This window comes from Hyperoodon ampullatus (assembly GCF_949752795.1).
Source record: "Hyperoodon ampullatus genome assembly, chromosome: 11".
Lineage (NCBI taxonomy): Eukaryota > Metazoa > Chordata > Mammalia > Artiodactyla > Ziphiidae > Hyperoodon > Hyperoodon ampullatus.
In genome coordinates, this window is record NC_136924.1 from 22,588,731 (window position 1) to 22,720,105 (window position 131,375).

The 131,375-nt window shown below is 39.4% G+C and overlaps 2 protein-coding genes across 6 annotated transcripts; one reads left to right on the plus strand and one right to left on the minus strand.

Annotated features, from left to right (window-relative positions):
* Nucleotides 1-8,455: 8,455 nt before the first annotated feature.
* Nucleotides 8,456-20,031, minus strand: IKBIP (IKBKB interacting protein; the record flags this gene model as incomplete). Its single annotated transcript, XM_079714597.1, has 3 exons — nt 8,456-9,292; nt 13,851-13,968; nt 19,856-20,031. 3 exons carry the CDS (start codon nt 20,029-20,031, stop codon nt 8,456-8,458), a joined length of 1,131 nt encoding a protein of 376 aa, XP_079570723.1.
* Nucleotides 20,032-23,577: 3,546 nt separating this feature from the next.
* Nucleotides 23,578-111,728, plus strand: APAF1 (apoptotic peptidase activating factor 1; the record flags this gene model as incomplete). Of its 5 annotated transcripts, none has more annotated exons than XM_079714575.1 (26): nt 23,578-23,715; nt 23,847-24,033; nt 24,907-25,104; nt 42,727-42,910; nt 44,878-44,990; nt 45,082-45,213; nt 46,998-47,236; nt 47,980-48,147; nt 48,861-48,992; nt 52,775-52,888; nt 53,342-53,526; nt 57,979-58,105; nt 59,372-59,497; nt 61,665-61,796; nt 65,283-65,408; nt 74,415-74,576; nt 78,247-78,375; nt 80,970-81,095; nt 85,798-85,917; nt 87,946-88,062; nt 89,729-89,854; nt 102,089-102,208; nt 102,523-102,648; nt 104,297-104,422; nt 106,652-106,798; nt 111,582-111,728. In XM_079714575.1, 26 exons carry the CDS (start codon nt 23,578-23,580, stop codon nt 111,726-111,728), a joined length of 3,747 nt encoding a protein of 1,248 aa, XP_079570701.1. The 5 variants fall into 5 exon arrangements, with proteins under 5 accessions (XP_079570701.1, XP_079570702.1, XP_079570703.1 ...); XM_079714576.1 differs by having other exon boundaries at nt 23,847-24,003; XM_079714577.1 differs by lacking the exon at nt 78,247-78,375.
* Nucleotides 111,729-131,375: the final 19,647 nt, after the last annotated feature.

Consider the following 131,375-nt stretch of genomic DNA (forward strand, 5'->3'; position numbering starts at 1 on the left):
TTTTTGGATGGAATGTCGTATAAATATCAGTTAAATCTATCTGGTCTGTTGTGTCATTTAAAGCTTGTGTTTCCTTATTAATTTTCTCTTTGGATGATCTGTCCATTGGTGTAAGTGAGGTGTTAAAGTCCCCCACTATTACTGTGTTACTGTTGATTTCCTCTTTTTTTTTTTTTGCAGTACGCGGGCCTCTCACTGTTGTGGCCTCTCCTGTTGTGGAGCAAGGCTCCAGACGCGCAGGCCCAGCGGCCATGGCTCACAGGCCTAGCCGCTCTGCGTCATGTGGGATCTTCCCGGACCGGGGCATGAACCTGCGTCCCCTGCATCGGCAGGCGGACCCTCAACCACTGCGCCACCAGGGAAGCCCTATGTGGATCAATTTTAATGCTAACTCTTTAACGGAAAAATGCCCAAGGTTTAGGGATGAGCCATTCTGGTGTAAGAATTCATAAACTTGAGACTCATCCTAGAAGCGGCCGAGATGGTGGAGTAGGAAGGCCCTGAGTTCTCCTCCTCCCACAGACACACAAAAATTACAACTATCTAAAGCTCAATTGTTGATGAGAACCACCTGAAGGCTAGCAGAAAAGATATTCTACAACTGAAGATATAAAGAAGGAAGCACAATGATACAATTAGGAGGGTCAGAAATGAGGTATACCAAAGACCCATACTCCAGGGTAGGTGACCCACAAATGGGAGGATAATTACAACTGCAGAGTTTCTCCCCCAAAAGTGAGGGGTCTGAGCTCCACTTCCTGCTCCCCAGACCCAGGGGTCCTGCTCTGAGGAGACAAGCCCCTAGAACATTTGGCTTTGAAGGCCAGTAGGGCTTACTTTTGGGAAACTCGGAGGGGCTAGGAGATATAGACTCCACTCTTAGAGTACACACAAAATCTCATATGCTCCAAGACCCAGTGCAGAAGCAGTAGTTTTAAAGGAGCCTGGGTCAGACCCACTGGCTGATCTTGGAGAGCCTCCTGGAGAGGCAGGAGGCAATTGAGACTCACTCTGGGGACATAGACACCGGCAGCAGCCATTTTGGGGAGCTCATACCCCCACAAGAACACTGGTGCTGCCAAGTGTCATTTTGGAATCCTCCTTCTAGCTTATAGCGTCTGGACCCAGCCCTGTCTGTCAGCTGCTAGGGACCAGAACTGGGACACTGCAAGCCACACAGCTAGCTAGGTGGGGACACAACAGGCCAGCTTCCCTGGGATTCAGCTGCCGTGGAACACAGCCCTGCCCACCAGAGAGCCCAGGATCTGTCTCCAACCCGCGTCCACCAGTGGGCCAGCACTGGCCCCGGGAACTGGCCTCACCCAGTAGGAGGTGGTCACCAGCCCCAGGACCCCTTGGGTGCTGGCTCTACCCACCTGTGGGTTGACACCAACTCTGGAACACCTAGGGCACTGCCACCAGAGACCCTGGGACCTGGCTCTCCCCATCAGCAATTCCACTTCTGGGTGTCTAACCAAAGAAAATAAAAAAACTAATTTGAAAAAATATGCACCCCCTATGCACCCCTTATGATCATTACAGCATTATTCACAATTGCCAACATATAGAAGCAACCTAAGTGCCCATTAATAGATGAATGGATAAAGAAGATGGGGTAGATATGGGGTATACCATATATCACAATGGGGTATATATCACATATCACAATGGGGTATATATCACAATGGAATATTAGTCATGAAAAGGAATGAAATCTTGCCATTTGTGACAATATGGATGGACCTAGACGGTATTATACCAAGTGAAATAAGTCAGACAGAGAAAGACAAAAATACTGTATGATTTCACTTATATGTGGAATCTAAAAAACAAAACAAATGAACGAACATAACTAAACAGAAACAGACTCGGAGATAGAGAACAAACAGGTGGTTGCCAGAGGGGAGGGGGGTGGGAGGGGAGAGAAATAAGTGGGGAGATTAAGAGGTACAAACTTCCAGTTACAAAATAAATGAGTCATGGGATGAAATGTAGTGTGGAGAATAGAGTTAATAATTATGTAATATGTTTTCATGGTGACAGAAGCAACTAGACTTACCATGGTGATCATTTTGAAATGTAAAAAAAAATCAAATCAGGGAAAATTCCCTGGTGGTCCAGTGGTTAGGACTCCGCGATTTCACTGCCGAGTGCCTGGGTTGAGTCCCTGGCGGGGGAACTATCCTGCAAGCCACTAGCTGTGACAAAAAAAAAAAAAAAAAAAAAAATCAAACCACTATGTTGTGTACCTGAAACTAATGTAGTGTTGTAGCGTTGCAGGTCAGTTATACTTCAAAAACAGACAAGCAAACAAATTCATAGAAAAAGAGATCAGATTTGTGGTTATCAGAGGTGGGGGGTGGGGGAGGGTGATTGGATTAGGTAGTCAAAAGGTACAAATTTACAAGATAAAGAAATACTAGGGATATAATGTACAACATGATAAATATAATTAACACTGGTGTATGTTATATATGAAGGTTAAGAGTAAATCCTGAGTTCTCATCACAAAGAAAAATATGTATTTTCTATTTCTTTCATTTTGTATCGGAGATGATGGATGTTCACTAAACTTGTGATAATCACTGCATGATGTATGTAAGTCAAATCATAATGTTGCACACCTTAAACTTCTACAGTACTGTATGTCGATTACATCTCAGTAAAACCAGAAGAAAAAAATTCATAAACTCTTCTTTTTGAGGTAACTAGTTCTATGCATCTGGATACTGTTCATGCTAGGCATTTGAAACTAGGGCTAATGTTTGTGGGTGGGTTTTTTTTTAGATTATTATATTGTACTTTTTTATGACTTTATTGAGGAATAATTGATGTACAATAAACTGCACATATTTAAAGAGTACAATTTGATGAGTTTGACACAAGTCTATACCCATGAAACCATCAAGACAATCAAGATAATAAACATCCTTCACCCCTCAAGATTTCTTTGTGCTTCTTTAAAAGTTATACTTCCCAGGCAACCACTGATTTATTTTCTGCCCCTACATATGAGATTGGATTTTCTAGAATTTTATATAAGTGGAATTGCTAATGTGATGCTGTTTCAAATGTTAGAACTTCTTTGCTTTGGCTGCTTCTGGTCACATCAACACCACACATGAGTTGTGCTGCTTTGGGGCAGCCTCCATCTGAGGCTTGGCAAGCCCCCTGCAATCTGTGCTGCCCCGCACCCCGCAAACCCTGCTCTAGATGCCACTTCCCTACCTCATTTTAGGTGACCTTTCCCTGTTTCCTAAAGCCATAAAGGACCCAGGAAATCTTACATGATTCTTTTCCTACAGCTCCCTGGTTGTGACCTTTCTAGTTTCTCTTACTCTAAATGGATAATATATGTTACAGCCCTGATCCTGATGGGCAGTTCTTCAGCTGGGCCCCAACCACACGTACTATGCTCCTTGGCAGTTAGTGAGGGCAAGTGGGGATTCAGATCCTGCCCCATCTAGATTTCCCAGCGCTAGACTGGCAGCCCCTGAGTGTGTATGTGTGTGTGCGTGTGCGCGCGTTCGTGCGAACATATGCATGTATATGTAAGGGGGATGCATAAGGTTCTTACTATATAAAGTTGCAAACATGTTTTATATAAAGTTTTAAATACATTTGAGCATATTTATTTTGGAAAATCCAGTGCTCAGTCCTTTAAAAACTTTTATTTTTACTGTACAAAATAGAATCAAATACAAAATAGTATTTACTCCAAAATTTCATTATTTCTGACTTGTCAGTCTTTTTATAACATGACAGAGGTCCCATTAAAAAGTTTCTTCAGTCTAATCTAAATAATTTCAAGCTAATCCATATCTGAAATGTGTTTTATTTCATCTTTCATATCCTTAATCTCAGCTCGGACTATTGTTAAGTTAGATATTTTCTCTTTTAAGAAATCAATTTCTTTCTCTCTTTGTAGTAAGTCAGTAACCAATCTCCCAATGCGTACTGTTAAATCATTTATCAAGGGTTCCAAGCGGGAAAAGTCCTTCTTTAGATTATACACCTTTGGTTTTAGATCATTTGCAAAAGTCACTGTGTTCAGAACTTTAGCTCTGTCACTTTCTAAGCTTAAAAATCTATCTGTGTGCTTGCTGAAATCACTCTGTAGCTCAGAAAGTATCTTCTTAACAGAGTTAATTCTTTGTGAATTGTCAGATGCTGTCTTTCGGAGCATTGTTGTTCGGTCAATGCTACTTGAAAGAAGATCACCTATGTTTTTTACTGTATTTTTTTCTACTTTTTCTATTTTATTTTCTAGTTCTTGAACAGAATCTGTCAATGATGTTACATCAGTTACTAAACCTGAAATACGTCGCATATCTGTTTTTACGGTTGTAATCTTGAGACCGACATCTTTTGCCATGGAAGTTGTACTTTGGTCTACTTTTGTAACATCTTCAGAAACAGTGGTCAAATTGTTATTCAATATATCCTGCTTTTCAGTTATCCTGTTGGACCAAGTTTTCACTTCATAAATCTCCTCCTGTAGACGCTTTAGATGAGTAATTATTTGAAAAGACTTCAATTGTTCTATGATAGCTTCAGACTTCTGACACTGTAAGAAAATATAGTACCAGAATAATTAAATTGAGTAAAAGCTTAACATTTAAAATTCAACTTAAATGTTAGGTGTTATTTTAAACTATAAAGTTACTGCTCTTCTGGAAAGCATTTGGTAAAAGATGCATCAAGTGTATTGCTAATGAATAGGAAGGAAAACATTGAGGAAATTTCATGTGACTGCAAATGGCATTTTCCAGTTATTTTTGCACCATCTGTCCTCTGCATGGTGACAAAATGAGCTAAATGAGGGAAAATGATGTATCTTCAGTTGCTGGAGAAGGGAGGAGGAAGCCCCCTCTAGATGAGTTTCGGTAAATTTGGGGGGTCAAACAAGACAACATGACTTCTGAAACGCAAGTTTGTTTGTAGGTACAAGTGCGAGAATGAAGGGACTTTATTGTCCTATTACTTTTATGAATACTTTTCTGGGGTATTGAACTAATTCCATTCAATTAGTAATCCTTAAGTTCCTAGTGTGTTGTCAGGCATGTGAAGTCTGAGGAACATAAAGATGAGTACAGCTTCGGTTGTGGCTTCAACTCAGTTCAGTAGTTTAATAAAGATGATAGATATGTAAAAAACAAAACAACAAACAAACAAAACACTATCTCCAAAGTTCTAAAATTCCATGATTCCAAATACAAGTGATTCTCAACTTTTGGATGTTTCAATGCCATCCTCCTTCCCCAGCATCCATTGAATACTGATGTCTCTAAATTGTTTTGGTTTAACTTGGACAAATCAGATGATGAACATTTTGAGCCACACAACTGCCTGGCAACATTTCAAGTTGTTATTTTTGTTGTTGTGTGCGTGTGTATGTGTGTTTATATAGCAGTTTTGGGGAAATTGAGTTATTTTATTTTATTGTATTTTTAATATTTGAATTTTTATTGCATTGTGCCATCAGTTAATAAAGTTAAGAGGGAAAGGGGAATATTAAAGTGTTGATTATAGTGATAAGATGGGTAAGTATCATAAACAATACAAAATTGAAAATTAAAACATACATGCGTGAGGTCTATCCATGTTGTCACAAATGACGGGATATCCTTTCTCAAGGCTGAATATATCAATGTATCAAAGTATCATGATGTACACTTTAAATTTACACAATGTTGTATGTCAAATTTATTTAATTAAAAAAAATAAAACACATAGGAATTGTCAGGTTTCAATTGTTTCAGTCAGAAGATTAACTTAAGCCTGTGCGCTGTATGCTAAACTATGAAGAAAAAAAATTAAAGAACAAACGTAAAATATATTGTCAAAGCCTGTGTCGTAACACAGATATACATTGTGATTACATTGAAAAAAGGAATCCCATTTATAACATGTAAGTCAGTTGTTCCACTTTTGCACATTTAGCTTTCAGATTGTTTTCTAGGAAAGCATTGCTTTCTTTCTTTCTTTCTTTCTTTTTATTTTTATTTTTTTGCGGTACGCGGGCCTCTCACTGTTGTGGCCTCTCCCGTTGCGGAGAACAGGCTCTGGACGCGCAGGCTCAGTGGCCATGGCTCACGGGCCCAGCCACTCCGCTGCATGTGGGATCTTCCCGGACCGGGGCACGAACCCGTGTCCCCTGCATCGGCAGGCGGACTCTCAACCACTGTGCCACCAGGGAAGCCCTACAAATATACTTTTTAACTTTACATCGAAGGGTTAAGAAAATTAGGTGTTTGTTTTGTAAAAGTGATTTATATGTGCTAATTAAAAAAATGGACACTACTATCAGAAACTTAATGTAAAATTTATTATTAATTACAAAGATACAAAAATGTGTCTTAGGATATGGTAATCTTCCTTAAAGGAAAAACTAACAATGTAATTTAATATTTGATACACAGGAAAGTTTTTGAAATTTCAAGTATCTGTGTTAAATAAATGAATTTAAGAAACAGAGGAAGACAAACGAGGTACATCTAAATCTCTCTAGTGACAAGTTTTTATAGGAAAAACCCTGAATAAAGGAATATATACATGTGTACATACATGTACACAATATTTTCTCATGAAACACTTGTAGAAGCGCAGTTTTTGTTTCCCTTGGAATTGTCACTATAGAGCACAGTGGCCACCTTATTTCCATTTATTTTATGTACACATTACTATAGTACATACCATAGTTAATAATAATGATGTATCAAACCTGGTGACACATCAATAAATAAATAAGTAAGTAAGTAAATAAATAAATTTAAAAAAAGTAAAGAGTACAAGAGATCACATATGCCCTGGCAGGATGGAGGTTGAAACGACAAAGTTCCAGTTAACTTTATAATCTATTTTATTAGCATGAAAATAAAAGCAAACACAATTTTGTTAATGCACACAGACAAGAATTTACATATTCAGAAGTCAAGAAATTTAATGTTAATATTCTAAAAATTAATGCTATGCCTATCACCCATGGCTGTCTACCATAGGCCTTCCTAACCCCAAAGTAGAACTTATTTGGGATTTTTCAAAAAATGTACAGATTTACATAATAAAAACACCTGACCACAACTATCTTTTGTAACTGACTTCTTTCAAGTTCTTTGTGTTTAATTCCACTGAAATTGCATTATAAAACTGGGACTATAGTTGGTTATTGGCAAGAAGAAACATGTTGTTAGAACAGTACTTTCAAATGCAGTTAACTCAGTTTTTTCAACACCCACCTTGGACACCCTTGATACATCAGTTTACCAATAAAAGTGTTATGTGCTTCCCCAAACTTGTACATTTCCGATTATCATTATTGCAAAAATCTGTCTAGACCTCCCCTTAATTTCATCTCAGTATGTCCATGTCTTATTCCTTGTGACTCTATTATATAATTTTGTGTAAAATAAAATCACTATGTAAAACAAATTTGGTTGGGTAATTAGTCTGGGGACTCTAAAATAATGACATATTTTAGTTACCATAATTATTACATCGTATCTCATTATGCTGCTTTTTCTTCTTTAAAATAGGCCACAGGCTTATTAGTGTATTTTTATTGTAAGTAGAATAATTTATCTAGAGATCATGTACCTAGCAAACACAAGAGTCTGTAACACAGAACCTTAAAACAAAACAAAACAAAAAACGCCCAGGTATACAAAGATATTCCCAAAGTCCATACTTCACAGGATGCACACTTAATTCATAGGGAAAACTTTCAAAAAGAACACATTTATTCCTTAAAAAAATTTCTTACAAGTATCTATAACAGTTTAGAACCTTAACAAAAAGTAAAAATGTTTCCCAGTCTCCATAGTTTTCAAAAAGTGCATATTAATTCATAGCAAAGCATTCCAGGCTCTCCCTCAGGCATGTTATCTTTTATTTTAGACAAAATTCCTATGAACTTGGTTGTCTGGATTCTTAGCCTGCAGTAAATTGCAAAGGAAATGAAAAACTGGCTGAGGTGAAAACATCACTGATCAACCTGACAGTAAGATCAGGTCAGTGGGTCACCTTTTCAGGTAACAGAAAAGGTATAAGAAATAGACAGAAGGTTTGAAAAATAGCAAACTGGGGTCGAGTGAGGAGGTAAACACCCCTCAATAGCTCCTAGGGACATTAATATATTTGGGTCCAATATGACAGATAAAATTCACAATAATGTCCATTAATTATTAGAAAAACATTTAAAAATATTAAGTATATTGCTTCAAAAAAGTAGAGAAATATATATTTTAGAAATGTTTCTATTTAAAATGGTGAAAATGAAATGAGTTTTATTGCTTAAAAAGATAAGCTTTGACTCTCTGGATAACACATTTGTGTGGACACCTCACTTATTTTCCAATAATGTAGGGTAAAGTGAGGCGTATCAAAATAACTCAAAAGCATGGAACTAATCAGTTTATGTATAATAATGTGGTTCATCAGGATAAATGTAGTGTGTTCAAAAATCACTATCAATTCCTTTATTTTCTAGATTATATTCTTCTGGAGTCCCCTTTTCTCTTGTACTTGAATATACTATAAAATCATGAACTTTTCCTTTTAGAACATCCAGTTCATTCTGCATCTTTAATATGCTATTATCATACTGAATTTCTTCAAGGGTTTTCTGCATCTCCATTATTTCAGATACTGCTTTCAGCATATCGTCTTCCATATTAAACATCTGAAGAGTCAAGTCTTCCATTTTTTTTTCTGTCCCTATCAGATCCTGAGAGACTCTGAGAACAGAGCGAATAGCACTTTCAATTGTTGGCAACTGCGTCTTGCACTCTTCAGCTTTGGGTTCGTAGCTGGAAAGTTTATTAGTCAGGTCTTCATCTCTGGCAAAGAGAGCATGCTGTTCCTCTTCTAACTTTTCAAGTGCTTTTGTGTCGGAGCCAAGCTGCTCCTCTACGCGCAGAAGATCCTCTTCTTCTTGTCTTTTTATAGTTCTAATATTTCTTACTGTGCTATCTTCCAAATCTTTTAGCCTCTCAGTGAGCAATTTTATTTCTTGTTCAGCTGAGTTAATTTGGGCAGTAACTTGAGAATGTATATGTTTTGATTCTGATTTGAAAATGTCTGTATTAACATTCATTTCTTCTAGGCTTCTCTTCCAGAAATCTGTAACGTTCTGGAATTTCTCATTAAGGCTTTGCATCTTTTGAGTGAGCATCTCTTCACTATTCTGAATGTCATACATGATACTTTGGAGGCTGGATACTTCCTGCTCAAACTGGGTCACCAAAGACATGGATGATGTAGCTTCCTGCAGGATACTTTCAGTAGTTGCAAGCTGCATTTATAACACAAAACAATTCCCAAGGCTACTTAATAACTTTTATATTAGGGAAACAAACTTTAACAATCACTTGCCAAGTTCAAATTCTGAAGATGTCTAAAATATCCAAATACATAAGAATCATACAGACAAAAACAATTGTTACATATTTAAGTTGTTAAAAACATGTTTTAAACACATTTAATAGATTAGCACTATGGTAGAAAAATACGGTTGTCCCGCATCCCTAGGTATCCACCTGTGGGGCATTGGTATTCCTGTGGATACCAAAATCCATGGGTGCTCAAGTCCCTCATGTAATATTTGGGTGGGGAACCCACAGATATGGAGGGCCAACTGTATACACCTGAACTTATAATCCTAAATATTTGTGCATTTTCATGGAGGGATATTCAAAAGAAAAATAATGTTAAAGAAGTCTGAAGTATATCACATTTCCTTCTTTTTTATTCTAATGGAAAGCAAATTAGCTGTCATTTTAATAGTTATTTGGCTTTTTAGAAACTGACTTAGTTATAAAATTTGTTAACTTTCCTAAGTTCTATGATTCTGGAAGACTTTCTGCCTGAAAAAAAAAAATTGTTGACTGACCTCTTGCAGAAAAGGTACCAGAATCAGATCTTATAACAATCACAAAGGCAAAAAGTGAATAAAAAATCAGTTTACAGAGATAATTGATGTCAAACAGTAAAGTGTTCTAAGTGTCTATAAATTATGGTAAGCTCCTAGCATCTCCTAAAATGTCTAGAATATAGAAGGACCAGGTTGTGGACCTCTTTCTTAGCCTATACTCACACAAAGATAACAGCCTTAGAGACTACAGGAAGGCCTAGAAATGATCATTAATTTATCAGATGTTTGCAGCATTATGTTGAAGACATAATACTGTACAAGACACAATTCTGCCCTTAAGCAGCTTAGTTTAATTGGGGAGAAAGCGAAGTCTACATGCGCTGTGACAGGGAAAGAGCTATGGAAGCACTTACACAGGGCATCCAAACCGAACTTCGATGATCAAGGAAAATACTACAGAAATATTATCTAATAGCTGCTTCTAGTTACTTCCTCTAAATCATCCTACACACTACAGCCAGATTTAAGGTTTTAAAAACTGCTATGTACATCGTGGTACAACATTAAAAACCCCTTAACGTTTCCTAACACTTCTAGGAGGAAGTCCCAAATTCCATAACTTCTCTATATGTTAGCCTTCCTTCCTCTTTGTTTAGCTAAGTTCTGTCCTTCTTTCAAGGCTCAGACCAGGTCTCAGGTTTTCAGTGCAGCATTCTTCCATGACCCTAGCCATGAGAGCCTGAACTCCTGTAGAATCTATCATATTACATATTTGCAACTTATTTGGCATTTAGTGCATATAATTCAAGAATTCTTGAGTGTTCACTCTGTGCCAGACCTTGTGCTAGACACTGGATATAAAAACAAAGATACAGTATAGTCCCTATACTGATGAATTAGCCAGGAGAAGCTATGAGAGCTTCTAAATTCCTTAGGGGAAGAGACCATGTTTTATGCCTTTTTGTAGTCCCCATATCTCAGGGTATAAAGAACATGTTTCTTGATATTTAGGAAGAAGAATGGCCAGAAACCTCCTGGGTCCACCCCAATCAGGACCTGAAGCAGTTCCAGGTGATAGCTGGGAACAATGCATAACAGTATCGCTCTGAAACCTTGTTTAAAAATTATTTTTAATGAATACATGTAGCTATAATACAAGTTCCTTTAAAAACACCAACTATGAGAAATACTTGTACATTGGTAATAGTGTTATGTTTAGTTGTCTTATTAGCAGCATTTTGCAGAGACAAGCTTTTTTTTTTTTTTTTTTTTTTTGCGGTACGCGGGCCTCTCACTGGTGTGGCCTCTCCCGCTGCGGAGCACAGGCTCCGGACGCGCAGGCTCAGCGGCCATGGCTCATGGGCCCAGCCGCTCCGCGACATGTGGGATCCTCCCGGACTGGGGCACGAACCCGTGTTCCCTGCATCGGCAGGCGGACTCCCAACCACTGCGCCACCAGGGAAGCCCAACAAGCTTATCTTAATCCAAGGTAATTTCTTGTTTAGGCTGTTCACCAGAGCATCACTATAACCTAGAGGCAGTATAACCCAGGAGACTCCAATGATAAGATCAACTTTTCAGGATAACAAAGGTCTCAAGACTTAATCTGCAAACAATAAGTGACTAGTACACCACAATAGCTAGCATTTATGGGCTGCCATTATAGTCTAAGCGTTCTTCATTTTTTACAAAAGTTAATATCTTAAATTTATTACTGCTTGGAAGTTTTCAAAGAGCTTGCATATATATTGTATCTCATCTGATCCTTACACAAATCTTGATATTCTCATTTAATAAATGATGAAATAGAGGCCAAGAGAAGTTACAGTGATTTTTCCAAAGTCACACAGTTATGATGAGAGCCCATGTCTAGTTGTTTTCCCCTCCTACTGCATTAAGCTGGCCTTTAGGGCCAGCTTTGTAAAGAGGCAGCTATTGTTAAACTACTCCTAGGGCAGACTGGGAGAGAACAAACTATGTGAAGACAATATTTCTTGGATCCTAGGATGATATTTTAATTATCTGCTTCAAAGGCATTTATTTATTTACTTTTAATTGAAGTATAGTTGATTAACACTCTTATATTAGTTTCAAGTGTACAACATAGATTTACAGATTATACTCCATTTAAAGTTATTGCAAACAAATGGCTATATTTGCCTGTGCCATAAAATACATCCTTGTTGCTTACAAAAGCATTTTTTTAATCTATATGAGTTTTATTGAAAACATTGCCTATTATAAAATTGGCCACATAGTGGAAAGTAAGAAAAAAATGAATATTTTAATTTATGCATGGAGAAGCCCTTAGGTTTACATTCTCAGTCTACCAAACTGTAGATTTAATACAAAAAATTTAGGACAGGGACTTCCCTGGTGGCACAGTGTTCGAGAATCCGCCTGCCAACGCAGGGGACACGGGTTTGAGCCCTGGTGTGGGAATATCCCACATGCCGCGGAGCAACTAGGCCCGTGAGCCACAACTACTGAGCCCGTGTGCCACAACTACTGAAGGCCGCTGCTCGCCTAGAGCCTGAGCTCCGCAACAAGAGAAGCCACCACAGTGAGAAGCTCGTGCACCACAATGAAAAGTAGCCCCCACTTGCAGCAACTAGAGAAAAGCCTGCGCACAGCAACAAACGCCCAACGCAGCCAAAAAAAAAACAACCCTTAGGGCAGTGTTCCATCTTACAGCTGCTTAGGAGTAATTAGATATTAGAAGAGGGAAACTAGAGGGCTACTGGGGAGAGATACTGAGAGTGATAGCCGACAGGCCAGGCTCTAATCTCCTGTAATATTTGACTTCAAATTCTAATCATAATCTTTGATTTAAATCTTTGTCCTCCTTACCAGGTTCCAAGCTTGCAAGGCAGAGATTCACTAAAAGCATTTTAATTGCTGCCAAAATGCTCATTTAAAAAGGAAATCTTTCTTCAAAATTTGTTTTCAATAGCATTTAAGTACATGAAGTTTCTATCTCCTGGAATTTTTTCTGTCATTACCTTTGCTCTGATTAGAGGGCTTTCGATAACTACAATCAGTTTCCAACCTGAGCCCTAGGTCAAAATACCAACTCTTGCAGCACCTTCCCAGAGGCCTCTAAACTCACCCTCCATGGAATTCACTGGCATGTGTAAGGGATAATTTTAATCCATGACTCTTCTCTTCTTGGGGATTACAGGCTTATTCTGTGCATCAGGCTGCAGGGACTTAGGCCGTCTATTTCATTTCTATCTATTTTTGCAACATCTTTGCTTACCCTGGGGCCAAGCACAAATCCTTTTCTACCTTATCACAGAGTAAAGGCTCAGTGATGAACAAAGGAACAAACAAGCCATGTTTCCCAATGATAGCTTGGTCTCGGGTAGCCAGACAAGGCCCACATGATGACTTATTGGGTGCAGCTGACCTCCTGAGACATGTGGTAGTTAAAAATTTTTTATCTGTCTCACATTTCTAAGAATCACAGTAGTAATGCACTTGTATTTGCAACTTGACGAAACACAACATAGACATGGATTTTCATTTGTCTATAAAAATCAATATTTATTTTAGGTTAGTCATTCTTACATGCATATGAATATATATGCTTACCAAGTGGAAATAAAGAAAAAAAACTGATGGATCTTAGTCCAAAAAGTGCTACTCCTATTTTAATTTTATATCTAAAAATCAATAATATTTTCAGTGCTCTAGATACTTGATATTTAAATAGAAAATTGAGGTCACGTCAATATGACAATATTGGTCTTTTTAAACAATAACATTTGTCATATATTAGAAAATTCTTGTCCTTTTGAAATGTAAGCTAAGACTAAGTTGGATTAAAGGGAGGATGTGAAGAAGTAGGAAAACCAGTGAGAGTTAAAGTAGTAATGGTCTAAAAGGCAGGAAAAAAGAATTTATCAACTGGGGTAGAAGGGTGGCAATGGGGAAGAAAAACGATAAAATCTCCCCAAATATGCCAATTAATAATTACCTTTTCTGAAATTAAACTGATTTTACTTTGAAGCCCTTGGAATTCGTTGGTTTCCATTTTCAGTAACTGGTATTGGTTTTCCACCTTTGCAAACTTTTCCGACTGCTGAAATACAAACCTGAAAAAGGGAAAAAAAAAAAGTCACTACTTCCTAACTCAAACCCATTTAAGTTCGGATGTTAAAGCAGTATTTTATGCCCACTTCTGGTAAGGACAACATAAATTCTGGTATAGGTAGTGGCAGCTTTTATAAGAAGCGAGGAGTGAATACGCTGTCCAGTGGTTCAACAGCTTCACTGCATATTGGAGTCACCTGGCAGCTTTACTTTTAAATTTTAAAAATTTATTTATTTTTATTTTTGGCTGCGTTGGGTCTTCGTTGCTTCGCCCGGGCTTTCTCTAGTTGCGGCGAGCGGGGGCTACTCTTCGTTGCAGTGCGTGGGCTTCTCACTGCGGTGGCTTCTCTTGTTGCAGAGCTCGGGCTGTAGGCGCGTGGGCTTCAGTAGCTGTGGCTTGCGGGCTCTAGAGCGCAGGCTCAGTAGTTGTGGTGCCCGGGCTTAGTTGCTCTGCGGCATGTGGGATCTTCCCCGACCAGGGCTGGAACCCATGTCCCCTGCATTGGAAGGCAGATTCTTCTTTAAAGAAAAAAATTCATTTATTTGGCTGTTGGGTCTTCGTTATTGCACGCCGGCTTCCTCTACTTGCGGTGAGCGTGGCGTACTCTTTGCTACGGTGCGCAGGTTTCTCATTGCCGTGGTTTCTCTTGTTGCGGAGCATGGACTCTGGGCGCGCGAGCTTCAGTAGTTGTGGCACGCAGGCTCAGTAGTTGTGGCACGCGGGCTCTAGAGTGCAGGCTCAGTAGTTGTGGCGCACGGGCTTAGTTGCTCCCCGGCATGAGGGATCTTCCTGGAGCGGGGCACGAACCCGTGTCCCCTGCACTGGCAAGCGGATTCTTAACCACGGCGCGCCACCAGGGAAGCCCTTACCTGGTAGCTTTAAAAAGGTGTAATGCCTGGGTCTTACCACAGAAATTCTGACTTAATTGGTTTGGGATGTGACTTAGATATTGTAAATTTTCAAATCTCCCAGCCAAGATGACAACGACAGTTGACACTTTATTGTAAAAATGACTTCCACTGAAAGACAAACATTTAGATTCAGAACTCAACGGAGAGGTGACTGAATCAAACTCATAAATATCATTAGGCTAACTGTTGTTTATAAAACTGTCCAAAACTAAAATGGAGTATTTGCATTTTAAACAAATGTTTACAATGTTGGATGAAATTTCTTTTGATGATGGCTAATGTTTATTCTATGAGATAACAGTGAATTAAGTAAGCCCAGGTTACATAATTAGTACAGATTGACTTCTCCTGTGTGTTAATATGAACTTTTAAACAAAACTTCTCGTTATTAGAAAACACTATTATCCTAATTTCAAAGAAGGATGTGTAGACAATTCTTTTCTGATTGGCTATTTCATTCTTGGCTTTTAGGGACCAGCAGACAGAGATGAAGGAGAAAGATGGTCTAAAGAAATGTCTAATTTCAGGAACTAGTTTTATCATCCATTACTCCAGTGTTAACCTCATGGGTTTATCCTATAGATCAGTGTGTTCATTTAGAATAAAATCATTATTATAAGAGGAATTTTTTATGAAGGTTGATCCACAAAAATTCATTACAGGACTTTCTGTTTTATTTAATCTTTTTAATGTTATCTCCACACTTCTCTTCAAAATTCAAATATTAAGGAAAAGCTTGAAGAAAACTGTATCATATTAGTGACCATCTCTGATGATAATTTATAGAGTTTTTTTCATGGCTAGCTTCTCACCAAAATAAAAAAATAAAATTCACCATTTCTATATATGAATAGTGCATAAAAGAAAAAACAAGTATAAAGTTTACTTAGTGCTAGTAATGAAAATAATCAACAGTGGTCTGTATGATGCTGAGTTAAAATACATGTTTTATTTTCACTTAGAACTGCCAGACACTATTCTAAGTGCATTATAAATATTAACTCATTTAACATTAAGGAAGAGGATGATTCTTCTAGAAGCCAAAAATGTACACTGAGAGAAGGTGGTTTCAACTGTGAAACACTAATTTTTGAAACTGGCATCCAGATTATGCCCAAGGTGCTGTTTCCTTTTTGTGAGTCAGAGGCATTTTCTAACAGGAGCAGTTCAAGACCTCCTTACTCCCTATCTTCCTTCGTTTAGATGAGACAACAATTAGGGTCTGCTAAGGGCTACAGCTTCTAGGAGGAGAAAGGATTATAAACAATTCTGGACTAGGGATTTCTATTTCTAGGGTCTTGGCCTCTTTTTGGATTAATATCAAAGGTAGGCAGCATATCATACTGGTTGAATGTGAAGCTAGGCAACTTTGGCTCTGCCATTTACTAGCTGTACAAGCACCTTGGGCAAGTTATTTAACTTACCTTTGCTAGTTTCCTCATCTGCAAAGTGGGGATAAAACTACTTAGTTCATAGGGTGTTGTAGAGATTAAACAGGTTCATATTAATAAAGCTCTTAAAATGCCTTGAACATAAAACGTCAACTATTCTCTTTACGTACCTTGGCCCTTTCTTTTGAATTGCTTTGCACAGCTGCTTTTCCCATTCCTCTGACAAGCGTAGAGTAGTAAAATGGATCAGGGCTCCCTTCTACTTAACACTTGATGGAAGCCCCAGGCCTGTCACACTTTGAACCAGGGTTGGGTTTATAGCAAACAAAAGATGAAGTGAATGGATGAGACCCACTAATAGGAAAAGAAGCATTCTCTTACCCTGTTTTGGGCCCTCTTTTCACTATCATAGGTAAAGATCTTGAAGGTATGGATGTAGGAGAAAAGGACCCGGATTAATTGGCCACCTTAGTGTAGGCTTTACAAAGGGAATCTTCCTGACTTCTTCATAATCCATTGCAGTTTACAGAGAACTCATATAGATTCAGGGCCCTGTGGGAATAAACCATGCATTTCCTTGGAGTCTTGTCTCTGCATAGCTCCTTTAGGAGGCCTAGATGTCAGACAGCTGATGGAGGATTTATATATACAGGATTTTTCTCTGGCTCTGTTTCAACTTAGTAACGAGAAAGAGTCAGTACCCATTTAGCTGTATGTTTCATACAGCAACTTCATTTTCAGCATAATACTGAAAGTTCAGGAACACACAGACCATATTCCATTTTAAAAAATCAAGGTAATTAAAGGATAACTGTCTTTCAGATTAAACTCCACGAACAACAAAAGCTGAAAAATGGGGTTAGCCAAGATTTTACTGTATAAATGATTTATAGAGAAAATTGTATTAGATAGAGAAAAAAAACCCCTGAATGATCTGATGGTTTAAAGAGCTTTTGACTTCTGATACATAATTATCACAAATGCCATGACAAACTTTTATAAAGGCAATTAAAAAATCTGTTGAAATTTCCAGAAGAAACTTTAAAAGTTTCACAATGGAACTTCTAGTTGACTAAATTTCTATGTAATAAGCTTTTAAGGTTTTGTCTTGTTTAGTACCTTCATAACTTTAAAAAACTTTTTGAAAGCAGAATGTCTTCAATCTCTTACATGGAAAATTTCCTTAAAGAGTTTATAAATGACGTATGCAAACCAATACTCAGGCCCTATAGTTCTGGGCAACTGTTATCTCCAACATCTTATTGTCAAGCTGACAGATGATTATCAGGACTTTGTTTAATAGAGTGAAGATGTTCAAGTACCACCCTTTTGTTGCATTATCCCTGTTTATTTTCCAAACAAGGATCCAAAGACTAATGGTTTGAAGATACTGAAATAGTGATGCCTTGAAATCAACCTCGGACAGTGCAAGGGTTCAAATCTCTGCCCTAACTTAATCAGACAAAATTAGAGTACTCCTAAGCTGTATTTAGGCACATATAGTCGATTTTGTATTTTAACAACCAGAACAGTGTCAGTACAATAGCATGCAAAAAGATTTGATAGACCAATCTTTAGGTGCTAATCCTAGTGGTAAAAATGTCAGTGGCTTAGTTATAATTCCAGTGTGCTTTTTCGTATTTTGAGATGCTAAATGTTTGCATTTTATTTAGAAAATTCCCAAATTTACCACGAATACATATTTGCTATAGTGACCAAAGTATTTATACTTCAACTCTTGTCACAAAAGATTTCACAACAGCAATTAAGTCATTTAATAACAATCATTGAATCTGCCCATTTTAGAAATAATGTTTGAGCATTGTTTTATTATTTTGCAAAGACACAGTTCAAATAAAATCTTCCTACTTGAATATAACTTGTTTGTATCTTTACAGCAGGCACTAACAGTAAATTCCTGAGCTGAAGTGTCTGCTTTTCAACAGTTGTTTTCCTTTATAGATTCCTGTTAGTGTGTTTTCCCAGGACAGTAACTAAATTATTGAAAAGTTGAGCATTTTCTGATGTAATTTATCTCATATGAATATGAATCTTGGATGAGAATTAACAAATTCAGTAACTAAAACCAGTTGTATTAGGTTCTAGAAAGAAGCAACATATATATTTTAGCCTACTAAGTTCTAGTACTGAATAACTTTCCCAACACAAAGTTTTTGATTTACCTGAAGAAGGTCATGCAATTTAAGACAAAAAAGCAGTTTATTTAAAACAGTAAATTCTGTACATTTATTCTTTTAAGATCAAAATATTCCAGAAACAAATATATTAGTAAAATAACAATTTATCTCTTTTTGAAGAGAATATTTAATAATCAACATTTCACTTTATTGTAACAAATCTTTTATTGACTGAGGATGAGTCATCAGTAAAGTATACTTCAAAATTTACTAGCATCAAAAATGTTCTAGGACTTCCCTGGTGGCGCAGTGGTTAAGAATCCACCTGCCAATGCAGGGGACACACGGGTTCGAGCCCTGGTCCGGGAAGATCCCACATGCTGCAGAGCAACTAAGCCCATGAGCCACAACTCCTGAGCCTGCGCTCTAGGGCCCGCGAGCCACAACTACTGAGCCCGCATGCCGCAACTACTGAAGCCCGTGTGCCTAAAGCCCGTGCTCCATAACAAGAGAAGCCACGGCAATGAGAAGCCCGCGCACCACAATGAAGAGTAGCCCCCGCTCACCGCAACTAGAGAAAGCCCGCGCGCAGTAACGAAGACCCAACGCAGCCAAAAAGAGGAAAAAATGTTCTAGATGAGAGGACATCGAGGGTTGCTTCTAAAATCCAATTCTTGAAGATAAATAGCTAAATACTTCAAAAATCAGTGAAAATGGAGGGGAACTCTAAAGAGTCAGTCTTGTTATTAAAACGAAATAGGTTAATCCTAAAGAATATGATTGAGGAAAACAAAATAAGTTGGTTTTAAGGTTATTTCTTAATATTCATCTTTCCTATGACATCAATATATCGCTATTCGCTTGGTTTAAAAACTATCAGGTGAACAAAAGTGTTGTACTAAAACTCAATCTGTAACTTAGGAACAGACTTAACGCATGCACAATAACCAAAATATGAGCTATCTTCCAAAACTTGATATTATCATGAACGTTTGTTGCTTTAAGATCATAATGAATTCTTTTAAGGTTGCAAACGTTGCCACTAGGCATTTATGGGGTGGGGCAAATTTGTCCCAAATGCACAGCCGACAGGAAGTAACGGGTTCTAAAAACGGGAATGCTTCTGTCCTGTACAGGCGCTTAATGAAATTTGGCCGAATCTGCATTTCTTAATGGTTGACGTTCCCAAACCTTGGCCTCAGCTTCAGCTGGGCGATCGAGGCACGCCAGCAGTACAAAAGCAAAATAAATTACGAGAAACGAGCGAAAGTTAAAATAAAGGTTGGGCCGTCCCTTCCTTGGGGTCGATGCTGAGGAACAGAAGCCGCATGCGTGGGGGCTAGAGGTTAGCGGGACGCCGAGCCGGGCGGGGCCGGGACAGACGCGGGACCCCGAGAAGAGAGGGCGACCACGGGAGGCCGGACACCGGGCGGCCTCGGACCACTTACCAGGCCAGGCCCAGGCACGTCCCCAGCGACAGAAGGCTCACGCCGGTCCGGGGGTCCGCCCAGCCCCCGCCTCCACCGCCCCGACCCTCGGGGCTCTTCCCGCCCTCGCTTCGCTTCCCAGGCTCCGCTGGGGCTCCCTTGGGCGCCGACCTCTTCCGGCTCTTCACCTCAGACATGTCTGGAGGTCCTGAGAATGACAAACCCGGGGCTGCCTCTTCACCCTGGGGTAGTGGGACGTGGCCTCTACAGCCTCCGCGGGAAGGCTCGGCGGTAACCGCGCCCCGTTTCAGACTTGGCACCGCCCAGAAACCAGCCCCCTTCCTCTCCCGGCCATTCTCGCTGCTCCACAGCGTCTCCCAGCCACCCGCTTTCTAGTTCCTCCAGCTGGGGTAGGCGGCAATCCTACTTCCGTAAACTGCCGTTAACACTGCAAAAGCGAGGAAACCGTGACTCCCAGGCGTCTGCAAGCCGCCGGAACGCGGGGAGGGCGGGGCGGGGCAGCGCGCGTCACGTCGAGCGCGCCGCCGCCTCGGTCCGCCCTTCGTTGGAGCGAGGCACGCCCCAGTTGGTGCGGCGGAGGCTTTTTTGTGTGCGCGCGGACGCTAGCTGGAGCCGGAGCGCGCGCGGCGACGGCCGCCTGGAGGGGTTCTGGGTGTGTTTATTGGCATGCGAGGGCCCGCGTTGTCCCAGCGGGGCGGACTGGCGGGTTTTGACTGCTCCACGGTTCTGAGGCGGAGAGGCTGGCTTTATTCCTGGGTAGAAGGGGTGAGGGAGCCGGAGGTGAGGCGTCTGGGCTGTCAGCGACCCGCAAGGACTTGAAGTAGACGCGGCGGCGTCCGGAGTGGCTCCGGGCTCCCGCCCGCGTGCAACTGCAGCGGGAGGGAAGGAACGACAGTCCGAGTGGCCCTCCTTCCTTTGTGTCTGGGTTGGAATACTCACCTCGGCGCCTCGGGACTGCGTGGGCTGCCTGCGGGGGTGACGCCTCCTCCGCAGGTCGGAGGTTCCCGGGGGTCTTCAGGAGTCCCCCGGCTGCGGAGGCCCAGGTGAGACACCTGTGAGGCCCCGACCTGCCCCCGGGCTGTGGCCCGAGCCCCGAATTTCCTTTCGGAAGTCCCGTTGCCTCCACTCACCCCTACCTTGATTTTCCGGTCTGTCCTTGCAGGGCTTCTCTTCCCAGTGAAGACCCAGGTGCGAAGGTTTGGGTAACTTTGCGCCTCGCTTTTCTCCCCGAACCCGGTTCTTCGGAGGTTCAGTAGTCGATTTTAGAGACTCAGAATTCTGGGTCAAGGAATTATTATTAATCATTCTGATACTGTACCAGGAAGTGAAATTATCTAAAGAGGAAATGGTCAACTATTACGGTTTTCCTGGATGAAATTGTCCTTTGTATTTCACAAGCCTGGAGAGCCCTGACTTTACATGTTGATGTGGTTACGAAAGGTGGGACACTGAGAATTTGTTCAGAATATCTAAATGTGTGCAGAGTTAAAAAATGTCTAAAACTTAACGTCTTTAGTTTTAATAGGGCTAGGTAAAGTTGGAAACTAGTTTCAGGTGGTCAGAGTGTGTCTATTGCCTTAGCTATTGGACAAAAGCTAAAAAGTTCATTTTTGTTTTGTCAAATAGAGTTTTATTACTGAAAAATTAAGGGACTTTTATGTTTTAATATGATTTTTAAAAATTAATTAGTTTATTATTTATTTTTGGTTGCATTGGGTCTTTGTTGCTGTGTGCGGGCTTCTCATTGCGTTGGCTTCTCTTGTGGAACACGGGCTGGGTAGTTGTGGCGCACGGGCTCTAGAGCGCAGGCTCAGTAGTTGAGGCGTACGGGCTTAGTTGCTCTGCGGCATGTGGAATTCCCCCCGACCAGGGCTCGAACCCGTGTCCCCTGCATTGGCAGGGGGGTTCTTAATTACTGCACCACCAGGGAAGCCCGGGACGTTTTATGTTTAACTTGAGATCATAAAAACACTAACATTTAAAAATGTAGCCTTGATCCTAACCATAACTTTTTCTTTTATCAATCAGTTTCATGCCAGTACTGGGCATTTTGTGAACCTTGACAAGCATAGGCAAATGCTCTATTTACCTGTGTTTGAAAGTGACACATTCGGTGGTACTTTTTATAGTCATTATTGATTATTGATTAATGAAGCTTACTGATTATTGCTCCTCTGTGTGCTCAAAATTACTTGTGCTTATCTCTTGGCGCTTAGTACATCACATTATAATTATCTGTATTTTACTCTCCTACCAGATTGTGAATTCCTTTAGGGGTATGATTTAATCTCTGTAGATTCAGGGCCTGACACATAGGAGGGGCTCAAATGTTTATTGAATGAGTATATAAATAAACGCATTTAGACACTCACTGTATTACATTGGATAGATTCTGTTTAAAAACTTGCAAATGTTCTGATCTGGGTTTTATACCTATTGAAAAATTTGCATCATATTTGAAATAAAGTCAGTAGGAACTTAGAGTATTATACTGTGAAGAGTATTATTCTTTGTGTCCTCCTAGTCTAAGAAATGACATCAGAGGATATTTTCTGTTGCTTTGTCATAGTTAGCAGCTCAGCTGAAAAATTAGTGGAGTAAGCACATGAGAAATGTGTTTATCAATGAAGACCTACCAGCTGACACCCATCTTGAGTGAGAACTAATACTCAATACCAAGAATGCTCTATTTAGTCTTAATGATGGTAAAGAAATCAAGTAGTTTATAAATATTAGGACTTTAGTATGACCATTGTTTATAAAATCTTAAAGGAAGTTTTAAAATTGTACAAATGATAATGTGTATTGAAAAAAAATTAAGACAGTACAGAAAAGAAGAAAAAAGAATGGGGGAAAATTCCCCCCAAATCTTGCTACTTGGAAGTAACCCAAACATTTTGTTGAACAGACTTCTAAACATCTCTCTATGCATTTATACGAGACCAACACATATTTTGTACTCTACATGGTATCATATTTAAATTTTTTTCAATCAGTGATGTGTCATGAGCACCTTTCCGTGTCAGTACATGGAGATGTCTTATTTTAAATGGCTATATAATATTCCATCTTATGTACATCCTCTAATTTTTTAATCCATACTCCGAATGATGGGCATTTAGGTTGTTTTAATATTTTTATCTTACCTAAACACTCTCTATTAACCCTTTTTGTGGATATTTTTGCATACATATATGAATATCTCTCTGAGGTAAATTCCTAGAAGCGGGATTTCTGGGTTAAAGAGAATGCTTACTTTAAACACATCTTACCTTATATAGCCTTCCAGAAAAGTTGCATCCACTTTGTACTCTCCTCAGGTATCTTAAAAGAATACCCATTACCTCACACCTTTGAAAGCATTAGATTTTGTTTATTTAAAAGAAGTCTTTGCATGTCTGGCTGATGAAAGTCCAGTGGGGAAAGCCAGGACATAGATGAAGCCCAGGGGAGGACAGAGTGACCAGTGCAGACAGCCTGCTCGTTTTCTTTTCGGCGTCCCCCTTCCGTTCTCCTTTCTGTGGGCGGACACGTAGGAGAGTTTAAATAAACTCTGTTAAAATAAATAGGAAAAAAAATCTTTGCAAAAGAAGTCTTATTTTCTTTACATTTTTTCATTACCAGTGAGGTTATACATCTTTTCATGTCTTTATTGGCTTGACAAATATTTTGATGTTTGCCTGTAGCTCATGGTTGACAGAGGAGGAAAAATTTGAGGGAGGATGGATGCAAAAGCTCGAAATTGTTTGCTTCAACATAGAGAAGCCCTGGAAAGGGACATCAAAACATCCTACATCATGGATCACATGATTAGTAATGGAGTTTTAACAGTGTCGGAGGAGGAAAAAGTAAAAAATGAGGTAAAGCCCTTTGAGGCAGTCTATGCTTTCTTAAAAATTTTTAGAATTTATTTCAAAACTTGTACTGGTCTCCACTAATTTATGTTGCAAATATATTCTTTGTAGTATACTAAACTACTTTTTTTTTTTAGCCCACCCAACGGCAACGAGCAGCTATGCTAATTAAAACGATACTTGAAAAAGATAATTATTCCTATATATCATTCTACAATGCTCTGCTACATGAAGGGTATAAAGATCTTGCCAGCCTTCTCCATGGTGGCATTCCTGTCATCTCTTCTTCCAATGGCAAAGATTCAGTTGGAATAACTTCATATGGTTTGTATCCATGATACTTTCTATCATAAAGGTTCCGTTGCTGCAGTTTTGTCTTATTGTAGATGAAATCTGCTAGAGAGACTGATCAGTTCACTGAATCATGTATGTGAAAAAATTATCATTTTCCAATTCAAATTTTTTTTTTTTTTTGGCGGTACGCGGGCCTCTCACTGCTGTGGCCTCTCCTGTTGCGGAGCACAGGCTCCGGACGTGCAGGCTCAGCGGCCATGGCTCACGGGCCCAGCCGCTCCGCGGCATGTGGGATCTTCCCGGACTGGGGCACGAACCCGTGTCCCCTGCATCGGCAGGCAGACTTGCAACCACTGCGCCACCAGGGAAGCCCCAATTCAAATATTTTTATTTGCATCTGTGTTACCTCTCTCATTTCCTTGCCCATGAACTATCTACTGCTGAGGTAATAATATACATACCATAATTTTTAGAGATAATAGGGCAATTTATAGTCCTTTAAGTTCTTCAGTTTTGTGTTTATCAAGTTCAAGCATAGGAAAGAATAAGAATCTTTAGAAATCCGTGTTCTTGAAAGCAATTCCATATTCTTTCCTTTACACTCTCTTCTCAGTCTTTAGTATGAGAAAAAGATTGGAGAGTCAGGGAGGAATAGGGTGAATAAGGGCAGATACAGATGGAGATTTTCATTGTCTTTAGTCATCTTGAGAGGTATATGCTTGCTTTCGTTCTGGGTGTTCTGAGAAATCAAAGTTGAAGTTAATATGCTAGCCACATTTTCTTTCTTCTCTTGGAAATTCTGAGGCTGAGACCTCAGCCTTGCTCTCTTTGGTTTTTATGGTATTACTTGAGTAACCATTTCAGAGTTCTCTTCATTCATACTTGTTTTGTTTTGGATTTCAGTAAGGACAGTCCTGTGTGAAGGTGGAGTACCACAGAGGCCCGTTGTTTTTGTTACTAGGAGGAAGCTAGTGAATGCAATTCAGCAGAAGCTCTTCAAACTGAGTGGTGAACCAGGATGGGTCACCATATATGGAATGGCAGGTTGTGGGAAGTCTGTATTAGCTGCAGAAGCTGTTCGAGATCATTCTGTCTTAGAAGGTAAGTTTTGATTACCATTGCTGACTAAGAAGATATTGTTTAGGCATTGCATTAGTTTCCTGTTGCTGCTGTAATAAATTACGAAAACTTTTGGGGGCTTAAAACAACACAAATTTATTATCTTGAAGTTCTGGAGGTCAGAAGACAAAAAATAGCTCTTACTGGGCTAAAATCAAAGTGTCAGCAGTGCTTAGTTCCTTTTGGAGGCTCTAGGGAGAATCCTTTTCCTTGCATTTCCCAGCTTCTAGAGGAGGCCTGCATCCCTTGACTTATGGTCCTTTTCCCCATTTTCACAGCTGGCAGTGCATAGCATCTTCAAATCCTCTCTTCTCTGGTCTTTGCTTCTGTCATCACATCTCCTCCCCTGACTTTCTTGCCTCCCTCTTACAGGGGCCCTTGTGATTACATGGGGCCCACTGGATAATCCAGGATAATCTCATCTCAAAATCCTTAAATTAATCGCATTTACAAAGTTCCTCTTACTGTGTAAGGTGACATATTTACAAGTTCTGTGGAATAGGTTGTGGAGATCATTGGCTGGTGTGGGGGGCGCATTTTTCTGCCTACCACAGGTGATTGAATTTGAATTTTATTTTCTACCCTGCCTGTCACAATCAGGCTTAACTAGCCAGGCCAATAAATTCATGTGTTATCAGATGGCACTTATTATCAATGGAATGAAGCTAGTTGCCTTGTATCTTAATAATTGGGGGAATTGTAGGGTTGACAAAATATCTTGAAAGGTTGTCCAGCTTGTATCCCTGACTTTCAACACTACTAGACTTACAGCTTCCTGTCAATTGAGTGTCTGTTTTTGCACATAGTGCTGTAGGGAAGGAGATTGTGGAAAGTCGGTTCCAATAAGAATCATCCCAGTGGGTGATTCTCCCATGTATTTGGCATCTGTATTAAATAAACTATTAATTCCATTTCTGCAATTAATTCTATCAGTTACTTATCTTTAAAAATAAAAATCTTTAGTAACTTGTTTATCTTATGTGTAATCTCAAGAAAAAGAAAAATTGGGAGTTGACTGTAACAACCAATGGGTTTTTGCAGGCAGGCTTTATAGATTCATTTGACATCTGGCAACTGATTTTCCTTGCTTCAGATATTCATGTATTCAGTAAATGCTTGAGAACCTATAATGGATCTTGGCACTGTTTTGGGGCAAAAGGGATTCAAAAAGCCTGTGCATCTAAGGAATTTAGGGGAGGAATTTAGGAATTAATTCAAAAAGCCTGTGCATCTAAGGAATTTAGGGGAGGAATTTAGGAATTAATTCAAAAAGCCTGTGCATCTAAGGAATTTAGGACTTACGGTCTGGTAGGGGAGGGGAGGCCGATATACAAACAAATTACATCATGTGTGATAAATTGAACAGTAGAAACAAGTATAAGGTACAAAGTTAGAACAAAGGAAGGAAGCTTTCTGTCTGGGGGAAGAAAATGAACAAGACAGGCTTCCTGAAATGACATTTTAGCTGGAGTTTGAAGGAAGAATAGAAAGAAGTTTACAAGACTGACTAGGCAAGGGTGGGAGAGTAGAGAAGGTGGGAAGGGTATTGGGTAGTTACTGGAGTGGGGAAGGACATATGGTGCAGAAGAGGGTTTAGGACATTTGGCAGGTGTACTGTTGACCCTAATGAGTCTGGTAGGTTCTCAGGGTATTCCCTATCAGGACTATTATACAGCTTCCTCAGTCTTTGGTTGCCTCCATCCATTTTCTGGGGAACTTAAAAAGATAGTTCCTGACTTCTAGTGCTTAATAACTTTTTTTTTGTTTACAATATATAATCACCAATTAAGATAGTTTATGACAGGCTTCCCTGGTGGCGCAGTGGTTGAGAGTCCGCCTGCCAATGCAGGGGACATGGGTTCATGCCCTGGTCCGGGAAGATCCCACGTGCTGCGGAGTGGCTGGGCCCGTGAGCCATGGCCGCTGAGCCTGTGCGTCTGGAACCTGTGCTCCGCAACGGGAGAGGCCACAACAGTGAGAGGTCCGTGTACCGCAAAAAAAAAAAAAAAAAAGGATAGTTTATGACAAGATGACAAAATAAATAGAATAAACAGTAAGCACCTGAGAGATTTAGAAAGTTGGAGGCTAGGGCACATCTGTTGTACACACCTGGTTTTAGTTAATACTTCACAGCCCTTGTTAACAGTATTGATCATACTCTTGTGAGAAGTAGGCCTAATTCCTAAGCCCTGGTTTTTCTCCTTCGTCATTGTAGAGAAGTTTCATCAGACTCAGAGCCATGCACATTTCAGGGCTAAGGATTTATTTATTTATTCACTTTTTTTTTTCCCCTCTCCTGCAAAGTTGATCACCAAGGATATTTCAGGATAAAATTGGTTTAAATTTCTTTAGTGTGAAGAAATGGTCTTCCTTTCAATATAGTGATGAATTTCCTTTAAACTATGTATTTATAATATACCAATTTATAGGGTTAAAATGTGCTTTTTTCTTTTTTTTGTGGTACGCGGGCCTCTCACTGTTGTGGCCTCTCCCGTTGCGGAGCACAGGCTCCGGAGGCACAGGCTCAGTGGCCATGGCTCACGGGCCTAGCCACTCTGTGGCATGTGGGATCTTCCCGGACCGGGGCACGAACCCGTGTCCCCTGCATCGGCAGGTGGACTCTCAACCACTGCACCACCAGGGAAACCCTAAAATGTGCTCTTTAAATCAGTTTAAACTGCTCTATATTATTGAGGTGAATTTTCAATTTTAGGGGTTAAAATTGACCAACAACTTATGGAATTAATTAGCCAGGAATCATATTGTATAAATGTGGTCTCGGAATAGATTTTCACCACTTTGTTTTGAGAAAATGCCAGAGATACTAGCAATTGTCCAGTGCATAATGAGCTTAATTCATATCCCTTATAAGCTTTTGTGAGATCTCAAGTACAGAAGATTGAGTAAATCATATTAGTTTTTTTTTTTTTTTTTTTTTTTTTTCCGCGGTACGCAGGCCTCTCCCTGCTGTGGCCTCTCCCGTTGCGGAGCACAGGCTCCGGACGCGCAGGCTCAGCGGCCATGGCTCATGGGCCCAGCCGCTCTGCAGCACATGGGATCTTCCTGGACCGGGGCACGAACCCATGTCCCCTGCATTGGCAAGCGGACTCTCAACCACTGCGCCACCAGGGAAGCCCCATATTAGTTTATAGCCCATTATCCTATTAGGTCTATCTAAGACTTAGCTTCTTGCTGTGTTTATTTCCTTTTAAAAATTTCCCATTCTCATTTCCCTCCTCTAAAGGAAAACACACTCCTCCTATGTGTTTCCTTTACTCAACTACAACAGTACTTCATTTCTGACACCAGATGTGTGAGTTTTCCACACATCCAGCAATTCTTCAACACGAGCTGGGTGTCCTGTGGTTTAACTCACTTCTGAAACTATCTACCTGGAGATAGCATCAGATCCCATAGGTTAAGGGTTCAGTCCTACAAGACTGCCCCCTAACCCCTTCATATGCCAGTTGCCAGTCCAGGTTGTTTGTTACCTGTGCTTCTGACAACTATACTTATTAGATTACTGGTTTATTATACAAGGATAAAACTCTGGAACAGCCACATGGAAGAGATGCATGGGGCACGGTATGTGGGAAGGGGTGTAGAGCTTCCGTGCTCAATTTGGGTGTATCACTCTTCCTACATCTTGTGTTCAGCAACCCAGATGCTCTGTGAATCTCGCCCTTTTGGTTTTTTTATGGAGTCTTCATTCATTATGTAGGTATGATTGATTAAATCATTGGCCGTTTGTGATTGAACTCAATCTCCAGCCACTCAGTTCCCTGTCCTCTGGAGGTCTGGAGGGTGGGGCTGAAAGTTCCAACTCTAATCAAGGAGTTGGTTCCTCTGGTAACCAGCCCCTATCCTTAGGTTATCTAGGGGCTTTTCAGAAATCACTTTATTAACAGAAACTCAGGTGTGGTTAAAAGGGGCTTGTTATATGAATAATGTAAGACACCATTTCACTTTTATACCCTGGAGCTATTTCAGGAATCAGGAACAAAACTAATAGTATAACAAAAGATGCCCCTAAGGCTCTTCTTATATGGGAAATTACAAGGATATTAGAGCTGTGTGCCAGGAAGAGTGATGAAAACCAAATATATATTTAATCACAGAATCACACCTCCCCATAGGCGATCTTTCTAATGTATTTATTGTATATTCTTTGTAAATGTATGTGTAATGTATGTTTTCTTGTAAAATGTTTATGTAAATATTTTAAATTTGCATAAATGTTAAAGTGTTAATTATTTTCTTCTGTTTCTTATCTCACTTGATACTATGTTTTTAAGATTTATCCTTGTTGTATGTACATATTATTTGTTACACCTGATTGCTACCCTCCATGGGGTACCTCCAGTACATTTTATTGTTCATTCCCTAGTTAATAGATATATAGATTGTCTCCAACTCTTTGCTGCCCCAGCAAAGCTTGGTTGAACTTTTACAGAAATGAGAATTTCTTGAGTATATGTAGCTAGGACCAGAATCACTAAGTTACAGGATATATAAATATCAAATTTGATTGCCCTCCAATCTGTGCGTTCCCATCAATAGCGTGTGAGGGCTCCTGTATCCTCACTTCTTTAGTGACACTAGGTATCATCCAGCTTTGTAATTTTTGCCAGGCCAGCAGGTGTAAAGTGATATCTTTTAATTTGCATTTCTCTGATAACTTGAGTTTGACCATTTCTTCATAAGCTTTTTAGGCTTTTGGGTTTCCTTGTTTATAAATTTTGTTGATAACATTTGTCAGTTTTTCCATTTTGTTGCTTTTTAGGAGTTTCTTATATATTCTAGATAGTAGGGCTTGTTGCTTTTAGACTTTGTAAATACTTTCTCCTTATATTATCTGTATTAATTTTGTCCTGGATGTCCTTGATAGAAATCTTTAATTCTGATGTAGTCAAATTAATTTTTTTGCCTTCTAATTTGTGCTTCCTGAATTTTCTTAAGTAGTCCTATTATAGTCTTACCATTCATATTTAGCTTTTTAAAAAAATAAATTTATTTATTTTATTTTTGGCTGCGTTGGATCTTGGTTCCTGTGCTCAGGCTTTCTCTAGTTGTGGCGAGCAGGGGCTACTCTTGGTTGCCGTGCGCCGGCTTCTCACTGCAGTGGCTTCTCTTGTTGCAGAGCAGGGGCTCTAGGCGTGTGGGCTTCAGTAGTTGTGGCTCACGGGCTCTAGAGTGCAGGCTCAGTAGTTGTGGCCCACAGACTTAGTTGCTCTGCGGCATGTGGGATCTTCCTGGACCAGGGCTCAAACCCGTGTCCCCTGCATTGGCAGGCAGATTCTTAACCACTGCGCCACCAGGGAGGCCCCATATTTAGCTTTTTAATCTATTTGGAGTCTGCTTTTGTATATCCACTAGTTCAAGAGTAGATACTTTCCTAAAGAAAAAAAATTTTTTTTTTTTGGCCGTGCTGCGTGGCATGCAGGATCTTAGTTCCCTGACCAGGGATTGAACCCGTGCCCTCTGCAGTGGAAGCGTGGAGTCTTAACCACTGGACTGCCAGGGAAGTCCCCCTAAAGATGAATTTTAATCTCTGTGGAGTTCATTTCCATTCTAAAATATAGGAATATTAGACTTTTGCTGTTTAATTGTAGTATAAAACCTTTTTTTTTTCTTTTGTAAGTGTGGGTAACTGTATGGGTTACAAACTTCATTAAAACTGTGTTCCTACAGAAATTTTGTTATCTTAGAGTGGTGTTTGGTGTATATTAAAGAATACCATTAAGTGCTTGTTTCGGCAGCACATATACTAAAATTGGAACGATACAGAGAAGATTAGCATGGCCCCTAATCCTTGCGCAAGAATGACACGCAAATTCGTGAAGCGTTCCATATTTTTTTTTCATGCCCAAGGCTTTTTGTTCTTATTTTGATTAACATTTTTGGAAGGATTCTTGAAGAATAAAATAAATCACATACCTACAGCAAAAAAAAAAAAAATACTTTTAAGTTCTTAACTACTTATGCCTATACATTCTTAGGAAACCCACTTTCTTTTGAAAGTTCAACCCTTTATTTATTTATTTAGGGAAATTATAAAGAGTTGACATATTTTTAAACCATTCAAACAATTTTATTTAAGTGCTGAGTTTTTAAAGTATGAAAGTTTTCTCCAGAGGCTGTCTACCTGTTTGCTTCCTTCTTTCCCAAGATTTCCTTGATGTTATTAGATTATTAATTGCTACCTGCATAAACCTCATGTGAAAGTAGGAGGGGTTAATTTCCTCTGAATAAAGGCAATTTTCCTCTGATTAAGTTTCTCTGAATGAAATTATAGGTACAAGCCTCATTCAAGGCTAAATTGCTCCCTCTTGTGCCCATAGTCAAGATGTTTAGATTCTTTCTGAAATGTGAAATTAATGCTTCTGTATTTAACTGTCTTACTGTGATGGTAGGAGATTGGCAGATCAGTTGGTCTTTTGGGCTGTCTTTCTTTTTAAAGCTAATAGTGTTTTATTTTTCTTGCGTATGTTAATAATGCCCTAATTTAGTTTTAAATTTAGGAGAGAAAGACCTTTGATACTGTAGATAATAGATACTTAAATTTATTTTTATTTATTTATTTTTTGAATTTTGTTTTATTTATTTTTTTATACAGCAGGTTCTTATTAGTCATTAGTTTTATACATATCAGTGTATACATGTCAATCCCAATCTCCCAATTCAGCACACCACCATCCCCATTCCCCCACGGCTTTCCCCCCTTGGTGTCCATAGGTTTGTTCTCTACATCTGTGTCTCAATTTCTGCCCTGCAAACCGGTTCATCTGTACCATTTTTCTAGGTTCCACATATATGCGTTAATATATGATATTTGTTTTTCTCTTTCTGACTTACTTCACTCTCTAGATCCATCCACGTCTCAACAAATGACTCAACTTTGTTCCTTTTTATGGCTGAGTAATATTCCATTGTATATATGTACCACATCTTCTTTATCCATTCGTCTGTCGATGGGCATTTAGGTTGCTTCCATGACCTGGCTATTGTAAATAGTGCTGCAATGAACATTGGGGTGCATGTGTCTTTTTGAAATATGGTTTTCTCTGGGTATATGCCCAGTAGTGTGATTGCTGGATCATATGGTAATTCTGTTTTTAGTCTTTTAAAGAACCTCCATACTGTTCTCCATACTGGCTGTATCAATTTACATTCCCACCAGAAGTGCAAGAGGGTTCCCTTTTCTCCACACCCTCTCCAGCATTTGTTGTTTGTAGATTTTCTGATGATGCCCTTTCTTTTTTTTTTTTTTTTTTTTTTTTTTTGCTGTACGTGGGCCTCTCACTGTTGTGGCCTTTCCTGTTGCGGAGCACAGGCTCTGGACGCGCAGGCTCAGCGGCCGTGGCTCACGGGCCCAGCCGCTCTGCGGCATGTGGGATCCTCCCAGACCAGGCCACGAACCCATGTCCCCTGCATCGGCAGGCGGACTCTCAACCACTGCGCCACCAGGGAAGCCCACCCTTTCTTTTCTTTTTCCCAGTACGCGGGCCTCTCACTGCTGTGGCCTCTCCCGTAGCGGAGCACAGGCTCTGGACGCGCAGGCTCAGCAGCCGTGGCTCACGGGCCCAGCCGCTCTGCGGCATGTGGGATCCTCCCAGACCGGGCCACGAGCCCGTGTCCCCTGCATCGGCAGGCGGACTCTCAACCACTGCGCCACCAGGGAAGCCCACCCTTTCTTTTTTTTTTTTTTTTTGCAGTACGCAGGCCTCTCACTGCTGTGGCCTCTCCTGTAGCGGAGCACAGGCTCCGGATGCAGAGGCTCAGCAGCCATGGCTCACGGGCCCAGCTGCTCCGCCGCATGTGGGATCCTCCCGGACCGGGGCATGGACCCGTGTCCCCTGCATCGGCAGGTGGACCCTCAACCACTGCGCCACCAGGGAAACCCTGACGATGCCCTTTCTAACTGGTGTGAGGTGATACCTCACTGTAGTTTTGATTTGCATTTCTCTAATAATTAGTGATGTTGAGCAGCTTTTCATGTGTTTCTTGGCCATCTGTATGTCTTCTTTGGAGAAATGTCTATTTAGGTCTTCTGCCCATTTTTGGATTGGGTTGTTTGTTTCTTTAATATTGAGCTGCGTGAGCTGTTTATATATTTTGGAGATTAATCCTTTGTCCATTGATTCGTTTGCAAATATTTTCTCCCATTCTGAGGGTCGTCTTTTCGTATTGTTTATGGTTTCCTTTGCTGTGCAAAAGCTTTTAAGTTTCACTAGGTCCCATTTGTTTATTTTTGTTTTTATTTCCATTACTCTAGGAGGTGGATCAAAAAAGATCTTGCTGTGATTTATGTCAAAGAGTGTTCTTCCTATGTTTTCCTCTAAGAGTTTTATAGTGTCTGGTCTTACATTTAGGTCTCGAATCCATTTTAAGTTTATTTTTGTGTATGGTGTTAGGGAGTGATCTAATTTCATTCTTTTAAATATATCTGTCCAGTTTTCCCAGCACCACTTATTGAAGAGACTGTCTTTTCTCCATTGTATATCCTTGCCTCCTTTGTCATAGATTAGTTGACCATAGGTGCATGGGTTTATCTCTGGGCTTTCTGTCCTGTTCCATTGATGTATATTTCTGTTTTTGTGCCAGTACCATATTGTCTTGATTACTGTAGCTTTGTAGTATAGCCTGAAGTCAGGGAGTCTGATTCCTCCAGCTCTGCTTTTTTCCCTCAAGACTGCTTTGGCTATTCGGGGTCTTTTGTGTCTCCATACAAATTTTAAGATTTTTTGTTCTAGCTCCGTAAAAAATGCCATTGGTAATTTGATAGGGATTGCATTGAATCTGTGGATTGCTTTGGGTAGTACAGTCATTTTCACAATATTGATTCTTCCAATCCAAGAGCATGGTATATCTCTCTATCTGTTGGTATCATCTTTAATTTCTTTCCTCAGTGTCTTAGTTTTCTGCATACAGGTCTTTTTTCTCCCTAGGTAGGTTTATTCCTAGGTATTTTATTCTTTTTGTTGCAGTGGTAAATGCAGTGGTTTCCTTAATTTCTCTTTCAGATTTTTCATCATTAGTGTATAGGAATGCAAGAGATTTCTGTGCATTAATTTTGTATTCTGCAACTTTACCAGATTGATTGATTAGCTCTAGTAGTTTTCTGGTGGCATTTTTAGGATTCTCTATGTATAGTATTATGTCATCTGCAAACAGTGACAGTTTTACTTCTTTTCCAGTTTGTATTTGTTTTATTTCTCTTTCTTCTCTGATTGCCATGGCTAGGACTTCCAAAACTATGTTGAATAATAGTGGTGAGAGTGGACATCCTTGTCTTTTTCCTGATCTTAGTGGAAATGCTTTCAGTTTTTCACCATTGAGAATGATGTTTGCTGTGGGTTTGTCGTATATGGCCTTTATTATGTTGGTAGGTTCCTTCTGTGCCCACTTTCTGGAGAGTTTTTATCATAAATGGGTGTTGAATTTTGTCAAAAGCCTTTTCTGCATCTATTGAGATGATCATATGGTTTTTATTCTTCAATTTGTTAATATGGTGTGTCACATTGATTGATTTGCGTATATCGAGGAATCCTTGCATCCCTGGGATAAATCCCACTTGATCATGGTGTATGATCCTTTTAATGTGTTGCTGGATTCTGTTTGCTAGTATTTTGTTGAGGATTTTTGCATCTATATTTATCAGTGATATTGGTCTGTAGTTTTCTTTTTTTTTAATATCTTTGTCTGGTTTTGGTATCAGGGTGATGGTGGCCTCATAGAATGAGTTTGGGAGTGTTCCTTCCTCTGCAGTTGTTTGGAAGAGTTTGAGAAGGATGAGTGTTAGCTCTTCTCTGAACGTTTGATAGAATTTATCTGTGAAGCCATCTGGTCCTGGACTTTTGTTTGTTGGAAGATTTTTCATCACAGTTTCAATTTCATTACTTGTGATTGGTCTGTTCCTATTTTCTATTTCTTTGTGGTTCAGTCTTGGAAGGTTATACCTTTGTAAGGATTTGTCCATTTCTTCCAGGTTGTCCATTTTATTGGCATAGAGTTGCTTGTAGTAGTCTCTTAGGATGCTTTGTATTTCTGCGGTGTCTGTTGTTCTCCTTTTTCATTTCTAATTTTATTGATTTGAGTCCTCTCCTTGTTTTTCTTGATGAGTCTGGCTAATGGTTTATCAATTTTGTGTATCTTCTCAAAGAACCAGCTTTTATTTTATTGATCTTTGCTATAGTTTTCTTTGTTCCTATTTCATTTATTTCTGCTCTGATCTTTATGATTTCTTTCCTTCTGCTAACTTTAGGTTTTGTTCTTCTTTCTCTAGTTCCTTTAGGTGTAAGGGTAGATTGTTTATTTGAGATTTTTCTTGTTTCTTGAAGTAGGCTTGTATAGCTATAAATTTCCCTCTTAGAACTGCTTTTGCTGCTTCCAGTAGGTTTTGGTTCGTTGTGTTTTCATTGTCATTTGTCTCTGGGTATTTTTTGATTTCCTCTTTGATTTCTTCAGTGATCTCTTGGTTATTTAGTAATGCATTGTTTAGCCTCCATGTGTTTGTGTTTTTTATGTTTTCTTTCCTGTAATTCATTTCTAATCTCATAACGTTGTGGTCAGAAAATACGATTGATATGATTTCAGTTTTCTTAAATTTACTGAGGCTTGATCTGTGACACAAGATGTGATTTATCATGGAGAATGGTCTGTGTGCACTTGAGAAGAAAGTGTAATCTGCTCTTTTTGGATGCAATGTCCTATAAATGCCAGTTAAATCTATCTGGTCTGCTGTGTCATTTAAAGCTTCTGTTTCCTTATTTATTTTCATTTTGGATTATCTGTCCATTCGTTTAAGTGAGGTGTTAATGTCCCCCACTATTACTGTGTTACTGTCGATTTCCTCTTTTATAGCTGTTAGCAGTTGCCTTATGTATTGAGGTGCTCCTATGTTGTGTGCATATATATTTATAATTGTTATGTTTTCTTCTTGGATTGATCCCTTGATCATTATGTAGTGTTCTTCCTTGTCTCTTGTAACATTCTTTATTTTCAAGTGTATTTTATCTGATATGAGTATTGCTACTCCAGCTTTCTTTTGATTTCCATTTGCATGGAATATCTTTTTTCATCCCCTCACTTTCAGTCTGTATGTGTCCCTAGGTCTGAAGTGGGTCTCTTGTAGATAGCATATATATGGTTCTTGTTGGTTTTTTTTTTGCGGTACGCGGGCCTCTCACTGTTGTGGCCTCTCCCGTTGCGGAGCGCAGGCTCCGGACATGCAGGCTCAGCGGCCATGGCTCATGGGCCCAGCCGCTCTGCGGCATGTGGGATCTTCCTGGACCAGGGCATGAACCTGTGTTCCCTACATCAGCAGGCGGACTCTCAACCACTGCGTCACCAGGGAAACCCTGGTTCTTGTTTTTATATTCATTCACCAAGCCTGTGTGTTTTGGTTGGAGCATTTAATCCATTCACGTTTAAGGTAATTATCAATATGTATGTTCTTATGACCATTTTCTGAATTGTTTTCAGTTTGTTTTTATAGGTTCTATTCTTCTCTTGTGTTTCCCACTTAGAGAAGCTCCTTTAACATTTGTTGTAGAGCTGGTTTGGTGGTGCTGAATTCTCTTATCTTTTGTTTGTCTGTAAAGCTTTTGATTTCTCCATTGAATCTGAATGAGATCCTTGCTGGGTAGAGTAATCTTGGTTGTAGGTTCTTCCCTTTCATCACTTCAAGTATATTATGCCACTCCCTTCTGGCTTGTAGAGTTTCTGCTGAGAAATCAGCTGTTAACCTTATGGGAGTTCCCTTGTATGTTATTTGTCATTTTTCCCTTGCTGCTTTCAGTAATTTTTCTTTGCCTTTAATTTTTGCCCATTTCATTGCTGTGTGTCTCGGCGTGTTTCTCCTTGGGTTTATCCTGTATGGGACTCTGCGTTCCTGGACTGGGGTGGCTATTTCCTTTCCTATGTTAGGGAAGTTTTCGCCTATCATCTCTTCAGATACTTTCTCTGGTCCTTTCTCTCTCTCTTCTCCTTCTGGGACCCCTATAATGCGAATGTTGTTGCGTTTAATGTTGTCCCAGAGGTCTCTTAGGCTGTCTTCATTTCTTTTCATTCTTTTTTCTTTATTCTGTTCTGCAGCAGTGAATTCCACCATTCTGTCTTCTAGGTCACTTATCCGTTCTTCTGCCTCAGTTATTCTGCCATTGATTCCTTCTAGTGTAGTTTTCATTTCAGTTATTGTATTGTTCATCTCTGTTTGTTTGTTCTTTAATTCTTCTAGGTCTTTGTTAAACGTTTCTTGCATCTTCTCGATCTTTGCCTCCATTCTTTTTCCGAGGTCCTGGATCATCTTCACTACCATTATTCTGAATTCTTTTTCTGGAAGGTTGCTTATCTCTACTTCATTTAGTTGTTTTTCTGGGGTTTTATCTTGTTCCTTCATCTGGTACATAGCCCTCTGCCTTTTCATCTTGTCTATCTTTCTGTGAATGTGTTTTTTGTTCCACAGGCTGCAGGATTGTAGTTCTTCTTGCTTCTGCTGTCTGCCCTGTCGTGGATGAGGCTATCTAAGAGTCTTGTGTAAATTTCCTGATGGGAGGGAGTGGTGTTGGGTAGAGCTGACTGTTGCTCTGGTGGGCAGAGCTCAGTAAGACTTGAATCCCCTTGACTGCTAATCGGTGGGGCTGGGTTCCCTCCCTGTTGATTGTTTGGCTTGAGGCAACCCAGCACTGGAGCTTACCTAGGCTCTTTGGTGGGGCTAATGACACTCTGGGAGGGCTCACGCCAAGGAGTACTTCCCAGAACTTCTTCCAGTGTCCTTGTCCCCATGGTGAGCCACAGCCACCCCCCACCTCTGCAGGTGACCCTCCAACACTAGAAGGTAGGTCTTGTTCAGTCTCCCCTAGGGTCACTGCTCCTACCCCTGGGTCCTGATGCGCACAGTACTTTGTGTGTGCCCTCCAAGAGTGGAGTGTCTGTTTCCCCCAGTCCTGTCGAAGTCCTGCAATCAAATCCCACTAGCCTTCAAAGTCTGATTCTTTGGGAATTCCTCCTCCTGTTGCTGGACCCCCCAGGTTGGGAAGCCTGATGTGGGGCTCAGAACCTTCACTGTAGTGGGTGGACTTCTGTGGTGTAAGTGTTCTCCAGTCTGTGAGTCACCCACCCACCAGTTATGGCATTTGATTTTACTGTGATTGTGCCCCTCCTGCCATCTCATTGTGGCTTCTCCTTTGTCTTTGGTTGTGGGGTATCTTTTTTGGTGAGTTCCAGTGTCTTCCTGTCGATAATTGTCCAGCAGCTAGTTTTGATTCTGGTGTTCTTACAAGAGGGAGTGAGAGCACGTCCTTCTACTCCACCATCTTGGTTCCTCGCTTGATACTTAAATTTAAATCTGAAAAATTCATTAGCTAGTTGTATCAGGATACTTTCTTTGCCTTGTCTTTAATCCTGGGATGATTTTAGAAAATCTTAAATAGAAAGGGCAAATTAAAAAAAACACTTCAGGAGCAACAGGTAGTTTAAAACTGTGTTTTTAACATAAGAGTTGTAGTATCTTCATTTAAAAAGAAGTAAAGTTCTTTCCATTTTCCCTTCTGTTCTTTCTCCTAAATTCATCACCAGTGGTAGTCATGGTTAATAGTTTAGAGTGAGTTTTTCCAAACTTTTTCCTGTGCATTTACAATCATGTACACACAGAGAACATAGCTGTAAAAGTAAGTGAAGCCTCACAGATTTACTGTTTCATAACTGTTGACTCAAGCTGAAGCAAGCCTAGAGAACGTCAGGAAGCTTTCAGGAATAAAGAGTAGGACTTGTTGTTTACCTTCTTCTAAGACATTGGCACTGGTAATCAAACCATGCTTCACAGCCTTGCCTTACCTCACTTACTGCAGAGTTCTATTTCTTCTGGTCATTTGTGTTTGTAAAAAATATTTATTTATTTATTTTGGCTGTGCTGGGTCTTTGTTGTGGCACGTGGGCTTCTTAGTTGTGGCATGCATGTGGGCTTTAGTTCCCCAACCAGGGGTCGAACCCAGGCCCTCTGCATTGGGAGCACGGGGTCTTACCCACTGGACCACAGGGAAGTCCCTGATCATTTGTTATCTTTTAGATTCTCTTGTAGTTACTACTCAGTTCATTGCCAAATTCTGATCTAGGTCCCCTCCCCTCATTCCCAAGCCTTTGCTATACCTTCTAGACTCCTCTGTGATCAGGAAACTCCTCTATATCATCAACCCTTCTTAGAATATTTGCCTCCTTGCCTTACGTGAAACTGGGCAGTTCCTTGAGGATACCACCTTCTCCATAGCCTCCTTCAGTGGTGTGGCAACTTTTTTCCCTTTCTATTCCATATATTTCAGCACCAGGAAATGGGTGGATGCTGTCCTTGCTCTCTGTTGCCTCGTCCAGGCCATTAATACTTCCTTCTCCAGCTAAATTCTTTGTCCTTTGAGGTTCATTTTTCTAATCTTTCCCTGTTATGTTATTGCCCTCTCATTCATTGATGATTGGAGTTGTTAGTTATAAATTTAAGGCCTTCTTCTGTTGGCACTCTTAGTAATTTTGATATCTATGTGGATGTGTCATCCAAAATCTTGGCCTCTCAGTTTCTTGACTTCTTTATCTGCAATGACCATTTTCTTCACTACCCTTCAGCCATATAATTCACTGATCACAGGCTGGATCCTGGCCCATGGCATTACCAGAAATGATACCAGTTTTGAAATCTTGCTGTTAAACATTCTATACCACTCTTTACCTACATCCATCTATTCTATTTTTCAAGTTCACTACAGTTTTCTGACCTGTCAGGGCTTATCCCTTAATTCCCTAATATCCCCACTGTTTATCCCATCAGCCCCCTCTTAGGTTTGGGCCTAGATTTTTATTGCCCATCATTTAATTGCTCCTCAGCACATATTCTTCACTCTTTAGTTCTCTCCTTATCTTGGGTGAAAGATGATTCCTTCTCTGTTGCTAGGAGATGGAATAGGTATTCTTCTTGATCCCCATTGCTTCATGATCCCCATTGCTTCATCCAGACATTACTTCCTTTCTCCTTGCTGAAGAAATCACCCAACTGAATTCCAATTTAAATTCATGATCATAAACCTTGGCAATTTTACTAGGTTCATTTAGTGGATGTGTAACCATTGAATTGGGGTTTGTAGGGTGTAATCAGAAAACAACTTTACTCTTTTCCCTCATTGCCTGTTCTAAACTCTTCTCTGAGACTGATTCTTTCCCTGGCCTTGTACAGGTTCAGAGTATCCAGGTCATTTCACTAATTAAAGTGTCAGGTCTTGGGAATTCCCTGGGGGTCCAGTGGTTAAGACTTGGGCTTTCACTGCTGTGGACCCAAATTCGATCCCTGGTCAGGGAGCTAAGATACCACAAGCTGCGTGGTGTGGCCAAAAAAAAAAAAAAAAATCAAGTTCTATTTAATACACTAGATTTCACTTATATATAATGTTCTCCTCTTCCTCAGTTGGACCTGCCTTTGGCTTTGGATGCCTGCAGTGGAAGAGGAGATTAAGATGGACATTGCAGGTTGTTTCCAGTTTTTTCCTGTTGCAGACAGTGCTGTGGTGAATATCCTGTGGAGGCAGAATAGTTTAGAAGTGGAGCATTGACACTGGATGTTTGAATCCCAGCTCTGGGATTCAACCTTTCTGTACCTCAGTTTCCTCATCTGTAAAATGGGGATGATAATGGTATCTGCTTGATAGTCTACTCTGAGGATTAAATGTAGATTAATATGTAGAACTCTTAGGAAAGTGTTCAATAAACGTCTGTCATAAAAAGATCTTTGTGCATATATACAAATATTTCTTTTAGATGATTACTTTTTTTTTTTTTCTTTTTGCGGTACGCGGGCCTCTCACTGTTGTGGCTTCTCCCGTTGCGGAGCACAGGCTCTGGACGCGCAGGCCCAGCGGCCATGGCTCACGGGCCTAGCTGCTCCGTGACATGTGGGATCTTCCTGGACCGGGGCACGATCCCGTGTCCCCTGCATTGGCAGGCGGACTCTCAACCACTGTGCCACCAGGGAAGCCCAGATGATTACATTTTTAAAATAGTGATTTCTTTTTGTACTTAATTATTTGTGAATGCCAGTAAATAAGTTGCCCTTTGATGTAATAAAACTCATTTAGCTTTGTATCTATTTTTTACTTTTTCTTATACATTTATGATCATATAATATAAATCTTTATGGTTAATGCCACTGGTCTGATCTAATGCTGCTGTTCCCCATATTTTATTTATTTATTTTTAAATTTTTATTCATTTATTTTTTTGGCTTCATTGGGTCTTCATTGCTGCGTGCGGGCTCTTTGGTTGTGGCAAGTGGGGGCTCTTTGGTTGTGGCAAACGGGGGCTACTCTTCATTGAGGTGTGCAGGCTTTTCGTTGCAGTGGCTTCTCTTATTGCAGAGCATGGGCTCTAGGTGCGTGGGCTTCAGTATTTGTGGCACACGTGCTTCAGTAGTTGTGGCATGCAGGCTCATTAGCTGTGGTGCATGGGCTTAGTTGCTCTGTGGCATATGGGTTCTTCCCGGACCAGGGCTCGAACCCCTGTCCCCTGCATTGGCAGGTGGATTCTTAACCACTGCACCACCAGGGAAGTCCCTCCCCATATTTTATACATAGGGACCCCTCTTGCTTTTTTTTTGTATCTATGTAGAGCTGATTAAGTATAGTCTATGAAAGCTTAAGATTTTTGGTTCCGATAATATGTATGTAAAAATATGTATTGTAAGATACGCTATATGCTATGGCCTGATTAACAAAAATGATGACAGACAGTTGACAGTAACAGTAATAATAATGTCTGTTCTTATATAATGCTTACTAGTTCAAAGCTTAGTATTTGTAAGGTGCTCTCAGATCCATATCACTAATAATCCTGTCTGTTACAACCCTTTACATTTAGCATAGCAAAATCACATATTTTATATTATTAATTTCTCACAGTAACTCTGAAATAGGTGGGGGTAAACAGTCTTATTCTGGTATAATAAATGAGACAGGTTATTTGCTAAAGATATAATAGCTAGTAAGCAGTAGAGCCAGACTTGAACCTAACTTCTTACTTTTAAGTCAGTGTATGGGAACCATAATGAGTGACTTATGTGTTCCTGGACATGAGTGGTTCTCAGAGGTGATTTAGCCCCTCAGGGGACATGTGACAAGAGTTTAGAGACATTTTTGGTTGTCGTAACTGGGGAAGGAAAATGCTACTAGCATCTAGTGGATAGAGGCCAGGGAGGCTGTTAAATATCCTATAATGCACAGGACAGTCCCTCACAACAAAGAATTATCTGGCCCAAAATGTGAGAGTGCTTACGTTGAGAAACTGTTGTACAGTGATCATTGATGACATAAGATAAAGACTGTGAAATTTTGTTTGGTAAGATTTTACTGATAAGCAGCAGATTAACTCCATACTTCAGTTTCTTCACATCTGCAGCTTTTCTTAGATTTGGGCTGTAAAGCTCAATAATAACCCTACAAGCAACATATATACTCTGAATCAAGAGAAGTTTGAAGAAGTGATGAGATTGAAGATTGGAACAAGTCTTTCCTCCTCTTTCAAAGGAGAGAAGCTGTTCAAAGGCCTTAAATTTATTATTCTTTTCCTCACCAGTTTGTTTCCCAGGGGGTGTGCATTGGGTTTCAGTTGGGAAACAAGACAAATCTGGGCTTCTGATGAAACTGCAGAATCTTTGCACACGGTTGGATCAGGATGAGAATTTCTCCCAGAGGCTTCCACTTAATATTGAAGAGGCTAAAGACCGTCTCCGCATTCTGATGTTGCGCAAACATCCAAGGTACAGATGGTTATACTTACTTGGTGTATGACGTCCCAGTGAGACTTAACTACTGACATCTTGAGAACATCATAGCCTTTTCTTGCTGTTGGGTAGAGGGTCGAAGAAAGAACCATTGCTTTCCTGCTCTTCCTCTCTCGTATTAAAAAAAAAAGTGTCTGCCACTGGCCTTTGCTTCGTACCTGCCAGTGCTCTCTTGTGTACCATTGTAGGCTCTCAAGAAATATTTTTTAAGTAGGTGAGTTGGTGAATGGTCTTTGTTAAAAGATGCAGACTTTTTACCTTGAATACATTATTTCTAATAGATTAACACAGAACGAGAGACAGAATAAATGCAGGCAACTTGTAAAAGACTGAGTCAGGAAGGATTATTTATTGAAAGGGACCCTTCTGCTGTGTTCTCTTAGTTTTTGGGTATACATGTAATTCTTCTACTTCCAAGTACTTTAAGAGTTTGTTTTGTTTATTTCAATAATTAATTAATTTATTAAATAAATGCTATTATAATTATGTGCCAGGCACTGTTGTCAGCTATATCACAGTTTTCATTAGCCAAAGGGAGACAACAACTTAGTTGCTATCTTTGTTAAGAGTTAAGGGATTTAGTCAACAATTTGATTTCTGCCACCTAGCAGCTATTTTATTTGTTCATTTAACCAACATTGAGTGTCGTGCCAGGTTCTGGGTCAAGTGCTACAAGTACAAAGATTAATAAAGCATTCCTTGTGAGTATAACAGTAAATTGGGTGAGAATTAGGTAATGGCTCTGAATTTTTTTTATTGCCCCCATGCACCTGATGATGCTGTATACTTTCATGTGTAGTAGTGGCTGAATATGGCAGTGCTTCCCCAAATTGGTAAGGGGATTCATATCAGAATATTTGGTGAGAGGAATAATTTTGGGAAAAAGCCTCCTAGTGATTATGATGGATACTCAGTACAGAGGGCAAGCTCCCTTCTCTCTGGCTTCTTTCTCTCCCAGATCCCTCTGTTATCTCCCCCTCCTCTTGATAGTCACTAGTATCCATTTTCCTGGAGAAATGGGATTGAGACCACTAACCACTTCCTCTTTTCTTGATCAGTAACTTCTCCTTAGTTCTACTTTCTTTGCAAAAATAAAAATGATTCCTGTTTAGGAAAATATTGTAACCACTCTCAGATGTATCAGATCATGGCATATAAAGTCATTTTGTTTCTCTCTCAGCATCATTTTGGTTTATGTTTTTGTAATTTTCTAGCCTGTGTATATTCCTAGAGTCTTTTTTTGTAATGTAAAGAAGTAGTGTGCCATTCAGATAATAACACTAGTGTATAATTATGCTGTCAGCTCTTAGTTGTATTATTTTCTCCATTTGTTCTGACGAGTTTAAAAAAGTTTTTTGGAGGGACTGATTAGGAATTAGCACACAGATTCTTTGTCATGATGTGTAAACAAATTGATTTCTTAGATGGAAAAAAAGCCCACTAGTGTACCAAGTGAAAAGTAATATTATTTGCTGGTGCATTCAATTAGGTTGGGACATATGAAATTGCTAGTTTTGTAGGTAAAATGGTCAAATATTGTCATTGTTCTGTGGTGCTTTCTAATGCTAACCTAAGCCCAGTTCTTGCTTGGTTTGGGTACTTAAAGACTGAATTGGAAAAATCTCATTACTTGGATAGTTCTTTTTAGGCACTAGGAGGCTTATTTTTAATACTTATAATAAAGTATACACAGTTCTTTTTATAAGTCCTTTAACTTTAATATGCAGTAATTTGGGGTGGAAGGAAGGGAAAGTCTCTAATTTTCTTTTCCTTATCGGTATATTGTGAAAGGGATACCAAAGAAAAGAGAAAGAACCATGAAACAGACATCTATTTTTTTTTAATTTTGTAAATTTAAAAAAAACACTGGTGGCATTCTCTTTTTTTAAAGGAAGTTTAAAATAAATGTCATTAGTGACTCAATACAGTTTTTTCTTATTAAGGTCTCTGTTGATTTTGGATGATGTTTGGGATCCTTGGGTGTTAAAAGCTTTTGACAATCAGTGTCAGATTCTTCTTACAACCAGAGACAAGAGTGTTACAGATTTAGTAATGGGTAAGGATTATTAATTTGCTTTTTATAATAATTCAGTTACATTTAAATATGTGGCATACGAAATTGCTTACTATGTCTTGTGATTTCACAGGTCCTAAATATGTAGTCCCTGTGGAGAGTGGTTTAGGAAAAGAAAAAGGACTTGAAATTTTATCCCTTTTTGTTAATATGAAGAAAGCAGATTTGCCAGAACAAGCTCACAGTATTATAAAAGAATGTAAAGGTATAGTTATTTATTTTGTGTATGAGGGGGTTATAGAGATACTAATTTACCCTTTTGTAAGTTAAGCTAATGAACATAACAATTTAACACATGAACATCCAAAAACTTTACTAGAATATTTAGTATTTTAGGTTCTTCTCTGATACCCTACATGGATAGTGATATTTTTGGTATTCATTCTTTAGTTAAAATAATATTTAACAAACACCCATAATATGTTATGAAAGGGGTAAGATGAAGACATGACCTCTGTTGTCAAAGAATAAAAAACGTAGTGAGAGCCACAGTTTAAAATTGTTTTGGTTGGGATTTTATTTTTTTATTTTTTATTTTTTGGCCGTGCTGCGTGGCTTTTGGGATCTTAGTTCCCTGACCAGGGATTGAATTTGGGCCACTGCAATAAAAGCATGGAGTCCTAATCAGTGGACTGCCAGGGAGTTCCCTGGTTGGGATTTTATAAAAATAATGTTCTAATTTGGTAAGTAAAAACTGGTGCTGTCTTCTTAATTTGCATTTTTGAATAGTGAAGTTAAACTTTTTACTTGTTTATTGAATATTGCATTTTAAGAAATATCCTGGACTTCCCTGGTGGCGCAGTAGTTAAGAATCCACCTGCCAATGCAGGGGACACGGGTTCGAACCCTGGTGTGGTAAGATTCCACATACTGCGGAGCAACTAAGCCCGTGCGCCACAACTACTGAGCCTGCGCTTTATAGCCTGCGAGCCACAACTACTGAGCCTATGTACCACAACTATTGAAGCCCATGCCCCTAGAGCCTGTGCTCCACAATAAGAGAAGCCACTGCAGTGAGAAGCCTGCGCACCGCAACGAAGAGTAGTCCCTGCTTGACTCAACTAGAGAAAAGCCTGTGTGCAGCAATGAAGACCCAATGCAGCCAAAAATAAATAAATAAATTTATTTTTTTAAAAAAGAAATTATCCTTGACTCACTTTTGTGATATAAGTTTTTTCATTGATTTTTTGGCACTCTAACTATGGAAACTATTAACCTTTTGTCATATTTTTTCCAACTGTTTTTCTTCTAGTTTCGTCTGCCTTTTAATTTCAGTTGTAGTATTTTTTTGACACAGAAATTTAAAATTTTATATAGTCAAATCTATCAGCTCTTAAGATTATTTTTTCCATCATTGTTAATGCTTGGAAATAGTTTCTTGTTTTTCTTTCTTCCGTCAAACTTGTTTTTGAGTTAATTGACTTTTAAAAAGTATCTCAACCTTAGGAAGAAGAATACTTGATTTGTATTCATTATGAAGGTGATGCATGTGCATTTTGAAACACTTAAAAAGAAAAAATAGAAATTATTCATAATCTGATAATTATTAGCATCATGAGAGTATTTCTCCTAGTCTTTTAGGACATATAAAACCTTGAAAAAAATATTGAGATTATAATGGTATATATAATTTTCAATCTTATCCTTTTTAATAGCAAATCTTGAGCATTTTCCCATGTTATTAAATATCTTTTGAAAATTTACCAGTGGCATAATATTGTGATATACTTTAATTTATTCAGTCATTTCCCTGTATTAAGATTTTTCACTATTTTAAATAATGCTGTAATGAATATCCTTAAATGAAATATTTCTTATTTCTAATGACTTCTTTAGAATAAGTACCTGAAGTGAATCCAACCAAGAGTTACAAATATTTTAAAGCTTTGGATAGCGTGCAGCAGAAATTCTTTCTTGAGGATAAATTGATTCTTAGTGGTAATTTGGAAATGATACTGTAATAACACAGTGACTTTTTTTATTTTTTAGGTTCACCTCTTGTAGTGTCTTTAATTGGTGCACTTTTACGAGATTTTCCCAACCGCTGGGAGTACTACCTCAGGCAACTTCAGAATAAGCAATTTAAGAAGATAAGGAAATCTTCATCTTATGATTATGAGGCTTTGGATGAAGCCATGTCTATAAGTGTTGAAATGCTCAGAGAAGACATCAAAGATTATTACACAGATCTTTCCATTCTTCAGAAAGATGTTAAGGTGCCTACGAAGGTAATAGAAGGACCAACAATCCTTATCATTGGGTATTGTGGCATATAACCTTTGGTTTAGTCCTGAGGATATTGTTACAGAGGATATTGGGAGGATAAAACCTGTGTGCCTGAGGTGATGGGCTGTAGGGTGTAGAAATCCCACTGCTCTTAGTTTCCATCATGGGCTTTGGTGTTGAATTCAGATGAGTTACCTAGTTCTCAGTGGTTCTAGTGAACCTGGAGAAGCATTTGACTTCTTTAGAACTCTTTTTCTTTTCTATCTTGATGAGTATTTGAGCTTCTTATGAAATGGAGATATTATTCAGGGCTTTAATACATGATTTTTTAATACAATTAAAAAAATTTATTTGTTTTATTTATTTAATTTTGGCTGTGTTGGGTCTTGGTTGCTTTGCGTGGGCTTTGTCTAGTTGCGGTGAGTGGGGGCTACACTTCTTTGTTGCGGTGTGCGGGCTTCTTGTTGTGGAGCACGGGCTCTAGGCGCGCAGGCTCAGTAGTTGTGGCTTGTGGGCTCTAGAGCGCAGGCTCAGTAGTTGTGGCGCACAGGCTTAGTTGCTCTGTGGCATGTGGGATCTTCCCGGACCAGGGCTCGAACCCGTGTCCCCTGCATTGGCAGGCGGATTCTTAACCACTGTGCCACCAGGGAAGCCCTAACACATGATTTTTTTGTCTGTTAACCTCTTGTGTGCAATCCTGGTCATTGTACATTGTGGCACATTAAATGTTTAAAATGATTCCTAGGTGTTTTGTATCCTTTGGGATATGGAAACTGAAGAAGTTGAAGACATACTGCAGGAGTTTGTTAATAAGTCTCTCTTGTTCTGTGATCGAAATGGAAAATCATTTCTTTATTATTTACATGATCTTCAAGTAGATTTCCTTACAGAGAAGAATCACAGCCAGCTTCAGGTACTCGCATCTCTGTACTTTTTTTTTTTTTTAACTTTTAATTTTGAAATGATTTTAGACTTACAGAAAAGTTGCAAAATAATACAGTTTCTATGCGTATACTTTCACCTAGATTCCCCCAACGTTAACATCTTACATAACTATAATACAGTTATGAGAGCCAGAAAATTAACATTGATACAATACTGTTAACTAATACACAGACTTTATTTGAATTTTGCCAGCTTTCCCACTAATGTCCTTTTTTGTGGTTCAGATCCAATTCTGTATTCTATATTGCATAATATCATCATGTTTCCTTAGTTTCCTCAAATCTAGGAAAATTCCTTGATTTTCTTTCTTTCATGATCACTTTTGAAGAGTACTCACTAGTTATTTTGTACAGTGTCCCTTAGTTTGGGTTTGTCTGATATTTTCTCTTGACTAACTAGAGTAAGGTTATATATTTTTGGCAGTATCACCACAGAAGTGCTGTTGTGTCCTTCTCAGTGCATCATATCAGGGTGTTGACACGTCTTATCAGTGATATTAACACTGATTACTTGGTTAAAGTTTCTCCACTGTAAAGTTACTGTTTTTTTCTTTTGTAGTTAATAAGTATCTTGTGGGGAGATTCTCTGTACATTCTTAAATAGCTTTGGAAGCTGGAGTTTCTGTGATGCTTAGGTTATGAAATTGTTTCTGTCCTCTGAAATGTTTCATTTGGGTTTCAGGATCTACACAAGAAGCTAATCACTCAGTTCCAGAGACATTTCCAGCTACATTATCTTTCACCAGATCAGGAGGACTGCATGTATTGGTACAATTTTCTGGCCTATCACATGGCTAGTGCTAAAATGCACAAAGTAAGATTACTCATTTAAAAAACGATTTTCTTTTATCTCACTTTTATTTTGTCCTATGTTTAGAATTTTCTTTTATTAGTAAAAATAGGGTTATAACCTGTATAAGTACTTTTGTTTTTGTTACTGTTTTTACCTGCAGGTACCTTAGTAACTGCAGTAAATGAACCACCTAAAAATTCAGTCTCTTCATACCAGTAGCTATCCTTTGTGGACAATATGGATTTGTTTTTAAGTTCTGAGAGGAAATGGAGAGTGGGAAAGTATATTCATTCATTCAGCAAATATTTATGGAGTGCCTGTTGTGTACTGGTGGTGTTCTTCGTTATGAAGGATATACCACAGGCACAAAGTCCCTGCTCTCATTGAGCTTACGTTCTGGGGGGAGATTGACACGGGACAAATAAATTATCATATGTTAGTGGGGTAGTAAGTGCTCAGAAGAAGAAAACAGTGTGCAAGGAGAAAGGAAGCGATGATTTGGCATTGAGTCATCATATTTTGCTGATGGATTTGATGTACATTGTAAGAAAAAGAGAAGAGTCAAAGATGACTCCAAGCTTGTGCAGTTCAAAGATTGGAGTTGCCATGAACTGAGTTCAGGATAGCTGTGGGTCAAACAAGTATTTTACCAGGGGTGAAGGGAAGGTTAGGAACTCATTTGGAATATATTAAGTCTGGTGTACACATTAAGACATCTGACTGGATATATTTAGCATATAGTTGGATATATGAATCTGGATTTCTGGGGAAAACTATGGACTAAAGATAAAATTTGGGAATCATCAGCACATAGATGATATTTGAAGTCATGACTACCAATTAACTACTCACAATGTTAACATTTTAGAAAACCATATATACTTTGAGAAAAGGGAACCCTCTTGCACTGCTGGTGGGAATGTAAATTGATAAAGCCACTATGGAGAACAGTATGGAGGTTCCTTAAAAAACTAAAAATAGAACTACCATACGACCCAGCAATCCCACTACTGGGCATATACCCTGAGAAAACCATAATTCAAAAAGAGTCATGTACCACAATGTTCATTGTAGTTTTATTTACAATAGCCAGGACATGGAAGCAACCTAAGTGTCCATCGACAGATGAATGGATAAAGAAGATGTGGCACATATATACAATGGAATATTACTAGCCATAAAAAGAAACGAAATTGAGTTATTTGTAATGAGGTGGATGGACCTAGAGTCTGTCATACAGAGTGAAGTAAGTCAGAAAGAGAAAAACAAATACCATATACTAACACATATATATGGAATCTAAAAAAAAAAAAAGTCATGAAGAACCTAAGGGCAAGATGGGAATAAAGATGCAGACCTACTAGAGAATGGACTTGAGGACATGGGGAGGGGGAAGGGTAAGCTGGGACAAAGTGAGAGAGTGACATGGACATATATACACTACCAAATGTAAAATAGATAGCTAGTGGGAAGCAGCCGCATAGCACAGGGAAATCAGCTCTGTGCTTTGTGACCACTTAGAGGGGTGGGATAGGGAGGGTGGGAGGGAGGGAGACGCAAGTGGGAAGAGATATGGGGATATATGCATATATATAGCTGATACACTTTGTTATAAAGCAGAAATACACCATTGTAAAGCAATTATACTCCAATAAAGATGTTAAAAAAAACCCATATATACTTTGAATAATTTTTCAGTCTTATGTACTTTAATCTCTTGGTTACATACGGTTTATGTTTAATAATCTACATTGGAATGGCAGTATTCCAGTAAATATCTGTGCTCTGATTTACTTAGCTGAACTTTAATTGTTGAACACTTAGGTTGTTTTCATTTCTTTTCTTTTTTTTTTTTTTTACTCTTACGATGCTGTAATGAAATTCTTGTTTGTCTTCACGCCTGTATTATTTCCTTTGGAAATTTCTTGAAGTGGAATTATTGGGTCAATGCTTCTTTTAAAATCTTTTGATATGTATGGTAGTGTGACAGGATTTAGTTCCTTTTATTTTTTTTAACCTTTTTTTCCTGATTTTTAAAGATAATAGTTTACTTTCATTGGAAAAATTGAGGAAAAAACTAAGTGAAGAAAATGAAGATCACAACCATTGCTAATGCTTTTTTTTTTTTTTTTTTTATTGCGGTACGTGGGCCTCTCACTGTTGTGGCCTCTCCCATCGTTGCGGAGCACAGTCTCCAGACGCGCAGGCTCAGCGGCCATGGCTCACGGGCCTAGCTGGTCTGTGGCATGTGGGATCTTCCCGGACCGGGGCATGAACCCGTGTCCCCTGCATCGGTAGGCGGACTCTCAACCACTGTGCCACCAGGGAAGCCCGCTAATGCTTTTATGTGTAGCCTTCCAGATCATTTTGCTGCTCAGATACACACACCTGTTCTTTAAAACCAGAATGGGATCATGATAGAAATATAGTCTTATATCTTGTTTTTCCTACTTAATTGTAGTTCAGGGTTATCTTTCTATGTCAATTTATATATAATAGATTGACATAATTTTTAAAGCTGCATACTATTTAATTGTATAGGTACATTATGATTGGTCAGTTGGTTGGTGGATGGTCAGATTGCTTAAGCACACTTGTCTGACTTATTTTTTTAGGGCACATAAGTGTAATTCTGGGTCAATGATGTGTACAGTTTGAATTTTAATACAGATTGCTAAACTGTCCTCTAGAAGGGTGCTCTGATTTACATCACTGCCAGCAGTGTATGAGGGTGTTCATTTCCTCTGATTCTAGCTAACATTTTTATCATTCCTTTTAGTCTTTAAAAATCTGATGTTAAAAAATAGTAAATCTTCGTTGTTTCTCTTTGATTACTGGTGAGATTTTTGGCCACTTGTGCTTTTTATTTTGTGAATTATCTCTCATCCATTGATTACCTTCACGTGTTTTCCTATTGGAGTGTTTATCTGTTTCTTACTCTTTTATTAGAAATTTTTATAAAAATATTAAGCCTTCATCTATCATACATTTGTAAATAAATTTTTTTCCTGGTTGATTTTTTGTCTTAAATTTTATTTATATTGTTTTTTACTATATTGAACATTTGAGTTTTTATGTAGTTAAATGCACCACTATTTTTCCTTTTGGTATTTTGCTTTGGGGTCATGTTTATAAAAATTTCCTTCACCCCAGGGTTACAAAAATAGTAAATATCTGTATCTTCGAGTATTTTTTTAAAATTTAATTTAATTAGTTTATTTTATTTTTGGCTGCTTTTTTTTTGGGTCTTCCTTGCTGCATGAGGGCTTTCTCTAGTTGCAGCGAGTGGGCGCTACTCTTCGTTGTGGCGCGTGGGCTTCGCGTTGCGGTGGCTTCTCTTGTTGGGAGCACAGGCTCTAGGCGCGTGGGCTTCATTAGTTGTGGCACACGGTCTCAGTAGTTGTGGCTCATGGGCTCTAGAGCACAGGCTCAGTAGTTGTGGCGCATGGGCTTAGTTGTTCTGCGGCATGTGGAATCTTCCTGGACCAGGGCTCGAACCTGTGTCCCCTGTATTGACAGGTGGATTCTTAACCACTGTGCCACCAGGGCAGCCCTCTTCTAGTATTTTTTGAAGTTTCTATTTTATATTTAAGTCTGAAAAATCCATCTGAAATTTATTTTGAATTAAGATGTGAGGTCCATTTTTTGTTTCTTTGGAACTATTAATGATATGTTCCTTTTTGTCCTTAAATTCTAGGCATCTGCTAAGTTTCTCTCAGTAGTGTTAGGATAATGATGGTAGATTTAAAATTCTTTGATCTCTTTAACGGTGCTCCTAATCTTTTTTTTTTTTTTTTTTTAAGGAACTGTGTAGTTTAATGTTTTCCCTGGATTGGATTAAAGCAAAAACGGAGCTCGTAGGCCCTGCTCATCTGATTCATGAATTTGTGGAATACAGGCATATGTTGGATGAAAAGGTATATATTATTATGAAAAATAAGTCCTTAAAGGACACCTCATTTTGACATTTAATTCTAGGTTTAATAGTGGGGATGAACAAAATAGCAGAGGTGAAGAGCGATAATTTCCTTACTTAATCTTTGATTATTCTAATTATTTTGCTTCCTCTCCTGCTGTGGATAGGATTGAGGTTTGAAAGCTGGGGAAGTAAAGTGTTCATTTTTTTTTTTTTTAGGAAAGAGAATGTGTTAAGAAGGTAGCACTTAGATAATGAGATTTTTTTTTTTTTTTTTACCCTATGTTTAAAAGTCCAAAGAGGATCACTATGTATTTGTTACCTAATGGTTGGCTATTTAATTTTAGCTTGTATAGAGAATATTTAAGCCTTTAAAGTGACAAAATCACAGAAACAAAAAAGTGTCAGATCTGGGCTCTGGTTACATTTCTAAGAGATTTCATTTTGTTCATAGGATGGTACAGTCTGTGAGAATTTCCAGGAGTTTTTATCTTTAAATGGACATCTTCTTGGACGACAGCCATTTCCTAATATTGTACAACTGGGCCTCTGTGAACTGGAAACTTCAGAAGTTTATCAGCAAGCTAAGCTGAAGGCCAAGCAGGAGGTCGATAATGGAATGCTTTACGTGGAATGGATGTAAGTAGGTTAGGAGAGAAACCAAAGGGAACAGCACTAACTGTGTCATTATTTTTCAGGTAGTGAATAAGTTCACTCCAGGAAGACTTAACTACTTTGGATAGGGCTCAAACTTTTAATAAGCATTCTTACTTATTGAAAACTTCTAGAGAAGTAACCATAGGAGAAATACATATTTTCAGAGTCCATAAAAATAGATGCTTGCCTATAAGATGACTTTTGACAAGTCATCCTAAATATTAATATAAATGCTTCACTTATTGTAATACAGTATAGTAGCAAAGAGCATTGTTTTTGAAGCTACAAACCTAGATTTGAGACTCAGTTCTAAAACCTAAGAGTTTTGTGATTTTGAACAAGTTACAGGTTACTCTTCTTTCTCATACGTGAAATAGAGAACAATCCTTTGAGGTAAACGCTGTTTTTGTGAAGATTTAAATCAATATTGGATATAAAGTGATGAGCACTTTGCCTTGCATATAGCCCATATTAAACTTCCACTGAATCCTGATTCTTCTAGCTCCTAAGAGGCCATTCAGTTGTGTTCTTATCTTAATCTTATCAATTTGTAAAAGGAAAGGGTAAACTACTATCTTTTTAATGCCTATGATATACTATATGCTCACATACATTGTTCATTTTATCTTCAAGACAACCTTATAACATAAATATTATTTGCCCTACTTTACAAATGAGAAAATTGAGGCACAGAGAGGTTGAGACTTGACTGAGCTCATGTGGCTTGCTGAATGTGTTAAACTGTGGGTCTGGCTTTATTTTCAAGCTCCTTTTGATAATAAGTATGAATGGTCCTCTTTTCACATGTATAATTTATATCTAAATTGACCTCCTGGTTGATGTCGTCTGTGATCTATATAGCCCTGGACCTTCTTTCCAAATAAGTCAGGTTGCCATAGGTGGTTTCCCTAATTCAGTTTAGTTCAACAAATATTTGAGTTTCTCTACTGTGGTAAAGCACTGTTACTAGGTGCTAAGGCTCTCCCCAAGGAGCTTACAATCTAGTAGTGAAGAAAGAAGTTTAAACAGATAATTATAATGTGATAAATGCAACAGAAGTAATGTATAAAATAGAGGTAAAACTGAGAAGTGAGTAATTTAGCTTGGATGGTTGAGGGATTCTGGTAAGGTTCCGTAAAGGAGAGAGTTAAAAAAAATTTTTTTTAATTAAAAATTAAATTAAAAAAAATTTAAATTTTATTTTATTTTACTTTTTGGCCGCACCGTGCAACCTGTGGGATCTTAGTTCCCTGACCAGGCATTGAACCCAGGCCCATGGCAGTGAAAGTGCCAAGTCCTAAACACTGGACCACCAGGGAATTCCTCAAAAAATAAAATTTTAATTTTTCATTGATTTTATTTTTGTTTTAAAGCAATCCATGTTCCTGATTTTTTTTTTAAATCAGTGTTAGAGGGATAAAATGAAAAGTCAGAGACTCTTCATGTTCCCCTACCTTCTCACTTCCCAGAGTTCACCATTCTTTAACATTTTCTTGGGAAGAGGTTTCACTCTCCCTGGAAGCAGCCACCTAATTCATTGAGATCTGTCTGTATTCTAGAATACTTGTTTACTCAATATCATAGCATTGTGTCATTTTACGGTGGTTTTCTGTTTACTTGCTTTTTTTCCATAATTATCCATTCTGTAGTATAGAATGTTTGGAGGTTAAAATAACAGACTCTGGCTCTAGAGCGCCTGGGCTTGAATCCCAGCTCTGCTATTTTTTAGTTGTGTATCATTAGTTGAAAGTTATTCAACTTCTCTTGCCTAGTGGTACTATTCATAGCATTGTTGTGAGGATTATATGAGTGTGTGTGTATACACAAACATACACACCTGCATAGGTTGCTTAGAACAGTACCTAGATCACAGAAAGTGTTCAACGAATGTTAGTTGTTGTTTTTAAGAATAAATAGCATTTAGGGAATTCCCTGGTGGTCCAGTGGTTAGGATTCTGTGCTTTCACTGCCAAGGGCCTGGGTTCTATCCCTGGTTGGGGAACTAAGATCCTGCAAGCCACGTGGTGTGGCCAAAAAAAAAAAAAGATTAAAAAAGAAAAGGATAGGGCTTCCTTGGTGCAGTGGTTAAGAATCTGCCTGCCAACGCAGGGGACACAGGTTCTAGCCCTGGTCTGGGAAGATCCCACATGCTGCGGAGCGACTAAGCCCGTGCGCCACAGCGCTGAGCCTGTGCTCTAGAGTCCGCGAGCCACAACTGCTGAAGCCCGTGTGCCACAACTACTGAAGCCCATGCATCTAGAGCCTGTGCGCCGCAACAAGAGAAGCCACCACGATGAGAAGCCCGCACACCACAACGAAGAGTAGCCCCCGCTTGCCGCAACTAGAGAAAGCCGGCACGCAGCAACGATGACCCAATGCAGCCAAAAATAAAATAGAAATAGATAAAAAATAAATTTATTTAAAAAAAAAGAAAAGGATAAATAGCATTTAGCATTTTGCCTGGTCCATGTAGTTGATATTCAAGAGAAATTTATAGAAGATCGACTGAATTCATGTCTTAGTTAGTGACTAAAATAGAATTGTGATACTTGGTCTGATAATCAGATGGGCATTGGTTTAGTTCTTGTTCTCTTTTTTTTTTTTTTTTTTTTTTTGGTGTATGTGGGCCTCTCGCTGTTGTGGCCTCTCCCATTGCGGAGCACAGGCTCCGGACGCGCAGGCTCAGCGGCCATGACTCACGGGCCCAGCCACTCTGCGGCACGTGGGATCCTCCTGGACCGGGGCACGAACCCGTGTCCCCTGCATCGGCAGGCGGACTCTCAACCACTGCGCCACCAGGGAAGCCCTCTTGTTCTCTTTTGAACATTGAGTTTGTTATTTTTACTTTTTCTTGCTGTTTTTTTTTTTCCCCTTCATCAACTGCATTTCAACCTATGATGTTCTCTCATAGGATGGTTAATCATTAATAGCTGTATCTTTTTAACTGGGTTTGACCAGGTCATATTCAAAGAATGCTTTATTTTTCAGTACTAGAAAGCTTTTTTTTTTTCCTTCTGTAGAAAGTTTAGGTTGGTATAAACGTAATTTGAGTTTCATCTTTCAAAGAAATCATTCATGCATTCGTTTGTTATTTATCTAATACTTTTTGGCCATATGCCCATCATTGTGACAGGTCACTTTCCGAGCTTTGAGGAATTGAGTAGACAGATCGGGGGACATATTTTCTTAATCTGATTCTCTAAACTTTGCCAGTAGCTTACCTGTTTATTCTCCAGATTCTCATCACTGTAGTTTTTATAGTTGTTTGTTTAATCACTTCTAGTGAAGTTTAATACTTTCTAGGCAAGGTTTAAGTCTGATTTACCTTTGTGTTCCCTTTTTTCATTTGGTCTGTTTTGTGTGTGATACCTGTTCAGAGCAGGTATCATTACTCACATTTTACATATGAGGAAAAGGAAACTTACTAGGTTAAGTAATTTGCATAAGTTTACACACCTAATAAGTAGTAGAAGCAGGGTTGCCCTTTAGGTTTATCTGACGCCTAACCTTTTTCTCTTAAGATAAACATGATACCACTTAACATATTTACTCACAGTGACTGGGGTGTATGTATGTGGAATTCTGACACTGTTCTAATACTTTCCCCATTTTAAGTATACATCACATTCCTTTACCCTTTTGCCGTTGTGAAATAATATCTATACTAGTGCAATACTTAGTATTTAGTAGATTAAGATACAAAGAAAATGACATTACTTTTTTTTCTCTATATCTGAATAATTGTAGTTAGAGAAGAATGGTTTTAAAGTGCACATCATAATGGTGGGTGTAGTGTCATACTTTAGTTAGGAAATGAGCTTCATTTTGCTATAGCTCTTTCCTTTTGAAAAAGATGGAGATTTTTTTTTTTTTGCGGTACGTGGGCCTCTCACTGCCGCGGCCTCTCCCATTGCGGAGCACAGGCTCTGGACGCGCAGGCCCAGCGGCCAGGGCCCACGGGCCCAGCCGCTCCGTGGCATGTGGGATCCTCCCAGACCAGGGCACGAACCTGTGTCCCCCGCATCGGCAGGCGGACTCTCAACCACTGCGCCACCAGGGAAGCCCAAGATGGAGATTTTTTTGAAGTTATCTTCTTATAATGTTTTCTCTGCACGTGTTGTTATTAATGTATTAGAGGAAAATAAAAACTGACATGTATTTGATTAACTAAATTTCTTCCAACTCAGTGATATTTGTAGTACATGACAGGTTGCTTGATATAGCGTAGCATTTATCTTAAAATGCTGCTTTTGTTATATTATGCTTTTTTTCCTCAGGTGATGTGTGCTGTCATTTACATATTGGTAATTTAATTTTAAGAGTTTTGTGTTTTTTGGAACATAACTATGTTAAAAGACAGTTTATTACTGAAAGAAAATAATTACTTTTACTCTTGTTTATTGGGTTTCTGTTCATTTTTTCCCTTATATTTAGAAACAAAGAAAACATCAAGAATCTCTCCCGCTTGGTCGTCCGCCCCCATACAGATGCTGTGTACCATGCTTGCTTTTCTGAGGATGGTCAAAGAATAGCTTCTTGTGGAGCTGATAAAAACTTGCAGGTAGGGCTTCCCTGGTGGCGCAGTGGTTGAGAGTCCGCCTGCTGATGCAGGGGACACGGGTTCGTGCCCCGGTCCGGGAGGATCCCACATGCCGCAGAGCGGCTGGGCCCGTGAGCCATGGCCGCTGAGCCTGGGCGTCCGGAGCCTGTGCTCCGCAATGGGAGAGGCCACAACAGTGAGAGGCCTGCGTACTGCAAAAACAAAAAAAAAACTTGCAGGTAAACCTATCTCTTGAGAAAAATTGAAAGAGTCATGCACTTAATACTGTGCATATTAGAATATATTTAAATTCTAAAATTCAAGAAAATTGCACATTAGGAATAGAGAAATGTTCAGATCTCTTGAACATTTTGTGAAAGCTTTCTCTTTAGATTTAAAAGATATGGTGGTGTATTTTCATAATTCTAAACTTGCCAGGTGACATAGAAGTGCCTTTTACCCTAGCAGTCAGTTCTTGTCATCCATGTGACAGCTGAGGGTAATGAGGAAATGATAACTGTTAAAAGACATAAGGACTTCATAGCACAGTGAACAGGACTCTGATTAAAAAACAGTGACAGTGTAAAATACCTATTTTATCATAGGCTCGGGCATAGATTTCTGACTATAAATAGGAATTGGACTAGATTATTTCCTTAGGCACTTGAAGGAATTTTAATTTCTCATTTGTTTTCAGAAAACATGAATGAGTGCTTTTCTTTAAATTGGTACTCAACCTTTTGATTTTGAAGGAAACAAAAACCAGTTAAAACATTTAAATTTAAGATTGCAAGATTATGATTGTAAGCCTTATTTCTATATGTGTACTTTATTACTACTTTTATTAATTTTGGCTTTTGAGTGCAGAAAGCATATTGAATAAAGTGTTTTCTACTGATTGTTAAGAATTTGCCAAACTGTTCTCAAGAACTGAAGCTACTGTCACCTCTATTGATTGATTGCTGCACTATGCGGCAGGCGGGATCTTACTTCTCTGACCAGGGATCGATCCCGGGCCCCCTCAGTGGGAGTGCGGAGTCTTAACCACTGGACCACCAGGGAAGATCCCTTTTTCTTTTCTTTTTTTTTTTTTTGGGCAGGATGATTTTCTTTTTATGTTAAGGCATACGAATTCTGACAGAAATTCTCATTTTTGCAGTGATATTGCCAAGGTTCATTTCTGTTGCAAAATAACAGTGATAAAGATCTTTTAAAGAAATATTTTTATTGAATGATGGCCCATGGTTAAATAGGTATAGTAAAAAGATTTTATTGTTGCTTATACAGGTTTTCAAAGCTGAAACAGGAGAGAAACTTCTAGAAATCAAGGCTCATGAGGATGAAGTGCTTTGCTGTGCATTCTCTGCAGATGACAGATATATAGCAACCTGCTCAGTGGATAAAAAAGTGAAGGTAGGGAAATATTTTCCTCTTGAGTTGTAATCACCACAGAATTTATTTTCTTTTTCTGTAATAGAGGGACTAGAGTTAAGTAGAGTTAAAGGACTCTTGCCTATTGATCTACTAACTTGAGGCAAACCAGTTTTATCCATTGTAAATTAATTCTGTCTAAAACTTTTTATTTTTAAGCACAAGCAAAAATGCCTAGGTTGATTAGCCTAGGAAACACAGCTGATATTTATATTTATCAGGCAGCTGGGAAACACAATTTCAGATTAATGAATTTGCCTGACACTTATTGACAGGTCTGTGGGTTAAATATCAGTTGAAATCTTTTAAGTGTACTGTGGTCGGAAGTGTTGCTGCACAAAATTATTGTCTGAGATCGATTCCTGTTGTAAAATGCAACCGGATTTTTTTTTACCTTTATGAGCTGGCTTACATTCAATGCAAAACTAGATGAATAAACATACTAACAATCAGGTTACTAGTCTACAAAGTAAACAGAGAAAAGAAAACCCACAGGGTAATTTTTATCTTTGTTAATTATTCTTTTTTTTGTTTCTTGTCCCTAAATTTGGCTTTTAGCCAGAGTATTTTTATGGAATTTAAGAGAAAGTGAAGTCTAGGGGAATATTTTATTTGATAAATGGAGGGGAGACCTCATCTTGGGCTTTTTTCAAAAGGGGTGTGGAATGCTGAATCTGTTTAGGTGGGGTGGGCCTTAGTGGACCTGGGAGCAAGAAAGTTGGCTTGAGAGTTTTTGTGGAGTTTGCATCTACTTGAAGAGGACCCCGGAGTGTCCAGACTAAATTGAGACTTTGGAAAAATCTTGATAGATTGGACTCTCTACGTGGCTTTACAACCAACCAGTTAATTCACTCCATAACCTCTATTCTGAGTGAGACTTGGAGTTGGCCATTCTGTGGTGTTCCAGAGTCAGAGCTATGTGGCTCAAGTTTCTATTTGTAAGAAATTTAAAGCAAGAGGCAGAAATACTTATTACAGAACTTTAAAATAAAATAAACTCTTTGGATCTCTGGAGAGTGCTTTGATAAGATAAAAGAAAATGCTATGGGAGGGACATTAGTACCTCTAAAAGTCCAAAGCCCAGTGAAAATTCATTAGGTAATTTATTTCTTTTGTTTGTTTGATGAAACAGACTAGTTAACATAGCAACTAGGAAAATGATTACTTTTTACTGAGAACACTGCATGAGGCTTTATACTACACACTTTCTTATATTACATTATCAATTTCTCACTACAATTGCAAAGTAAGTGTTGATCCCATTTTAGAGATGAGGAAACAGGTTCAGAGATGAAGTCATTTGCCCAGGCTCATATTAACTAATGCCTGATGGCACCAGCGTTGAAAGCTAGGTTCCCCTCAGAATCTAAAGCCTTTATTTTTTTTCACTGAGCCATTTGCCTTTACTTATTTATTAGTACCTTGAAGTCAGCAGAACACTTATCAAATTCTTTGTCATTTGACACCATGCATTGTGTAAGATGGGTACAAGTATCCCCATTTTACAGAGGGGGGAACTGAAATGCAGGTAAATTAAGGACTTGACTAGGGACACACAACTTATAAGTGGTAGAGCCAGGTCTTAGATTGGCTCTGATTAATTTTTCTGGTCTGAAGTCCATTATTCCATCCCTTTTATAGCACTTTTCTGCCTGCTGTCAATTCATATGAACATGTGAAAGCTTGCCCTTGAAAATGTAATGTTTTACATCACTTGCAGGTAGACTTGCAGGTAATTAAAAAAAAAAAAACATTCTGGGGCTTCCCTGGTGGCACAGTGGTTGAGAGTCCGCCTGCCGATGCAGGGGACATGGGTTCGTGCCCCCGTCCGGGAGGATCCCACATGCTGTGGAGCGGCTGGGCCCGTGAGCCATGGCCGCTGAGCCTGCCTGTCCGGAGCCTGTGCTCCGCAACGGAAGAGGCCACAGCAGTGAGAGGCCCACGTACTGCTAAAAAACAAAACAAAACAAACAAACAAACAAAAAAAAACATTCTGGCAAAATGCTGACATAATTTAGGGAAGGGGGAGGTATTCAGTTAGTATCATGTCTGGGAAAATCTGCAAAACAGCTCACATTTGCTTTGCCTCTCTGTTTTCTCTTTGAAAATAAGGGGTACTTGTAAATTTTATTTTCTCTATTCTCTTTAGATTTGGAATTCTGTGTCTGGGGAACTAGTACATACCTATGATGAGCACTCAGAGCAAGTCAATTGCTGCCACTTCACCAACAATAGTAATCACCTTCTCTTAGCCACTGGTTCAAATGACTGCTTCCTCAAAGTAAGTGTGGATAATGAGAATTATGTAGATAAATTTGATAGATACATCACAACATCTCCTTTTTTTCATATATTGTATTAATCAGGGATCTTTTGGTTGCAGGGGTAGAAACTTTCATATTAGCTTAAGCAACAACAACAACAACAAATATATTATTGGCTCTTGTAACTGAAAAGTCTAGAAGGAGTGTGGCTTCAGGCATAGCTGATTCCAGATGCCTAAAATACGTTCTCAGGCTCTAACCCCCACTCCATCTCTAGACTCTGTTTCCCTTTTTGTTGATTCAGGCATACTCTCTCTGTGCAGCAGATTTGGCTATCCTTAGCTCCAGGCTTACATGGATATTACAGCTCATAATCACAGAGGAAGGGAAACTCGCTCTTTCCCAGGTCCCATAGTTTTCCCATAGAGAAAACTCTAGTTGACATGGTTTGGGTTACATGCGCATTTCAGAATAATCCTAGCGGTCAGTAGGATGGAATCCTTCGATTGGCCAGGGGTCACAGGTTTAGCCATGTAGAAAAGGGACGAATAGGTGAGGTCAGCTCCACTTGAATTATGACTGGGGCTTGATTCAAGATTCGAAAGAGAGGGTCTGTTATCAGAAAGAGGAGGGAAAAAATGTACTGATAGGAAAAGAAAAAATTTTGAACCAAACTAAAACCAGAAATAGATATTCGTTCCACATATCTTTGATAATTTTTTAAAGATAAACTTATTTATTTATTTTTGGCTGTGTTGGGTTTTCGTTGCTGCATGTGGGCTTTCTCTAGTTGCAGCGAGCAGGGGCTACTCTTCGTTGCAGTGTGTGGGCTTCTCATTGTGGTGGCTTCTCTTGTTGCGGAGCACGGGCTCTAGGCGTATGGGCTTCAGTAGTTGTGGCACGCAGGCTCAGTAGTGTGGCTCACGGGCTCTAGAGTGCAAGCTCAGTAGTTGTGGCGCACAGGCTTAGTTGCTTCGCGGCATGTGGGATCTTCCTGGACCAGGGCACGAACCCGTGTCCCCTGCATCGGCAGGCGGACTCTCAACCACTGCGCCACCAGGGAAGCCTGGCAGGCGGATTCTTTTTTTTTTTTTTTTTGTGGTACGTGGGCCTCTCACTGTTGTGGTCTCTCCCATTGCAGAGCACAGGCTCCGGACGCGCAGGCTCAGTGGCCATGGCTCACGGGCCCAGCTGCTCCGCGGCATGTGGGATCTTCCCGGACCGGGGCACGAACCCGTATCCCCTGCATTGGCAGGCGGACTCTCAACCACTGCGCCACCAGGGAAGCCCCAGGCGGATTCTTAACCACTGTACCACCAGGGAAGCCTGGTCAACAGTTTTAAATAAGGACAAGGTTTACTTTAAGACCGGTCATTCCACACTTGCATTTCCATGAGGGCTATTAGGACTTCTTGTACTTTTTTTTTTTTTTTTAAATCTGATTTTATTGTATTCTTTCAAGTCCTGGATCCTATGTCCTATGCAAGGGTTCTATTCTCTTATTTTTATAAACTTTAAGTTCTTTTTTTAAAAGAAATTTATTTCTTTGGCTGCATTGGGTCTTTGTTGCTGTGCGTGGGCTTTCTCTAGTTGGCGGCGAGCGGGGGCTACTCTTCATTGAGGTGCACGGGCTTCTCATTGCGGTGGCTTCTCTTGTTGCAGAGCATGGGCTCTAGGGTGCGTGGGCTTCAGTAGTTGTGGCTCGTGGGCTCTAGAGTGCAGGCTCAGTAGTTGTGGTGCACAGGCTTATTTGCTTCGCAGCATGTGGGATCTTCCCGGACCAGGGCTTGAACCCGTGTCCCCCACATTGGCAGGTGGATTCTTAACAACTGCCCCACCAGGGAAGTCCCACTTCTTGCTTTTTTTTTTTTTTTTTTAAATTTTGGCTGCGTTGGGTCTTCGTTGCTATGCACGGGCTTTATCTAGTTGCAGAGGGTGGGGGCTGCTCTTTGGTGCATGTGCAGGCTTCTCACTGCGGTGGCTTCTCTCCTTGCAGAGCACAGGCTCTAGGCGTGTGGGCTCAGTAGTTGTGGCTCGCGGGCTCTAGACCCCAGGCTTAGTAGTTGTGGCGCACAGGCTTAGTTGCTCTGTGGCATGTGGGATCTTCCTGGACCAGGGCTCGAACCTGTGTCCCCTGCATTGGCAGGCGGATTCTTAACCACTGCGCCACCAGGGAAGCCCTTCTTGTGCCTTTTGAACTGAGAGAAGCCAATGAAAAGATATAAATTTGATGCTGCTCCCATGTAATTTGCATTATCTGCAGAATTGGGTTTATCTGGGATTGGGATAAAAGAAGCTAGGGATGGAGATGGACATAAAGAACAGGACTTACCTCACTTACTGATCATTTCCAAAGGATTTTTATCAAGATTAATTTTGGGAGGTAAATGATTTCTTCTTCTGTGTTTAATCTAATTTGCATAAATCACCCTTGCCCGTTTTATTTACATTTTTTATACTTTTCAAAAATACCCCAAAGGAGAGAGAATAGTAACTCTCGTGGTGTCCATCGTCTAGCTCCAACAATTGTCAACATTTGCCAATTGTATTTTATTCCCCCACCCCCTCCCATTTTTTTGGATTAGAGCATTTTATAGCAAATCCCAGGTAACATATCATTTCACCCAGAATACTTCAGCATGAATCTCTGAGGTCTAAAACATAAATACCATGCCATTATCATACCTAACATAATAAACAGTAATTTCGTAATATAGCTGGTCCATATTCTTTTTTCCTTATTAGTCTCAAAGCATATCTTTCTACCATATAGTTATTGGAGTCAGAATCCAAACTTCAAGTGGCATTTGGTTGATATGTCTCTTAAATCTTTTATTCTTTAAATGTTCCCCTTCCCGTCTATCTCTTTTTTTATGCCATTGATTTGTTAGAAAAATTGAGTCATTTATCCTGTGGAATGTCCCACGTTCTGGATTTGGTTGATTGTTTCCAGGAAGGGTTGTTTAACTTGCTCTTCTAATCCCTTCTGTTTCCCGTCAAATGTATTTATATCTATCTTTGCAGTCTTTGTATTTTTGAGTCATTTTTTAAGAGCCCTAATAGATTTTAGCCTAGTTAGTAGACTCTAGGTTTGCATAGGGAAATCTTAGAAATGACTATTTTTAGAGTTGGATAACTTAGCATCTAAAAAAATTGGGCAGTTTATTTTACATATTACTTGTTAATACAGCTGAGTAAAATAATAATGATTTCAAACTACTTTGTTAAAATAAGCAGTAATTGTTTAGCTAATTTAGTGCTCAGACTGAAGCCTAGATAAACCTTCAAGTCCCTTAGTAGATTTAGGTGCTGATCTAAGGGCTGCCCCATTACTTGTTAATCACAAGTTCACCTTTGTGTTTGACACCTTCGTCAAACTGTGAATGGAACGCTTCCTGTAACTGAAAAAGCTTAATTGGGAGGGAAGGAAGAACTTCACATGATTTGAACTTTTCCCCATTCAATGCTAGTTTTTCAGTTATCTTTTTATCTTTCTCAAATAGCTCTGGGCTCTGAATCAAAAAGAATGTCGAAATACCATGTTTGGCCATACAAATTCAGTCAATCACTGCAGATTTTCACCAGATGATAAGCTTTTGGCTAGTTGTTCAGCTGATGGAACATTAAAGGTATGCTTTTGTTCATTGTTAAAATGGTTTATAAATAATTTTATTGTCTTACGGAAATAGATTTCTGTTTTTCACATTTCTACAGAAAGCTTCTTCCTTCAAATTCCAGGAGCATATTTAATATAACTGTAATTGGTTGTCATAATGATTGCTTATCAATGGTTTACTACCTTATGCTTTAAAGTTCATATATTTTAATTCTTAATTTTTAAGCATGTATTTCATTTATGGTTTCATAAAATCTTTTGAGATCTATGGGATCAAATTTGTAAAGGTCCTGCTTTTATTTATCATTCATTTATTCTGCCTTTTATGTTCCTATATTCCTGTTTTTGCGAAATCTTATGGGGGAAAACTCAGAGCTAGGGAAAAAAGCTTATTCAGCCTCCTGAAATTTAGTCTTTAAAAAAAACTGAATTCTTCTTCCTTAAATCTCCACCTTACTTCTCAATAAGATCCTATGCCACTTTCTTATTCCTCTCTACTGTCATTCTGGTCTCCTGTTTATTGATTCTCCTTTCTTTGGTGTTAAATCCAATCCATCTTTGACTTCCTCATCTCTTGGTCTACCTTTCTGTAGCGTTTGCTCTGGTTCATGCTGTCATACCCTCATGTGTGATAGCAGCCTTCTAAGATATACTCTTCATCCTTCCTTATCCCAATATGTAGCTGCTAGATTAACTCTCTACCTCTGTTTTCATCTTGCCATTTTTAGCTGGAACACAAAAGTACCAAATTCTAAATTATGATAAACCCAGGCTCATCAGGCACACCTCTAAGGCTCTTCACTTTCCATCATTCTACCTCTGATCCTGTCCAGTACATTAATTGTCACTTCTGGGCAAGATAATTTTGGGGGCTTATTTCAGCTACTGTCCCTATATATGTTTCATTAGTCTTTTTTGGAATTTTTTTTGCCTCCAATTCACTTGTCTGTAGTTTTTAATGACCCTCAAAACTTTATAAATTTAAAAAATAAATGCAAAGCCTTCTTCTTATGACATTCATCCATCTGGTTCTGAGAACAAATATATACATATCTCCTATATACCTGCATCTATATATATCGATAGATGGAAGCTGCTTGGTCTTCTGATTTCCACTTATAAATTTGTTGTACTGTTCAGTTCAGTCATTTTCATGTGTCTTCTTTTTCTTTGATAAGGTTGAATATAGGTTTATGATCTGCAGAGACCTTATCATCTTTCTGTATCTCTCTGAAGTTCATTGTACACAGTCGTACTCAGAGCATGTGCTCAGTAAATTTTCTTGGCATGTACCTCTTCCAGGGAAATACTTGAGTCCTCCGGGCTCTATTTTGTTTGTTAGAATCTCTAGAGAAGGAGATTTGTTAATGCTACTAGGTGACTCCTAACTTACAGCAAATTATACTCTCTTAATGCTGATCCTCTGTTTGAATTTTTGATCTCTCTTTGTTGACTGAGGATAACTCATTTTTGTATAGATTTCTTCTGGGCATCTAGGAATTTTATGGGTAGAATTCTACTTGATATAATTTCCTGGCATCTAGTAGACGTTGGAGCATTCTTAGAATATTCAGCCAAATGGATTTGGCCTCTATGACATATTCTCTACAAATATCAAATATCTGTCTCTTCTTTGGGATGACCATATCAGAGGATTTTTTGGAGGCCCAGTGAAGGCAACCCTCTTCTGAAAGATTCTTCTAGTCCTATCAGTTGTTATTTCTTGGTTTTTACTAAATGAATGACTTCAGAAGGCATTTTATATCTCAAGGAAGGTTCTCCTTTTACCTTATCTCCATTGCTAATGCAAGTTCTGGGAAGATTCCATTATTATTAGTTTGCTTAATGTTGAAGAAAGTTGTGAAACCAGGCCATTTATCTGTTCTACAAGTTTGAGCTGTGTAACTCTACTGGGCCTTCTTTGCTGCCGTTTGTTTCCCGAACTGAATTCACCGTAGTGCCTGTTCCAAACCTTTTCTGCTGTTCTTAAGCCCCTAACAATGTCACTGTATCTCTTTCATTCTATGGAGATAACCTTACCTCATACCTATTCAGAAGGTTGACACCACCCGAGAGCTCCCTGCCGTGAGCCCCCTCAACAATTGCCATAAAGAGTCTCTACTCCCCTTCTTCTCTCATCTCAGTGCCCAGGAAGTCCTCTGCTTGTACCTACTGTTCCTTTTTTTCCTTCTTCCCCTGAGACCTTGCCTCATTGGTTATTTCCTCTCCATGTTGCATCTTTAGTTTTTTTTCTCTTTTGAATCCTTTCCCACAGCCTACAGTTGTTCTTGGCCCTTCCTAAGCATTATAAAACCAAAAAGTGAAAAACCTTTGATTCTTCCTTGATTGTGTTATCCTCTGAAATAGTCATTCAGTTTTTCTTTTTGACTAGACCTTTATGACTAGACTTCTTAAGTCACCTATACTTGCCTCAACCTCTGACTACTTATTCACTACTTAACCCTTTTTTAGCCTGGTCCTGTTATTCCCTTGAAGAGTAAAATCCAGTTTTATTTTGTTTTCATTCTTTTTGTTGTAAAATCTAATGCTCTTTGGATGAGTGTGAAATCCGGTACTTTTCTTTATCCAGTCCTTATTCTTTTGGTTGTATTACACCCCCTTCTGTTTCCTTTTTGAAACTCTACTCATTTGACACTCAGTGTTTTCTTCTTTCTCTTTCTGTGTCTCTAACCCCTTCTTTAACTCTTTTTCCTGCCCATTGAAATATAGCTGTTTCCTCAAGATTCTAATCTTGACTACCTACCTCCATCACCTTTCTTCCATCCCAGTTCAGCTGGTCTTGTGGCTTCAGTTCTTCTCCCTTCTGTGAGTGACTTTCAGATGTGTTCTCTCCAGCCCTCATTTCTCTTATGTGCTGTGTGCCCTGCATCTTTAACTGCCTGCTCACTGTTGTCACTTAGATAATATGCCGTACCTGAAACTTAATGTGCTCCAAACTGAACTCTTCATTTTTTCTTCCCCAAACTGACCTACTTTTTGTGGTTCCTATATGTTTCAGGATTTTGATTAGATCAGTGTTCAGGATTTTTACATCATTGTGACTGATCACAGTTGGGCCACGTAGTATATGATGATTATTTTTCCCCCCTTTCCTGTACAACACTTTGTTTTCTTTGGGATTAAAGATGTTGTATATTTAACAGTGAAGCTTTGTTTTTTTCATTTGCTTATTTTTTTTAAAGGTTGACATTTATCTTTTAATTTTAAAAATTTATTTATTATTTACTTATTGATTTATTTTTGGCTGCATTGGGTCTTCATTGCTGCACACAGGCTTTCTCTAGTTGCGGCCAGCGGGGGCTACTCTTTGTTGTGAAGCACCGGCTTCTCACTGCAGTGGCTTCTCTTGTTGTGGAGCACGGGCTCTGGGTGCGGGCTTCAGTAGTTGCGGGCTCTAGAGCGCAGGCTCAGGAGTTGTGGCTCATGGGCTTAGTTGCTCCGTGGCATGTGGGATCTTCCCGGACCAGGGCTGGAACCCGTGTCCCCTGCATTGGCAGGTGGATTCTTAACCACTGCGCCACCAGGGAAGCCCAAAAGTTGACATTTATTTATTTAAATTTATTTATTTTGGCTGAACCAGGTCTTAGTTGTGGCACACGGACTTATTTGTTGTGCATGCGAACTCTTAATTGCGACAGGCATGCGGCATCTAGTTCCCCAACCAGGGATTGAACTCGGGCCCCCTACATTGGTAGCGTGGAATCTTCCCACTGGACCACCACAGAAGTCCCCCTATTATTTTTTAAATGTGCATACCACTAATTCATCTTCAAACTATCCCTTGTCTAAGTTCTTTCTTAAACAATTTAAATGTATCAGGTATTTGATTTGACATTTTCTTTTCTTAGAAATAACTTTCTTAGAGGGTTCTACCTTGCTCCATTATGATTGGTGGTACTATTCCCAGTGTTCAGCTGCCATCCTGGGAGTTTCTTTTGCTTTTTTCTTGAGTTGAAACCCTTGTTTCCTGAATTTCTTGGTTTACCCTCTCAGCTTGGTGGAAAATCTCCTCTAGCTTTCTAAGAAAGAATCTCTGGGAGGTAAATTTTTGAGAACTTGTCTGTCTAAAAGTGTCTTTCTTCTAGCTTCATACTTTATATATATATATATATATATATATATATGTATATATGTGTATATTTTTTTGCAGTACGCGGGCTTCTCACTGTTGTGGCCTCTCCCGTTGCGGAGCACAGGCTCCGGACACGCAGGCTCAGCGGCCATGGCTCACGGGCCTAGCCGCTCCGCGGCATGTGGGATCTTCCCGGACCGGGGCACGAACCTGTGTCCCCTGCATCGGCAGGCGGACTCTCAACCACTGCGCCACCAAGGAAGCCCATTAATTTATATTTTTGACTGCATACAGAAGAAAGTAATTTTTCCTTAGAATTTTGGAGACATTGCTTGCTCCCTTGTCTTCTAGCTTCCAAAGTTTCTCTTGAGATGTTTGATGCCATTCTGATTCGTATGTGATCTATTTTCCTGTCTTGAAACTTTTAAGATCTTCTTTTATTCCCAGTATTTTAAAAATTAATGATAATGTGCCTTGGTGTGGGTTTGTCTTCATTTATTGTGCTTGGCACTCGATAGCCTCTTTCAATTTGGAAATTCATGTCCTTCAGTTCCGGAGGTTTCCTTTAATTATTTGACTTATTCTTCTCTAGTTTCTCTTTCTAGAATGTCTGTTAGGGATGTTTTCTTATTTTTCTCTTTTCTTCGTCCATTTATCCTACTTTTTGGAAGATTTATTTAGCTTTATTTTTCACTCCTTCTATTGTGTTTTTAATTTCTGTTATCATATTTTTAAGTGTACCCATTCTTATGATCAGTTTCCTTTTTAATATTATTCTTGTTTCATGGGTACAATATCTTTTATCTTTTTGTGGGTATTAGTAATAGTTTTTTTTTTTAAGTTTTCATATTCTTTTATAGTTTCTCTTTTTTCTGTTTGTTGGTTTTGGTTTCTGTCTACACTTTAGAGCTATATCTTACTTGCCTGATCCTTGGATATCTGCTCATGCTTAAAGAGTGCAGCACTGGGAATTCCCTGGTGGTGCAGTGGTTAAGAATCCTCCTGTCAGTGCAGGCGACAGGGGTCCAAGCCCTGGTTCGGGAAGATCCCACATGCTGCAGAGCAACTAAGCAGGTGTGCCATAACTACTGAGCTTGCGCTCTAGAGCCCATGAGCCACCACTGCTGAGCCCGTGTACCACAGCTACTGAAGCCCACATGCCCTAGAGCCGGTGCTCCGCAACAAAGAGAAGCCACCACAGTGAGAAGCCTGTGCACCACAATGAAGAGTAGCCCCTGCTCGCTGCAACTAGAGAAAGCCTGTGCACAACAATGAAGAGCCAACATAGCCAAAAATAAATAATAAGAAACAGACAAACAAACAAAGCACATTTAAAGAGTGCAGCACCAAAAAACTGATAGGAAATTGTGAACTTATTTATAGTGGGTTTCCCTGTAGTGTTATCATTTTTTGATGGTGAACTCTTAATGTCAGACTCTTTAGATCTTTTTTTTTTTTTTTTTTTGCATTACGTGGGCTTCTCACTGCTGTGGCCTCTCCCGTTGCGGAGCACAGGCTCTGGACATGCAGGCCCAGCAGCCATGGCTCACGGGCCCAGCCGCTCTGCGGCATGTGGGATCTTCCCAGACCGGGGCACGAACCCGTGTCCCCTGCATCGGCAGGCGGACTCCCAACCACTGCGCCACCAGGGAAGCCCCCTCTTTAGATCTTTTGTCTTGATCTGGTGGGGTATTCAGAGAAAAATCTTCAGTCCCCTTCCTGTAGGCTATAAGTCTGGCTGGCAAGTTCTGCAAAGATATCTAGGCAGAGATCTCAACACTTGGAATATAGACTTTCTCTTAAATTCCCTATTTTCAGAATGGTGACCCTGCTGTCAACTGTGCTGGGTGTATACTAACCCTCTATTCTTCAGCCAGAGTAGGGCAATCTGGATGGCATAGTAGGGGAAGGGATTTCAAGGGACTTTCGATGATTCCTTCTGTGTTAGCTCCATCTTTACCGGAAGGTGCTAGGCCCAACACTTCCTGAGCCTTTTGGGGGTTCTCTGGTGTGAATTGGGCTACTTCTTGGCTTTCTCCACTGTGAGCTCAGGATTCAATTTTAAGGAATCCCCTTATCACTTTTCTTTTTTCTTTCTAGCCTTTATAGTTTTGTCGCTCTAATATCTTCCTCCATTCTCCTTTACCTTGTGAATCATGCCTAGAGAGAAAAATTCTCTTTACTGTTGTTTTACATGGGTTTTGGGAGGGTGTTGAGATGAATGTATGTGTTCTATCTTCAGAACCCGGTTTCTTTCAGTAACGCTATTGTCTCTTCTCACCTGTGCTTGAAACATGGGAATAATTTGTCTTTTCACTTAAAATGTATTTATTGATCATTTATTGAGTACTTACTATGTGCCAGATTCTGTACTAGGCATTTGGTTTTTAAACACTTAAAAAAAAAAGTATAGTTCCTGGCTTGAAGTTGTTCAGGGTCTAGCTGGGGAGAAAGGTAAGTGAATAGACAAACCATGAAAATGGTAAAAGTATGTGGAGGGGGCTCAGAGCAGGCAGTGGTTCTGTGGGGGAGTGTGCAGGCTCCTGCTGCTGCACCCAGACTGCACTTGTTCTCCCTTTTCATTGTCTGTGCTTTTCCATTTTGTACTTTAGCTTATGCTGACCCCTTAGCCTAGACTCTCTGGTATTTTTTGGTATTGAAATCCATCTTAAGTCCATCTTAAGTTGTCCATCTTAAGTTGGTGTAAAGTAGGCTGAACTTCAGGGAGGAGAGTGAGGTGGCCCCCTCTGCAAAAAGTGTTTCCTCAAGCCCATGGCTCTGGTAAAGCATTGCCACTGTGCTGTATCTTTTCCTCTCAAATGACACATCTGGGGCTTCCCTGGTGGTGCAGCGGTTGAGAGTCTGCCTGCCGATGCAGGGGACATGGGTTCGTGCCCCGGTCCGGGAAGATCCCACATGCCGTGGAGCAGCTAGGCCCGTGAGCCATGGCCGCTGAGCCTGCGCGTCCGGAGCCTGTGCTCTGCACCGGGAGAGGCCACAACAGTGAGAGGCCTGCGTACCGCAAAAAAAAAAAAAAGACACATCTGGCATATCTTGCGTTAGAGTCATTTATATGCTTGTCTTACCTCCTTTACTGGCCTATAAACTCCTTGAGAGTAGTGTCTATATCTGATTCACTTATATAATCTCGAAGTGACTAGCATAGTGGTTAATAAATGTGTTCAAGATGATAAACCTTTGCTGTGTCCCTTCAAATTGAATTAAGCCTTCTCAAAACTCAAAAGAAAAACAATTTAAAAGTCTTCAGGGACAGGATTTTGGTTTCAGGTGTGGGTATCAGAATGTGATCGTAGAGCAGTAACAGCAGGGGACAGACATTGATGCACTCTTGGTAAGAACTGCCGTGTTTGTGGCAGCTTTTACTGTTAAGCCAGTATCGTTGGCTGGTTCGCACTGATACAGGGACGTTTACTAAGCAGAGGTCTTGCAAAATGATGCTGGATAACAGCATTTCAAGGTCAAAGTCTTGTAAGCTTTTATTTTCCGAGAGGAAGAAGAACCATAAAATTATTTCCTGTCCCAAATGGCTCTGTAATCTTCTAAGTGTTTTATAGCATATCGTGTTGATAAGCATGTGTTTTTCAGGCCTTGATGATAAACTGTTTCAAAATGTGAGTTTTATTTAAAGATTGCCATTTGAACCACACAAGGACCAGGGTGCACATGGACCTTGGATACAGTGCAGTGACTTGCTCAAAATGAAATGCTGGTATTTACTTGGTCCCTCAATATGTGGAATTTCATCACTCCTTGGATAGTGGCTAAGGTCAGGTCCACATGCAGAAGATGTAGTTTAGATAGATGTAGTGAAATTGGGTTGTATTAGTTTTCTTTTCCTTTCTTAAATCCAGGCAATGATTGCTTTGTTTTTCATATTAAGAGGGAAACAGTGTGATTTCTCATATAATCTGACTGATGTGACTGAAGCTTCTGGCACTGATGTTCAGATTTTCTCTCTTCAGTGTCAAGGAGGGCTAACTACTTTAGAGGTCTCTTTGGTTCGTCCAGTTTACCTATAGTTATTGCAAGGGGAAAGGTTTTGGTTTTGGCTGTATTTCTAGTGTATATAATCTTTAAACTCAAGAGAGATTTAAACGTGTGCCTGGCCAGTCAAATCGGGTTTTACCCTGGGAGCTGTGCTTTGGAAGCTGAGTTAAAGCCTGAGAAGCAGCTTTTTTTTGTTTTTAAATCCTTTTCCTTGGCCAACCCTTGGTCTGTGTATGGCAGCCATTATCATTCTGTGAAACTGGGACACTGCTCAAGGCCCAGGGGAGTGAAGATGGATCTTCTTGAAGGCCTTTGTCATTTGGGCTGCTCGGGTGGCTCTGTTAGCGGGTGAGGTTTGGTCTTTTGTATCCCATTCCTCAGGATCCAGTTGTTTTAGAGCCCTGTCTGACCCCATCAAGCACACAAGGTGGCTTGCTTCCTTTCAGCATATTGTTTTCTATTTTCAGGGACTTCCTTATGTCTCTGATGCTCTGCTAGGTTATAACTCAGCTTGGGCTGGGTCCTGTGTGTAGTGTCCGTGCTGTGCATGTGAAGCAAACCTCATGCCTGGCCCAGCAGAGGGCAGCCGTGGCAAGTCGTGAGTCTCTTCTTTCTTCCACGCTCATTCTTGCTGTCAACACCTAATCTTTAGCCTCCTCCACACCACGCAAGTCTCTTTTAACATTTTGTGTAGTTTTACATTCTGCATTTTGGGCAGTGCTCTTTTTTCTTTTTAGGAAGGTGCTGAATGAAACTGGAATACTTAATTTAAAAGCCTTATGAAAAGTTATGCATAATTAAAAATAAGTCATTAGGTGAACTGAATAATTTGTGTGACATTTAGGCCAGGTGGAAGTCTAGAGGTGTGATTTGAGATCAAAACAAACTTAAACGTTTTTTTATTTTTGTAATTTGAAGCTTTGGGATGTGAAATCAGCAAACGAGAGGAAGAGCATTAATGTGAAGCAGTTCTTCCTAAATTCAGAGGAGCCTCAAGAGGATATGGAAGTGATAGTGAAATGCTGTTCATGGTCTGCTGATGGTGCTAGGATAATGGTGGCAGCAAAAAATAAAGTCTTTGTAAGTACCAGTATTTAAAAAAGCCAAATTTAGTCTAATTTAAAGAAAATTGAAACATCTAATTGATTTTTGCATTTTATACTGTTTACTGATATAAAGTATAGCTGAACTATTTTGGGCAGATGCTCTAACCTCCCATAGTTCTCAGAACTACGCTTCAGGGAATGTCCGTAGGCCTTGTGAGGAAAGGTCTCCATGGTCACGGGTTTGGGAAATATTACGTATTACTTTCTGCTGTTAGAGGTACTTCAGTGTGTACAAACATATTTAAAGACTCCGGAGTCCTACAATAAAGAAACAATTTATGTTGTTTAACCAGTGTTTCTCAAATTTATCTAAAATATGGATGGAATGCTTTCTGCATTACTCTCTCCCCTTTCCCCATTTGAAATACATTGGTTTAGGTGATTTTTGAAGTTATTTCTTAGCCGTAAAATTTTATGATTTGGTGACTGAGAGAAATACTTATCAACAACTGAAGAAGTTCGTGAAATTTCTATGAAGTAAATGAGGAAGATATGCAAAGAAAGGTAAACGACAAGGAAATGTTTCTTCTTTATTCAATTCAAGTGATAGTTTACATTTGTAGTATTCAGAGTGCTCTTACATATAATTTCTTTTGATATAAATATACAAAGGGCACAGCAGATTGCAAGAGCCCTATGATAATAATGAGGCAGCTGAGGTTCAGAGCAGCCAAATAATGTATCCAGAGTTACACTGTGATTTGGAGAGCCGGGTCTTCTGATTTAGGGCTCAGTGCCATCCCATTCTGATGGTAATTTTAAAGACTTAAATAAGAGATATTACAAGTTTATTCTATTTTATTTTAAGCTTTATTGAGGTATAATCGACATATTGTAAAATATTTAAAGTGTATAATGTGATGATTTGATAAACGTATACTGTGAAGAGATCCCTCCCATCGAGCCAACTAACACGTGCCAGCTCACGTATTTGCCTTTTTTTCTTTTTCTTTTTTTTTGAAAACATTTAAGTTCTACTCTCTTATACTATGCAATGTTATCAACTATAGTCACCATGTTATACATTAGATCCTCAGACCTTATTTATCTTATAACTAGAAGTTTGTATCCTTTTATCAACCTTTCCCTATCTCCCCCACCCAAGAGATTACGGTTTTAAAGAACACAGTTGAAATATACATATAGTTGGGGCCTTCCCTGGTGGTGCAGTGGTTAAGAATCCACCTGCCAATGCAGGGGACACGGGTTTGAGCCCTGGTCCAGGAAGATCTCACATGCTGCGGAGCAACTAAGCCCGTGCGCCACAACGACTAAGCCTGCGATCTAGAGCCCACGATCCACAACTGCTGAAGCCTGTGCACCACAACTACTGAAGCCTGCGCGCCACAACTACTGAAGCCTGCGCACCTAGAGCCCATGCTCTGCAACAAGAGAAGCCATCACAATGAGAAGCCTGCACACTGCAACTAGAGAAAGCCTGTGCACAGCAATCAAGACCCAATGCAGCCAAAAATAAATAAATAAATAAAATAAATCTAAAAAAAAAAAAAAAAATATATATATATATATACACACACATATAGCTGTATAAAAACTGAGGGGCCATTTATATTATTATTATTGATCTAGTAGTTATGACTGTTGGATCTTGGTTGCTTATAGGTTTTTACCCCTTTAGCAGGAAACCAAAGAAAAATATCTCCTTTTGTCTTTAAGTATGTTAAAGTCCGTAAGAACAGAAAGGAGCCACTACATTTACAAGATGTGAAGATTTGTAAAATTTGCCTTTTTAACCATTTTAAAATACACAATTAACTGGCATTAATTGCATTCACAATTTTGTGCAGATATCACTACTTTTCCAAAACTTTTTCATTGTCCCAAACAGAAACACTGTAACCAGTAAGCAGTAACTCCCTATTCTCTCTCTTCAGCCCCTGGTACCTCTAATCTAAACTATGAATTTGCCTTTTCTAGATATTTCATATAAGTGGAATCGTACAGTATTGGTCCTTTTGGGTCTGGCTCATTTCATTTAGCATAACATTTTCAAGGTTCATTCATGTTGTAGCATGTGTTAGAACTTCATTTCTTTTTATGGCTGAGTAATAATCTTATACGGATATACTGTATTTTGTTTATTCATTCATTTGTTGTTGGGTTGTTTTCACCTTTTGGCTATTGTGAATGATGCCACAAGAACTAGTGTACAAGGATCTGTTTGAGTCCCTGTTTTCAGTTCTTCTGTGTATATACCTAGGAGTAGAGTTTCTGGGTTGTATGGTAATTTTATTTTATTTTATTTTTATTTTTTATTTTTTTTAATTTAATCAGTTAGGTTGTATGGTAATTTTATACTGGGCTTTTTGAGGAACCACCAGACCTTTCCGTAGTGGCTGTACCATTTTCTGTTCCCATTAGTAGTGTACAAGGATTCCAGTTTCTTTACATCCTGCCAACACTTGCTTTTTTCCATTATTAAAAATTATAACTATCATATTAGGTGTAAAGTGGCATCTCATTATGGTTTGGTTTGCATTCCCCTAATGACTAATGGTGTTGAGCAAAATTTGTTTAAAATTATCTGTCCAGTGAGAGACGAAAATAATTTTATATTGTGTGAAATGCTTTCCTGTTTTAAAAATCTATAGGCCAGCTCTAGCTAAAATAAAGCTACCCTAAGATTACCCTTAATGACATGTAGCTTCCAGTTCTTACTCTTTGGTCTCTCTATTCTTTTCCTCTATTTCTTTCCAATTCTCTTGTGTTATTAGCCCACTCCTATTATTAGGTCTTTTTGCTACCCAGTAATTGGGACAGCTGCCTATTCCATACTTGCCAAGTTTCCTCTATGACTGTCAGCCACTAATTTTTAAGAACAACTTGTCCTGGGAAGCATTTTAAGTATGATTTCCTGTCATTTATTGTTGGCCCCTGATGCCGTGCTGCTTACCGTCTATGTGTGCTCACAGGGCTATGCATTCACAAAACATTTTCATGGCTTCCACTGGAAACTTTTCTTTTTCCCTTCCTGAAGACTATGGCTTGGCCTTAAATCGTTATACTGTATATCGGTATAAACGTTTTTATCATTTGGCAAAAACTTTGGAAGAGTATATTCATCATGTAAACATCTTTCAAAAATTGAAATGAAGTTTGAATTACTCAAAAATAGCTTTTTTTGGTTCAAAAATGGGAAAATGATTGATAATGGAGTAATTTGGCTCTGAAGAGAAATAGAAATGATTGAACTAATTTCATTTTAGTAAGCCTCTGCCCTATATTATTTTTATCATCTTCATTTTGAGTAGACATTTTCTCTTTTGAATAAACGAGCATTAGGGAGAACTGTTCTGTATATTAATTTGGCTAGTCCATTCATGTATTCACAAAGGTTTTATTTCTCTATAGGCTAGCATGATCATCTGTGATAAGTTTTCCTTTATAGGAAACATGTTTCAGGATGAGCAGTATTTAAAAAGTATATGTATATTAATTTATATCTTTTTAATGAGTTAATAATTTTGCCAATTATCAGTAATTGTAGTATTTTTTTTAGGGCTTACACTCTATGTTTGAAATGGGAGGGTATTCTTTTAGAAATAAATTTAGGTTCACTTTGGGTATAGCTTATCTTTTAACATATTTACTTTTATAGATATCTCTCTATTTTATGTTGACAGCTGTTTGACATTCACACCAGTGGCCTGTTGGCAGAAATCCACACAGGCCATCATAGCACTGTCCAGTACTGTGACTTCTCCCCTCATAACCATTTGGCGGTGGTGGCTTTGCCCCAGTACTGCGTGGAGGTGAGTAGTTGAATTTACTCTGTGAAGTCTGGGTCTTCAGAGGTACAAGGATGACAAAGAATGGGTTGCTTAAATTAAACCATTAACTGGTGAGGATGTTTGCTTGAGAAATTATAGTGTTTTCTTCATAGCATAATGACCTTTAGCTTTAGGATATTAAGCCACATTGACAGCTTTAATACTTTAGCAGTGATTGAAGAATTGGTTTGACAGTAAACAGAGAGTGACAGACAGCATCAGGCATTTATCGAACAGTCAGTATGTGCCAAGGTCTGGGGAAACAATGGCATGACCATTGGTTTCCTAGGCAGAAACATGGCATCTCTTAAATATGGGCACAGACTCTTCTGTAAAAGAAACGATGAGAAATGAGTCCAGTTCACATTTCTTAGATCATTGAGAAAGGTAAGATTTCCGGAAGTTAAAATTAGAATTGGTTAACCTAGAATTTTCATTGCTAAGCACTATTGAATAAAATGATTTCTTGTTTATATTTATAATTTTGCCCTTAACCTGATGGATTTTATACTCAGTGTCTATACCTAGAAGAATTCTACCCAGTGAGTTGCTGTATTAATTTTTTCAAAAGCAATGAATTCCCTGATATTTTTTCTCCATAGATGGATTAGTTTTTCCAAGCTTTGTTACTACTCATTCCTTGAATTTAGCTTACTACCAAGTAATTTGAAGCCCCTTGTGATTACAGTCCAAGAAGATGGGTATGGGCCTTTATTTGGAAAATAGGGAAATTCATTTGGTTCACAGGCTACCTTCAAAGAAAGCTTGACTATGGCAAGCACTTCTTCAGTGTTCTGAGCCTGTTTCAGTGATTTTTTAGTGAGTTCATCAACCTTGCCCTATACTTGAAGGTATGGCTGGAGAGTGGCTGAGCTCTATAGCCCTTCAGCATGGAGATACAGACAAGATGAGAGTGAGTGGATAAGCTCTGTAAGCTCCTCTTAATTCTGAGTACAGCAGTGCAACTAACACTGAATAACTTCCCTGTGAGAACTTCCCACTGGAAGCAGAGGCAGTGAGTGTGAACGAGCTCCAGTCCTGTTTGCAACAATGGGAGAGAGTAGGTGCTGTGGGCAGTGTTCTCTTCAGCAGAGGCCTTGAAAGATTCAGAGCTACTAGGAGATCTCACACCTTACCCGTAGATCCTCAAGGTAGGCGTGGTTGGAAATGTCCACTTCCTGGGTTTTGTCTGGATTTTAGGAGGAGTGGAAGAGCAACCCTTCTTTCGGCCTCCCTGTCACTTCTAAAATCCTTACCCCTTGCTATTCTTAAAAATCTCCTGGAAACATTGTCTTTCTTCTTGAAATATAGGGACTTAGTTTTGGAGGCTGTGAGTGACAAAGAAATGATGAGAGAGAGCAAGAAGGGAAGAGAAAGAAGGATTTTCAAGGGAGATTTTTCAGTTGTGGAACCACTTTCATTTCTGGCCTTTAGCTCTGTATGTCCCAGATTGGACTCCAGAGATAAGGCAGAGAAAATTTCACATAACGAATTGGTAACCATAGAACTCACTGATTGAAAACTACTGGGCATGTGATGAAGTACTTGTTTTGTCCATGCTAGTTCTGAAATCATAAAGTAGGTCTGTAATTCAGAATATAATGAGAGGAACTCAGGCACATATGATACATTAGACTGGAATACATTTGAGTAATTTGCAGCAGAACTCAGGACAAAATACAGCCAGGCTAGTGATAGACATTCACAATTTGTAATAAGCATGAATAACAGAAGTATATACATGTACAGTTAGTACATTCATTGGTTTTAGGGTTTTGCAGTCATTTGAAATGAGGATTAGATGACAGTGGAAAGTAAAGTATGGAAACCACTTATGTTCATCCTATTATTGTTTTAGATTGATTTTTAAAAAATGGATAAAACGTTTGTATGACTCCAAATCAAAGCTTTATAATAAATTTTATTCAGGGAAGTCTGACTTTCATTCCTATCCCTTCCCTGCCACTCTCCCTCCCTACCTTCTGAAGGTAACCGTTTTTGTCTTAACATCCTAATGTTTCTTTTTGCATGTATAAACAGATATCTATATGTATAATAAATAGCCTTATATATCCATCTATATGTATATCACATCTGTATCCATCTCTAGAGTCACATATTTGTTTTTTATCTCATTTAGTATAGCTTGCATATATATATATATATAGAGGGAGAGAGAGAGAGAGAGAGAGAGAGAAACATATATACCCTTCTGCAGAAATGTGTATACCATTCTTTGCTTTTTTGATGTAAACAACGTAACCCAGAGACTAGTCATTATCAGGGTGTTTTTCTCATTACTTTCTTAAGATTGCGTATTATCCCATTTTGTGATTAATGCAGTTTATTCAGTTAGTTCCCTATTGATGGTCATTTGAGTTGTTTCCAGTTTTTTGCTGTTAAAAATAACAATGCAGTGAATAATCGACACAAGTTATTTTGTATTTTTGCTAATGTATTTTTGGGCTATATTCATGGAAGTGGAATTGCTGGATCATTCTTGCTATTTTTAGTATTCTTGATGTATTCAAAATGCTTATGAATGTGATTTCCTATTTGTTGTGTTTATTCTGTAGTTGTGGAATATGGACTCATGTTTAAAAGTAGCTGATTGTAGAGGACATTTAAGTTGGGTCCATTGTGTGATGTTTTCTCCTGATGGATCATCATTTTTGACGTCTTCTGATGACCAGACAATCAGGGTGAGATATATTGAGATTTTCATTTTAGACATTTAATGATGGTAAGCTAAATCTCCTAGTTAAGAAATTGATGGGCAGTATTGAGGGAAGTAAAACAGGAAACTGCCGGTTTCATATTTATCCTTGAAAAGAGCTATTATGTGAACTATAGTAGTCTCATTCATTCAGTACATGTTCATTGAGTGTTACCATGGTCCAGGTGCTGGAGAAGTCCAATGATTAAACTGTATTTTGGTTAATTTAAATATATTACATTTGGGTCCTCAGAGTAACTTTTTTTTTTTTTTTTTTTTTTTGCGGTACGCGGGCCTCTCACTGTTGTGGCCTCTCCCGTTGCGGAGCACAGGCTCCGGACACGCAGGCTCAGCGGCCATGGCTCACGGGCCCAGCCGCTTCGCGGCATGTGGGATCTTCCCGGACCGGGGCACAAACCTGTGTCCCCTGCATCGGCAGGCGGACTCTCAACCACTGCGCCACCAGGGAAGCCCCTCAGAGTAACTTTTGACTCTTTCTATTACCTTGAATTCCCACATCCAATTACTTGCCAATTCTAATGGATTCTATTGATACCTTTCCATTTTCTATCATTTATTTCTACTTTTCCATTTCAAGTTTAGGTGCTCATTAGTTGTTGCTTTTCTTGTATTAGCCTCTGCTACAAGTCTTTTCTTTCTTGGTTTTTTACATGCTGCTTGCAAGGTATATTCCTCATGTACAATACAGTCATGTAATTTTCTTTTCTTTTTTTTTTGGCCAAGTGACTTGTAGGATCTTAGTTCCCTAACCAGGGATCAAACCCGTGCCCCCTGCAGTGGAAACGCAGAGTCTTAACCCCTAGACCGCCAGGGAAGCCCCCAGTCATGTCATTTTTGCTCAAAAACAGATAGTAGCTCCCTTGTCTACCAAAGTATTGGGTTGGCCAAAAAGTGCCTTCGGTTTTTGAGTAAAAATAAGACACATTTTTCGTTTTCACCAAGAACTTTGCTGAACAACTTATTCACCCTTTCGTTCCACTACCTTCTGCCATTTTTTCAGGCAACTTCATAATTGCATCTTCCCAAAACTTTTAATCTTTTTGAGCAGAGAACTGTTCTAGGTGCCTTTTACAGTCTTCCAGGGAATTGAAATTTTTTCCATTAAGAGAATTTTGTAAAGACCTAAGTAAATGGAAATCCGAAGGTGCAACATCTGGTGAATACGGCAGATGAATCAGAACTTCCCAGCCAGGTTGTAACAGTGTTTGCCTGGTCATCAAAGAAACATGTGGTCTTGCATTATCCTGATGGAAGATTATGCGTTTTCTCTTGACTAAGTCTGGACACTTTTCGTCGAGTGCTGCTTTTTTTTTTTTTTGCCGTATGCGGGCCTCTCACTGTTGTGGTCTCTCCCGTTGCGGACCACTGGCTCTGGACGCGCAGGCCCAGAGGCCATGGCTCACGGGCCCAGCCACTCTGCGGCATGTGGGATCTTCCCGGACTGGGGCACGAACCCACGTCCCCTGCATCGGCAGGCGGACTCTCAACCACTGTGCCACCAGGGAAGCCTGAGTGCTGCTTTGATTTGGTCTAATTGGGAGCAGTAATTCTTGGAATTAATCGTTTGGTTTTCTGGAAGGAGCTCATAATAGAGAACTCCCTTCCAATCCCACCATATACACAACATCACCTTCTTTGGATGAAGACCAGCCTTTGGTGTGGTTGTTGGCGGTTCACTTCATTTGCCCCACGATCTCTTCCGTTTCACATTATTGTACAGTATCCACTTTTCATCGCCTGTCACAATTTGTTTTATTAATTAATTAATTAACATCTTTATTGGAGTATAATTGCTTTACAATGTTGTGTTAGTTTCGGCTGTATAACAAAGTGAATCAGCTAAAAGTATACATATATCCCCATATCCCCTCCCTCTTGCAGCTCCCTCCCACCCACCCTATCCCACCGCTCTAGGTGGTCACAAAGCACAGAGCTGATCTCCCCGTGCGATGCAGCTGCTTCCCACTAGCTATCTATTTTACATTTGGTAGTGTATATATGTCAATGCTACTCTCTCACTTTGTCCCAAACGGAACATTTCAATAGAGAATTGCATGTGGAAATATGATCAAGAAGGTTTTTTTCACTTATGTGGAACCCAAACATTAAACCAGTGAACATATTCAAGCTGGTGCAGGTGATTTTCAACACTTGATTTGGATATTTTGAGTATGTTGGCTATCTCCCGCATGGTATAACATTGATTGTTGTCAATTAATATCTCGATTTGATTGTTATCAACTTCAACTGGTCTACCTGACCGTGGAGCATCATCCCGCAAGAAATCTCCAACACGAAACTTCGCAAACCATTTTTGACATGTTTGGTCTGTCATAGCACCTTCTCCATACACTGCACAAATCTTTTCTTTTGCGTTTCGGTTACGTTCTTTTTTTAAAAATAAATTTATTTAATTTATTTATTTTTGGCTGTGTTAGGTCTTCATTGCTGTGCACGGGCTTTCTCTAATTGTGGCGAGTGGGGGCTACTCTTCGTTGTGGTGCGCGGGCTTCTCATTGTGGTGGCTTCTCTTGTTGCGGAGCATGGGCTCTAGGCACGTGGGCTTCAGTAGTTGTGGCACGTGGGCTCAGTAGTTGTGGCTCGCAGGCTCTAGAGCACAGGTTCAGTAGTTGTGGTGCACGGGCTTAGTTGCTCTGCAGCATGTGGGATCTTCCCGGACAAGGGCTTGAACCTGTGTCCCCTGCATTGGCAGGTAGATTCTCAACCACTGTGCCACCAGGGAAGCCCTCAGTTGCGTTTTTACCTTTTTTGAAATGATAAAGCATAATATGCCCAAAGTGTTGCTTTTTTCTTCCATCTTCAGTATTAAAATAGCTACACAAAAATTCACCAATTTTGATGTCTTTTTTAAAAAATGCATGCTGATATGGCAGTTGTCACATATAGTCTAATAAAATTGTTTCGAATGAAGTTAAAGACAACTAAGTGCTACTAGAGCCGTCTTACGGAAAAAACTGAATGAACGTTTTGGCCAACCCAACAAATACGTACTCCAAAGTCTGCCATTAAATTTCTCTACAGTACAGCCTATTCTGTACCAGTCTGTCTTCTGTTTTATTCCTACAGGTAACCTACACTGAATTGCTCACATTTCCCCAAACACCCCGTACTTCCCTGCTTCTGTACTTTTGCTTATGTATTTTCTTTTTTTTTTTAAAGGTATTTAAAAAATATTTATTTTATTTATTTATTTTTGGCTGCGTTGGGTCTTTGTTACTGTGCAGGGGCTTTCTCTAGTTGTGGTGAGCGGGGGCTGCTCTTTGTTGCAGTGCACGGGCTTCTCATTGCGGTGGCTTCTTTTGTTGCAGAGCACGGGCTCCAGGTGCTCGGGCTTCAGAAGCTGTGGCTTGCGGGCTCCGGAGCGCAGGCTCAGCAGCTGTGGCACATGGGCCCAGTTGCTCCACGGCATATGGGATCCTCCCAGACCAGGGCTCGAATCCGTGTCCCCTGCATTGGCAGGCAGATTCCCAACAACTGTGCCACCAGGGGAGCCCTATGTGTTTTCTTATGTTTGGAATAACCCACTTCTCTGTATCTCTCCTTGTCGAAATCCTAACCTACAAGTCCCCTCAAGCTTTCAGTGAAGCCTTTCCTAGTATTCCATTTGGAGGAATGTCTTTCTCCTTTAATGCTATGTGACTGTGTGTCATTTTCTTATGGTACTTATCAAATTGTGCCTAGAATTTAAGCACAGAGTTATTTTTGTTTTTTAACATCTTTATTGGAGTGTAGTTGCTTTACAGTGGTGTGTTAGTTTCTGCTGTATAACAAAGTGAATCAGCTATATGTATACATATATCCCCATATCCCCTCCCTCTTGCATCTCCCCCGCCTCCCTATCCCACCCCTCTAGGTGGTCACAAAGCACAGAGCTGATCTCCCAGCACAGAGTTATTTTAAAACTCTTTACCACTAATGCTTCACTGCCCCTCAGACTTGTTCACACATCTTAAATTATAAGCTCTTTGAGGCCAGAGACCCTGGTTTGTCCCTGTAGCATCTAATACAGTGTCTTGTACAAATTTGTGTTTAGCTAAAATTTGTTTAGTATTTACTGTATGCCAGACATTGGGCAAAGTACTGTGCCTGTGTTAATTTGCTAATTCTCATAGCAATCCTGTTTTGCAGCTGAGGAAACAGTCACAGAAAGCTTAAGTCAGTGCTGTTTAAACTGCCAGTCTCAAGGTTGAGCCAGAATGTAAATCAATGCACTGCTTCCTTCATCAAGAAAGTCTTGTTTAAAAAAATCAACTGTATCATAAGCATACTGTTAACAGTGTATTCAGTGATATAGCGGATTTGCTCCTTATCTTGGTATCAAACAGTGAGAAACAGCAAGAGGTCCTTATTTTTGAGCAGCACCAGGTTAAGTAATCTGCCCAAAGTCACAACTTTCAGTAGAACTAGAATTCATACTAAGGCATTTTGATTCTAGCATTCATTACTCTTAATAATAACTGCTTCTTCCTATACTATGTAATTAATAAATTTTTATTGTTGAATTATAATCTAATTGAAAATTTCTAGCATTATAGGCATTTGGAGAGTGAAGTATGATTGTATATTGTTTTTAAGATTAAGACTTGTCTTTGCATTATTTCAGAGAATGCAGTTATCTTACTTTAGTATTTTAATTTCTTAATCAGCTTTGGGAGACAAAGAAAGTATGTGAGAACTCTGCTATAGTGTTAAAGCAAGAAATAGATGTTGTGTTTCAAGAAAATGAAGTGATGGTTCTTGCAGTTGATGATATAAAACGTCTGCAAGTGAGTATTTTTTAGAAAATAGTTGGAAAAAGTGTTTTGATTGAACTCTCAATTCAAAATTTTTCTTGTTTGTTTTTGGACTTGATCATGCGTAATTGTATAGTATCTAACAGATGATCAGTAGGTATCAGTTTTATAAATATGTGGGTCTTGAGCTGAGGCTCACATATGCTAGTATTTAGAATTAAACAAGGTGATACCTTGCTTTACCTCATTCCTCTCCTGTTAGTAACTGGAAGACAGGGAGCAAGAACATGTGAGAGAATGAGATGAAATAATGGAATGGAACTAGAGTGAAGAGAGAAATGGAATAGAGAAGAGAAGAGAGAAATAGAGGGAGCACGCACATGGAAGGTGTGAGATGTAGCAAGAGCTTGAGACAGACTGACAGGGTAGGATGGAGCTTAACAAGTTCTAAAGCTGCAAAGCTCAGCTTGATGTAGTAGAGGGAATAGTGACTGTTCACTGAGGAGACCAAGGTACAAGTTCAAGCTTTTATCGTCAGCCAGTTCTGTGATGTTGAGTAAATAGCATCACTTCTCTGAACCTCACTTTCTTCACCTGTAAGGTCCTTTTCATTTTCAAAAATCTGTAAGCTGCTTTATAGAGTCAAGGTGAAATCCAAACTCAGGAAGCAGAGATCTGGGAATAAACTGTCTATGGCGTGTGGTAATTTCTTCTCGTCTGCTGTGAGGGTCAGAGTCAAGCTGTGAGACACCTCTAAATATGGCTTGTTTTGTATTTTACAAGCTTTACTATTGTCCTTAATGTGTCGATGAGGAGCTCCTAATGCCCTGTATTTCTGGGATGAATTGGGGTGTGGAATTGAATGTGATTTCCTCATTACTGATTTTTAGCAGACTGATTCTTCCACTTGGGTTTTTTTCCACTACAGTTTTCTTGTCAAGTTCAATGCTTATATTACCTTTATTAGATTTGTGCAACCTTTCTTTAATAGTTGTCATAACTGAGACTTCAAGAAGTCATCTGACTATAAAAGTATTTTATTCTATGTCATTGACTGTGGGAGAGTTTAGAGGACAATTAAACTGACAAGTAATAGTTCCATTTAAGTGAACATACATTTTTTAGTCACTACTTAAAAAAGTATGGAAATTGATTTTTGAGGGAAAGAAGATATTCACCTTTTAGTAATTCAGTCTTCATTTTGAATGTCTAATCGATCAGAACATGCCGGGTAAAATATTGTAAAGGAAAAGCTATCTTGATTGATTGACCCTATAATCTTTGTACCTGAAACGAAGGTGACTGCTTATTTCATATTGAAAAATAATTCAAGACTTTTAGGTTGTAATTGTAGTTAGAGAGATAGATCTGACAGTTAGTTAAGATTGAGAAATATTTCCCCAGGTCACATGTTTTAGTTGAGTGATAAGGTATTTTTATTAGTGGGATTTTAAAGAATAATCATTAGTTTTGGTACAGGTTATGAAACTTGGTACTCTTAGTCTATGCATTACAACCCAAATTGTGCTAAGGGTTGTTCTCCAATGCCTCCTCCTCCCAAAAGAAAAAGGGGAAAAAAATCTTAATTTACACTGTTTGGTAATTTGGAGGATATAAAACCCATTTTAATTTTAATTTGTCTTTTTATGTAATGTCTGTCTCAGTCCTGTTTCACCAAACCCCTTGAAAAATATCAGGGAAGTGTATTTTAATAAACGATAGCCCTATTAAAATGAGCTTTGTGAAGAAATGGGAAACAGTGTGGAGCTAGCTGTGGGATTGCAAATCAGATGTGTCTCAGGTGGTGGGCACAGCAGCTGCTTTTTAAACCTTTTAAAGCTTGTTTTATTTTACGAAAATGTATATGAACCACGAAAGTGAAATGAAACGGAAGTGTGAAGTGCTAAATGCAGCTGCTGAGAATAGAATAGGGTTTTGTTGTTCCCCCTGGGAGCTCTTGTTGGTTATATTCATTTTATTTTTTTCAGTTGAAGTCTCTGTTCTAAAGAACAAAAACTGCTCTTACAGTCTAATACCTGATTGTGACTTATTTTTCATTAGCTCATTAATGGAAACACAGGTCAGATTGATTATCTGACTGAAGCTCAAGTGAGTTGCTGTTGCTTAAGTCCACATCTTCAGTACCTTGCATTTGGAGGCGAAGATGGAGCCATTTGGGTATTCAGTTCTCTTCTGCAGAGGCATTCTGTGGAGCATAGTTTTTGTTTAAAATTAATGATACACCTGGCGTTGTAGACTTATATACTAAATAAATCTTTCTATGATAATTAGTCGTTCCTCTGTTAGATTAAAAATAATCTTACAATCCTATTGGTTGTATATTTTTCATATTGCTTTTACTATTCTTTCTCATACTTTTTGTCTTTTTGTGTTCCTTGTTCTCTGCCCAGTTGTCTTGCTGTTCTCCAAATATATCAAACGCTGTCAGAGATTTAGCTAACTATGCAAAAAGCATTTTTTCTCTTCTTAGAAACTTGGCCGTTTAGGGGTGTAAGTTGTTTCCATGTTGGTTCTGATCAGGTTCATCGGGAATACCAGTGCAGGTGCCTTATGTTTACCTATTTCACCAGTCCTCGCTGTTCTACTTTTGGTATTAGAAGTATACCAGTTTACCACCTGAAATCCTTAATTGATCAAATAAGATCAAATAAATAAAAATGAAATCAGCTTGTAAGGAAAAAAAGACAGTATAATAAAAATCATTTTGGAAAAAAGTGATTTCATCACAAGTGAAATTCATCACAAAAGCACATTTTCTCTAGCTACATAATAGTTTTTCAAAGAATATTGCCTCCTTTTCTCACCTGAGCTTTTTGGAATTGTTTCTTAATTTATTAATTATGCCACTAGCCACATTTATTTTACTTTGGATTCATTGTCGTAAGGAATTACACAAATATTCTCCAGTCCATATTGCCCCACAAAGAGGAGTTTTTTTTACCTTTCAGCTTTATTGAGATATAATTGACATACAGCACTGTATAAGTTTAAGGTATACAGCATAATTATTTGACTTACATCATGAAATGGTTATCACAGTAAGTTTAGTGAACATCCACCATCTCACGTAGACACAAAATCAAAGAAACAGAAAAATATTTTTCCTTTTGATGAGAACACTTAGGATTTACTCTCTTAATAACTTTCATGTAGAGTATACAGCAGTGTTAATTATATTTATCGTGTTGTACATTACATCCCTAGTGCTTACTTAGTACATACTTACTTTTTTTGGTGTGAGTTTATTTGAAAGCCTTTTTGGCATAGTTGTTATTTTTTGAGTTCTTTTCTACTTTCTTATTCTCTGTATTTGGCATATTAATCTTTAGCCCTTTCAAGTCTCCTCAGTGTACTGCCTCCCAGCCTGCTCATATGCTCTTTTCCTTTACCTGTCTCCCTCATCATCCTTTATCTTGCATTGTCTCTGTGTTGTTTTATAAAGAGCTTGCCTTATCTCTCATCCAGGATTTTTTTCTTTCTTCTCATCCATCTTAAATGTCATTTTCTTTTTGGTGGCTGAGCTCAGACTGCTACTTGTTTGATGAATTGGGTAGTTGAATACTCAAGAAGGACCACTGGTTCCTACTGCCATCTGGTCATTCCAGTGAATGTTTTATTTTAGGGTGTGTATGTGTGTGTGTGCATAGATGTGCATGTCTGTATTTGTGCCATTCATTTGTGTATCTTTAGTTAAACTGAAAGCACTGAGATGGAAATTCTATACCCTTCTGTAGTCTAGATTCGATTTTATATTTTGGGGTTGTAATGCCTGGGTGTTGCTGAATTCCTTTGTATTAATTTTCTCTGGTTTTTTACTTTGAAGATTTTAGAACTCCTAAACAACAGAATCTTCCAATCCAGGATTGGGCACAAGAACACTGTACGGCACATCCAGTTCACAGCTGATGCAAAGACTCTTATCTCAAGCTCTGATGACTCTGCAATTCAGGTGAGAGGGAGGTTGAACTTCTAACATACATAATGCTGACTCTAATGAAGGAACACTTTGATTATGCCTCAAATCTGATATGTATTTTAAACTTTCAGATCAGATTATTTTGGGCTTCCCTTTAGATTATGCACATGGGCATAAATAAAACCCGTATTTTTCTGTGAGTGAGGCCGGCAGTTTGACTCAGAACCCTCTAGTGGGAGATTGTTTATTTTGAAAATCAAGGATTCATTTGAATTCTCCCACCTGCCTTTGTATTTGGATTTGAATCAATAAATATACTTTTTGCCACATTTATGTAATTTCTATTTTACTTTACAGTAGTAAAATCTAATTGAAATAATTTCATTCTTTCTTTAATAGTAAGATGTTTATTACAGGGATAAAATCCTGTGAAAAAAGAATAGTTTACCATAACAAAGGATTGTGGCTCTAGAGGCCTTAAGCCTACTGTATGTTCTTTATTTTTTAATTTTTTTAACATCTTTATTGAGGTATAATTCTTTTACAATGGTGTGTTAGTTTCTGCTTTATAACAAAGTGAATCAGTTATACATATACATATGTTCCCATATCTCTTCCCTCTTGCGTCTCCCTGCCTCCCACCCTCCCTATCCCAGCCCTCTAGGTGGTCACAAAGCACCGAGCTGATCTCCCTGTGCTACGTGGCTGCTTCCCACTAGCTATCTATTTTACATTTGGTAGCATATATAAGTCCATGCCACTCTCTCACTTCGTCACAGCTTACCCCTCCCCCTCCCCGTGTCCTCAAGTCCATCCTGTACGTCTGCATCTTTATTCCTGTCCTGCCCCTAGGTTCTTCAGAACCTTTTTTTTTGAGATTCCATATGTATGTGTTAGTATATGGTATTTGTTTTTCTCTTTCTGACTTACTTCACTCTGTATGACAGACTCTAGGTCCTTCCACCTCACTACAAATAACTCAGTTTGGTTTCTTTTTATGGCTGAGTAATATTCCATTGTATATATATATGCCATGTCTTCTTTATCCATTCATCTGTAGATGGACACTTAGGTTGCTTCCATGTCCTGGCTATTGTAAATAGAGCTGCAGTGAACATTGTGGTACATGACTCTTTTTGAATTATTGTTTTTTCAGGGTATATGCCCAGTAGTGGGATTGCTGGGTCGTATGGTAGTTCTATTTTTAGTTTTTTAAGGAACCTCCATACTGTTCTCCATAGTGGCTGTATTAGTTTACATTCCCACCAACAGTGCAAGAGGGTTCCATTTTCTCCATACCCTCTCCAGCATTTATTATTTGTAGATTTTTTGATGATGGCCATTCAGACTGGTGTGAGGTGATAGCTCATTGTAGTTTTGATTTGCATTTCTCTAATGATTAATGACGTTGAGCATCCTTTTATGTGTTTGCTGGCAATCTGTATATCTTCTTTGGAGAAATGTCTATTTAGGTCTTCTGCCCATTTTTGGATTGGGTTGTTTGTTCTTTTGATATTGAGCTGCATGAGCTGCTTGTAAATTTGGGAGATTAATCCTTTGTCAGTTGCTTTGTTTGCAAATATTTTCTTCCATTCTGAGGGTTGTCTTTTCGTCTTGTTTATGGTTTCCTTTGCTGTGCAAAAGCTTTTAAGTTTCACTAGGTCCCATTTGTTTATTTTTGCTTTTATTTCCGTTTCTCTAGGATGTGGGTCAAAAAGGATCTTGCTGTGATTTATGTCATAGAATGTTCTGCCTATGTTTTCCTCTAAGAGTTTTATAGTGTCTGGCCTTACATTGAGGTCTTTAGTACATTTTGAGTTTATTTTTGTGTATGATGTTAGGGAGTGTTCTAATTTTATTCTTTTACATGTATCTGTCCAGTTTGCCCAGCACCACTTATTGAGGAGGCTGTTTTTTCTCCATTGTATATTCTTGCCTCCTTTATCAAAAATAAGGTGACCATATGTGTGTGGGTTTATCTCTGGGCTTTCTATCCTGTTGCGTTGATCTATATTTCTGTTTTTGTGCCAGTACCATACTGTCTTGATTACTGTGGCTTTGTAGTATAGTCTGAAGTCTGTGAGCCTGATTCCTCCAGCTCCGTTTTTCTTCCTCAAGATTGCTTTGGCTATTCGGGGTCTTCTGTGTTTCCATACAAATTGTGAAATTTTTTGTTCTAGTTCTGTGAAAAATGCCAGTGGTAGTTTGATAGGGATAGCATTGAATCTGTAAATTGCTTTGGGTAGTATAGTCATTTTCACAACATTGATTCTTCCAATCCAGGAACATGGTATATCTCTCCATCTGTTTGTATCATCTTTAATTTCTTTCATCAGTGTCTTACAGTTTTCTGCATACAAGTCTTTTGTCTCCTTTGGTAGGTTTATTCCTAGGTATTTTATTCTTTTTGTTGCAGTGGTAAATGGGAATGTTTCCTTAATTTCTCTTTCAGAGTTTTCATCATTAGTATATAGGAATGCAAGAGATTTTTGTGCATTAATTTTGTATCCTGCAACTTTACCAAATTGATTGATTAGCTCTAGTAGTTTTCTGGTAGCATCTTTAGGATTCTCTATGTATAGTATCATGTCATCTGCAAACAGTGACAGCTTTACTTCTTCTTTTCCAATTTGGATTCCTTTTATTTCTTTTTCTTCTCTGATTGCTGTGGCTAAAACTTCCAAAACTATGTTGAATAATAGTGGTGAGAGTGGACAACCTTGTCTTGTTCCTGATCTTAGTGGAAATGGTTTCAGTTTTTCACCATTGAGAACGATATTGGCTGTCGGTTTGTCATATATGGCCTTTATTATGTTGAGGTAAGTTCCCTCTATGCCTACTTTCTAGAGGGGTTTTATCATAAATGGGTGTTGTATTCTGTTAAAAGCTTTTTCTGCATCTATTGAGATGATCATATGGTTTTTCTCCTTCAATTTGTTAATATGTTTTATCACATTGATTCATATGCATATATTGAAGAATCCTTGTATTCCTGGGATAAACCCCACTTGATCATGGTGTATGATCCTTTTAATGTGCTGTTGGATTCTGTGTGCTAGTATTTTGTTGAGGATTTTTGCATCTATGTTCGTCAGTGACATTGGCCTGTATTTTTCTTTTTTTATGACATCTTTGTCTGGTTTTGGTATCAGGGTGATGGTGGCCTCATAGAATGAGTTTGGGAGTGTTCCACCCTCTGCTATATTTTGGAAGAGTTTGAGAAGGATAGGTGTTAGCTCTTCTCTAAATGTTTGATAGAATTCGCCTGTAAAGCCATCTGGTCCTGGACTTTTGTTTGTTGTAAGATTTTTTTTTTCTTTTTTTGTGGTACGCGGGCCTCTCACTGTTGTGGCCTCTCCCGTTGCGGAGCACAGGCTCCGGATGCGCAGGCTCAGCAGCCATGGCTCACGGGCCCAGCTGCTCCGCGGCATATGGGATCCTCCCAGACCGGGGCACGAACCCGTATCCCCTGCATCGGCAGGCGGACTTTCAACCACTGCGCCACCAGGGAGGCCCTGTTGGAAGATTTTTAATCACAGTTTCAATTTCAGTGCTTGTGATTGGTCTGTTTATATTTCCTATTTCTTCCTGTTTCCATCTCAGAAGGTTGTGCTTTTCTAAGAATTTGTCCATTTCTTCCAGGTTGTCCATTCTATTGACATATAGTTCCTTGTAGTAATCTCTCATGATCTTTTGTATTTCTTCAGTGTCAGTTGTTACTTCTCCTTTTTCATTTCTAATTCTGTTGATTTGAGTCTTCTCTCTTTTTTTCTTGATGAGTCTGGCTAATGGTTTATCAATTTTGTGTATGTTGTCAAAGAACCAGCTTTGAGTTTTATTGATCTTTGCTATTGTTTCCTTCATTTCTTTTTCATTTATTTCTGATCTGATCTTTATGATTTCTTTCCTTCTGCTAACTTTGGGGTTTTTTTGTTCTTCTTTCTTGAATTGCTTTAGGTGTAAGGTTAGGTTGTTTATTTGAGATATTTCTTGTTTCTTGAGGTAGGATTGTATTGCTATAAACTTCCCTCTTAGAACTGCTTTTGCTACATCCCATAGGTTTTGGGTCGTCGTGTTTTCATTGTCATTTGTTTATAGGTATTTTTTGATTTCCTCTTTGATTTCTTTTGTAATCTCTTGATTATTACGTAGTGTATTGTTTAGCCTCCATGTGTTTGTATTTTTTACAGATTTTTTCCTGTAATTGATATCTAGTCTCATAGTGTTGTGGTTGGAGAAGATATTGATACAATTTCAGTTTTCTTAAATTTACTAAGGCTTGATTTGTGACCCAAGATATGATCTGTCTCGGAGAATGTTCCGTGAGCACTTGAGAGGAAAGTGTATTCTCTTGTTTTTGGATGGAATGTCCTATAAATATCAGTTAAGTCCATCTTGTTTAATGTATCATTTAAAGCTTGTGTTTCCTTATTTATTTTCACTTTGAATGATCTGTCCATTGGTGAAATTGGGGTGTTAAAGTCTCCTACTATGATTGTGTTACTGTTGATTTCCCCTTTTATGACTGTTAGTATTTGCCTTATGTACTGAGGTGCTCCTATGTTGGGTGCATAAATATTTACAGTTGTTATATCTTCTTCTTGGATTGATCCCTTGATCATTATGTAGTGTCCTTCTTTGTCTCTTGTAATAGTCTTTATTTTAAGGCCTATTTTGTGTGATATGAGAATTGCTATTCCAGGTTTATTCTGATTTCCATTTGCATGGAATATCTTTTTCTCTCACTTTCAGTCTGTATGTGTCCGTAGGTCTGAAGTGGGTCTCTTGTAGATAGCATATATACAGGTTTTGTTTTTGTATCCATTCAGCCAGTCTCTGTCTTTTGGTTGGAGCATTTAATCCATTTATATTTAAGGTAATTATCAATATGTATGTTCCTGTTACCATTTTCTTAATTGTTTTGGGTTTGTTATTGTAGGTCTTTTCCTTCTCTTATGCTTCCTGCCTAGAGAAGTTCCTTAGCGTTTGTTGTAAAGCTGGTTTGGTGGTGCTGAATTCTCTTAGCTTTTGCTTGTCTGTAAAGGTTTTAATTTCTCCATCGAATCTGAATGAGATACTTCCTGGGTAGAGTAATCTTGGTTGTAGGTTTTTCCCTTTCATCACTTTAAATATGTCCTGCCTCTCCCTTCTGGCTTGCAGAGTTTCTGCTGAAAGATCAGCTGTTAACCTTATGGGGATTCCCTTGTATGTTATTTGTTGTTTTTTCCTTGCTGTTTTTAATGTTTTTTCTTTGTATTTAATTTTTGATAGTTTGATTAATATGTGTCTTGCCATGTTTCTCCTTGGATTTATCCTGTATGGGACTGTCTGTGCTTCCTAGACTTGATTGTCTATTTCCTTTCCCATATTAGGAAAGTTTTCAACTATAATCTCTTCAAATATTTTCTCAGTCCCTTTCTTTTTCTCTTCTTCTTCTGGGTCCCCTGTAATTCGAATGTTGGTGCATTTAATGTTTTCCCAGAGGTCTCTGAGACTGTCCTCAATTCTTTTCATTCTTTTTTCTTTATTCTGCTCTGTGGTAGTTATGTCCACTATTTTATCTTCCAGGTCACTTATCCATTCTTCTGCCTCAGTTATTCTGCTATTGATTCCTTCTAGAGAATTTTTAATTTCATTTATTGTGTTGTTCATCATTGTTTGTTTGCTCTTTAGTTTTTATAGGTCCTTGTTAAACATTTCTTATATTTTCTCCATTCAATTTCCAAGATTTTGGATCATCTTTACTATCATTACTCTGAATTCTTTTTCAGGTAGACTGCCTATTTCCTCTACATTTGTTTGGTCTGGTGGGTTTTTACCTTGCTCCTTCATCTGCTGTGTGTTTCTCTGTCTTCTTATTTTACTTAACTTACTGTGTTTGGGATCTCCTTTTCGCTGGCTGCATGTTCATAGTTCCTGTTGTTTTGGGTGTCTGTCCCCAGTGTCTGTGGTTGGTTCATTGGGTTGTGTAGGCTTCCTGGTGGAGGGGACTGGTGCCTGTGTTCTGGTGGATGAGGCTGGATCTTGTCTTTCTGGTGGGCAGGACCGTGTCCAGTGGTGTGTTTTGGGGTGTCTGTCACCTTATTATGGTTTTAGGCAGCCTCTCTGCTAATGGGTGGGGTTGTTTTCCTGTCTTGCTAGTTTTTTGTGGCTTGCGCGTTGTTGAGTGGAGCTGGGTCTTAGTGTTGAGATGGAGATCTCTGAGAGAGCTTTTGCCATTTGATATTACGTGGAGCCGGGAGGTCTCTGGTGGACCAATATCCTGAGCTCGGGTCTCCCACCTCAGAGGCACAGGCCTGACACCCGGCCGGAGCACCAAGACCCTGTTAGCCACGTGGCTTTTGACTGAACATTTTTATTCCTATCTTAAGAAAGTAATCAAGTATGGAGAAATATTTATGCACAGAGGTTTTCTTCAGTGTTATCTGGGCAGCGTCGGAGGGCAAGAGGAGTGGGGAGCCCTCAGGAAGAGAAGGAGGTGGCAGAGAAGGGGCTACCCAGGGCTGCGTGTGCCACAGCTCCAACCCCTCTGTGAGGAAGCACTTGTGTGTGTGTACGTTCTTTATCAAAGTTCCAGTGCACATACTTTTATTATAAAAAATAGATTCCCCCATTTCTCTTTCTCTTAAAGCACCACTTTTAGCTTTTAGACATTTCTTTTGATATTTACCTTCATGACCCTATATTGCATGCTTATAGTGCTAATTCTTGATTTTTTAGGTTTGAGGGTTTATCTACTTAATTCCTTATATTAAGATGAAAATTTAGCTCTTTTTTTCCTCCCACCTGTCCTACCTCCAACATATGCACACACCCTTTTGTCGATCCCTGTCATCCCGACACAATCACAACAAAATTTTGTTTAGGTCATTAGTGTCATTGTTATGACTAAGTAGACCAAGTGTACTATGAATGCCTTTTCTGCCTTAGTGCAATTTAGGAAAAGTCTACCTCTGGTAATAGTTGGAAATTATTTTACCCTAAATCCTTGAAGACATTGTTTTATTTTTTTTTCTAAGTTTCAAAGCTCATGTTGAGAAGTCTGAAGCCATTTTGATTCCTAATCTTTCTCTCTGGAAGATTTTAGGATCTTCTCTTTGTCCCCAGAATTTTGAAATTTCATGATGATGTGCCTTTGTGTGTTTGTTTCATCCATTGTTTTTTTTTTTTTTTTTTTTTTTTTTTTTTTTTTTTTTTTTTTTTGCAGTACGCGGGCCTCTCACCGTTGTGGCCCCTCCCATTGCGGAGCACAGGCTCCGGACGCGCAGGCTCAGCGGCCATGGCTCACGGTCCCAGGTGCTCCGCGGCATGTGGGATCCTCCCGGACCGGGGCACGAACCCGTGTCCCCTGCATCAGCAGGCAGACTCTCAACCACTGCGCCACCAGGGAAGCCCCCCCATCCATTGTTTTTAACTTTCACTATCCCTTCTCAGTTTGGAAACTTATGTTTTTCAATTCACAGAAGTTTACTTGAATTATTTCTTTGATTCACTCCTGCTCCCCGCGCTCTCCATATGCTTCCTTTTTCTGTTAACAACCCTTATTCAGATATTGGATCTCCTGGACTGATCATCTAGTTTTCTTTTTCTATGTTTCATCTTTCTGTACCATACTCTATTTTCTGGGAGTTTTCCTCGGCTTTATCTTCCAACCCTTTCATTGAGTTTTTCATTTCTACCATTATATTTTTAATGCTGGAGAGTCCTTTCTATTGTTTGTTTTTTTGTAGAGCATGTGTTCTTGTTTTGTAGATGAAATATCTTCTCTGAGGATAGATGGGTATATAAATAACGTATAAATTATATCATATACATTACATATATTTTTTCCCTCAAAATCTAATTTTCCTGCATAGTTGCTCTTCCCTCCAATTTTTTTTTTTTTTCTATTTGGTTGTTTTGGCCTCTTATTTTAAAGGCCTTCCTCAGCTGTGTGGTGATCATTCATCACCCAGAGATGGATACTAAAAGGCTGACTGGGAGCTCTGTGTATTGACTGAGACCTCCTCTGAAAGGTGATCTGGATGGGGAAACTTTGTTGTCAGTGTCTTTAGGTCTTTGTCTTGGTCTTGTCAGATTCCTAGAGAGGAATCTCTGGTCTTCTCCTGGAGGTTATAAACCTGGCAGACAAGTTCTTAGAGCTAAGTGGGGGAAGAGAGTGGGAAGGGGGGTGTGGATCGTATAATGTCTCAGCGTTTAGTGTGTAAACCTTCACTGATCCCCCTGTTCTCAAAATTGCTATCCTACCCTCAGTTGTGCTGGTGTCCTTTAATCCAGAGATTCTTCTTTCTGGTTTGTTTTAGCAGTATTATTCTGCACTTTATTCTTTTTTTTTCCTCATAATAACATTGTTTGGGATTCAATAGTGATTCTTTTCCTTTTACAGGAAATTAGTTTTCCTGAACTTTTTGAAGGGTTTGGGAAGGACAACATTTCTTTCTTTACAGCTCTGCAGTTCCATCTTCTGTTGTTTTCATGAAGTGTTAAAAATCTGGCATTGTGCTGATGAGATCCCTTTGTTCTATCCCCTTCCCTCATTTTTATGGAGACCTTCCCCTTCCTTTGCTGCCATCATCCTTGTTTTTCTTACTTTAGATTCTATTCTCAACCGTTTCTCCTCATTGTAGGATTGTCCCGGTTACTTTTGAGAGTTCATAGTGTCTAGACTGCTTTAGCCCTTCCAGACTGTGCCACACAGTACAATCTGTCTTGCACTCAGTTTCTACTGCTGTTCCCTGTTGGTCCTTTGCACTTTTCGGTGAATGGTACTTGGCTCTTTTGGGATTCTCCTGTTTTTAGGTTTGTCAGACTCATTATGCTTCCCTCTGCTTCTACCCATACAGATGCTGTTACTGTGCAAGTCTTGCAGCTCTCAGTTTGTCCCCATTTACTTGTATCTTGTGGTTTTTGGGGATACTGTGTCACTTAACATGTTGATATTAAGTCTTGTTGATATTGGTCTTGTTGATATTGTCTGTGCATTTTTGGATTTGCTATTTTAGTTGCTTTGTCTACTCTTATGGAGGCTTCAAGGAGATGCCTGCATCACTGCCATCTTCCCACAACTCCTGATACATCTGTTTTTAGCCCCACCCTCATTCCCACCTCTGGATGTACTTTGTGACCTCAGTTTCTGAGCATTTTGAGAGTTCTGTAGTGTCAGTTTTGTTGCTTTTGTCTTTCTAATGCTTTTAAGATTCTGTTTTCTTGGTTCTGCAAAGCCAGTTACCATTCTCCTGCTATACAGCCTCCAATGTTTTGTTGTTACCTTCTTTCTCATTCTTGACTTTGTCATTTTAGTGGGGTTTTAGAAGTGAAGGAGAAGGAGATAAATACATATGTTCAAACAGGAGTTAGTATGTATTCTCTTATTTTATACATATGTATATATTTCCTACAGTGGCAATATTTAGCTACACTGTTAAAAACTATTTTGGAAAAAATCTTTTTATGTTATGTCTCTATGAGTCCTATATGATTGGAATGAAATTTGCCTTTAGTATAGAAACTTACTTATTATAGGCTCCCATGGTACTAGTGTATTAGCTCTGAAACTCAGTGTAATATTCACCTTTCTTCCTCTCTAGATGGCTTTGAAATGTGTAAAACTAAGCTACATCTGATGAAATTCTGCTGAGACATTGTATACAGTATAGTCTTTCTGTCAGCAGCTAAATTCACAGGTTTTATGACCTCCTTGAAGATCAGATATTCTCAGCCAGAGGGAGAAATAATTTCTAGGAATATTTTTAGGATCCAAGTTAGATTATTTGTAGAAATGAGTTGTGTTTCATCCTCTTTTTCTGCTCTACTCAGAATACATTTTACATTTAAAATGTTTTAATGCATGTACATTCATGCAACAAAATTCTTGGTAGGTATTTCCAAGAATTGACTGGTTGGGTTTTTGTTTCATAGGTTTTTTTAATGTTTTAATAAATAATTAATTGGAGTTTTGTTTTTTTTCCCCCCCAGCTTTACTGAGGTATAATTGGCAAAATAGTATTATGTTTAAGACATATAATGTGATGATTTGATATATGTACACATTGTGAAATAATTACCACAATCAAGTTAATTAACAAATCTGCAAACCCCTCACATAGTTACCATTTTGGAGGTTTATTTTAATCATCTTTGTATCCCAGTGCCTGGAATGTAGTAGGGGTTTGGTAAATCTTTGTCAAGCTCAACTAAAGTTATTGCCAAAATTTGAAGAATCAGCTCTCTTGATTATAGCACCTAGAGTTGTGAAAGTTGAGGTCTGTTTTGGTAGTTTTTGATCTTTTACCTTGATGTAAATAAAGCCCAAGTAGTAGCTGTGTTTACCTGAGAATGAATGAGAATATATTGATTCTTACAAGTGTAAAAAGATTCTTTAGCATTTTTTAAAATTTAAATTTATATAGCTGAAAAAATTCCAGTGTACATACATTGCAAAAATTAGAGCTAATTGTAGAGACATACCCAAATTCAACCTTTATACATGTGACTGATAATGCTGGTGGAAGTTTAGCTATTATATAAGGTGATTCAACTAGCACAGTATGTTTGAGGTCAACAAAAAAGGCATCCATGTCATCATTGCCTTATCAGAAAGCATCTGCAACAAAAGCTGCTAAGGCTAGTCTTCATTTCCCCTCAGTGATTGTCGAATTCTTTGTTATATCTGCTCAGGAAGGCTCTCTGACTTCTTGATGTGTGGAGGGTAGCAGTAAGAACCTCAGTCAGGAATGAACATTGAATCAGACACAGCTGGGAATGGCAGTGCCAGTCAACCAGGAAGAGCTGTTAATAATAGCCCCTGATCCTCTAGTCCAGTAAAGCCCAGAAAGTAGGAGGAGGGAGCCAGAAGGTTCCTAGTGGTAGCGGTCCAGGGTATTTTATGTTTAGTCACACAGGATGCCTTTTTTCCTGATATGATTTGGGGAGCCAGAAAGCTTCTGTTTCTTCCCCCTACCTCAGCATATCTTATTGCGCTCTTAAAATACTGAAATTCCCAGTTCATCCTCTTTAGAACTACTCTCACTTCCAGCTCCTCTTCTAAGGTTCCTTGCTCTCATACAAGATACCCTGCTTCTGTGAATGAACACTCAGACAGAAAAGATGGAGATATCTGAGAGCCAGGGCTCGGTGGGGCTGGGAGGGTGATTGCTAAATGTGGAGGACAGAGGAGTAAAGAAAGGGGGTAAGAGAGGTGTAATTTCTTTTACAGTTTTGCCTAAGCCCAGTAAGAAAAGCCTTAAAGGCATTTCTACTGTTTAACCTTCACCAGTCAAAAAGGAGACCCAGAATACTACTAATGTGCATACCTGAGATGGTGGCCGCTTTTTCATTATCTTTTTATTCCTAATATTAAAAAATAGAAGAAGATTCTGTGGGAGACTCCCTGATTGCCCACAGCTCAGAAGTCTAGCTTCAGGCTCTCTGGGCTGTTTCTTTGAATATCTTTCTAAACTTTTCCCCCTACTTTTCCTTCTACGTATCCTGTTCCAGTCAGATTGAACTATGAACAGGTACCTTCTATCTTTCCACATTTTCCTGCTCCTGTGCTTTAACTCTAGCATTCATTCTCTTTGAAGTGCCCTTCTCAGTTTGTGAATGATAGTTCCAGCTCATTTCTCAAGCCTACTTGGAACGCATTGTCTCCAGCATTGCAATCTCTTCTCTTTTGTATCTGAAGAGTTCTTCCTGGAGTGCCATGTGAAAAATAACGTACTATATCACTTTTGTCATTCTGAGGATTGCATTAGGGGCTAGGTAAGATCTCTGAAGCCCAGAAATTCCACAGCCTGGTTTGAAGCTGCTCTGGTCAACTGACCTTCCCAGGCAATAGGGCCAGTAGGATTCAGTAGCTTCAGTGGAGCCAGAATCTGGACACTTGGCCTAACTTGTGAAGTTTAGAAATCTGTGAATATGTAATTGGGATAATTCTCTTTGGAAAATTTAATCAGATGGTGAGCTCATGAACATATTGTGACTTTTCTCTATCTTCTGGTGTAATTAACTCTCCAAGCAACTGAAGAAAACAGACTTTATTTAGGAGGAAAAATATTTTATTTTGCCCATAGTCAAGTTAATTAACCCCAGCTTTTCTCTTTGTCTGTAAAATGGGGATACCATATTCTTATTTGGTTCTCTTCTTTATTTTACTGAAGTGCCGCCATGAGGATGAAAGACTTTAGACAAGCGAGTGATACACCTCCACCTCTCTAATGGGATATTATGGGGAAAGAGTTATAGCAGACTTATTTCTCTGATATTCAGGTATGGAATTGGCAATCAGAGGAATATGTCTTTCTGCAAGCCCATCAGGAAACTGTGAAAGACTTTAGACTCTTGAAAAATTCAAGACTGCTTTCCTGGTCATTTGATGGAACAGTGAAGGTAATTTGAAGCACACATTTCTTGTAAAAAATATTCTAATATTGATCGCATTGATTATATCATGACAGCCAAAAGCAGGTGGCTGATATGTAAATACTTAAATTTTTAAATTTCTAAAATAGAAGTGCCTGTTTTCTGTTTACTGCAGTCATCTACATCTGCTGTGTGTTTATGAGCATTTGTACTAAAAGGCACTTAAAGAGGTCAGAACAACCAATGTGCTAAAGCTCTTGGTTTATAGGATGTCTTCTGGCTGTTTATGCTCAGTAATACGAAATGTTCTTAATTGTCAACTTATGAGTTTTTCTTTGAAGGTATGGAATATTATTACTGGAAGAATAGAAAAAGACTTTGTCTGTCATCAGGATACAGTTCTTTCTTGTGATATTTCTCCTGATGCAACCAAGTATTCTTCTACCTCTGCTGACAAGACTGCAAAGGTAGGCCAGTCAGTTGAAAGGTACATGCATAAGACCTTGGTATTTGTTATGTATTATGAGTCCAACTAATGTGTAAAACAGAATAATAAGTTTCTGTCTACATGTCTGTCTCATTTTGTGAATTTTTGGAGGATGCCCATTGACATTTAGTTTGTGTCAAATAGATGAAGTGAATGACATTGAGGATTTTTGATTTCTCCCTTACTGATAACTTTTGTCTGTTAGTAATCAAAGGCAATGTCTACTGAATATTTTAGGCAATAAAAAGCATTGAAAAGAGATTTACATTTAATTGTACACCCACAGTAAACTTTTTTGTAATTGATGTAAATCATTGCTTCTAAAAATCACATTCCAGTGAAATGATGCTCCCTGGTTGGGGACATTGAATACTCCGTTCTCCATTCTCTTCTTTTTTCTCCATCTTTGTTAATGGCATCATTATCTACCCGTCTTTCCAACCTGTAAACACTGGAGTTGCCTGGGACTCTGCTGTCTTTTGTGCTCTATTGATTACTCCTCAGTGTCTCCTGGATCCTTGTTCTCTTCCTTGTCCCCAGCCTTAAGACCAGGCTCTCCTTTTTTATTGGTGGACCTGCCAGTGGTCTGTACTTCCTCTGGTTTATCTTCCCTACTGCTGCCCGAGTTCCCTGTTGAAACTCCTCTGTGACCTGATGGTTTATAAGCTCAACTCCTTAGCCCATCACCATCTCTTTCTGCTACATTGTTCCCTCTGTGCCAGACTACTTCTACTTCCATCTTTTTGTGTGCACTGTTAACTTTCACTTGATACAACCTTGTATCCTTTTTAACCTGGAAGCATTATGACTCATTCTTCTAGACCTAGATTTAAGGTCAGTCCTTCAGTGAACCCTTTCCTGGCCCTCAGGCAGGATTAGCTGCTCCACCCTCAGTGTTCCTATTACATATTACTCATGTTAATTTACTTCATACCACTGTTCGCTCAAACATTCATGATTAAACTAGAAACTTTTCAAGGACAGGGACTGAATCCAGTTATCTTTGCACCACTAGTTCTTTGCTCACAGTGCCTGGAACACATTTTCAGTACAAGCTTGTTAAATGGTGATGACAGAACCACCACGGAGAATATTGGAAGGAAAAGGCCAGCATTTGGCTGCTAAGATAGTAGGATGGTATAGGGACTAACCTTTAAAGTACTCTCGCCATACGTTAGGCCCTTTGCTAGGAATTTCAGTCTCCATTATCTCATTTAATTTTCACTCTATAGGTGCTATTGTCTCCATCATACAGATAAAGAAACTGAAGCCAGAGAAGCTTATGTGGGTTGTCCTAGGCCAAGGAACTAGTAAATAGTGGAGCCAGGACTCCACTCAAGTCTGCTGTACTCCATAGGCTGCTTTGCTATTCTTCCTTCTAAGTCTAAAGTTAAGGAAGCTGTGACTTTGATCCTTGAGCTTAAGTTTACTTGAGTAATTAAAGGGAAACTCTGAAAAATGAACCAGGTTGCTAGTTGGCATTTGGGCCTCTCATGAAAGTTTACGAACTGTTGAATGTTAGAACTTCATATGATTGAATTTATGGCTAACTAGCATTTGAGGCAGGGTTTATAGATGCTTATTTCGAGTGTATTTACTATTCCTAAACAATCTGAATTGCCTTCCAGATTTGGAGTTTTGAACTCCTTTCCCCTCTACATGAATTGAGAGGCCACAAAGGCTGCGTGCGCTGCTCTGCCTTCTCTGTGGACAGTACCCTGTTGGCAACTGGAGATGACAACGGAGAAATCAGGGTAGGGTGTTTGCTGACATGAAAGCACTGCTCTCCTTATAGCTTTGGCTAGCCCTCTGTACCATATCTGGGGCCTTTGTTAATGTGACAGGGAAGCACAGGCCCCAGGGTTCTGGTTGGATGAGGAATTCTTTGTTCTGTTTCTTATGCACGTTGTGTTCACAGCTGCACTTCACTGCAGAAAAGAATTCATTTTAGAGTTAAAGTGAAGCATTTCCCAAGTATGTGAGGAGGCAGATGCCCTAGCTATTTGCAGTTGGTTCTGTGCTGTTAGCTTGAGAATGATTCATCTTAATTCTTGGACCTGAACCAAAGATTGTTTTTAGTGGCAGAATGTGAGGAAAATAATTTTTGTAAATTGTTGTCTAGATTATAAATGAATTGCAATTCTGCTGTTTTCTGCACTGAAAGGTTTCTTTAGCACTATATCCATTAGATAGTCAACATTTAGAGTGGAGCCTATTGCCGTCCTCGTGGGATTGTCTGCCTCTGGTTGTGTTAGAAGGATTGGGCAGTTGATGGAAAAAGTTTGGGCATTGGGGGTGGCTGCTTTGGCAACTGGTATAATCAGGAGAGTCTTGTTTTTTGTATGTTATTTTGTTCGTTTTTTACAAAGCAGGAATTAAAATTCAAGGAATAGGTAGGTATATAATGCAGAAGAATGAGACAGTATGCATTATGCAGGAATAGGGGCATTATCAGATAGGCTTTCCAGGAAAATTAAGATTCTCTTGCTTGAGGACTAAGTAACCAACCTTCCGTATACCATTCTCATAAATGCCATGCCAGCTGAAGAGGCAGGACTGCTTTGGGAACATTCATTTTGCTCTGAGTTCTCACCTCTGGATGAAAGGGCTCCTTTACTGGTTATGAGGCAGTGTTTCATTTTCCAGAAACCCCTAAAGGTAAAAATTGTCTCTTTAAATAAGGATTATTTAAAATTTTTTCTTTAGTACATTAAAAAAATTTTCTGTTTTTCTACTTGATTTTTCAAAATATAGGAAAGCTGTTAATGTTTTATATATATATATATCTTCTATCTAGCTGTCTTACTGAATTCTTTCTAATCAGTTTTTCCATTTGAATCCCTTGGATTTCCCAGGGGGACATTTACAAATGATGATTTTGATTATTTTCTTTTGCTACTTATGCCTCTGTTTTTCTTATTTTGATGTACAATTTCTTTGAAAAATTAGAGTACTGCTCATATATTAAGTATCACTGGAAATAAATGAAAATTTTAGTATCTATAATTGGGTTGTTTTTAAGAGCTTAGTAAACTAATCTTAGTGAATGTATGTGTATACGCTTGCTTGCTTGTTTATTTTATACATATAAAATATAAAAAATACATATATATATATATATTAAAAACCTTACTGGGACTTACTCTTTAAAATATATGTACTTTAGGTGTTTGAATAGTGTCTGTCAATATTCTTAGTGGTAGATCCTGAACTAGAATTCTTTGTTCTTTTGAGGTAGTTTATTTGTTAGGCCTTTTTTTGTTTATTCCTTGCTTCTCCCATCATACTCTTTTTTTTTTGAATTTTTAAAATTTTTGGCTGCGTTGGGTCTTCGTTGCTGCATGTGGGCTTTCTCTAGTTGCGGCGAGCGGGGGCTACTCTTCATTGAGGTGCGCAGGCTTCTCATTGCAGTGGCCTCTCTCATTGCAGGGCACAGGCTCTAGGCGTGTGGGCTTCAGTAGTTGTGGCTCGCGGGCTCTAGAGCGCAGGCTCAGTAGTTGTGGCTTGCGGGCTCTAGAGCGCAGGCTCAATAGTTGTGGCTTGCGGGCTCTAGAGCGCAGGTTCAGTAGTTGTGGTGCACGGGCTTAGTTGCTCCACTGCATGTGGGATCTTCCTGAACCAGGGCTCAAACCCCTGTCCCTTGCATTGGCAGGCGGATTCTTAACCAGTGAGCCACCAGGGAGGCCCCATACTCCTTTTATTCAGTGAAAGAATCACAGTATTCTAATCAGTCACTCTAAGTCCTTTTGTTATATTTTTTGGAGTATAGTTAATGATAAATATTGTAAGTAATGCATTTTAATTATAATTAGTAGTTTTTAAAAATTTGCACAGGAGGGAATGTAATCTAAAAAAATTCCTAAGGTATCACTGAATTGTAATCATATTTTTAAGAAAAATTTCCAAATATGTTCCAAATGAGATAGATAGATACATAAAACTTCTGAGTAACCCTGTTAATGAACTGTGTATCATTTTTATAGATATGGAATGTCTCAGATGGTGAGCTTCTTCATTTGTTTGCTCCGATTTCAGTAGAAGAAGGAGCTGCTACTCACGGAGGCTGGGTGACTGACCTTTGCTTTTCTCCAGATAGCAAAATGCTTGTTTCTGCTGGAGGATATCTTAAGGTAAGTGTTTCTCAAAGACTGAAAGAAAAGAACAGCCTGTATCCTACTTTCCAAATTATTTTCACTTCCTGTGTCTCAGTTGGGCCTCGTACAACCCATCAGAGAGGAAGGGCGATTACTGTTATCCCGTTCTGGGTGATGAGACTGAGATCTGCAAGGCTGCATTCTTCAGATTTCTTGGAAGTTTTGATGACAGTGTTAGGGATGTTCTCAGTCCAGAGCTCTCATCCTGCCCCAAACAAAGTCTTAGGCGATCAGAGTGACTATAAAGTGGGGTGTTTAACTTAATTTGATTTTCTACTTCACTAATTGTGAACTATGTTGGTTGAGTCTTTAAAAAAATTTGTGAAATTTCCTTTCTTAAGTATTAGTGGTAATGGTAGTGGTAGTGGTGGTAGTAATAATAATAAAAATAGCAGCGGCAGCATATTGCTTTATAATTTACAAAATGCTTTACTTACATCATCTTATTAGCCAGCTTTGCGAGGCTTAAATTTTATCATCTTTGGTTTGTAGGTGAGGAAACTGATGTTCATAGAGGTTGTGAATTTCCTAATTACTTAGTAGATTGCCTTATACAGACTTATTAGCAAATACTGAGGCCACGGTTGAGCGTGTTGTGGTGCCTCAGGGTCATTTTTTGGTGCTTGCATCTTTTTATCCATCCACTCACTAAGAATGTATTAAGTGCCCACTGTGTGCTGGCACTGCTACGTGGCACAATGTTTAAGACTTGGTTCTTGCCCAGGTGGTTGACAGTCTTTGGAGGAAGCAGACAGTAAATAAATAAAGTCTCTAAGTGTAAGAGGGGTTCTGGGACACATTTGCATAAGGATAGTAGAGGCACAAAGGAGAGGACAGTTCTACCTTTGGGAGTTAGCAGAGGCTTCCAGTGGAGGGGAATGCTTGAGCTGAGTCTTGAGTAGTGATTTACTTGTAAAAGGGGTTGAAGATGATACTGTGTATTGTACTGATCACTTAAAATAGATCCCTAATGAATTAGACCCTAATGAATTAGATCTTACAATACTGTTTTTTCTTACTGAAAACATTCAGCTGTAGGAGATGATTCTGATTAATTGTCTAATACAGTATAGATGTTCAAAAGTATTTGAATGACTGAATTGAAGTTTTTGATTATATGGGACCTATGTAGATGCAATTTTATTTAATGTAAAAATCTAGCTTATAAAAAAGATAAATCAGAGGGCAGTTTTCAGCTCTGTGAGAGGATGTATGTTATGATTCCTTTACAAGTTTACATTGAAAATACAATGCTGCTTACAAGATGTTGCATTAACCTGTACCTAAATAAAGGTACACCTTTATTTAATTATTAGGGGATTGTGAGACTATCACCACTTGTCCTCCTTTAGTGTAGAGATAAACTGCACTCTTAGTCTGTTCTGAGGATGATGCTTAGAGGAGCGACATTGCTGTCTTTGTGTTGGAAGCTGGGAGTCTTCAGCCGTATTAACTGCTGAAAAACTTAACTGCTCAGCTTTGACACTGAGCTTCTAGAGACCATGTCTTTTGGTGCTCTGGGCACCATAGAAGGCTGTCACATAATTGTGAGTCTGGCTTACAAGATATGATAGAGATCAGTGACTAGATTTCCAGAGTTCCTGGAGAACCTTGACATAAACAGCAGAATTGATGTTGGTACTGTTGAAGTTATGTCTTCAGGGTGAAAGAGCCTATAGCCTATATATTCAGTGTGTATATTTCAGTGACAATCAGGCTGTTCTTCCTTCTGGTTTGATTACTAACATGGTTAAACTGGTTGTGATATAGCCCAGCCTGCATCTACCCAGCATGTTCATGAGACTAAGAGCACAGAGCAAATTAAAAGTAAAAAGGAACAGCTGCTGTAATGTCCAAGAAAATAGGCCTTTTGAGTCTGTTTACTTTATAATCCAAGCTGTATGAATCGAATGTCAGGAAGATAAAGTAGTTATCCAGTAGCTAAAAAGCTCTTAACTTTCAAAATTATTCCTATTTATAAGTAAAAAATAATGTAATTTACTTGTGTTATGCCACAGAGTACATACTGTTAGAATGACAAGAAATCCACATTAATTCATACTCATGAGGAGAAAGGCTGATTTGAAATATGAAATACATGATGATAAATTCAGGTTTTCCATTATGTAGAGGCAACAGAATATAAAGGTCAAGAGAGTGAGACTTGGGGCAGACTACCTGAATTCAAAGCCTGGATCTGCCACTGAGTAACTTTGTAATCTTGCACAAGGTGATTTAGCCTCGACTTTCTCATCTGTAAAATGGGTGTAATAATAACACCTACCTCATAGGGTTGGGAGGGTTAAAGGAGTTAATACAAGTAAAGTACTTATACATGGTGGCACATAGTGTACCCTGAGTAAATGTTAGCTATCTTTTAAAAATTGAAGTATAGTTGATTTACAGTGTTTCAGTTGTACAGCAAAGTGACTCAGATGTATATATATATAATATATATAATATATATTACAATATAATATATATATTATAATATAATATATATATATATATATATATATATATATTCTTTTTCAGATTCTTTACCATTGTAGGTTATTACAAGATGTTGAATATAGTTCCCTGGGCTATACAGTAGGTTTTTGTTGTTTATCTGTTTTATATATAGTAGTTTGTATCTGTTAATCCCAAATTCCCAATTATCCTTCCTTCCAAAAATATCCCTGCTATTTTTTTTAAAATTTACTTTATTCCTTAGAGCAGATTTAGTTTCTCAGCAAAACTGAGCGGAAAGTACAGAGTTCCCATATACCCACCCTTTCCCCACGTGCAAGCTTCCCCCACTGTCAACATCCCCCACCAGAGGGTACATTTGTTACAGCTGATGAATGTTCATTGACATGTCATTATCACCCAAAGTCCATAATTTCTATTAGGGTTCACTCTTGGTGTTGTACAGCCTGTGAATTTTGACAAATGTATAACGACACGTGTCCACCATTGTAGTATACAGAGTAGTTTCACTGCCCAGAAGTCCCTTGCATAAGTCCTATTTAATATCATTGTCTTTTAGTCCATATTCACATTAGTGGCTGGGGTAGTGTTTCCAAGTCGAGTGGTCTGTTTTAATAGAGGGAAAGGCAGTGGGTGCACTAGGTTTGGAAGCCGGATAACTCTTCCACTTCTGCCACCTGCTAGCGGTGTTGTTCACAGTGACAAGGCCTTTCTTCTCTCTCAACCCTGGTTTCCTTACTTGTTAAGTGAGGCAGTTGGACTAGGTGATCTCTAAGGGCCTTACTACCTCTACGATTTGCCTCTAGCGACTGTCCTCTGCAGTCTTGATTACACTGCTATTTTATAAAGCAAAATTGTTAGTCCTAGAAAATTTCAAGTTAGTACATGTTGCTTCATTGAGGTTTACTTAAGTCCACAAGGTATACTTTTACCAGTTACCATTACTAATAGTGAACATGAATAGTTGACCCAGTCACACAAGCAAGGCAGAATGCTAGGCATTGCCATGGACACAGAAGTGATCATTGCATTCATAATACTCAGAATCTTTTTTTTTTTTACAACTTTATTGGAGTATAATTGCTTTACAGTGGTGTGTTAGTTTCTGCTTTATAACAAAGTGAATCAGTTATACATCTGTTCCCATATCCCTTCCCTCTTGCGTCTCCCTCCTTCCCACCCTCCCTATCCCACCCCTCCAGGCGGTCACAAAGCACCGAGCTGATCTCCCTGTGCTATGCGGCTGCTTCCCACTACCTATCTACCTTACGTTTAGTAGTGTATATATGTCCATGCCTCTCTCTTGCTTTGTCACAGCTTACCCTTCCCCCTCCCCATATCCTCAAGTCCATTCTCAAGTAGGTCTGTGTCTTTATTCCTGTTTTACCCCAGGTTCTTCATGACATTCTTTTTTCTTAAATTCCATATGTATGTGTTAGCATACGGTATTTGTCTTTCTCTTTCTGACTTACTTCACTCTGTATGACAGACTCTAGGTCCATCCACCTCATTACAAATAGCTCAGTTTCAATACTCAGAATCTTGATGTACCTGAGGCCTTTTCAAAAGGTGTTCATGTACATGGTCTCTTTTGCCTTCATCTTAGTTGTGAGATATGTAGGTAAGCTTCATGATCTCCATTTGGTAAAGGAATGTAAATATTGTTATCTTAGCGGATTCAGTAATTGGGAAGAGAAAGGAAGGACTTGGCCAGAGCACCTGCTACATTTGAGATGTTCAGTATTTATTTAGCAAATAAATGTGTAGACTTTTAAATAAAAAACTTGGTCATGGGCTCTTGAATCACTCCTGGTGAAAGGGAAGATTCAGTAGCGAGAACATTCTATCCTGCAGCCCGTATTATCAGTAGTCTTGATATCTGCCAAAATTCCTGTCCATGTCTGCAAAGGGGCATTTTTAGAGAAGAGAGGGTCATTCTTTCCATTCTACTGAGAAGGATATGCAGACAGGAGAATTCAGTCCAGCCATGGCCATAATGGGCTTTGTGTAGCCTTCTGTCTGGAGCTCTGAGTAGGCTGCATGTTTCTCCAGCATGCCTTACAGTGGGGTTAGGTGTAGGGTAGCTGCGAGGCAGTCACCAGGGTTAATCAGGAATGGTGGACTGGGTTGATAATACTATATTCAGCATTAAACCTTAGACATCCTTCCTGGTGTTTGCTTTAGTTTGGGAGTGGGGAGGTGATGGGGTGAAGGATCCAGTTGGCACTGCAGATTGTCTCACACTGTAATTACCAACCTAATAAGAATTTTATTTTTCTCTGAACAGTGGTGGAATGTTGTCACTGGGGAATCCTCACAGACCTTCTACACAAATGGAACCAATCTTAAGAAAATACATGTGTCCCCTGACTTCAAAACATATGTGACTGTTGATAATCTTGGTATTTTATATATTTTAAAGATTTTAGAGTAAAATAGTTAAGCAGCGATGTAAGTTGAACTCTTTTAATTTTGAATTGGAAAAAAAATCCTAATGAAACTGTGTTTCAACATTTTATAAAGCTGTGAATTGTTTTGCAGTATTGCGTTCATTACAAAAGTGTTTGTGGTTGGATGAATAATATTAATGTAGCTTTTCCCAAATGAACACACCTTTATTCTTATTTTTCATAATCATCATTTTCATATGATTATGATCATATGAAATCATCAAAATCATCATTTTTAACAGTTTGTCCTTAAGATACAAATGAAAATGTAAATATGTACCTTGTTATACCACTGGTAAAATTCTCCCTTGATGCATTCAAATTGGTTGACATAATTAATGAGAATAATTTGAAGGAAATATATATTTTAATAATATTATTATTATGCAGGCTGTGCCTCAGGGTAGTAGTGGCTTGATTTCTGAACCACATTTACCCCAAGGGGGTATAGTTCTCCCAAATATAGTCTCAGAACTTATGTGCACCCCTTAAATTTGCTTTAAAAATATTGTGTCTATGTGCACAGTTTGCAAAATTTCCTTTAATTCACTTGATAAGTGAGTCTTAGATTTCAAAAGTACTCTCTGTGAAGCAAAAGTTACGTGTGTTGGAGTGAGTAGATTTTGTTGGTCTACCTTTTCTCATTAGCTGATAGCCCCTGGCTGGACCTGGACTCTAGCTGTCAGTCTCTGAACTGGGCACTCTCCTGCTTTCTCTGGTTTTTTACATACCAGACTTCCTACTTGACTGAACTTAACCTTTCTTAATCCTCACTTTTCTCTCTTTTTTTAAAGTAATTGCTCCACAGTTAAATGTTAGTAAATCTGAATAATTGGGGAGGAGCCAATTTTAATCATAATTTTTAACAACAGAATTTTTCCAAGATATAGAAAATAGTAAAAAATAATTTTCTTCTAATTCCATTTACTTTTAGATGAACGGCATTGCCAGTGCTATTCTCTTAGTGAATTTCAAGAGAATTCTCTGTGGTTTTCTACACAATACTGGAAGAGTCATTGTGACTGCAAGATGTCACCTTTAACCTTCCAGCCAGTCTGTTTTCCTTCCCCTTCTCTCCCTCCTTCTCTCCTTCCCTCCCTCCCTCTTAAGTTTAATCAGGAAAGATAGTTTTGACAGGGAAAAAGCATATCAACATCAGTAACTAGCTTTTTTGATTTCCTGATTAGGAACTTTAATTGTAGCTTAAATCTAAACATTTTCCCTGAAATATATTGTTAAGGAAAATGGTGATAAATTAGTAATAGCTGTGGTTCTTACATAAAAAAACCAACCAAAATTCAAAATTTTTTGTTGCTGCAACAAGAACTAAATCAGATGAGTATTAGCATTAACAGTAGGTAAGCACTGAGCCAGTTTCTGTTGTTGGTGCATATTAGTAGATGTGGGGTAGGTAGGGAGGGAACAGACCCCTCCAGATGTATTTTAGATTAGATGTTCCTATTTAGCATTTGAGGGAACCATAAAGAGAGTGAATAAAATATTTTACATTGTTAAGGAGGTTTTTTTGTTTTTTTTTGTTTTATGGTGGGTTGAGGAATTAATTTAGGGGCTTACTGTGATTTAAGCAAATGTGACATGAAAATCTTAATTTTATAAAAAGAAATTTCTGTAAATGTTATGTTCTGCTTACAGTACCCAAATCATAATTTGATTTGCATACAATGTTTAGGAACTCATTTATATCTCAGAGTATAAAGTATTAACTTTTGGAATTAAAAGTCACTTGACTGTAAAGGTATAACAACAAACATCGACTTTTAAAACACCTTAATTGGCTCTTATCTTACAAATAAATTAAAAAGAAAAATGAGAAGAAAGACCAGGTAACATAAGGGAAGAAGAAAAGCCTTTCATAGCAGCTTAAGTGGCCAGTCAAGGGGAGGGTTTTGTTTTGTACTTTTGGATGAGCATTTTTCAAGCATTTCCCCCTTTATTTTTTTTTTTTGTATTGGAAATACATTGCATTTTGTATATATAAGATTTTTTTTTTACATTGGATGTGTCTTATATGTTTTGAAAACTGTTAGTTTTGTATTTATGATACAGCTTACATGATTTTTTTTGTGTGTGTTGGTATACATTTTAATACATGAATTTAAAACATTTTATAAAAATAAAATTTCTAAAATATTTTTGAAAAACATTTTCAGATTGTTTCAGACTCCTTCCTTGTCCTTTGTTGATCAGAAAACGAATGTGAAAGTCTTCAAATTAAAGCCACCAACCTCTCTATCCATGCTTTATCAGCTATATGTAATTCAATTCTATCAAAATTTTCTTTTTCCTCAGTTTGTCTCTGATGCCTGGTGTGGCTGGCATGGAGAAGATCCTGTAAAGAAGAGAATTCATTTATTCATTTCTTCATTCAGTATATATTTGTTGAGATCTGCCTGGCATTTTTGTAGGTATTGGGGATATAGCAGTGAGCAAAACAAAGTCCTTGCCCTCCTGCAGTTGGGGGCTAGGGAGAGGCAGAAAAAAAGTCAGTCAGTCAAATTTATAGTGATTAGTTGGTATGTAAGTGAGGAGGAGGAGGGTTACAGTTCTAGACGGAGCTGCTTGTTTGGAAGGTGACACTCGAGTTCAGACCTGAAAGGTGAGGGAGTGAGTCAGGCAAGTATCTGGAGAGAGTCCCCAAGCGAGGGTACAGCAAGTGCAAAGACTGGAAAGTGGGACGGGTGGGTCTATTCTAGAACCAGCATGGAGGCTGGTGTGGCTGGAGAAGACTGAGCGAAGGGAGCTTAGTAGGAAGTGCAGCCAGCTCTGTGGAGGGTCTCCCAGGCCATGGCGAGGATGTCTACCCTGAGATAGTAGCTAGCGCAGGAGTGTGAGCAGTGGGGAGATCTGACGTAAGCTGTAACTTGATCACTTGGGCAGTGGGAACCAGTTGAGGATCAGCTGAAAGGAGGACAGGTGAGGAGGGAAGCAGGGAGCCCAATGAGAAGCTTTTACAATAATCTGGGCAAAATGAAGGCGGCTAGACTGGGGTGGCGGCAGGAGAGGCTGTGACAAGTTGGATTCTGGGTATATTTTGAAGGTAAGAGTTAATAAGAGTTGCCAGTGGATCGGATACAGGTTGTGAGAGGGACAAGTCAAGAATGATACCAAGGTTTTGGCCTCCGGCTTGAACAACTGGAAGAATAGAGTTGCTGTTAGCTGAGATGAGAAGACTATGTAAACGGAGCAGGGTTTAGGACAAAGTAAGTTTGAGGTGGGTGTTAGGCAGACAGCTGGGGCTGTTGAGTAGCTGGTTCTTTTCTAGGAAAAGCCTGTGATGGAGATAAAAATCTGAGAGTCATCAGTGAATTGATGGTATTTAAAACCACAGGACCAGATGCAACAAAATGGGTGTAGACAGACAAGACAGGAGACCCCAGACTGAGCCCAGGGCAGTCTGGAGGTTGGTGAGCTGAGGGACCAGCACAGGACACTGAGAAGAACCAGCAAGGACTAACAGTTGCAACTTAGTGTGGTAAGTGCAATGGGTGTGGGGTCCTTCACTCAGTGTGCTCTTGGGCAAAATTCCTTTATTGGTTTATTCGTGCAGCCACCTGTCTATCCTCTATGTCTTGAATATCTACTATGCCTAGCACTGTTTTCAGCAGCAGCCAAGGCAATAAACACATTTTAGTTGTTGGGGGGAAATTGGGGACAAGAGATAATAAGAAACCCAGAAAGTATCAGCAGTTGTCTTATCTGTGGGGGGTTCTTCCCTCTCAACATTGTTGTAAGGATTTTATAAGATAATGCTCACAGAGTGCTTACTTATCTCAGTGCTTGGACCAAGAAAGTGCTCACTGCACATTCCTTGGTGTTATTTGGGTCCCATCCCTCTTTTGCGTGGCAACAGTTCCCCGACCACTCTCTCTCCCAGCAGTCATGCCTCTGCGTGATCTTTCCAAAGTGCTCATCTTATCATGTCACTTGTCTTTAAAATCCTGGACCTGCTTGTGCTCTCTTGCTTCTGTGGCGTTGTATGTGTGGTTCTCTCTTCTATACTGCCCTCCCCCACCTAATTTTTTTCCTGATTCCTTCTTATCTTTTTCCTTGAGATGATCCTTCTGCTGAAGGCTTCCCTGCCCTCTTGTAGTCCCCTCTTTTCTCTGTCATGGTTTTTTTGACCTGTATCGTTTATTTAATGGAGTCCCCCATTAGACTGTAAGCTCCATGAAAGCCAGGTCTGTTAGGTGTTTTATACCAGAGTCCAACGGAAGCCTGGCTCCAATTGGAGCCTCAGTAAATCTTTGCTGAATGATTGGAATTCCTGTATGCCCGCATGCCCATAGTGCATTCTGTGTTCTCCCTCTGCACTAGGATGTCACGAGGCTGTCAAATTAAGATGTAGCACATTACCAGCATTTTCTTTATCTTCCCATTTTAGTTTGGCATTCTGCTGTGAAGCATCGTTAGGGGAAAGTAAAACTTGGATAAAAAAAGATCTGCTTCCAAATTATATGAAATGAATAAACATATCCCTGGAGTGTTTAAGTTGGCAAGTATGGCAGTCTATTATTCAACATATGTTTTGTGTTAATATTATAATTTACTTACCGACCTTTAGAGAAGGAGAAAATGATTTTCTAATAACTCTTAGTTTCTTAAGATCACTTGAATGGATTTCCTTGCTCATACCCCCTATCCTTAAGACTATGGATATACCATACAGTTATTAAAATACCTAAATTAGGAAATCATTTGCTGTGGGGCTATGAGTTTAACCCTAGAAGAATTGTTGTGTAGTTGTATATATTCATACGGCAGGGGCAGAAGAATTTGCATCAAACATGGGACTCGCCAGAGACCAGGACTTTGAAGTCATTTGGCATCAACAGGGACTTACTGCTGAGTCACATGGCATTGTGAGCAGACCAAAACTTGGGACATTTTCATTACAGTTACGATTCAGGGAAATGAGTTGCTGGTGTTCATTGTAACTTCATTTATGAGGTCAGGCCCTCAGAACTGCTTATCACATGGAAGTAAAAGAACAATCTGTCTCTGTGATTTCTCATCACCAGGGCTAGAATAAGTGTGTAGAGAGAGCATTCTGGGCCTGAGTTTGGGCTTGGTGGTTCTGAGCAACTGATCAGCTGGAAAACATCCAGCAGTGAATGAAGACTCCTGCTTAGTACCAAGGTGGCTGTTCTGAGGAGTTGGAGCAAACGTTCACATTCATCAGATCCAAATCTTCCTCCCCTCCCCAGCCCTTATTTTATCTTCACAGTAGTTGATGCGTTTGCAGACTATGCAGTCCTAGCTTACAGGGGAAGAACCACATCCCAGGCAGTTAATCTGATAAAGCCAGGGCCAGAATCCAAATCTGGTTTTCTTTTCTTTATGGAAACACCCACTGGGCTATGTATGCGTTGAGTGTTTCGGTTGGAAGTGGAATCCTCTTGGAAACGTGGCCGATGAACACCAGACTAGGGGTCAAGGTGTGGGTTTCAGCAGCTGGGGAAGATTTTGGAGATCTGTGTTTCTCATCTCTGATTTATTTGCTGCACTCTGTCAACTTTCTGAGACATAAAAAATCCTTTTTGGGAGGAAGGAAGAAGGAGCTACTGTTTTTTTAAGGGCCTTTTATGTGTCAGGCCCCAAGCTGGGCACTTTACACACATTATTTAATTAAATCCTAACAACAAGGCTGCAAGGTGTTATCTCTGTTGTCTAGATGTGGAAACAGGTGCAGAGAGGTTAAATCACTAGGGCCTCATAGGCAAGGCGGGGGAGCTGCGGTTTCGGTCCATGGCTGTTGGCCTCCACCACAGCCCCTGGGCTGGAGGATCCAGGAGGGTCATTTCAGCTCTGCACTTAATTCATTGTTCATTTCACTCATTCACATCATGGGTCATGCATGACCGATCTTAAGTCCTGAGCTCTCAGAGATGATGTCAAAGGTGGTCTCTGCTGCTGAAGAGCTTCCACTTCTGGTATCCTGGCTAACCCATCTCTGTGCCCGTAGGGATTGCTCTTGGAAAAAAAGCAGCAGGGGCCATACTGATGGGAGCCAAACGGACAGCAGAGGTTGAGGGATGCTTTGGATTTGCCAGCACTTGGCCACGGCTCAACCTAGTCTCAGTTCACAAATGATTCAAGCACTGAGCAAGGTAGGTGGCAGCCCTACTGCGACCTGCTCCGTGGAGAAGCCTGTTTCTACTTTGAAACTTTTAGGGGGTTCATTTCAAATTAGTGACAGCCCTGGGGCTAGTGGATCCATATGTTTCTTCTGCCATCTTCATTTCATTTCCTTTTCTCCTTTTCCTTCCATTTGAAAAGGTACCAACTCTCAGAGCCTCAGTTTCCTCATTTGTCAAATAAGGACCGCAACATCTAATTGCAAGGTTTTTGTGAGGCTTGAAAAATATGTCAAACATCTGACACAGGTCTCAATAGTATAATTACCTTTGTCCCAGTTACAAATTGCTATTCCTTTGCCGCCCACATTTCCTTGGTTTACAAATTGGGACTGTGCGGCTTTTGCTCCATAGAACACACCTCACTCCAGGTATCCTTCTCTACCTCATGGTGGATCTATCCTCATGGCTGTTGGCTCCCAGGAGACAGACCTTGCTCAGCAGGAAAGCTGTCCCAGACGTTATTCTTTTTGGGATATGCATGCACCTGAGTGGTGGAGGATTAGGAGTGACGTTGGAGAAAAGACCTTGGGCCACAGTGGCTTTGCTCTGGCTGTCAAGTGGATCCAAGTTCAAATCCTGGCTGCACTACCACTCCAGCTGTGTGGCCTTCAGCAAATGGTTTAATCTTCTCAAGGAGCTACTTCCGTGGTAACCTCGGATGTGGGGATCTACGTGGGCTGCCCAGCTTCTCAGGGGATCTGAAGGGCCTGGTCCATCCAGGAGTGAAGCTTCTCACACTTTACTGCATAAACCACCCCCCTCCCCCAAACCCAGGTCTCACCCCAGACCAATTAACTCAGAGTTGCCGGGCATGGGACCCAGGCATCCATATGTGTGAAAGTTCCCTGGGTGATTCCAGAGCACAGCGGAGGTTGAGAACCCATGTCCTCCGCCCTTGCCCTGGATGGCCTACCAAGGCATTGCCAGTCCCACTCCTGTGCCACAGCCAGCTGTGCCTGTGATGTCTGCTTTTGCAGCATGGTTTGTCCGCCTGCTCTGTTGTGACACTCTCAGGAACGTCCCGAGCAGCACAGATGTTTGGTGTGCATATTAACACAGCTGGGGGGATGTTTCCTGCTTGGATTTGATGGCTAGCTTATAGAGCAACTCTGCCAAGGTTGGAGTATTACCAGTATTACCAGTTCCTCCTCCAGTCTCTGTTTTCTCTGTTCAGGTGTCTCACCTGTGTGTGCTTGCTTTCACCTTTTACATAGTGCTGTGACATTCCCATTGCGACAGATACTGGTTTTTTTTGTTTGTTTGTTTTTTTATGGCAGATACTGTTGGTGGCCATCCTAATATCCAGTCTCTCCCTTTTCCTCACTAACAACTGCTGTATTGTTGGGAGCTGCAGTGTGCTCAGCTAAAATCAACAACAGCTACATTTTCCAATTGCTTATCTAGGGGTAGCAGATGTAAGCAGAACTTGTAGGGTGAAGCTTCCAGGAAAGCTCCTAAAAGGTTGCCTTACTCAGTTGGGAGGCAGGAGCCCTTTGTTCCTTACCATCTTTTTTCCTGACTGGAATGTGGATTCACTGAATGATGGTCTAACAGCCATTTTGTGCTCATGAGGTGACCTTGTAGATGGAGGCCACAAGCTAAGGGTGGCAGAGCAGAAATACAGAAGGAGCTTGGGGCTTTGATGACAACTGTGGAGCTACCATTCCAGCCCTGTACTATTTATCTCTGAAGTTCATGTTACATGAGAAAATATTCAACCTCTCCCTTGTTTTAAGAGACTCTTATCTCTGGTCTTTGCTACTAGTCCCTGAATTCAGCTCCTGATACTCCCATAAACAAACCAAGTATATAAGAACAGTTCAGCAAATGTCAGTGACCCCTACATCCCTGTCTCTTCCATCCCCTAGCCCTAGCCACCCACCGTACCTCCTCTAATAACTGGAAATCAAGTTGGGAGGTTGTTGAAGTTCAGTGGAATCTCAGAAAGGCACAGACAAGTGATTCATGGACCAGGCCCAGTCCACAGAGGAGTTTTGTTTGGCCCACACTTATTTTTTAAAAAAACACTGAACTTGGGCTTCCCTGGTGGCGCGGTGGTTGAGAGTCCGCCTGCCGATGCAGGGGACATGGGTTCGTGCCCTGGTCTGGGAAGATCCCACATGCTGCGTAGCGGCTGGGCCCGTGAGCTATGGCTGCTGAGCCTGCGCGTCCGGAGCCTGTGCTCTGAAACGGGAGAGGCCACAACAGTGAGAGGCCCGTGTACCGCAAAAAAACCCAAAAAAACCCACTGAACTTGTTGCCAGCATTTGAAAATCTGGTGGTTTCACATAAAAATCCTGATTTCTTAGAAAATCTATTGAGCCAGGGTCTTCTTTTCTGCCTGGCAGCCATCAGCTGGAACTGAGCATCAGCTGCCCCCTGAGATGATGGATGCATGTCCACCCTTCACAGTCCACCCTTCACTCATGTCACCTGTGTGGCCTGAAGGTATCTGAGTTTGCAGTCTTCCCTCTCCCTGCCAAGTGCACACCCCAGAAATGGTCTGCTAAAACAGGATTCCTGAATTTCCTGTGCCTTTCCTCCTTCCCAGTCTCCCCTGACTCAACACTAGCATGTTGGGCTTTTTGGTTTTTGTTTTTCTCTGAGAAAACTGTGCATGCATTTAAAAAAAATTATTTTATTTATTTATTTTTGGCTGAATTGGGTCTTTGTTGCTGTGCGCGGGCTTTCTCTAGTTGTGGTGAGTGGGGGCTACTCTTTGTTGCGATGCGCGGGCTTCTCATTGTGGCTTCTCTTGTTGTGGAGCAAGGGCTCTAGGCACGCGGGCTTCAGTAGTTGTGGTTCGCGGGCTCTATAGCGCAGGCTCAGTAGTTGCGGCGCACAGGCTTAGTTGCTCCGCGGCATGTGGGATCTTCCCGGACAAGGACTCGAACCTGTGTCCCCTGCATTGGCAGGTGGATTCTTAACCACTGTGCTACCAGGGAAGCCCCTATCTTTATTTTTATTATTATATTTATTTATTTACTTTTGGCTGCATTGGGTCTTCGTTGCTGTACGCGGACTTTCTCTAATTGTAGCGAGTGGGGCCTACTTTTTGTTGTGGTGCTTGGGCTTCTTATTGCGGTGGCTTCTCTTGTGGAACACGGGCTCTGGGCGCGTGGGCTCAGTAATTGTGGCTCACAGGCTCTAGAGTGCAGGCTCAGTAGTTGTGGCGCACGGGCTTAGTTGCTCTGCGGCATGTGGGATCTTCCCAGACCAGGGCTTGAACCCGTGTCCCCTGCATTGGCAGGCAGATGCTTAACCACTGCACCACCAGGCAAGTCCCTCATATGTCTTATTGACGAGAGGCAAAAAGAGGGAGAACTGCAGGCTCCCCGGGGAGCAGCTGTTGGGCATTTGATGGAAGCACCGAGACATCCAGAGGACAATTAAATTGAGTATTGAATATGGATAGTTTTGAATGGCTTTTATTACCATGTTGTGAACTGACTTCAAGTTGCTAAGAGCAGCTCCATCTCAGCTTGCTCTTACCGGGTGCTGAAACATCACTCCGAGTTTTCCAGTATGGCAGGACTTGCAAGATGCTCTGGGCTCGTGAAGTGACATGTGTGCTCCTCGGCTGTCTGAAAACCTCAGTGGCCGTACTGCCACCTTCAGCTGGAGTGACCCTACTGGAGTCGTTAAATGGAGAATCTCTATCTCAGTCTGACATGTGTGTAAGTCTTTATATCATTAGTCATTAACTATGCTTGGGAAGTTAAATGCCCATGAAGCTCTTACAAATATAGGTCTCTGGGATTTTGGAGAGAAAAACAAAAACTCTCTGGATGATAATTTGTAGCTATGATTATTTATGAGCAGCACACAGAGTGCAGCATGTTGGGTTGGGAATGATCATCTCTGCATTAGCGACTCTAAGTAAAATGAGCCATGGTGAACACAGAGTGAATTCTCCGTCAGTAGACTGGCTTGAGATCAAGACAGGAAACAGTTAAGTGGAACCGGCATTTCCCAGGTCGGCACCAAAGTCTTAGGGTTAATTCCACTGCAAAAATTTGAGTATTAATGGAATCTCATAGGTTGCTGGATGGTGATTGGGCAACAGACCTAATGAAATTCCCTGCTTTGGAACTGGTTTCTGTGGGAAGCAGGACCCTGTTGCTGGGGCAGGCTGGGCGTGTGGATGGCTGGAAGGGAGTGCGGGGGAGGCTGTTGGAGCCTTGGTGCAGGTAGACTCTGCTAGCCTTTGTTGGCTGGTTACCCAGTTTTCAGAAAATGTGTCTATAACTGTCAGATTGCTTAATTTTCATAGGAAACATACTCAGTGAATAGCTTGTATAAAAAAGGAACTGAAAAACTTAATGTCTTAAAAAAAAAAAAGAGGCTTCATTCCATACAGACTTCTGAACACGGTTATTGTATTCCAGTTCTGTGGAAGAACAACTCTGGAGGCTAGCCCACTTATCAAATTTTCTTTTCTTTTCAGAAATAGCTTAGGAGCAATGCTGCTTGGGATCCAAGTATGAATTTTTGCTGATTTTTGAGACTTTGGCCATGTGTTCTTTATCTAAGCCTGTCTTCTGCCCCATGATATCCAAACATTTTATGCACCAGCAATATTCCTAAGTATTCCAGCAGAAAATCTGGCATGTTTTGAAAAAAATCACTTCCATGACTTATTAATGAACTAACTAGGCATAATTTTCATTGGGTTCATTTACCCAAATTTATCATAGACTATCATTTAAGAAGAAAAAAAAATAGATGGAGTAATTGAATTGAAGTCCTTTTTGGAATAATATTAACATTCCAGGATCTCCACCCCCATGGATATTTCAGTTGCCAATGTGTCAAATTTCCCCTTCAAGAAAATGAGGTGCAAATCCCTTCAGTACAAGGGCTGCCTCTCTTCTGTTTGCCCCTCAGACTCCCTCCTCCCTCTTCCCTGCTCTGTTGTGGTTCTGGAGGTGCCTTGTGTAGACCAAATCAATGTGCTCCTTGCCCTATGGCTTCCAGTGGGTTTAGGTAATGCAGGGTGGATGGTGGAGAGTGAGATCAGGGTATTTTTTTTTTTAATTGAAGTTTAGTTGGTTTACAGTATTGTGTTAGTTTCAGGTGTACAGCAAAGGGATTCAGTTTCATACATATGTATATATTTTTTTCCAGATTCTTTTTCATTGTACGTTATTACAAGATATTGAATATAGTTCCCTGTGCTATACAGCAGGTCCTCTTTGTTTATCTGTTTTATATATAGTAGTGTGTATCTGTTAATCCCAAACTCCTAATTTATCCCTTTCCCCTTCGGTAACCATAAGTTTGTTTTCTATGTCTGTGAGTCTGTTTCTGTTTTGTAAAAAAGTTCATTTGTATCATTTTTTAGGATTCCACATATGTGAAATCATATGATACTTGTCTTTCTCTGTCTGACTGCGCTTAGTATGATAATCTCTAGATCCATCCATATTGCTGCAAATGACATTATTTCATTTTTTTAATGGCCAAGTGGTATTCCATTGTGTATATGTACCACATCTTCTTTATCCATTCATCTGTTGATGGACATTTAGGATGCTTCAATGTCTTGGCTATTGTAAAGAGTGCTGCTGTGAACATTGGGGTGCATGTATCTTAAATTAGAATTCTTGTCTTTTCTGGATATATGCCCAGGAATGGGATTGCTGGATCATATGGTAACTCTATTTTTAGTTTTTTAGGGGACTTCCATACTGTTCTCCATAGTGGTTGTACCAATTTACATTCCCAGCAACAGTGTAGCAGGTTCCCTTTTCTCCACATCCTCTCCAGCATTTATTATTTATAGACTTTTTGATGATGGCCATTCTGACCGGTGTGAGATGATACCTCATTGTAGTTTTGATTTGCATTTCTCTAATAACTAGTGATGTTGAACATCTTTTCATGTACCTGTTGGCCATCTGTGTCGTCTTTGGAGAAATGTCTATTTAGGTCTTCAGCCCATTTTTTTTTAAGTTTTTTTGTCTTCTCTTTTTAAAAAATTTTATTTATTTATTTTATTTTTGCCTGTGTTGGGTCTTCGTTGCTGCACACGGGCTTTCTCTAGTTGCGGCGAGCAAGGGCTACTCTTTGTTGCGGGGTGCGAGCTTCTTACTGCGGTGGCTTCTCTTGCTGCAGAGCACAGGCTCTAGGCATGTGGCCTTCAGTAGTTGTGGCGCGCAGGCTCAGTAGTTGTGGCGCACGGGCTTAGTTGCTCCACAGCATGTGGGATCTTCCTGGACCAGGGATCGAACCCATGTCCACTGCATTGGCAGGCAGATTCTTAACCACTGCGCCACCAGGGAAGCCCACATTCTTTTTTCTAAATATTCTTTTCCATTATGGTTTATCATAGGATATTGAATATAGTTCTTTGTGCTATACAGTAGGACCTTGTTGTTTATCCATCCTGTATATAAAAGCTTTCATCTGCTCACCCCAACCTCCCACTCCATCCCTCCCCCAACCCTCTACCCCTTGGCAACCACAAGTCTCTTCTCTACGTCTGGGAGTCTCATCAGTGTCTTAATAGTTTTTGGAGTACAGGTCTTTTGCCTCCTTAGGTAGGTTTATTCCTAGGTATTTTATTCTTTTTGATGTGATGGTAAATGGGATTGTTTCCTTAATTTCTCTTTCTGATACTTTGTTGTTAGTATATAGGAATGCAATAATTTTCTGTATATTAATTCTGTATCCTGCAACTTTACCAAATTCATTGATGAGCTCTAATAGTTTTCTAGTGGTTTTCACAGTGACAGTGTTACTTCTTCCTTTCTAGTTTGGATTCCTTTTACTTCTTTTTCTTGTCTGATTGCTGTGGCTAGGACTTCCAAAACTATGTTGAAAAAAAGTGGTGAGAATGGGCATTCTTGTCTTGTTCCTGATCTTAGAGGGAATGCTTTCAGCTTTTCACCATTGAGTACAGTAAGTCCCCTACATACGAACCTTCAAGTTGCAAACTTCCAAAGATGCAAACATGCGTTCCATCAACATCAGGCATGAATGAAGTTGCAGCTTGCCCTCTGTCTCCTATTGCTGACGATCCTTCAGCTCTACCATCTCCCACCTCCTCTGCCTCCTCCAGTCAGTAATTCTTCTTGCCTTTTGACTCAATGCCAGCCCCTGGATGCCAGCTGTTGTACTGTACTTACTGTACTTTTCAAGGTACTGTACTGTAAGATTTAAAATGTTTTCTTTATTTTTTGTGTTTGTTTTTTATGTATTATTTGTGTGAAAAGTATTATAAGCCTATTACAGTACTATATAGCCAATTGTGTTAGTTGGGTTCCTAGGCTAACTTTGTTGGACTTATGAACAAATTGGACTTACAAACATGTGCTTGGAATGGAACTCGTTTGTATGTAGGGGACTTAATGTATGATGTTAGCTGTGGATGTCATGTATGGCCTTTATTATGTTGAGGTATGTTTCCTCTTTGCCCACTTTCTGGAGAGTTTTTATCATAAATGGATGTTGAATTTTATCAAAAGCTTTTTCTGCATCTGTTGAGATGATCATATGGTTTTTCTTCAATTTGTGAGTGTGGTGTATCACATTGATTGATTTGCAGATATTGAAAAATCCTTGTATCCCTGGTATAAATCTCACTTGGTCATGGTGTATGATCCTTTTAATGTATTGTTGGATTTGTATTTTGTTGAGGTATTTTTGCTAGTATTTTGTTGAGGATGTTTTGTATCTATATTCATCAGTGATACTGGCCTGTACTTTTCTTTTTTTGTGATATCTTTGTCTGGTTTTGGGATCAGGGTGATGGTGGACTCATAGAAGGAGCTCAGAAGTATTCCTTCCCCTGCAGTTTTTTGGAATAGTTTCAGAAGGATAGGCATTAACTCTAAATGTTTGGTAGAATTCACCTGTGAAGGCCATCCGGTCTAGGACTTTTGTTTGCTGGGAGTTTTTTAAATTACTGATTCAATTTCAGTACCAGTAATTGGTCTGTTCCTATTTTCTATTTCTTCCTGGTTCAGTCCTGGGAGATTGTACCTTTCTAAGAATTTGTCCATTTCTTCCAGGTTTTCCATTTTATTGGTATAGTTGTGCATAGTAGTCTTTTATAATCCTTTGTATTTCTGTGGTGTTGGCTGTAACTTCTCCTTTTTCTTTTCTGATTTTATTGATTTGGACCCTCTTTTTTTCTTGATGAGTCTGGCTAAAGATTTATCAATTTTGTTTATCTTTTCAAAGAACCAGCGTTTAGTTTCATTGGTCTTTTCTATCTTTTTTTTTGTCTCTATCATTTATTTCTGCTCTGATCTTTATGATTTCTTTCCTTTTACTAACTTTGGGTTTTGTTTGTTCTTTCTCTAGTTGCTCTGGGTGTAAGGCTAGGTTGTTTATTTGAGATTTTTCTTGTTTTCTGAGGTAAGCTTGTATCACTGTAAAGTTCCCTCTTAGAACTGCTTTTGCTGGATTCCATAGGTTTTGGATTATTGTGTTTTCATTTTCATTTGTGTCTAGGTATTTTTTGATTTCCTCTTTGATTTCTTCAGTAATCCATTGGTTGTTTAGTATTATATTGTTTAGCCTCCATGTGTTTGTGGTTTTTTGCAGTTTTTTTCTTGTAGTTGATTTCTGGTCTCATAGCATTGTGGTTGGAAAAGATGCTTGATATGATTTCAGTTTTCTTAAATTTACCAAGGCTTGTTTTGTGGGCTAGTGTGTGATCTATCCTGGAGAATGTTCCATGTGCACTTGAAACGAATGTGTATTCTGCTGCTTTTGGATAGAACGCTCTACAAATATTAAGTCCATTTGGTCTGATGGGTTATTTAAGGTCTGTGTTTCCTTATTGATTTTCTGTCTGGATGATCTTTCCATTGATGTAAGTGGGGTTGTTAAAGTCCCCTACTATTATTGTGTTACTGTTGATTTCTCTTTTTATGTTTGTTAATATTTGCCTTATAAATTGAGGTGCTCCTATGTTGTGTGTATATATATTTACATTTGTTATATCTTCCTCTTGGATTGATCCCTTGATCATTATGTAGTGTCCTTCTTTGTCTCTTGTAACAGTCTTTATTTTAAAGTCCATTTTATCTAAGTATTGCTACTCTAGCTTTCTTTTGATTTCCATTTGAGTGGAATACCTTTTTCCATCCCCTCACTTTCAGTCTGTCTCTAGATCTGAAGTGAGCCTCTTGTAGGCAGCATGTATATGGGTCTTGTCTTTTTAATCCATTCAGCCAGTCTGTCTTTTGGCTGGCGCATTTAGTCTGTTTACATTTACAGTAATTATCAATATGTATGTTCTTATTGCCATTTTGTTTATTGTTTTGGATGTTTTTGTAGGTCTTTTTTCCCCTTTCTTATTTTGTTCTCTTGTGATTTGATGACTATCTTTAGTGTAATGTTTAGATTCCTTTTTCTTTTTTGTTAATCTATTATACATTTTTGGTTTGTGGTTTCCATAAGGATTTTGTATAGTAGTCTGTATATAAATGTGATTGTTTTAAGTTGCCGACCTCTTAATTTCAAATGCATTTTAAATACCCTGCATTTGTACTCTCCTCCCCTCATGATTACTGTTTTTGATATATTTTACATCGAATTGTTTTGTGTACCCCTTACCTTACTGTGGATACAGATGATTTTACTGCTTATGTCTTTTTTTTTTTTTTTTTTTTGCAGTATGTGGGCCTCTCACTGTTGTGGCTGCTCCCCTTGCGGAGCACAGGCTCTGGACACGCAGGCTCAGCAGCCATGGCTCACGGGCCCAGCTGCTCCGCGGCATGTGGGATCCTCCCAAACCGGGGTACGAACCAGGGGACTCTCAACCACTGTGCCACCAGGGAAGCCCTGCTTATGTCTTTTAATCTCTCTACTAGTTTTGTGTATGGATGATTACCTACTTTTACTGTATAAACTGTACCTTTACCAGTGAGCTTTTTTCCTTCTCTAATTTTCTTGTATCTAGTTGTGGACTTTTCTTTTTCACCTAGAGCAGTTCCTTTAACATTTGTTGTAAAGCTGGTTTGGTGGTGCTGAATTCTTTTAGCTTTTACTTGCTTGTCTGTAAAGCTTTTCATTTCTCCATCAAATCTGAATGAGAACCTTGCTGGGTAGAGTATTCTTGGTTGTAGGTTTTTCCTTTTCATCACTTTAAATGTATTGTGTCACTCCCTTCTGGCCTGCAGAGTTTCTACTGAAAAATCAGCTGATAGCCTTATGGGAGTTCCCTTGTATGTTATTTGTTGCTTTTCCCTTGCTGCTTTCAATATTCCCTTTAATTTTTGTCATTTTGGTCCTGAAAACTCTGGGGCTGATGCCCACCACTGGCAGGTGAAGCCAGGTCCTGGGGTTGGTTTAGTGCAGGTCTACTGGCAGGCAGAGCTGGTTCCTGGAGTCTGGCTGCAAGGTCCAAGGATCCCAGAACTCGTTTCAGATCATTGGTTGGTGGGGGGCTGGGGGGGTTGCGGTTCCTGACACAGTTGGGTATGAGGTCTGGGGTGTCCTCAAGGTTGTGTTGTCCTGCTAGTGGGCCAGGCCAGGGCCTAGCTGGTCCCAGGGTAGGGTCTAGACTGATGGGTGGGGCTGTGTCCCAGCCCAGTTAGTTGTTTGGCCTGAGGCGTCCCTGCACTCAGTGCCTGCAGGGTGGGGTCAGGTCTCATGCTAATGAGCCAAGATGTCAGCTGCCAGCACAGTGTTCATGCATTTGAGTGTTACAATTACTGCTTTTGCCCTGAGTCCTGGTGCATGTGAGATTTTGTGTGCCCTTTAAGAGTGAAGTCTGTATTTCCCCCAGTCCTGTGGGGCTCCTGCAGTCAAGCCCTGCTGGCCTTCAAAGACAAATGCTCTGGGGGCTTGTCTTCCTGGTGCCAGAGCCCTGGGGAGCCTGTGGGGCCCAAGGCTCTCACTCCTATGGGAGAACCTCTGCATTATAATTATTCTGCAGTATGTGGGTTGCCCACGCAGGGGGTATGGGATTTGATTATATAGCAAGTCTGCCCCTCCTACCCATATAGTTGTGGTTCCTTATGTCTTTAGCTGTAGAAGATCTTTTCTGATAGTTTCCAGTCTTTTTCATCAATGATTGTTCTGCAGATCGTTGTGATTTTGGTGTGCTCCTGAGAGGAGGTGAGCTCAGGGCCTTTCTACTCTGCCATCTTGGCCGCTCTCCCTGAGATCAGGGTATTTTGATCCCTGGCTCCCTTTCTGAAGCCCACAGCACCTGTCTGGAAGCCCCCTCCACAAGCCGCCTCCTTTCCCACTCCCCTCAGGCCACACCAGCCCAGGGTTAGTTTCCCTACATGCTGCCAAGACCTTTGTAAGTATTCTACTTATTAAACTCTTAAATTCTCCAAATTGGAGTGTGCCATCTACTTCATGCTGGGATCATAACTGACACAAATAAGCACTGATCCACAGAGATAATAAATAAGAGGATTGCTGACCTCTTGGTAGTTAGCAAGGACTAAACAGGGGCTGAATTAGCCCAGGCAAAGCATTACTGTCTAAAATCCCAGCCCAAACCTGCCCTTCTGCCTCTGTGAATGTTGCCCCATTTCCGGATGGTTTTAGCCCTTTCGGGTTCAAAGCCCTAGGCCTCTGCACGTCAGGCTGGGAGCACCCCGAGATTGGTTTGGCATGTGTTTTGGAGAGTAACTTGGATCCAGCAGTGGGGAGATCTTTTGCTGAAAGTCACAGAATATGGAATGTGAATCATTGATTTTTCCAGTGTGTCTCTAACATGACCCTTTTATTACTCGACTCATAGCTGGTACTTGTGTTTTAGGAAAAATGAGTGTTGTTATGGAAAATCTCAAAATCCATATATTGATGTCCTAATGCTCCATGGTGAGTATTTGGAGGTGGGCCTTTGGGAGATAATCAGGGTAAGATGGGGTCATGGGGGTGGGGCCCTCATGATGGGATTAGTGCCTTTATAAGAAGAGAAGCCAGAGATGCTCCCCATCCTCTGCAGACACACACCACAGAGAGGTCGTGTGAGCACACAGCAAGACAGCCGCCACCAACAAGCCAAGCCAGGAGAAAAGGGCCTTAGAATGAAACCTACCTTGCTGGCACCTTGATCTTGGACTTCCCAGGACCTCCAGAACTGTGAGAAATAAATTTGTTGTTTAAGCCACCCAGTATTTTGTTATGGCAGCCTAAGACAAACATGTAGATGTTGTCCTATAAAAGTAATCCGGTTTGGTGGTCCTTCCTCTTTTACCAATTTCTGTTTTGGTAATTCTTCCTTATAGCCCACTTTAACATTAAAGACAATGGGGGCTTTATGGCTGAAATTCAAGCTTTAAAGGCCTGGCTGAACTTGGAAATGAGCAAATTTTCTCAATTTTGCCAAATGAAAAAATCCCTTTAGCTATGGATGCTGAGAAGGCTGGGCCTTTGGTTCTATCCTAAATGGAAGTGGGAAGGTGCTCACAGAATGATGCCAAGCACCAGCAGCTGTACAGTTTCCATTTTATTTTGTGTGTTTTTTTATAGGATATAAATAATGACAAAAATTACAAAATTTATAACTGGAAGCCCAAGCATATTTACATGTTTCCTTTTCAGCAAAGCTACTATTTACTTTGCTCCTATACAGTTTCTTTTTGGTACCATATTTTAGGGTTATTTTACTCTCAATTTACTACATACATATCAACAGTGAATAGGCAAAATATATACAAGGAACTGTTCAGTTCAAGTAATTTAATATTGTATTAAAATTCTCCAACACTGAACTAAAACCATATATATTTGTCAGTTTGAAATAAAATTTAGTTGTCTTTCTTTAAAACTCACCAACTGATGAATGTAACTGATAATCTCAGGTTTAAAATAATATTGGTTAATTTAAAAAAATTAAGACAGTCTCACAATTTATCAATATCGCTTATTATAATGAACTCCAAAATGATTCACAATATGATTGGTTAGAACAATATACATTAAAATGTTATTTTTTCTATAATGATATTGGTACTGTTTATATAATTTGATTCTACATAAATATACATTATGGTATCATACAAATACTCCACAGAGACATTAAAAAAATTAAAATACCTTAATGAAATGTAAGTAAATTTTATTTAATCAAAGAGTAAGCAAACATTTATTTATTTATTTTGTTTCAAGAAAAGAGTTTTATTACTTTGGAATCTCTGTTTTTTTTTGTATTTGTGTTTTTCTAGAAAAAAAAATTTTTTTTTTGCAATAGAATTTTATTAACACCTTTCTCAAACAAACAAGGTTTCCATGACAGAAATCTTGACAGCAGGAGCCCTAGATTTTTTGTTTAACATGTCTTTTAAAACTGTGAAGTTAGCTAAAAAAAAAAAAAATCTTTGCAGGCTTATGGCTGTGTCAGCACTTTCGGTAAGATGCCAGCCTGCTTGCCCAAATCTCCTGCTCTAGTGAGCGTCTCTGGTATAGTACTTTGCAACGCCCAAGCCAGTCCTCTTGGTAGTAGCAGTAGAAATTTAGTTATTTGAAATGAAAGCAAAACATCCCTCACAACTA